This window comes from Panthera tigris, chromosome B4 (genome assembly GCF_018350195.1).
Source record: "Panthera tigris isolate Pti1 chromosome B4, P.tigris_Pti1_mat1.1, whole genome shotgun sequence".
NCBI lineage: Eukaryota > Metazoa > Chordata > Mammalia > Carnivora > Felidae > Panthera > Panthera tigris.
The window spans coordinates 74,761,860-74,885,784 of record NC_056666.1 but is presented as its reverse complement, the minus strand read 5'-3'; the positions used below and the strand labels follow the sequence as shown (position 1 = coordinate 74,885,784).

The following is a 123,925-nucleotide window of genomic DNA, read 5'->3' as shown; positions in this document are numbered from 1 at the left end:
CTTACCTTTTTAAATCCATACTGCAGCCAGAATGATTTTCTGAAAAATCATTCTGAAATGATTTTATTTGGTCTTTCCACTGCTTATGCCAACCTCTAACCTTCACTGGTACCTCATTGTCAGGAAGACAAACAACCTCTTTAGCATGGCACTTAAGACTATTCATGATCTGACCTTAATTATCTAATGACAATTGTTTCAAAGAAATGTTCTTTCAAGTGCTACTTTCCAGCCATACTCAACTTCATGGGTTTACTTGAAAAAGTTTACTTAAAATATGACCAAATGAATGGGGTTTGGATTCAGAAGGAACTGGATTTAAAAAGTTTGGGGTGCCTGGGTGGCTCAGTTGGTAGAGTGTGCTACTCTTGATCTTGGGGTTGTAAGTTCAAACCCCATGTTGGGTGTAGAGATTACTTCCAATTTAAGGGAACCTGGCTGGCTCAGTCAGTGGAGCATGTGACTCTTGATCCCGGGGTTGTGAGGTCACTGGGTGTAGAGACTGCTTAGAAATAAAATCTTTAAAGAAAGAATAAAAAATAAAATCTTAATAAAAGTAAAAAATGTGCTGAAGTTTTATTTTGTAGCTAGTACTAGATTAAAAAATTTCCTTTCTATTTCTGGTTAGCTAAATTTAAAAAAAATCACTGATGCTGAATTTTATTAGAATAATTCTGCATCTATTGAGATGGTTATTATTTTTCTTCTTTAATCTCTAATATTTGAAAGGCATAGATTTATTTCTAATTTTAAACATTCCTTATATTCCTTGTATAAACCCAACTGGCAATAATTTATTAGTGTTTTTACATATTCCTAGATTCCTAGATTTAGTTTTCATATGTACTGGATTTTTTGCACCTGGGTTTGGCCAGTAATTTTCCTTTCTTGTTTTGCTGTCATGTCTATATTACCCTCATAAAATGAGTTGGGCTTCTATCATCTCTTTCCATTCTTTGGAATAATTTGTGTAAGTTTGGAATTATTTCTTCCTTGAATATTTAGTAGATATGGCCTGTGGCACTGTGAGACTGCAGGTGTTTTCATTGTTGTTGCTGTTGCTTTTTGTGGGAAAATACTTATTTTCTGATCGAATTTATTTAATGGTAAATGATTGTTAAATGTATTGTTTCTTGTGTCAATTGTGGTAAGTTATATTTTTTCTAAGAATTTTCCCATTTCATAAACTTTAAATTTATTACAAAGTTGTTTGTAATATAATCCTATCGAGGACTGAATCATATTAAGTGATTTTCTTTTTTTCATTCCTGTTATTGGTTATCAGTGCATTCTCCATTTTTGGCTTAGTCTCTCCAAATGTTTATCAATTTCCTTTGTCTTTCCTGAGAACCAACTTGGGGTTGAGTTGTTGTTTTCTATCGGATTTTTTCTATTTTATTGATTGTGCCTTTATCTTTATTATTTCTTCCTACTTTCTGCCTCTAATAAATCTATTATTTTTATATCTAATAATGCTTTTGCCTTAAAGTATATTTTGCCTGACATTAATATATATATACCAGCTTCTTTCAATTAGTGTTTGCATGTATTTCTTTTTACCATCATTTTATTTTATTTTTAAAGTTTATTCATTTATTTTGAAAGAGACAGAGAGGTAGAATCCCAAGCAGGCTCTGTGCTAACAGCAGGCTTGATCTTATGAACCATGAGATCATGGCCTGAACCAAAATCGAGAAATGGATGCTTGACCAGCTGAGCCACCCAGGCATCCCACCATCATTTTATTTATTTATTTATTTATTTATTTATTTATTTATTTATTTATTTACTTTTTTTTTTTTTTAATGTTTATTTTTGAGAGAGACACAGACAGAATGTGAGTGGGTTGGGACAGAGAGAGAGGGAGACACAGAATCCGAAACAGGCTCCAGGCTCTGAGCTGTCAGCACAGAGCCCGACGTGGGGCTGGAACTCACTAGCTGCGAGATCATGACCTGAGCTGAAGTCGGACGCTCAACCGACTGAGCCACCCAGGCGCCCCTTTGTTTTCTTTTTTCTTTTTTTTTTTTCATTTTATTTTTTAATTGAAGTCTAATTGACATAGACTGACATAGGATATCCTATTAATTTTAAGTATACATCATAGTGATTTGATATTTTTATATATTATGACATGTTCCCCATGATAAGCCTAGGGTCCATACCATCATTTTAGATTAAACTTTTCTCTTTTTTTTTTAAGTTTATTTATTTACTTAGGGAGAGAGAGAATCCCAAGCAGGCTCTGTGAAGTCAGCACAGAGCCAGACATAGGGCTCAATCTCACGAACTGGGAGACCATGACCTGAGCTGAAATTAAGAGGTGCACACTCAACCGACCAAGCCACCCAGGCTCCCCACATAGTATATATATTTTAAATAATAGTATTTTTTTAATGTTTATTTATTTTGAGAGGAGGGAGGGGCAGAGAGAGGGAGAGGGAAAGAGAGAATCCCAAGTAGGCTCTGAGCCCCCAGTGTAGAGCCTGACACAAGGCTTAATGCCATGAACTGTGAGATCATGACCTGAGCCGAAATCAAGAGCTGGACACTCAACTGACTGAGCCACCCAAGCGCACTTTAAATTATAGTATTTTTAAGTCAGTTTGGAATGGTTCCTTCTTGAATAATTATTTTGCCAAATGGGTTATTTTATAATTATTTAAAATGTTATATAATTCCATAGTAAAAATTATAAAACAAAGCATTTTTTTGAAAAGCATATACCTTTATATAAATTTTCTGGTTATTTATTTTTTTATTAAAAAACTTTTTTAATGTTTATTTTTGAGAGAGAGAGACAGAGATAGAGACAGATAAAAAGGGAGACACAGAATCCAAAGCAGGCTCCAGGCTCTGAGCTGTCCACACAGAGCCCAATGCAGGGCTTGAACTAACAAGCTGTGAGATCATGACCTGAGCCAAAGTCAGACACTTAACTGACTGAGCCACCCAGGCACCCCTATTATTCTATTTTAAAAATATAAGTATAGACATTTGGATTATCTCTTAAAGGTTGGACCTAGTGGCAACTTGTATTTCTTTGTTTTAGTGCACTCACTCCAATACCTTTCCCTCATTCATGGCTCAGCTTTATGGTATTCTTTTGATTTTTTGATGATGGACACAGAGGTAATTTTTACATGCCAATATGCAGAATGGAATGTCTTCCGATGCCCAGAGATTACAAGAAATAGGGAAGCAACTTTGGCAAGAGACTGAAATGTGAAGGTTGAAATGGCAGGCTTAATGTCAGGGTTGAAGTGATGAAATGGGAATGGGATTTTATGCAACTAATGTGTGTTCAAAAATGGGTACTTTGGATTATGTACTATTTCCCATGATGTCCAGCAGCAATATAATATCCTAATATTTTGCAAGTGAGAATGCTGTCTTATGTGTATTAGCACCCAGGTACCCCTGGGCCATTCTATATTTTTAAGGTAACTTTACATGTGTCTTCTCTGACCCATTATGGATCTATTTTTTGGTTGAATTCTTTAAGGTCAATTATACCTCCATGTATAGGTCTTGGTGGGAGTACCTCATTTTGCTTCTCTATATAGCCTATTCATGACTTTATTTTCTTCCCTTCACACTTTTACTCTACTACCTGCTTTCTCACTTCCTTTGTATTTGAACATTAATTGATAAATAAGTGAACCTAGAACCTACAACCTTTATTGAGTACCTTCTAATGTTCTCAGTATTATGCTAGGCTCTTGGGCAGGTAGCTGGCTTGCTCCCGCCCTTTTGGTGCTCATACTGTAGTATGAGAGGGAATTCATTCCCATCTCTTCTCACACCCCCATTATGGAGCACTGAGTCTTTAACTCCAAGCAATACTTCTTTTTTTTCCATCAGTTCCACTTGATGGCATCTTCTCCTAAGCTTGTATCTGTACTTGGTGTCAGGGACCCCCTTGGAGGCAAGCGCAAAAATAACTAGCACAAATTCTGCAGTTTAGTGCTCTCAACTACTTTCTCCTTCCTGCCATGGCACCATGTTCACATCAGGGTCATGATTCCCACTGCCGGATGAGTGTGGCAGAAGTACTGAGGCAGGCCTATTTCTGGAAACTCAGTCTCCCAGAATTACTTTGGCTCATGGACTCACCACTGACCTTACGAAATGTGTAGAATTGCATTGGACTTTAGGATGCTTTCTACTCAACCCTCTTTCCTTCCCTCTCTCCTTTATAAGGGCCGGGCATGCTTTGTAGTCTGATGGCACTCAGTTTATAGCACTTTGTTACAGCAGCCCCAGGAACCTAATACACTTGGTTAAGTCAGTAATATTTATGGGTCTTGGTTTCCTCACTTTTTATAAAAGAGGATTGTGGGGCACCTGGTTAGGCATCCAGCTCTTGATTTCGGCTCAGGTCACAATCTCATGGTTTGTGAGATCCAGCCCCAGGTTAGGCTCTGTGCTGTCAGTATAGAGATTGTTTGGGATGCACTCTCATTCTCTCTCTGTTCCTCCCGCCTCTGTCAAAATACATAAACTAAACTTTAAAAAAAAAAAAAAGAGGGGACGTCTGAGTGGCTCAGTCAGTTAAGCATCTGACTGGATTTCGGCTCAGGTCATGATCTCACACTTCATGGGATCCAGCTCCATGTCAGGGTTTGCACTGACAGTGCTGAGCCTGCTTGGGATTCTCTGTCTCCTCTCTCTCTTCCCCTCCCCTGCTCGCATGCTCTCTCTCTTTCTCAGATAAATTAACTTAAAAAAGGATTGTAATAAATTATATATGAAATTCTTTGGGCAAATTAGTTAATCTCTTATGCCTTAACTTCCCTTTGTGTGAAATGAAGATGAATCTATAACTGCCTGGCACATAGAAGCACTAAGTAAGTGTAACCCAGTGGAATTAGTACTAATAACAGCAGTAGTAATTCTTCCAGTTCTGGCAATCTATAGTATGTCACCAATCCCAAAGGATAAGGAATTTAGGTATCCAATGAATGCTGAGAAAGAATGCTTAACAGGAGGAGAAATGTCCTGTAATTTAGAGATGAGGACCAAGTAAGGAGTGGAACAAGCAGAAAGAAGTCCTAAGTAGCTGTGACAAAGGGTCAGATGCAGGCAGAAGGGCATTCTTAGAGCAATAGGTCCTCTCACCTCCCCCACTAATGCAGGGGGAGAAATTTATTCTCTCATAGTTCCAGAAGCCAGAAGTTTGAAATCAAGGTGTTGGCAGGCCCATGCTCCCTCAGAAACCTGTGGGGAAAGATCCTTCCTTTCCTGATCCTGGCTTCTGGTGGTTTGCCAGCCTTTTTGGCATTCTTTGGGTTGCAGATTCATAACTCCAATCTCTGTCTTCATCACATGTCATTTTCCCTGTATTTGTGTCTTTACATGGCTGTCGTCTTAGAAGGAAGCCAGTCATATTGGATTAGGGGCCCACCCTACTTCTCATGATCAGGTCTTCACTAATTACATCTGCAAAGACCCTACTTTGCAAATAAGTTCACATTCCAAGGTTCTGGCAATTGGGACTTTAACGTATTTTTCTTGGGGGCCACAATTCAACCCATAAGAGCAAGTAGTTAGTGTCAGAGCTGATGTAAGACTCCAGATAGACTCATGAGTAAGATCACTTTACATGGAGCACGTACCAGTCTGTATTCTTGTAATGAATTTATCCCAGTTGTGTAGAATATTAACTTTGAAGTTTTAGTTGAACATCTTTCCTTTGAGGTAGAGTGCAGTTTTGAGATTTGTATCTTATTCTTGCTTATGGTAGACGCTTAACAGTTTTTCTTTTCTTTTTTTAAAGTTTATTTATTTATTTTGAGAGGGAGAGAGAGCGCAAGAGCAGTGGAAGTGCAGAGAGAGAGGGGAAGAGAGAGAGAATCCCAACCAGGCTGTGCACTGTCACTGTCCAACGCAGGGCTCGAACTCATGAACGATAAGATCGTGACCTGAGCCTAAATCAAGAGGCAGTGGCTTAACCGACTGAGCCACCCAGGCACGCCTCTTTTTTAAAACAGCTTTGGGGCGCCTGGGTGGCTCAGTCGGTTAAGTGGCCGACTTCGGCTCAGGTCATGATTTTGTGGTCCGTGAGTTCGAGCCCCGTGTCGGGCTCTGTGCTGACAGCTCAGAGCCTGGAGCCTGTTTCAGATTCTGTGTCTCCCTCTCTCTGACCCTCCCCCGTTCATGCTCTGTCTCTCTCCGTCTCAAAAATAAATAAACGTTAAAAAAAAAATTTAAAATAGCTTTATTGAGGCATAATTGATATAGAATAAGCTGTACATAAAGTATACAATTTGCCAAAATATACATTTTGACATATGTATAAACTCATGAATAATAATAGACTCATCACAATAAAGATAGTAAACATATCCATTCCTCTGAAAACATTTTTGGGTCTTTGTGTAGTGTCTCCCCTACATTTCTTCCTTTTTTTTTTTTTTTAATGTTTATTTTTGAGAGAGAGAGTGCTAGCAGAGGAGAGGGAGAGAGAGAGGGAGACAGAATCCAAAGCAGACTCCGATGCAAGTCTCAAACCTACAAACCATGAGATATTGACCTGAGCTGAAGTCAGATGCTTAACCTGCTGAGCCACCCAGGTGCCCCTCCCCCACATTCCTTCTATCCCCTTTCCAAAGCAACCACCGATCTGCTTTCTGTCACTATAGGTTAGTTTGCACTTTCTAGAGTTTTATATAAATGGAATTATATAAATTTGTATAAATGGGATTATATACTCTTTTTTGGCCTGACTTCTTTCATTTAGCGTAATTATTTTGAACCTTAATCATATTGTGTGTATCAATAGTTCCTTTTTATTGCTGAGTAGTGTCCCCTTACATGGATATATTGCAATTTCTTTATTCCTTATACGTTGATGGACATTTGGCTTATTTCCAGAATTTGGCTTTTACAAATAAGGCATTTATGGACACTTTTGTACATGCATTTGTATGCACATACACTTCCTTTATTCTTGGGTAAACACATGAGTGTGATGGCTGGATCAAACTAAAACGTCGTTTGCCAAAACGGTTTTATCATTTTATATTCTCGTTAGTGGTGCATGAGAGTTTATTCCTCCGCATCCTCGTCAACAACCCTTGGTATGGTCAGTCTTTTTCATTTTAGCCATTCTAATGATGTATAGTGGTATCTCGTTGTTTTTGTTAGCTTTACACTTGTGATTAATGACGTTGGTCATCTTTTCATCAGATGCTTATTTGCCATCCATGTATCTTCTTTGGTGAAATGTCTGTTCAAAGTTCCCCTACTCTTGGCCATACCTGTCAGAGAGGATTTGTAACCCTGATGTCCAAACTTTTCCTTTCCTCCCTTCAAACCGCAAGGTTGTATTGCTCAAATAAGGATTTCTAAAAATGTGAACAACAAACTCATTCTGCTTTTTCTGGAGAAAAGGAAGCTTATTGGTTTTGAGTAAAATGATACAGTATGAGATCAGAGCATTAATTGTGTGTGGCATGAGTTTTTCCCACCAGAGAAGAACTCTGCTAACTCCACGGCTGGGTGTTCTCTATCCTGGGATCTTCTCTGCTGTGGGGTGAAATGTTTGCTTGCCTTTCTTTCCAGTGCAGCTTCCTTTGGTGTAGCAAAAAGGAAAAACAAAACAAAACAAAACAAAAGGATGAGGTTTTAGGGCCAATGTTTTGTTTGATTCTGCAGCTCTGAGGCAAAATATTTCAAAGTCCAGTTTATATCTGGATCTTGGGAAGGTGAAAAAAGTCTACTATTACCTCTTCTGTTGCTTTCTGTTAAATGTTTATTTTTTTTAATTAAAAAAAACTTTTTTTAAGTTTATTTGAGAGAGAGAGACAGACAGACAGACAGAGCATGAGCAGGGAGGGGCAGAGAGAGAGGGAGACAGAATCTGAAGCAGGCTCCAGGCTCCCGAGCTGTCAGCACAGAGCCCCATGTGGGACTTGAACTCATGAATGGTGAGATCATGACCTGAGCCGAAGTCAGACGCTCAACCGACTGAGCCACCCAGGCGTCCCTAAATATTTATTTATTCAATGAGTGGAAAAGTTCGTAGCTGGTTAGAATCATAGATGTGTGTCTGTTCCTTCTTCTAATACCACAGAGAGCTCTGAGATGAATAAAAGATAATAAGAGCAGCCATATGGATAGCCAGTTGATTCAGCACCATTTATTAAAAATATCATCCTTTCCCCACTGCAATACCTTTGTCCTATCAGTTGGCCAGGTTTGTGAGAGTCATCATTCTGTCCCACGAGTCTATTTGCCTATCTGTACCCCCATACCGTGCTATCATAATTACTATAGTTTTGTAATAGGTCTTGAAATTTGGTAGTGTGAGTCTTCTGGTTTTGTTTTTCTTTACATTGCCTCAGCTATTCTTCAGATGATTTTTATAGAATTAAAAAGAACATTGTTGCATTTTCAGGGGTGAATAAAAATAAGCATCCCAGAGGAGACAAAATTTTTTTGTTTCACAAATGCCTAACCAACATTTACAAAAACTATGTATACACTCCCATCATTGGTTTATGCAGGGAGAGGAAAGGAACTATATTAGAATTTGATTGAGGGCCCATTTATATTAGTTACTGGTTGGATTATTCTGGGTAGGGAATTTAGATTTCCACCCTGGGTTTGCAATATGGAAAAGGGCAAGGCCCTCATCTAAACCTCTTTTCAGAGCAACTAACCACAAAGTAAAGGCTCAGCAAATATATTTTAACTAAATTAATACAAATCCATCAAGGGAAGTACAGCATCTGTATTCTCACAGTAAAGAGTCCTGCTGGTAATCTAAGTGAGGGGTAGGATTTGTGGTGGTTATGTAAAGGGGATGACTCTGAGAAGACACAAGGGTGGGAAAGAGTATTAGTTTGTTGTTGTTGTTGTTGTTGTTGTTGTTGTTATGTCTCAAACCACCTCAAAACTCAGTGGCTTATAACAACATTTTTTTTTTTTCCTGCTCCTGGGTCTGGTGGATTTTTGATTGAGTGGAGGGGGAGGGGACTCTAGGAACCAGGATTTGGGCTGGTTTCAAGTCTGTTCCACATGTTTCATTCTGGAGCCCAGGTGGGGGTGAGGGGAGAGTGAGTACCTGGGGCATGCTCTTGTCGGGCAATCACAGGAGCACAAGGGGTCAGACGAAACCATGCAATCACATTTTTAGTTTCTACTTGTGTCACATCTGCTAACATTCTATTGGCAAAGCAAATCACATGACCAAGTTCAACATCCATGTGGTGGGTGGGTACTCTGTCCATTGTAGTGCTCTGGAATATCCCATGACAGAGGGGGTAAGGAATTGGGAATAACCATTCATTCTAGTACAGGAAGGGACAGGGTGCTTGGATGGTTGCGAGACTACAAATATTTAAAAAAGAGATTGTGGGAATCTGTTTTGCATCTTTAATTGAATCTTCCATTGACAGTCTATAAAAGATGTTGGAGATGCCAAGAAAAGAGCTGGAGAGAGGAGGGGAAAATTCCTTGGACAGAGTTGGTGTGCTCTCATTATCTGAGGGTGACCATGAAAGTCATGGTACCTGCCTGAGTTTTTATCCAGAGGCGGAAGAACCTTGCCCACAAGATATGTGTAAACGGATGGTGGGGCACAAAAATACTGTTATATGAAAACATTTATACCATAGGAATGTGATTGTGATTTACTTTCTTAATGATTTATTAATTGCTGTGGCAGAAACTACTAGTTGTCCATCCAAATCCATTTCCCCTTTTTCCTGTAATAGTATTATTAACAGGCCCTGGGCTGTCTAGCTGGTACTATGTTTCCTAAGCCCCCTTGCATCTGGGAATGGCTGGTGATTATATTCTGTCTTTGGAGTATTAATGGAAGTGACATGTGCCTCCTTCAGGCCTGGACCTTAAAACATTGCATGTATGTTTCTCCAAACTTACTCCCCATCCTCAATTTAGAGCATGGAGTGTCTTCAATCTAGCTTTGTCCTTGTAGGACAATACCCTAGGGCAGTGCTTCTCAATTTCTTTTTTAATGCATAAGTAACATCTGGAGAGCTCATTAAAACAGAGATTAAGGGGTGCCTGAGCAGCTCAGTTGGTTGAGTTTCTGACTCTTGATTTTGGCTCAGGTCGTTATCTCACAGTTGTGAGATCGAGCCCCATGTAGGGCTCTGTGCTGAGTATGGAGCCTGTTTAAGATTCTCTCCCTCCTTCTCCCTCCCCCACTTGCATGCACTCTCTGTCTCTCTCTCTCAAAAAATAAAAATAAAAAAATTTAAAAACCACAGAGATTAAAACAGTGATTCAGTAGGTCTACTGTGGGCCCAATAATTTGCTTTTTTAAAAAAAGTTTTATTTATTTATTTTGAGAGAGGGAGAGAGCCCTTTCACAGGCAGGGGAGAGCCCGAAAGAAAGGTAGTGTAAGAATCACAAGAATCTCCACACTGTCAGCTCAGAGCCTAATGTGGGGCTAAATTTCACAAACCGGGACATCATGACCTGAGCTGAAATCAAGAGTTGGATGCTTCAATGACTGAGCCACCCAGGCACCCTAAGAATTTACATTTTTAACAAGTATCCAGATATTGTTGATGCTGTTGGTCTGTGGACCGCACTTTGAGCAGCACTGCTTTAAAGGGTGGTGGAAGTGCAAGATGGAAGGAATCTGAATTTCTGAATCTCTGTGTGGGACAAAGGAGCTTGTCTATGCACCTTGGACTGTTTTGTGAGAATGCCATGTTTTTGGGGTTCTGTTATAGCAGCTTAGTCATTTACCCTAGCCAACATAATCATCCTGACATTCTTCCAGTCCTTCTCTATGTCTAAACTGAATGTTTCCCACAATTTTCTTCTCTTGAACTCTCCTTCATGGTGATGGAGAATAATATCAGCCACCTCTACCTAATGAATTTCATAAGAGCTTACATCAAGAATGCTATATTCAACGGTCAGTTTCAGTCTCAAGCAGTTCTCAGGAAAGGATTTTCCTTAACTGGCTTTCCAGAGGAGATACAGGGAACTTCAGTGATGGGCTTGGAGAAATGAGGATCTTCAGCTGTCTATAGCAGGTAGCAAGTCTCATCATAACCCAGTCCTTAAACATGATACTTAAGACAGGTGAACTTGAGTAACTTTTATTTTGGAGGCAGAGATGGGGGAGGGGGGTTAGAAATTCAGAGTTTCCAAGAACTTGGCCACTTTCTCCAGGAGCCATATTCAATGACAGTCTCACAGATTACAACTGGCTAGATATCTGCAGTGTCTTACCCAGGCCACCCTAAGAATAGAGAAATACAGCATAGATCAGAGGCAGGGGCAGGAGTGTATAGTGGCTCAGCTGAGAGGGGATGTAGGGTCTGCAGGCTGGACTCAGTTTATACTGTGGGAGAGGCTCAATAGGGAGGGTTTGCCCATCTAAGAACATGTGCCACAGAGATGCATGGGGTGAGCACATCACGGTATTACTCTGCCTCATTTCACATTGGGAGAAGAGTCTCAGCTCCCTACAAAGCCCAGGGAGAATCCTACGGCAGAGATGCTGCTTATTTTATCAGCATCCCGAATACTGTCTGGGTCCATCCCTGGCAGCGTGGCTCATCATTGCCCTGTATGTTCTGCTTACCAGGCAGACATCCCATTAGGATCTTTCACAACCCTCTTGGCACAGGTGATGTCATCACTGATGTTGTCATCCAGAAACCCTGAAAGGAAAAGTGGCTGAGCAGGGAGGGAAAAACCCCTTTTCCTGTTTCATTAATCAATGATTTTTTGAGAGGAATTCCCAGAGGAAATGGAGCCGGAGTCAGAAACCCTCTATCTCTGGAGCTCTTCTGTGGGTTTGCCTTCTGTTTGCCTGGATTTTCTTGCCTTGCTTTGAATCTGCCTCTGAGCATTGTTCCTTCCAGAGGGCACCCAGGACATACCTGAGGGTCCCGGGAGAACCTCTGTTTTCAGGAAAAACTTAGTGTGTCCAGAGTGCTATGTGGGGTATGTGGACGGGTGATACAGTCATGTGTGTGCGAGGAACAGGATGCCATGTATTGAGGGATGGGAGCCCAGAAGGTGAGGCTTAGTCAGAGGTCATTGTATCTTTCTTCCTCCTTTCTGGCAGGAAGAGCTCTGTGGAAGACTGTTTGGGCCCCTTTCTTCCCTATCCTCAACTTCTACAGCACTGGCCAAGGGTCAGGTGTTAGGGAGCAGTGCACCTGCCCCATGTCACCCAGCCCTCAGAGGGGAAGGTGTCCTTACTACTGCACATTGTGTTGCAGGCATTTGCTGAAGGGGAGGAGTTATTTTTGCACCACCACTTGCTGTTGATCTGGAAGATCCCATAGTCACTGCTGCCATTGTCATTTTTCCCATTGAAGGCCTGGGTGTTGAAGTTACTCTCATGCTCAGCCATGCAGACCCCTGTGTCAGAGAGAACAAAAGGTGTGGCTAGAAAAGGAGGATTGTTTCGTGATGAGACACAACTTCTGCTGTACTAGAACTGCCATAAAGTCCCCTAAGACTGAAATGAAGAGACTATGAGGTCCTCAATGTTATATTTATATGTATGTGTGTACACACACACACACACACACACACACACACACACACACTTTAAGTAGGCTCACACCCACCATGGAATCCAACGTGGGGCCTGAAATCACGACCCTGAGATCAAGACCTGAGCTGAGATCAAGAGTCAGACACTTAACTGACTGAGCTACCCAGACACCCCTAGATTTATATTTATAATCCATTGTGTATTCCTGGTCCTAAGCAATAATTAGCCCATGATAAGTATGTAATAACAATTTGTTAAATAAATGCATTTGGGATGCCCAATAATCAATCACAGTCTGTTTCCCAGTCTACATTTCCAGCCTCATCTTCCAGCCAAATAGCTAACTCTTGCCTTGTATATTTACCCCCCCTTTTTTGGCTTCTATCCCCAGGTATATGGAAGGGAAGAGGTGGAGAAGTAATAGAGGGGCATCCTAGAAAGGGAGCCCAAAAAAGCTATCCTTGGCGGGGACAGGAAAGGATGTTTGGCATGAAGAAAAATGAAGATATCCAAGGGAAATTGAAATAACTTTATGTGTTGTGCCTAATGGGATGGGTGACCAAGATTCTCAATCCTTCTTGCACTTTGTCATCGTCTCCCCTTCTGTTCTCACAATTCCCTTCCAACTCTCTTGTGACACGGATAGAACAGACTTTAGACAAACTCAGCAGATGGAGGTTAGTTTTTGGTGGACAAAAGGGCAGGGGAGAGGGTGGGAGGCAGCACCAGCTCTGCTGCAGGGACCTGGACTAAAAAGGATGCAGATGAAAGCCAAGGTGATGGGAGCAAACTTGCAAGTGGTTAGGTGAGTTTCTGGATGGATCCAAGGAAGTATTCAAGGGCACTGGGTGGGAAGGTGATTTCGGGGAACAGCAGAAGAAAATCTATTACAGATCAAATAATCCCTGGTGGAAAGAGAAAAATGGAGATCCTGATAGGAATGACAAGGCAGCAGAGGTGGAGACAAGAGGAGCATTCGGGGAGTGCAAGAGAGCAAATGAGTAAATGAGTAAATCACAAGGTGAAAAGGGAAAGATTGCTTGGTTGGGGAAGAAGGCCTCTTTGAGCAGAGATAGAATGATGGATGGTTCATACTCACAGTTTGCCAGGCTGTAGCCATGGAAGCCATCCATTCCCTCTGCCTTCAGCTTGCGGGCCAGCCCACACTTGAGAAGATTTTGGCCTCATATGCTGCAAAGAAGCAGCCGAGGAGGCAGATGATCAGAATGGACCTCATTTCTGTAGCTGGTGGAACCCCAGTCTGCTATGTCCAGGATGCTGTTGTCTCTTATACCCTACGGGCACAAAGATGTCTCTGATTGGGCAATAATGCTGGCAGCTCTGCCAGGAAGGATATGGTTGCCCAAGGCTAATTCCCCAAACTGGCCCCGCCAGGGTGAACTTCAGGGAAGGGGATGTAACCAAGAATAATACCAGGAATAAAGTCTCATTTTGGTGGGGGTGGGTCCTGTATTTGGGCAAATGCATGAGGAGGTAAAATGGGGAGAGATGGGAGTTGGTAGGAAAAAGTACGGTTTTCTTTTTTTCTTTTTTTTTTCCTTGCCTTGCCTTGCCTTTGCTTTCCTTTTTTGAGAGACTGTGCAAGTCAGAGAGGGGCAGAGGGACACAGAGAATCTCAAGCAGGTTGCATGCTCAGTGTGGAACTGACTCAGGGCTCGATCCCTTGACTCTGGGATCATGACCTGAGCTGAAATCAAGACCCAGATGCTCAACTGACTGAACCACCCAAGTGCCCCACCAGTATGATTTTCAAGCCTTGTGCTTTTGTTGGAATGTCCCCAGAGGGGGTTGTCCCTGTGTACTTTGCTGAACTTGGCTCATTATCTGTGGTTGGCTGAAGGTATTTTCCTACTCAGTCTAGTGGGGGGAATCCATGATTGGCATCACTGAGTTTGGGGAAATTGAGGATCTTCTGGCATCAGCAATCAGTGAACTATAAGTTGAACAGGAGACTACTAGAACCTAAGTTCATAATATCTCTGTGTCTGAAAGAAGTCATCAGATCTAAACCTCCAACTCTACTTGAATTCTTTCTAGTATCTGTGTAATCAGTGATTGTCAAACATCTTGTATTAGTCAGTGTTCTCTAGAGAAACAGAACTAAGAGGAGATATACATGGTTAGAAAAAAGCTGGGGTGCCTGGGTGGCTCAGTCGGTTAAGCGCCTGACTTTGGCTCAGGTCATGATCTCGCGGTCCATGAGTTCTAGCCCTGCATCGGGCCCTGTGCTGACAGCTCAGAGCTTGGAGCCTGCTTCAGATTCTGTGTCTCCTTCTCTCTTTCTCTCTCACCTCTCCTCTCTCTCTCTCTTTCTCAAAAATAAACATTAAAACATTTTTAAAAAGAAAAAAGCTGATTATTTTTATTAAAGCACAAGGCCTTGATTCAGTTAGATGGATAGACATTGTGAAGGAAGAATTATCACTATATCAGTACTTTCTTTAAAAAAATTTTTTTCTTAATGTTTATTTATTTTTGAGAGAGAGAGAGGGAGAGTGTGTGTGTACAAGCTGGGGAGGGGCAGAGAGAGAGGGAGATGGAGGGTTTGAAATGGGCTCTGCACTGACAGCAGTGAGCCTGATGTGGGGCTCCAACCCACAAACTGTGAGATCATTCCCCTACTCCTCTCCCTTCTGGCAACCATCAGTTTGTTTTCTGTATTTATGGGTCTCTTTCTGCGTTTTTTGTTCATTTTTTTTTTTTTTTTAGATTATACATATGAGTGAAATCATATGGTACTTGTCTTTCAGACTTGAGATTTTTTAATATTCTCTAGTGTAAATTTATCTTCCAACTGTTGATTTTTTGGCCATTTTGTGGACTGAGGTTTTTTCCAAGTCTTTTATAATGTTGGATCTCAGACTCATTTTGAGTGCGAGAACACACGTACACACTCTCAATTCCTGGTCATTAAGCTATGTACTCTCTCGCCTCCTCAGATGTGCTCTGGATAAGCTTTTGCCTCAGACAGGAGCAGGCAGCAGTTTTTCCCATCTCTCTTTAATAAAAAGAGGCCCTGTTCCCAGCCCCTCCTTTCTAGAGTGACTTTGGCTCTAGTTCCTACTGCAAGTGGAGAAATTTTGATCTCTGTTAACCTGCAGGAGCTGAACTTATAGCTGCCTCTTGCTATAAGGTCTTCAGCTTCAGCCCTACTCACAGCTTTTATTAGTTTCCTTAGATTTGTGGCTCATGGAGATTTTATTTATTTATTTATTAAAATTAAAAAAAAAGTTCATGTTATTTATTTATTTATCTGTTTATTAAAAAAAAAAAGCTTATTTTAGGTTTGAGAGAGAAATAGGGCACACAAGGGGGAGGGGCAGAGAGTGAGGGGAACAGAGGGGCTGAAGCAGGTTTTGCACTGACAGGGACGCTGGGCTCGAACTCACAAACCTGTGAGACCGTGACCTGAGCCGAAGTTGGATGCTCAACTGACGGAACCACCCAGGCGCCCCTGGAGATATTTATTTATTTATTTATTTAATTTATTTTTAAAACCTATTTAGTTTTTAATGTTTACTGATTATTTTGAGAGAGAGAGAGAGAGAGACAGATCGCAAGTGCGGGAGGGGCAGAGAAAGAGGGAGACATAGAATCCGAAGCGGGCTCCTGGTTCCTAGCTGTCAGCACAGAGCTTGACATGGGGCTTGGACCCACAAACCGTGAGATCATGACTTGAGCCGAAGTAGGCTTAACCGACTGAGCCACCCAGGTGCCCCTATTTTGTTTTTGAGCTATTATATGCCTTTTACACTTTTTCCTTTTCATTTTTTCATTTATTTTTGTGTGCTTGCTTTATGTAGGGTATCTCAAAGCATGGACTTACAGTGCAATACTGAACAGAAGTCCTATTAATAACTGAAACATTTTAAAGCAATCCATTAAAAACCCAATCTGCTTCCTTTTTTTTTTTTTTTTTTTTTAAAGCAGTCTTCATGCCCAGGACAGGGTCCAACACCGGGACTGGACTCACCACCCTGAGATCAAGACCTGAACTGAAATCCGGTCTGATGATTAACTGACTGAGCCATCCAGGTGCCCCTACCTTTTCATTAGGAACAGAAACGTGTGGTCCAAGTGGAGGAATGTGGGAATGGCTTCCGGAACCCTTCCTTTCTCCTTTCCTTCTCCTACTTCTTTCCTTTCTTACCCCTTCCACTTGTTGTTGTTTACTTTCCCTTCCATTGTCTCTCCTCTTCCCCTTCCCATCTTGTCATTTCCCTGTTCCCTGTCTTCCTTCCTCTCCCATCTCTTCTCTTCTTTTCTACTTTCCTTCTCTCTCTCCTCTGGGGTTTCTCTTCTATTTAGGTCCAGTTTTCTTATAACCTGGTGTCCTCCCAGAATTCTCAACCCTTTAATGCCAGGTAACGAGAAGGAGCAGCTGTGCCTCATGTGTCTATGCAGTCAGGTTCCACTCCAGGAAAGGGCTGGTCCTCGGTGATGTGACCGAAAGGGACAGGGTGTCTCCTGACTTCCCTTGAGGAAAGGGAGAGTGAGGGGAGGATGTTAATATTTGTTAAAATGTGTCATAGGCCAAGTAAAACACAGAGATAGAGGACTTTATTATATGTATTTTGTTTCATTGCCACAACAACCCTGTGAAGTATGTATGTGTCTGTCTTATTTATTATTGGTTTCATATCACGGATCGGAAATCTGAGGCTCAAAGAGGTGCAGTAATTTGCTGAAGCTGGTATGAGGGAGAGCACAGATCAACACAGATAGGCGTGCCTCTTTCCTCTACCGAGGTACTATGTGCATTTGACCAGTTATTCAAATGGTGACATGTTAGGAATTTCTGGCTTCAGGAGTAGACACAGGACTGCTTGTGGCAGGGGATGTCAGGTGATAGTTGTGGGGCAGGTGAGGAGAAGGGCTTGGAACTTTGTCAAAACACTGGAAATGATATTGTAAAGGCAATACATTGCATTTGTGCAGGCCTTGGGACCCACACCTCCCCGTGCCTCCACGACAATTCCCAACTTGGTCTACACCCAGGTTGACTCTGTTCTCAATGCCTCTCACACAGAAGGTGAAGGAACCCCTCTGGGCGCGTGAGGCATGCATCCTGAGGAAGCTGCTGGGTTCTTTGTTTGGGGAACCTGATGTGCAATCCTGTATATTCTGTGCTGGCCTCCAAGACACCGTTATAACACAGGATTTCACTTTTGACTTTAATGCAAAGAATAAACATCACAGAGACATTTTTTAATACTCATATACAGCTTAGGTTCTGACCACTTCCCAAGCAACCTTCTAGGCAGGGACATTTTCTCTTTGTTTTTTCTTGCTCTGTATTTCCACTCCACCCAGACAGGGCTGGCTATCCCAGGTTTTATACTTTCCTCCAGATCCTCTTGCTGGCTCTGTACATTCTGTACATCTCCCTATCTCGTACCCATCACTCAGGGTTGCATCTCCCGACATCCATGAGGAACTGGGAACTATATTCCTTTTTTTTTTTTTTTTTTGGGTCAGTTTTCCTGCTATTATTCCTGTCACCCCTGAGAGCCGTGCCCTTTCCCTACACCGAGAATCATCTGTGGCATTTGTTACATGCAGATCCCTGGGCCTCGCATCTAGAGATTCTGATTCTGTAGGTCTGATGAAGAGCCTAGAAGTCTTCATTTGTAAACAGCTACTCTAGATCATTCTGGTACCAGGTGGTCCACATCCCATACCTTGAGAAATATGTTGATACAATTCAAATAAAAAAATTAGAATTTTTTGGTGTCATTTTTAAGAGGTTTCAAAGATTTTCTGATAGAGGGAAAACTACAGAATTCTCTTGTTGAGTTTAATTTATGTCTTTCTTTTCTCATTTAATTGTCTCCTTCCTTTTCCCTACTTCCTACCTGTCTGACATCAACAACAGGAGGACTAATGGGAACTCTCAGAGCAGTGGCCCAGTTGGCCTCTTGGGCCGTAGGTATGAATGGCTGACTCCTCTCTCCCAAGGGGATGCCTTGTCTGGATGCAGGGGAACTGGCTCTCGCACCATCACTACCTACATCACTGCTCCATAGACTTTACGCTCAAGTCTGTCTCTGTTTCTGAGATTTCATTTGAAGCATGTCAGGAGATGTTAATTGTGGTCCTCATTACCATCTCCCTACCCCTTCCTTTTTCTATCTGCCAACCTTAGTCTTGCCATCTTAGATTAATAATTTGCAGATGTTCCCCACTTGGTGTTGTTCTCTGCTCTTTCTTGCATTCTTTTCCATATTCATTCATTCGTTCGTTTCTGTCAACTAATATTTATGGAGTGTCTATAATAGTTTGGCCCTGTATAAGGCATGAGATTTTGATCCCTACCCCATCCCAACTGGAAAAATGAAGTTACGTATTTTGTCAGACACCTATTTTCAATCCCTCAGTATTCATCTTTTCACTGTGGTCTCTAGTCCTCTAGACTTTGAGGAGGGGGCTAAGCTGGAATCCAGGTAGAAGTCACTAGCTGTCCTATTCCCCCTCAGTGGGGTATCACTTGGGATGAGCTGTCCCCAGAGCCTATGAAGGGCCCCCTTTACCTCTTGGTTCTTGAGGCTGTAAATAATGGGGTTGACCATAGGGGTGAATACAGTGTAGAGGACAGAGAAGGCCTTTCGGAGCAAGGGGGCCATGTGGTCTGTTGGGGCTACATAGACCACAATGAGAGTGCCATAATACACCCCGACCACACTGAGGTGGGAGGAACAGGTGGAGAAAGCTTTCTGTCTACCATGGCCTGAAGGTATTTGCAGCACAGTCCTTAAGATGAAGGCATAGGATGCCACAATCAACAGGAAGGGGACCAGTGTCAGAAAGCCTGAGATGCTCACTCCAGCTGCCCACATAACCCCCACATCTCCACAGAACAGCCCTACAACTGGAGCAAAGTCACAGAAGTAGTGGTCGATCTCCCTTTTGCCAGAGCAGAGGGTCAGAGGGGCTGCCAGGGCCAGAGTGAAGGCAGAGAAAGAAAATCCACTGACCCAGACTCCAGCAGCCAGGCAGCCACACAACCATGTGCTCATCAGGACAGGGTAGCGAAGCGGGTGGCAGATGGCCAGGTAACGGTCATAGGACATAGCAGATAGCAGGAGGCACTCAACTGCAGCCAGCGAGGCAAACATGTAGAACTGGACCAGACAGCTGACCAGTGAGATGGCCTCCCTCCCTTTCAGGAAGCTCTGCAGCAGCTGAGGCATGATGTTGGAGGTGTAGCCAATCTCCAGCAAGGAGAAGTGGCAGAGGAAGAAGTACATGGGTGTGTGGAGTGTCCGACTGGAGGCCACAGCCAGCACGATGAGGGCGTTGCCCCCAACTGTTATCACATAGATGGCTAAAAAGAAGGTGAAGGGGAGGAAGCCCAGGTGTTGCAGCTCCCCAAAGCCAACCAGGATCAGCCAGGTGGTCTGGTTTTCACTATCACCACTGGACTGCTTCCTCATCTAGATCTGGGCCCAAGAGAAGAGAAAAAGGTTAACTTTAAATTTTTTTAATGTTTATTTATTTTTGAGAGAGAGACAGAGGCAGAGTATGAGCAGGGGACGGGCAGAGAGAGGGAGACACAGAATCCAAAGCAGGCTCCAGGCTCTGAGCTGTCAGCACAGAGCCTAATGCGGGGTTCGAACTCACGGACTGCAAGATCATGACCTGAGGTGAAGTCGGCCATTTAACCAACTGAGCCACTCAGGCACCCCTAGAAGAAGGTTAACTTTAACGAAGATCCTATTAGGACCACATGCTATACTTGGCTTATTTATTTATTCATCACAGCAAGCACTAAAGATAGCCCTTATTGTCTCTTGTATATAGAGGAGAAACAGACCCAGTGGGATTAAGTCAATTATTTAAGGCAATTATGATGGAGTCATGATGTGAACCCAAGTTTGCTTGACTCCAAATCTCCTTCCATAGTCTACTATCCTATAGTGCTTTCTCAAATCCTTCCTGAGTGATAGAAATATCGGTATCAGAGAGCAGCGTAGGGCTCTTCCAGTCATCAGTGAGCTGTTTACTGACCGTCTTGGCTGAGCGTCAACAGCAGAACCACACCTGGTGACCTCTTCTGGAGGGGTGGGAGGAGTACCCATTACTTAGTGGGGAGGTGGTCCTACTCTGAGGTCATGCACATTCCTGAAGTAACCCCTCATCTCATACTGTTATTCCCTTTCCAAGAAAATGAGACTTGGAAATTTTGATGAGAAATCTATAACATTTATTCTATGTGAGATACAATCTAGAAAGATCCGAATTAACCCAGATTCCACTCCCCTCGGAAGCCATTCCTTTTCCTTGGAAAAGTGGCCTGGTGACCATTGGTAAAGCCATTTTCAGAGTCCAGAGTGCTCACAGGTAAAGCCATTTTCAAACTGTGCTCAGACTCTAATCAGTTTATTGGAAGCTGAGAATACTTCCTTTTTTTTTTGGCTTGCTGCCCTATTTCTCTCTACAGGTCACTTGGTCAATTTATCTCCCCTAATGTCAGTTATTTAGACATTTCTACCCTGTAATAAGATTCCTTCTCTTAGTCGTTAACAATACTACACTAACACCAAACACAGACGAAGACCTTGATCAATATTTGTAGAATGAATGAATAAATGAATAAATAAATTAATTAATCACAGTAATTTTCCTATGATAAATTGCCACAAAAAACTTGCAGCATCTGATTATTAATGATTGGGCTAGGGAAAGAGGCATTTAAATGATTGCTAAAATAAGAGAGGGAATCTCTGAGTTCTTCCCTAACTGAGGGAATATTGGTATATTGTCACTCAGAGTTTGAGATGGAACCATGATTAAAGTTGGAGATGGAAGCCAAGTAGGTGTGTGTGTGTGTGTGTGTGTGTGTGTGTATGTGTATGGTAGGGGGAAGAAACCAGAAAGCCCAACATGATAGAGAGTTTTCTCATTTTTGAAGTTAAGAAAGATGACATTCCAGGGGCACCTGGGTGGTTCAGTTGGTTAAGGGTCTGATTCTTGATTTTTGCTCAGGTCATGATCTCACAGTTTGTGAGATTGAGCCCCACATTGGGCTCTGGACTGATAGTGCAGAGCCTGCTTTGGATTCTCTCTCTCCCTCTGTCTCTGCCCCTCCTCCTCAAAATAAATAAACATTAAAAAAAAAAAAAGATGACGTGCCGCATTAGCAGATGGCAGCAAGAATACATGGTTTTTGTATTCCTTCCCTGGTCTTACCTTTCCCTCTGGTTTTGGGCTTATATTATGCAGACACACATTTGGTCACATGGGGGATACAGACATAGAAGGAATAGAATATTTTCAAATGTATTGGATACATATTTTTATCTTTTGCATACTAGTGACTTCTTAAAGAGCTAGAAAGAGATTTAAATTGAGAATGGAATAGATCCTAGGTTTAGCAGAAAGATGGAGCAAGGGAAGAAACTAAAAAACTAGTCAAACCAGAACAACCAACCAGTCAACAGACCCAAAACTTCTTAAGTCTTGTCAAGTCTCTGAGTCAATGCTTATGATAAAAAAGTTACTGTTGCTCTTGTTAACCAGTTAATTTGACCTTGGTCCCTGGTAAAATTATTAAATAGATGCTTTATAGAGCACGTGGAAGTCTCATAAGGAGACATCACCAGAAGCTAAATAATGCTACTAAATATAATGTCAAACCTCACATGATGTCCCTTAATGGTAGTATTAATAATTTAGTAGATCAGGAGAAAGGAGTAGAAAAAGGGCATATTAATTTCAGTAAAGCTTCATAGAAAAGATAATGACTGTGAGCTTAAAAATAACACTTTTAGTTTGGCTACTATACACCAAAATTTCTCATTAATGATTCTGAAAATCTGGAGAAACATGTCTAGTAAAAAGGAGAAGGCTTTGTCTTCTTGTCTTTACCTCTTTTGGCAGTGACTTCCATAAACAGCAAATATGCATGGCTCATCAAACTTCAGATGATATGAAAACAGAGTGAAAAAGCCAGTATTATAGGTGATAGAATTATAATTCAAAATAATCTTGTCTTTTGAAATGCTAGACTAAAAAGATGAAATTTAACCGGGGCACATATAAAATCGGCTTGTAGGCTTTAACAATCAATTGAAAAGTAGCCATTTATGTGAAAATGATTTGAGATTTTGTTGAGTGTTATGAATTGGGACTTCAGAACTGTGAAGTATGAGGAACATGTGAAGAATGTGGAGATGTTTACTCTGGAAATGACAAAATGATGGGAGAATATGATAGCTGTTTTCAGGTATTGGAAGGATCCCCCCCACCCCAGGACTTATTTATTTTATAGCTGGAGTTTGTACCTTTTGACCACCTTCATCCAATTCCTTCCTCCCCCAGCCCCCTGGAAGGATTCTTATAAAGAAGAGGGACTAAAGTTAGCTCATAGGTGCTCAGAGGGCAGAACAAGGACCAAGGGGTGATGATGGTGGAAAATCCATACCCACCTACCTGTGCTGGTTTCAAAGAGGTGATTCTTATGGGGTGGACTATTATTATTTACAGCATGATATTGGGGTATCAAAATAAAGTGAGGCTCATTGGACAGGATCAGAGGGGAGGAAATGAAGTTCCTTCCTAGAGGCTCCAGGAGTTGGCAAATAATGGGTCCCATTCATTGGAACATACTGGAATAAGCACAAGACATTTAAAAAATATGGCAAGCTCCATTCTGAATTTGTTTAGGTTGGTCAGAGGTGGTTCTCTCTGTTGGCAGAGAGTAGTGTTGAGCCAGATGCACCCTAGACACTCAGATTCAGTGGAAAGGGAGTCTGATCTGCTTTGGGCTTTGAGTCAACTCCTCTCCTGGTTGTTCTTACCTCCAGACTAAATTCTTCTGTCAGCTGTCAGCTCTGTGGACTTTATGCTTCTCTCTTATGGAGGCTCCATGTTACTGGCTTCCCCTACTCCAGAGTGCTCACAGACCACTATTGTTCTTATTCTACATGTGCTGCAGTGGACACTACTGCCTTTTCTAGAGCAGGGCAACCTCCTTCCCTTGTGGGGGGATGAAGAAGAGCCTCCTGGGGAGGAGATGTAGCTTGGAGCTAACTGGAGCAGCTGCACCTGTGTTTTGGTTCCAGGGGAATATTCTGGTCCACCAGGGACCACATCCAGGTATTTCACTCACTAATGACTTCTTTCTAGATATAGGGAAAGACTGGAAAGACATAAAAATAGCCACAATTAAGACCAACATTTATCTAATACTTTGTAATTCACAAAGCAAATATTAACTTATTTAATTAATATCCAATGCTCAGAATGAGCCCCAGGGTGTAATGTGAGTATGCTGTGATTTGATCTTGCAGCATTGGGATGGATTATCTAGAGGATGACCTATAATGGCTAGATCAGCAGTCTTTCTGTTGTGGTATGAATTAGGACCTGGGGTCCTACTTTAATCTCTTAACAGGGAGGAGGCAGGAAGAAACTGCCATGTAATTCTGTAGATAATTTTTTCTGTTTAGTTTGATAGTTTAACATCACAGATTAATATAAAACCAGGTCAGGCCCCATCAAGATAGTAGAGGCAGATAGTAAATGCAGCTGACTGACAAATGCAAAGGAAACCTGCTACAGAAATGTAGTATTGAGTTATTTCCATACGAAAACAGAGAGCAGGTCTAGGCCAGGAGGAGGATAGCATAGGGTCATGACAGGGGCTGGGTTTTTCCAGTAACAGTCTATGATGGCCCTTCCTAGAAGAAATTGGACAAGTGTCTTACATTGACAGGTGAAAGGCAGAGTGGAAAACTTGGATAAGGAAGAGGTGACCTGCAAGGAATTAATTAGCATATTCTTTTTTTTTTTTACCATTTTTTATTTTTTTTATATTTTATTTTATTTTATTTTTTATTATATGAAATTTATTGTCAAATTAGTTTCCTAGCATATTCTCTTTGAGGGAGTAGTTGAAAATAAAATATGTCTGCCTAGGTCCTGGGTTGTGTCAAGAGCCTGAGGGATATGTCAGGTGAGAAAAAGAATATCTTTCTTCCTAGGTAGAAAGGCTCTTTGTGTTTATTGACTTAGAATTTATTTTTTTTATTTTACTATTTAAAAATTATTTATTTATTTATTTTGAGAGAGACAGAGACAGTGTGAGTGGGGGAGGAGCAGAGAGAGGGGGAGAGACAGAGAATCCCAAGTAGGCTCCGTGCTGTCAGCGCAGCACCTGTTGTAGGGCTCAAACCCATGAACTGTGAGATCATGTGAGCTGAAATCCACAGTCAGATGCCTAACTGACTGTACCACACAGGCACCCCATGACTTAGAATTTATGATAATTGTGATAAAAATATCCAGCGTGTACTTAAGATTTATTTTAATTTCAACTCTTTTCTGAAGTGTTATCTGTAAGTTTAAAGTGGAAATAAAGGATCTATATCCTATTTTCTAGGTATTAAATTATATTTTTGTATAAATGTGTGTCATAACACAAAAGAAAGCTGAAGTAGCCATACTTATATCAGATAATCTAGACTTTAAAATAAAGACTGTAACAAGAGATGAAGAAGGGCATTATATCATAATTAAGGGGTCTATCTACCAAGAAGACCCAAAAATTGTAAACATTTATGCTCCAAATGTGGAAGCACCCAAATATATAAATCAATTAATCACAAACATAAAGAAACTCATTGATAATAATGTCATAATAGTAGGGGACTTCAACACCCCACTTATAGCAATGGACAGATCATCTAAATAGAAAATCAATAAGGAAAAAATGGCTTTGAAAGACACACTGGACCAGATGGACTTAATAGATTCAGAACATCCTAGAGCAGCAGAATACACATTCTTCTCCAGTGCACATGGAACATTCTCTAGAATAGATCACATACTGGGACACAAATCAGTCCTCACCAAGTACAAAAAGATCGAGATCATACCATGCATATTTTCAGACCACAACGCTATGAAACTTGAAATCAACCACGAGAAAAAATTTGGAAAGATAACAAATACTTGGAGACTAAAGACTATTCTAAAGAATGAATGGGTTAACCAAGAAGTTAAAGAGAAAAATTAAAAAGTACATAGAAGCCAATGAAAATGATAACACCACAGCCCAAAACCTCTGGGACGCAGCAAAGGCGGTCCTAAGAGGGAAGTATATAGCAATCCAGGCCTTCCTAAAGAAGGAAGAAAGGTCACAGATACACAACCTAACCTTACACCTTAAAGAGCTGGCAAAAGAAGAGCAAATAAAACTCAAATCCAGAAGAAGGCAAGAAATAATAACGATCAGGACAGAAATCAATGCTATCAAAACCAAAAACAAACAAAAAACAAAACAAACAAACAAACAAAAACACACAGTAGAACAGATCAATGAAACCAGAAGCTGGCTCTTTGAAAGAATTAACAAAATTGATAAACTCCTAGCTAGTTTGATCAAAAAGAAAAAAGAAAGAACCCAAATAAGTAAAATCAAGAACGAAAGAGGAGAGATCACAACCAACACAGCAGAAATACAAACAATCATAAGAGAATATTACAAGCAATTATATGCCAATAAAATGGGCAATCTGGAAGAAATGGACAAATTCCTAGAAACATATGAACTACCAAAATTGAAACAGGAAGAAATAGAAAATTTGAACAGACCCATGAACAGTAAAGAAATCGAATTAGTAATCAAAAATCTCCCAAAAACCAAGAGTCCAGGGCCAGATGACTTTCCAGGGGAATTCTACCAAATATTTAAGGAAGAGTTAACACCTATTCTCTTGAAGCTCTATTCAAAAAATAGAAATGGAAGGAAAATGTCCAAATTCTTTCTATGAAGCCAGCATTACCTTGATTCCAAAACCAGAAAAGATCCCACTAAAAAGGAGAACTATAGACCAATTTCCCTGATGAACATGGAGGCAAAAATCATCAACAAGATACTAGCTGACTGAATCCAACAATGCATTAAAAATATTATTCACCACAACCAAGTGGGATTTATAACTGGGATGCAGGGCTGGTTCAATATCCTGAAAACAATCAATGTGATTCATCATATCAATAAAAGAAAGGACAAGAACCACATGATCCTCTCAATAGATGCAGAGAAAGCATTTGACAAAATGCAGCATCCTTTCTTGATAAAAACCCTCAAGAAAGTAGGGATAGAAGGATCATACCTTGAGATCATAAAAGCCACATATGAAAGACCTACCACTAATATCCTCCTCACTGGGGAAAAACAGAACTTTCCCCCTAAGGTCAGGAACAAGACAAGGATGTCCACTCTCACCACTGTTATTCAACATAGTATTGGAAGTCTTAGCCTCAGTAATCAGACAGCACAAAGAAATAGAAGGCATCCAAATCGGCCAGGAGGAGGTCAAATTTTCACTCTTTGCAGATGACATGATACTCTATATAGAAAACCCAAAAGATTCCATCAAAAAACTGCTAGAACTGATCCATGAATTCAGCAAAGTCGCAGGATATAAAATCAATGCACAGAAATCGGTTGCATTCTTATGTACCAATAATGAAGCAACAGAAAGAGAAATTAAGGAATTGATCCTACTTACAATTGCACCATAAGCCATAAAATACCTAGGAATAACTCTAACCAAAGAGGTGAAAAATCTATACACTGAAAACTATAGAAAGCTTATGAAAGAAATTGAAGAAGACACACACACACAAAAGGAAAAATATTCCATGCTCCTGGATAAGAACAACAAATATTGTTAAAATGTCAATACTACCCAAAGCAATCTACATATTCAATGCAATACCTATCAAAATAACACCAGCATTCTTCACAGAGAACAAACAATCATAAAATTTGTGTGGAACCAGAAAAGACCTGAATAGCCAAAGCAATTTTGAAAAAGAAAACCAAAACAGGAGGCATCACAATCCTGGACTTGAAGAGGTATTCCAGGGCACCTGGGTGGCTCAGTCGGTTAAGCAGCTGACTTTGGCTCAGGTCATGATCTCATGGTTCTGTGAGTTTGAGCCCTGCATCGGGCTTTGTACTGATAGGTCAGAGTCCAGAGTCTGCTTTGGATTCTGTGTCTCCTTCTCTCTCTGCCCCTCCCCTGCTTGGGCTCTGTTTCTCTCTCTCTCTCTCAAAAATAAATAAACATTGAAAAAAAAAAAGATATGTATTCCAAAGCTGTAATCATCAAGACAGTACTGGCACAAAAACGGACACTCAGTTCAATGGAACAGAGTAGGCCAAATGTGTGGCCAACTAATCTTTGACAAAGCAGGAAAGAATATCCAATGGAATAAAGATTGTCTCTTCAGCAAGTGGTGCTGGGAAAACTGGACAGTGACATGCAGAAGAATGAATCTGGACCACTTTCTCACACCATACACAAAAATAAACTCAAAATGGATGAAAGACCTAAATGTAAGACAGGAAGCCATCAAAATCTTCAAGGACAAAGCAGGCAAAAACCTCTTTGACCTTGGCCACAGCAACTTCTTACTCAACACGTCTCCGGAGGCAAGGGAAACAAAAGCAAAAACGAACTATTGGGACCTCATCAAAATAAAAAGCTTCTGCACAGCAAAGAAAACAATCAACAAAACTAAAAGGTAACCAACAGAATGGGGGAAGATATTTGCAAACGACATATCAGATAAAGGGTTAGTATCCAAAATCTATAGAGAACTTATCAAACTCAACACCCAAAAAACAAATAATCCAGTGAAGAAATGGGCAAAAGACATGAATAGACACTTCTCCAAAGAAGACATCCAGATGGCCAACTGACACATGAAAACATTCTCAACATCACTCATCACCAGGGAAATACAAATCAAAACCACAATGAGATACCACCTCACACCTGTCAGAATGGCTAACATTAACAACTCAGGCAACAACAGATGTTGACGAGGATGTGGAGAAAGAGGATCTCTTTTGCACTGCTGGTGGGAATGCAAACTGGTGCGGCCCCTCTGGAAAACAGTATAGAGGTTCCTCAAAAAATTAAAAATAGAACTACCCTATAACCCAGCAATTGCACTACTAGGATACAGGTATGCTGTTTTGAAGGCGCAGTGCACCCCAATGTTTATAGCAGCACTATCAACAATAACCAACATATGGAAAGAGCCCAAATATCCATCGATGGATGAATGGATAAAGAAGATGTATATGTATGCAATGGAGTATTATTCAGCAATATAAAAGAATGAAATTTTGCCATTTGCCACTACACGGATGGAACTAGAGGGTATTATGCTAAGTGAAATTACTCAGTCAGAGAAAGAAAAATATCATATGACTTCACTCATATGAGGACTTTAAGATACAAAACAGGTGAACATAAGGAAAAGGAAGCAAAAATAATATAAAAACAGGGAGGGGACAAAACATAAGAGACTCTTAAATGTAGAGAACAAACAGAGGGTTGCTGGAGGAGTTGTGGGATGGGGGATGAGCTAAATGGGTAAGGGGCTTAAGGAATCTACTCCTGAAATCATTGTTGCACCATGTGCTAATTAACTTGGATATAAATTAAAAAAAATTTTTTTAATATGTCATAACATTAATTCAAGAAATAATTACCAATTATTTACAACCTGTCAGGCACTGCTCTAGATGCTAGGTATAAAGCAATGAACAAAACAAAAATTGGTGAGTAGAGTTATCTATTTACTACTTTTGATTTCCCATGCCTTGATAATGAATTCATATTACCCTGGTCAGACAGCTCCTTCATCCAGAACCAGCCCTCCAGAATGCAGAAATCTTGCCTGGGGAAAAATTCATCTTCACAGGACAGGATTCTCTCTCTCTCTCTCTCTCTCTCTCTCTCTCTCTCTTAAGTTTGTTTATTTATTTATTTATTTATTTATTTATTTATTTATTTATTTATTTAATCAATACACCTAACATGGGGCTTGAACTCATGACCCCGAGATCAAGAGTCTCATGCTCTTCTGACTGAGCCAGCCAGGCACCCCAGGACAAGATTCTTGTATCTTTCCTCCCATCTCACTGATATAAGCATCAATAATGAATGGAGAGAATATAGGGAGGAGGATGTGGTAGGACCAGAGAGCAAAGTAATGATACTTGGAGACAAGTTACTGAATAGTCTGTATGTGCTAGATGCTCTGATCAGACTTTTACAAAATTATCTCACTGAAGCCTCATAAGAATCATGGGAGTCAATTATTATCATTATCTACAGTTTACATATATCAGGCAACTACAGCACAGAGACGTCATGTATGTTGCCCAGCATCACGCAGTTAGTAAATGGAGGAGCCAGAATTCAATGCTGGCATTTCACAGCTGTGCCTTTGGATAACTGAGGAGAGGAATAAATGGAAGATATTAAGCAAAAGAAGAAAACTGTGATGGGTTGGCCTGGAAATATGATTAAGCTGGTTCATAAAAACTATCTTCAGTTGCTTGCTAACTTCTGATTTGAAGTATTGTGGAACAGACACATAGATGTACAGACATACATAAAATGTACCCTAATTTGGCTCCTGTTGATTGTCCACATTTCATCCTGGAAAAAATAAAAAGTGAATGTTGTCAAAAAGTGGCCTCAGTCATTAACAAACAAAATCTCAATAAAGCACTCTTAAAATACCTCACTGTGAGCAGTGAAACTTCCTGCTGAACCCTGCAGGATAAACTTGTTGCAAAATGTGCTTGCAGATAACTATATGAACTGGTATTCTCAATAAGGCTTTAGTTAGTCCAACAAAATGTTGGAGGATATTTAATAAAGATACAGTTTGGCTTTTGGAATAGCTGATCATCCTGCATCATACTTCCTGAAGGTAAGCCAGTCCAGCTGTCTTTCAAGACTGATTTTGGATCATGGCAATAAAAGCATGTGAAGAGCACATACACATGAAAAGAACTCCATTATTTAAAAATATATTTCCTTCTAGTGATTCTATGCATGTTTTACAAAATTATAGTTATTATCATACATAAAACTTTAATCCTGATATTTCACCTAACGCATCGTAAGCATTGAATATATCTCTCCATGTAAAATTGTCATGTAAGGGGCACCTGGGTGGCCCAGTCGGTTGAGTGTCTGACTTCAGCTCAGGTCATGATCTCGTGGTTTGTGAGTTCGAGCTCCACATCAGACTCTCTGCTGTCAGTGCAGAGCCTGCTTCAGATCTTCTGCCTCCCTCTCTCTCTCTCAAAAATAAATAAACATAAAAAAATTTAAAAAATAGTCATGTAATATTCATCATATAGATGTGGCACAATTTTGCCTAACCATTTTTTCATTGAAGTTTTGAGTTGGGAGAGATCCTAGACCATATTTCAATATTTCACTAGGCAGGAGGGTCATTTCTCCTTTTCTTATATATTTCCACTGATAAGAAGACAATATATTTTGGGATATATCATTTATTCAACAAATATATATTTTGAACTACCACAACGTGGTAGGCATTGTTGGATAGTCAAGAATAGGGTCTTTCTTCCTGCATGTAACTGTGGTGAAATATGGAATGTGACATCTGCCACAAAAGAGCTACATAGTGTATTGAGAACAGAGAAAGGAGTAAGGGGAGTTCACGGAGTGAGGGGGATGTGAACTAGAATTTAGAGTATGGCAAAGGGTTTAGAATTCATTCCATAACTGGAAGCCTCTATCTCCCCCTCCGCTTCACCCATTTTGTCCATTCCCCCCATGCCACTCTGGCAGCCACCAGTTTGCTCTCTGTATTTATGAATCTGTTTCTGATTTTTGTTTGTTTGTTTTTGAACCTAAATATCTTAATTGTCTACCAATAGCAAGCCAAAACTCTTTAAAGAAAGACAAAAAAAAAATTGAGACAATCAACAACAGAAAATCCATAATGTCTGGCATCCAGTAAAACAATTAGTATAAGTTCAAAGAAGCAGGAAACTAGGCAGAGAAAAATGAGGCAATAAAGGATACCAGCAATATTGCAGAATAGGAAACCTAGACCCTCCTTCCTCCATGGAGACAGGGATTTAACAATGATACATGAACGAGTTGCCTTTGTGAGAAAGCCAGAAACCAGGTAAGAGATTCCTGGATGAGTATCTTCCTGTTAGATGTTGGGAGTTCTGGTTCTCTCTTCTGTTTCAGCTACTAAATGGCTGCCTTCTTTGCCACTCAACAAAATGACAAATCTGAAACAACGTAAACAGGAAAAGTCCAGTGCTTTACTTCATTAAAACATGGCAGACCCAATGAAACGGGAGACCCTGCTACTTCCATGTTCAGTGAGTGGGTAAAATATCCTGCCCAACTCTCCTATGACTCCATGAGACTAGCTTGCAGCTTCCATTCTAGCCGGAGACAGAGCTGCCTTGAGTCTGGGTACAATGGCACCACCCTGCTTTCCAAATGGTTATGAAGAAATGTATCTTCTACTGCTCATTTCTTATATTCAAGGAAGAAAGGTGGGTGTTTGTAGCGATCAGCCATTTGTGGTTTTGTGAAATTCCAAGGCTTGTGTCATTCAAGTGAATTCCTGAATGTGGGTACAAACTGTTAATGTCTAACCTTTTGAGACCAACAGACCCCAAACATGGGTAAACAGGAAATAAATGTATTTTTGGCTTGAGTTGTGAAGGCTATTTTCTGTATATATATATATATATATATATATATATATATATACACATATATATATACACATACGTATATATATATGTGTGTGTGTGTATGTATACGTGTATATATATATGTATGTGTGTATATATGTATACACACACACACACACATATAAAAGAGGTGGAGAGGAGGGAGAGGGAGAATAGATAATAGAGAGTGATTCCTGCATCCCAGCCAAACACATTGAAGCCCCAGCAGGAAAATTCTTGGCATTCATTCACTCACCAGAGCCCTTCTCAGCATGGCATAGCATGGCATGCCATGGCATGGTCTGATTGGGAGGAAACCCTCAATTCCTGACTTATCCCTTGGGAGGGAAAGCAGTTGAATGTATATCCAATGTGCTGATTTTTTTTTTTTTTTTTTTTTTTTTTGCGGGGCGGGGGGTGGTGGTGGTGCTGCTGCTAAGGGACTGGTTTCTGTCTTGCCTGAATCTAAGCACTGATAGCAGTAGGCTGTCAGGCTGGGGGCTGTTGAAAACATGGCTTGGTCCGACACCAGAGTCTGCAGTACCACAAATAGACACTAGATGGAACTCCAGTACCACAACTTTCTATCCCATCAGAAACGCTGTCTACTGCGGACAAAAGCAGATCTTGAGTAATAACTCAAATATCCACCAGGAAGTGAACAAATAAATATATTATGGTATATTCATCCAATGGAAAGCTACTAAGTAATAAAAAGAAATGAACCATGTTTACATACAGTAGCGTTGATAAATACAAAAAAATACTGAGTGAAGGAAGTCAGGCATGAAACAGGATTCCATTAACATGAATTTCTAGAACCGGCAAAACTCATTTATAGTTATGGATCAAAGCTTACCTGGTATCAGGGATATGATTGACTGCTCAGGGATATGAAGGAACTTTTTGGAGTGATGGAAATGTTCTAAATCTTGAGTGTGGTGTTACATGAGTATATATATTTATCAAAACTTGTCAAATTGTACACTTAAAATAGGTACTTTTAGTTGTATGTAAATTTTCCATCAACAAAGAAAATCTATGGTAAAGTCATCCTGAGCAGAGGAAAGGTTGAATTGTCAGAGCTCCCACTGTTGTCAGCTCGGAAGTGATAAAAGCTCCTTAAAAATAGAAACCCATAGGGGTGTCTGGGTGGCTCAGTTGGTTATGCGTCCAGCTTCAGCTCAGGTCATGATCTCACTGTTCATGGGTTTGAGCCCCGCGTCAGGCTGTGTGCTGACAGCTCAGAGCCTGGAGCCTGCTTCGGATTCTGTGTGTGTGTGTCTCTCTCTCTCTCTGCCCATACCCTGCTCACATTCTTTCTCTCTGTCTCTCAAAAATAAATAAGCATTAAAAAAAAAAGAAAGAAAGAAAAGAAACCCATGTTACTGTTTCCACAGGTGCTCTCTGCTCCAGCCGTGTTGAAGGGTGAATGCCACAGGATTCCTGACCTTTATATGTCCTGTCCTGTTTCCCACTGCCTGAATACTAACCTGTTATTACATATTGCTCATCTTTTGAAATCTCTTGGGTTTTGATCTCACCTTCTTACCCATCTACTTCTCACCCAATTTGAAAGCCCTGGTACAGATTTCCCAGTGATTTCTGGGAAACCCTGGAGGTTGCTCTTGTTTCCAGACTGGCCTATCATTCTGATTCTGACATACATTCATCACAGTTTGGTTCTTTGTAATGAAAGCATTCACCTGTACATTCCATCCACCCTCAAGGATTAGTGTCTTCTTGAATACAGTTGCAAAGTGGGAGTTTCATCTTACATTCCTTTAGAGCCATGTTTTTGGAAGTTATTCCTCAAGTGAAGGTGCTGTTTTCCACTATTTCCATCTTGAAAGTTCCAGATTGACTTCTCTGATGGCCCTGGCCAGGAATTGCCAGGCTATTTCTCTTATTTGGACTCTGCCCCCTTTCCATGGGCAACAGAGTAAAGGTTGACATGGATGAGGAAATTACATGTTAGTACTTGGTTTTCATTCTTCATAACACTGCCATGTAAGACTGACTGGATGGGCATTTCCAAAATTCTTTTTAAAGGGCTAATGTAATTGAAGGAAACTTAGATTACTGACTTGATACTTTTCTTCCTTTCCAGTATAAATATTTAATACTATAAATTTCCTTCTAAGCACTGCTTTAGCTGCATCCCACAAATTTTAATATGTTACATTTTAATATTTATTCAGTTCAAAATATTTCTTAATTTCCCTTAAGATTTTTGCTTTGGCCAATTGGTTATTTAGAAGTGTGTTCTTTACTTTCAAAATATTTGGGGCATTTTCCATATATCTTTCAGTTACTGTTTTTTAGTTTAATTCTATTATGATATTTTAATTCTATTTTATTTATGTTTTATTTATTTAATTTTTTTAATGTTTATTTATTTTTGAGACAGAGAGAGACAGAGCATGAATGGGGGAGGGTCAGAGGGAGAGGGAGACACAGAATCCGAAGCAGGCTCCAGGCTCTGGGCTGTCAGTACAGAGCCCGACGCGGGGCTCGAACTCTCGGACCGCGAGATCATGACCTGAGCCGAAGTCGGTCGCCTAACCGACTGAGCCACCCAGGCGCCCCAGTTTTATTTATTTATTTAATGTTATCTTCTTAGTCTATGTTATTCTTGTATGGATTTGGAATTTATATATTCTATTTCTATTCTTTTACAAGTTGATCTGAAAATTTTACCAATAATCTTTTAATATAGTTAATTAATATAATAACCATTATCTTATATAAGACCTTAGGAAACTTTTATTCTGAGTATTGCCTGACTTACATTATTTTCAATAATTTTAGTTGTGAATATCTAACCCCACAAACTGTTATTATTATTTTTGTTACACATCATGTTCCCTAGGAAACAGACTGTGAGAGGGAGATTGGTGTGTAAGAAGTTTATTGGAGACTGCTTTTGGAACTAACACCTGTGTGTGTGTGGGGGGGGTTAGGGGTGGGTAGGTAGGAAGGTGAAGGAAGTAGGCTTGGTCAGAGGGACAAGTTGAACTGTGTTGCAGTCACAACAAGGTGCTTAGCCAGTTTCATGGGAAGTTGTGGAGTTGAGGTGTCCAGGCAGTGTTATCCCCTGCTGAGGCAAAGGGGCCCTCTTGCTCTAAGAGGGTTTCAGCTAAATGCTGTCTGCAGATAACCCCCCTAGCAGCTGGGGGAATGAGTGCTTTCATCCTGTAAAGGGTGGAAGGAATCATGTCTATGTACCATATTATCCATTATGGTCCATCCTTGCCTGGTTGTGGATATGTAAACCTGAACCTCAGACCTGAGTGGGAACACGCCAATGGCTTTATATTCTCAGGGGAGAACATTAGTATTATTGTAATTGTTAATTATTTTCTGCCATGAGCCATGACAGAGGCAGACAGCTTCCTCATAGTTTCCTTTTGCTAAAAGCCAAAGAACAAAAAGAGAGCCTATCACTTTTGGAGGTATGATTATATACTTAGAACCCCCCCAAAATTAGTCAAAAAATACTAGAATTTATAATGTATTTTGGTGAGATGGCTTTGTAGGAGATATATTTACAAAAAAGTACTTGTTCTTTGTACTATTTATAAATACCCAGAAATGGAAAGGGGGAAATATCTCATTCACATTAACAACAAAAAGTGTCACATATTTAGGAATAAGTTTAATTAAAAAGGCACTGAATATGTATAAAGAACACTATAAAATCTTACTGAAGTAAGTAAAATAAAATCTGAATGAAAGAAAAATACATATGTTTTGAGATTAAAGATTTAACATCATAAAAAGTTACTTTCTAAAAATTATTAGGTATATAATACACTAACAATGGATTATCTAAAAAGGACTAGAGAATATTACACACACACACACACACACACACACACACACACATGGACACAATGGAATATTATGCAGCCTTAAAACAGAAAGAAATCCTGCCATTTGCAACAACATGGATGGATCTTGAGGGGCATTATACTAAATGAAATAAGTCAAAGAAAGACAAATACTGTAAAATCTCACTCTTATGTGGAACCTCAAAACATCAAACTCATAGAAACAAAGAGTAGAATGGTGGTTGCCAGGGGCTGGGGGGTTGGGGAAATGGGGAGATGTTGATCAAAGGGTACAGACTTCCAATTATAAGATGAATAAGTTCTGGGAAATCTAAGGTACAGCATGGTGACTATAGTTAACAATACTGTATTATATACTTGAAGGTTGCTATGAAAGTCAATATTTTTTTAATGTTTATTTATCTTTTATTTATTTATGTATTTATGTATGTATGTATGTATTTTTATAATTTACATCCAAGCTAATTAGCACATGGTGCAACAATGATTTCAGGAGTAGATTCCTTAAGCCCCTTACCCATTTAGCTCATCCCCCATCCCACGAGTCCTCCAGCAACCCTCTGTTTGTTTTCTACATTTAAGAGTCTCTTATGTTTTGTCCCCTCCCTGTTTTTACATTATTTTTGCTTCCCTTTCCTTATGTTCACCTGTTTTGTATCTTAAAGTCCTCATATGAGTGAAGTCATATGATATTTGTCTTTCTCTAATTTCGCTTAGCACAATACCCTCTAGTTCCACCCACATAGTTGCAAATGGCAAGATTTCATTCTTTTATATTGCTGAATAATACTCCATTGCATATATATACCACATCTTCTTTATCCATTCATCCATTGATGGACATTTGGGCTCTTTCCATACTTTGGCTATTGTTGATAGTGCTGCTATAAACATTGGGGTGCATGTGTGGCTTCAAAACAGCATGCCTGTATCCCTTGGATAAATACCTAGTAGTGCAATTGCTGGGTCATAGGGTAGTTCTATTTTTAATTTTTTGAGGAACCTCTATACTGTTTTCCAGACAGGCCGCACCAGTTTGCATTCCCACCAGCAGTGCAAAAGAGATCCTCTTTCTCCACATCCTTGTCAACATCTGTTGTTGCCTGAGTAGTTAATGTTAGCCATTCTGACAGGTGTGAGGTGATATCTCATTGTGGTTTTGATTTGTATTTCCCCGATGATGAGTGATGTTGAGCATTTTTTCATGTGTCTGTTAACCATCTGGATGTTTTGTTTGGAAAAGTGTCTATTCTTGTCTTCTGCCTATTTCTTCACTGGATTATTTGTTTTTTGGGTGTTGAGTTTGATAAGTTTTCTATAGATCTTGGATACGAACCCTTTATCTGATATATCGTTTGCAGATACCTTCTCCCATTCAATTGGTTGCCTTTTAGTTTTGTTGATTGTTTTCTTTGCTGTGCAGAAGCTTTTTATTTTGATGAGGTCCCAATAGTTCATTTTTACTTTTGTTTTGCTTGCCTCCAGAGACGTGTTGAGTAAGAAGTTGCTGTGGCCAATGTCAAAGAGATTTTTGCCTGCTTGCTATGAAAGTAAATCTTAAATGTTCTCACTACACGCACGCATACACACAAATGGTCATCATGTGAGGGGATGGAGATGGTAACTCACCTTATTGCAACAATCACTTCACAGAATATATGCGGATCAAATCACCACGTTGTGCACCTTAAGCTTAAATGTTAATTATATCTTAGTAAAGCCAGAGAAAAAAAAGAAAGTGAGAGAGAACATGCAAATGTGGCAAAGTGTTGACAGTGGGTGAATCTCCACGAAGGCTATATGTGAGTTATTACAATATTTTTACAACTTTTATGTAAGTTTAAAACATTTTTTGAAAATAAAAAGTTTGATTAATTTTCTTAATAAAAAATAACAAAGAAGACTTGTCATATCAGATATCAAAACATATAAAATCAATTAAGTCTACTAGGTATTTGTGTTAAAATAGACAAAGATGACAAGTTGAACAGAAGAGGGAACCCAGATAGAATTTCAGATGGATTAAAAATTTTCAAATGAATAGCAAAACAATATGTGTGTATATAAATATGGTAACTTATAAAAATTTGGGTGGATATATGGTAAACTGTTCATATGAGTTAATGGGACAGTGTATGGCAGGAAAGAAATGAGGAGGAGAGAGAAACCAATCAAAAAAGAAAGGAAAAAAGTACCACCTAAACAAAAAACAGGATGTAAGATTTTATCAGAGGTGTGATGTAAAATTATATAAATGTGTGCTCATTTATTTTTTATTTTTATTTTTTAAAGTTTTTATTTATTTAAGTAATCTCTACACCCAGTGTGGGGCTTGAACTCATGACCCCGAGATCAAGAGTCACATGTTCTTCTGACTGAATCAGCTAGGTGCTCTTATGTTTTTTTAAAAATAGACATTTAAAATGAAAAATTGGGTAAGATTTGCATAAAAATTCGATTACGTATTATTAATTGCATATGAATTTGTTTTAGCTAATATTTGATCAAAAAGGTAAAATCCATTTTAGTTAGTATATTTTAAAATAAGTTGTGAGTTATGATTTACATTTGTATATTTACATTTTTTGTTGATACTATTCTCAGTTCACAAAAGTGAACCATTGGCTTTTTTATGCACAAGAACAGTTATAGAGATAGTAATACAAATACAACAATTCAAAATAATCCAATGTAAATTGCAAGCACGCTTTTGGTGCAGATACAGGATGTGAGTCCCTAGTGCTAAGTGACTTTGTAAGGACTTTTGCACAAGCAATCCCCCAAAGAAAAGCACCAATCAAAATCACTCACTCTCCAAATTTTATCTGCTTTTTAAAAATGTTTGTTTATTTTTAAGAGACAGACAGAGCACGAGTGGGGGAGGGCAGAGAGAGAGGGAGACAGAGAATCTGAAGGACTCTCCAGGCTCTGAGCTGTCAGCACAGAGCTCCATGCAGGGCTCAGACTTGTGAACCACAAGATCATGACCTGAGCTGAAGTCAGATGCTTAACCGACTGAGCCACCCAGGTGCCCCCAAATTTTATTTGCTTTAAATAACTCTATAATTCAATGAAGAATTTGTCTGAAATTTATGTGTCAAGTCCAAAATTTTGCTTCATTGTCCACTTAGTAGTAATTTATGTGGATTATGGGAGGAAGTAGAACAAGGTGAATATACTAACCAGAAGTAATGATCAATGTTATTGTAGATCTAGGATGTTCCTCCAAATGGTAGTCCTTGGCTCTCTCTATAAATTACCACTTACCTACAAACTATAGTTTTGGATGGCAACTGCCAAATGTGTTTTGAAGCAGGTCCTTCTGATTCCTTAATCTCTAAAAGTCCTTCAAATAGGACTGGTTTGAGAAACCTGATTTTTATGACAGCATCCGAATGAATATAGCTTCCTAGCATATTTCTAAAAAATCCATGTGTTTTAAATGTCTCTTCACTGCCTTGATTCAGATCTCAGCCTGCACAGAGAGCACGCTACCTGTCTGGAAAGGTAGCTGTGCTGATGTCTTTCTTCCTCTTTCAGTGCTGTGGTCATTGTTGTTTGGTCTATCTCCAAGAATCTGCGTCTTTCTCTGAATGTTTGTAATTGTTCCCATTACACATCTTCCATATTCTTTTCCAGATGATCCTCAGATATGCCATTTTACAAACATTTCTAGGGAAATAATGGTTCCTGTTGCCCGAGGCACATTTATTTTTTGCGCTTAGCTGTGCAGATCTGTATGCTGCTTTTTATTGCTTCAGGGAAGGGCAGAGATACAACCAACCAAATTATAGGCAAGCAGGCCTAGATTTCCTTATCTGTCAGATGGTTCAAGGTCATCCTCTACTCCCAGCCATATTCTCAACCATACTTGCTTAGTGTGACAGAATTCCTATTCCTATTCCTGTCCTTCATGTACCCCTCCAATGCCTCTGGGTAGAATGGAGGAGAAATGTTGTAGCAGCCCTTTCATTGTGTTTCTGAACATGTATTTCTTTGCCATCAGGACTTTCTGCTCATCTCTCTTGGCACCAAGATCCTCTACACTCATTTCACTCATGCAGCTTCATATACTGGTTATCCATGATATAGAGAAAACTGTTGGTTGGGACAGATACCCACTTCAATATAAGAAATCAGGTTTAGAGATTGGAATAAAGAGGATGAGCCCTGGCACGAAGGAGGCTAATAGCTATTGGCACATGATTTGAAGCTTGATGCCAGCAAGTTGGAGGAATTATTCAGAACTGGTACCCTCAACTTTACTTGTTCAGGGGCACTGGTCTTAAAAAGCTCAGATCCAGAATCTTGTTTTGTAGACTGTAGATATATCTTAGTCTAATCTTAAAGTTCTCAAAGTCCTCTTTACACTGACTTGGGTTACTCTCTCTTTAACCATCTGTGGCCAACTCTGAGGCTGTCTACCAGTTTCTATACCCATGAACAAATCTGCTACAAGTTATTAGTTTTGGATTTACCTAATGTCTTAATTAACACCAATGTAGTATCTGGCTGTTTAGTGGTAGTGGTGGTTGGTGGTGGAGAGCCTGGATAATAGCTCATAGGAGAGCTAGATTCTGTCATACTCTGTTTTCCTGAAGTAAGAAATCTCTGGATCCAAGTTATATCAGATTCTTTTAGTCTATGTTGCTATCGTCCATCCCTACTCCTGAGCCCCCAGCCATGAACCACCATGTTAAGGGACTCTTCCTTTTTTCCATGCCTGAGTTGACTGGACAAGTGCCAACTCTGATCCTGGGCTTATGGCATGTAATGACACACACTCCTTTTCCATATTCTGTATGTCTCTAGTGGGGAGGGGGTTTTGCCAAGACCCTTTGTTTATTTTCTGATTGCCTCACTCATATTACCCCTGAGGCCTCCTTTGTTCCCGAAGTAGGCTAGGGACATCCTGCTTCCTAGAACCAAATCTACAAGAAACAAAGGTACGTAACAAAGCCAAATGGGAACAGAATCATGCTTGGAACTCTTTCTGGGCAGAAAACAATAACTGGTATGGACTAGAGATTAGGGGAGGAGAAGGAAAAATGGGGTAAAAGTACGGAAGGCAGCTGGCAGGTTCAGTGTTTCTGTGTTGGCATGACCAGTCTCTCTTCATCCTCTTCCTGGATGTAGGGCTTGGTGCCAGGGCCCCCGAGGCTTTCTCCACAAATAAAAGGAGGTGAAGCTGTTTGGTGTCCCTATTTCAAGTTCTTGGGGGCAGCCAAAATGATGTCCTTTGTCTCTCTGCTCCTGATTGGCATCATGTTCCCTGCCATCCGGGGGAAGCAATTTACAAAATGTGAGCTGTCCCAGGTGCTGAAAGACATGGATGGCTATGGAGGCATTCCTTTGTCTGAATGTAAGTTCCCTGCTGCCTTGCTTCATCCATTCTTCAATTCATATGTGTCTCTCTTTCATCCACCTTTCCCTCTCCACTTTTATTCAATTATATAATAATCCTTTTATCTTATCTGCTTATCTGTTTACTCTTTTTATTACATTTATTCATGTATTTTATCTTTCTCTCTTTAAAAAAATTTTTTTTTAACATTTATTCATTTTTGAGAGACAGAGAGACACAGACTATGGAAGGGGCAGAGAGAGAGAGAGGGAGACACAGAATCTGAAGCAGGCTCCAGGCTCTGAGCTGTCAGCACAGAGCTTGATGTGGGGCTCGAGCCCACGAACTGTGAGATCATGACCTGAGCTGAAGTCGGACACTTAACCGACTGAGCCACCCAGATGCCCCTATTTTCCCTTTCTCTTATTGTCTGTCCTTTTTGGAACCCTTTTCATTTCATCAATATATTTTGTGCTTTGCAATATTTGGAGATTGGCTAGAGAGCCTTTCTATGTCTGGTAATACAGGTCCTCATTTATGCTATAAATGCATAATTTATAGTCACCTCTGTGATACCTCTTTCTCATCTTTCCCTCAGGGATCTGTACCATATTTCATACTAGTGGTTATGATACACAAACCATAGTCAATAACAGTGGCAGCACAGAATATGGACTCTTCCAGATCAACAATAAATTTTGGTGCAGGGACAACCAGATCCTTCAGTCAAGGAACATCTGTGACATCTCCTGTGACAGTGAGTAGCCTCTTTTATCCTGTTCCTCTGTTTTCCTGGAGGCTACCTCTGGGATAATCTTATTTTTGGTGTCAAGCATACTTCTGGTTTCACTGCCTTGTACTCCACTTCAACTGTGGGGCTTGAATTGACAGAATTTTCATGTTCACTAAATCCCCAGGCAGTTCCCAGAAGTTCACGGGTAGATGATCTGAGCTGTCTGGGATTCTTGAAGTCTAATACCCTGCATTTTCAGAGTAAGTCAGTTGATGAAGTTGACAGTTCCTCTGGAGACATTCAAGAAAAGTGAAGGGAATCCTTATCTTGGATGGGGAACATTATTGTATTGACTTTCTCATATAGAAAGGCAACAGGCATAAACCTCCAGTTCAGAGAAGGACCAGACCTAATAGATCCAGGGAAGAGGGAAACACATTATCTTTCTGGGTAATACTTAGCTCTCTCATTCCTCTCCTTGCAACTCCTGCCAGAGTTCCTGGATGATGACCTTACTGATGACATTATTTGTGCCAAGAAGATCCTGGATAAGGAAGGAATTGACTACTGGTGAATCTCCATTCTATTTTTTACTTTTCCCTTCTCCTCCTTTTTCTCACTCCTTTAGTCCAGCACTACTGTCCTCTCTTTCTATCTCCTGACCATTTAATTTAGAATGTAGTTTTCAAAACAAAAGTCATTGAGAAGATTCAGGTTTCCGATTTTCCAAGCTTCCCTCACACCACTCCTGTTTAACAATATTCCTAACAAGCATGAGAAAGAGAAGGCTGAGACCTATGGCTCCATTCACCTGGATGTGGACATCTAATTCAGCTTGTTTTAGTCCTAGACCCTGAAGCGAGCCCTTGATACCACTGCATGTCTTTTCCAGTCCTACAATTTTTTGGAGTTTTAAAAGTGAACCCTACCGCATTAGGTGGCTCAGTGTCCCTTGCCATGTGGCTAGGAATGTCTTTCTGTAATTTTCATCCACACTCTTCCACCTTGACCCTTTTGGGAATAAAGCTAGATGGAAGTTTGGGCTAAGATCCAGTCATCCAACTTGTCCTGTCTCTTTTTCCATTATCAGGTTGGCCCATAAACCACTCTGCTCTGAGAAACTGGAACAGTGGCACTGTGAGATGTGAGTGCCTGCGGTCTTTGCTGTTTCTGCCCTCTGTACATTCCTGAAATGCCTCTCCCCTAAGGCTACCTCAGTTTGCTTCTTTCTACCCCCTTGAAGCTGATTTGTCTTTGAGCCCTGAACTCTGTAGTGACACCTTTGGACACTTGAGAATGATTCTCCAGGGATGTGTGACTGGTACACTGGACTTTTGACCCTTGCTTAGTGCCCCCTGATGGCACTTTAACTACAACAATGGATTCCACCTCTGTCTTGAATAAAGGGCCTGATTTTGAATGGCTGGCTGTATTTTCTTCCTGGAGGAGGAGGAGGAAGTAGTGTGAGAGGGTGGACACTGAAGCTATAAGTCATAGCCACCTTCCATCTCTATTAAAGAGGAAATAGACTGAACTTAGAAAGATGGAGGTTACTTTCTGTTGCAACTCGATTCAAGAAACTCATTGATCACTAGCATATTCAAGGAACTATAGAAGGAGTAAAAAATTGGCAAAAGGGTCCCTTCCCTCAAGGACTAGTAGGAAAGATAAGATAAACAATAAATAATTATAATGCAGAGCGCCTGGGTGGCTCAATCGGTTAAGCGTCTGACTTCAAGTCAGGTCATGATCTCACGGCTAGTGAGTTCGAGCCCCGTGTCAGGCTCTGTGCTGACAGCTCGGAGCCTGGAGCCTGCTTTGGATTCTGTGTCTCCTTCTCTCTCTGCCCCTCCCCAACTTGTGCTCTGTCTCTATCAAAAAATAAATATAAGTAAAAAAAATTAAAAAAATTATTATAATACAAGGGATAATGTCATAGCATGAGAGAGTTTAGAAATGTGCTCTGAACGTTCATAAAAAAAGATACTTTACATTGGGGGGGGTGCTGTGGAAAAAGAGATCAAGGAAGGATTTATTAAAGGAGTGGCATTTAAGCTGGTTTTGAAGTATGGGTTGGATTTTTGACTGGTGGAGATGCGGGGTGGGAGAAGGACAGCAAAGATAGGGGTGCCAAGAATCTGAAAAGGGTGACCAATGGGTTGAGGGAGATTTGAGTCCTAAAGTCTGTTTCTGCTACTCATTGATGGTGCAAACCTGGGCATGTCATCTCTGTCCTCTGTGCTTCAACTTCCTCATCTTAAAAGGAGGGTTTTGGTTCAGGTGGTTTGTTTTTGTTTTTTTTGTTTTTTGTTTTTTTTTTTTTATATCTGTTCCTGCTTTGACAATCCAGCATGCCAAAACTCCAATTTAAAGTACCACATTTATGTACAGATGGCTACCAGAATCATTAAAAGATGCTCAACATTACTCATCATCAGGGAAATATGAATCAAAACTACAATGAAATATCACATCACACCTGTAAGAATGGCCAAAATTAATAACACAGGAAACAACAGGTGCTGGTGAGGATGCAGAGAAAGGGCAACCCTTTTGCACCGTTGGTGATAATGCAAACTGGTGCAGCCACTCTGGAAAACAGCATTGAGGTTTCTAAAAAATTTAAAGTAGAACTCTACAACCCAGAAATTGCACTACTAGGTATTTACTAAGGATACAAAAATACTAATTCAAAGGGTACATGCACCCTGATGTTTATAGTAGCCAAATTATGGAAAGAGCCCAAATGTATATACATGTACAATGGAATATTACTCAGCCATCAAAAAGAATAAAATATTGCCATTTACAATGACTTGGATGGAGCTAGAGTGTATTATGCTTAGTGAAATAGGTCAGTCAGAGAAAGACAAACACCATATGATTTCATTAATGTGGAATTTAAGAAACAAAAAAGATGAACACAGAGGGGGGGGAAAAGGGAGAGTCAAACCAGGAAACAGACTCTTAAATACAGTGAACAAACTGAGGGTTGCTGGAGGGGATGTGGGTGGGGGAATGGGTTAAATGGGTGATGGGTATTTAGGAGAGTACTTGTTCTGATGAGCACTGGTGTTATATGTAAGTGATGAATCACTAAATTCTATACCTGGAATTAATATTACATTGTATGTTAGCTAACTGGAATTTTTTTTAATATATGAAATTTATTGTCAAATTGGTTTCCATACAACACCCAGTGCTCATCCCAAAAGGTGCCCTCTTCAATACCCATCACCCACCTCCTCTCCCTCCCACCCCCCATAAACCCTCAGTTTGTTCTCAGTTTTTAAGAGTCTCTTATGCTTTGGCTCTCTCCCACTCTAACCTCTTTTTTTTTCTTCCCCTCCCCCGTGGGTTTCTGTTAAGTTTCTCAGGATCCACATAAGAGTGAAACCATATGGTATCTGTCTTTCTCTGTATGGCTTATTTCAGTTAGCATAACACTGTCCAGTTCCATCCACGTTGCTACAAAGGGCCATATTTCATTTTTTCTCATTGCCATGTAGTACTCCACTGTGTATATAAACCACAATTTCTTTATCCATTCATCAGTTGATGGGCATTTAGGCTCTTTCCATAATTTGGCTATTGAGAGTGCTGCTATAAACATTGGGGTACAAGTGCCCCTATGCATCAGTACTCCTGTATCCCTTGGGTAAATTCCTAGCAGTGCTACTGCTGGGTCATAGGGTAGGTCTATTTTTAGTTTTTTGAGGAACCTCCACACTGTTTTCCAGAGTGGCTGCACCAGTCTGCATTCCCACCAACAGTGCAAGAGGGTTCCCGTTGCTCCACATCCTCTCCAGCATCTATAGTCTCCTGATTTGTTCATTTTGGCCACTCTGACTGGCGTGAGGTGATATCTGAGTGTGGTTTTGATTTCTATTTCCCTGATGAGGAGCGATGTTGAGCATCTTTTCATGTGCCTGTTGGCCATCTGGATGTCTTCTTTAGAGAATTGTCTATTCATGTTTTCTGCCCATTTCTTCACTGGATTATTTGTTTTTCAGGTGTGGAGTTTGGTGAGCTCTTTATAGATTTTGGATACTAGCCCTTTGTCCGATATGTCATTTGCAAATATCTTTTCCCATTCCGTTGGTTGCCTTTTAGTTTTGTTGGTTGTTTCCTTTGCTGTGCAGAAACTTTTTTTTTTTTTTTTTAATTTTTTTTTTCAACGTTTTTTTATTTATTTTTGGGACAGAGAGAGACAGAGCATGAACAGGGGAGGGGCAGAGAGAGAGGGAGACACAGAATCGGAAACAGGCTCCAGGCTCCGAGCCATCAGCCCAGAGCCTGACGCGGGGCTCGAACTCACAGACCGCGAGATCGTGACCTGGCTGAAGTCGGACGCTTAACCGACTGCGCCACCCAGGCGCCCCATTTTTTTTTTTAATGTTTATTTATTTTTGAGACAGAGAGAGACACAGCATGAGCAGGGAAGGGGCAGAGGGAGAGGGAGACACAGAATGGGAAGCAGGCTCCAGGCTCTGAGCTGTCAGCACAGAGCCCGACGCGGGGCTTGAACTCACGAACTGTGAGATCATGACCTGAGCCGAAGTCAGACGCTTAACCGACTGAGCCACCCAGGCGCCCCTGTGCAGAAACTTTTTATCTTCATGAGGTCCCAGTAGTTCATTTTTGCTTTTAATTCCCTTGCCTTTGGGGATGTGTCAAGTAAGAAATTGCTGCAGCTGAGGTCAGAGAGGTCTTTTCCTGCTTTCTCCTCTAGGGTTTTGATGGTTTCCTGTCTCACATTCACGTCCTTTATCCATTTTGAGTCTATTTTTGTGAATGGTGTGAGAAAGTGGTCTAGTTTCAACCTTCTGCATGTTGCTGTCCAGTTCTCCCAGCACCATTTGTTAAAGAGACTGTCTTTTTTCCATTGGATATTCTTTCCTGCCTTGTCAAAGATTAGTTGGCCATACTTTTGTGGGTCTAGTTCTGGGGTTTCTATTCTATTCCATTGGTCTATGTGTCTGTTTTTGTGCCAATACCATGCTGTCTTGATGATGACAGCTTTGTAGTAGAGGCTAAAGTCTGGGATTATGATGCCTCCTGCTTTGGTCTTCTTCAAAATTACTTTGGCTATTCGGGGCCTTTTGTGGTTCCATATGAATTTTAGGATTGCTTGTTCTAGCTTTGAGAAGAATGCTGGTGCAATTTTGATTGGGATTGCATTGAATGTGTAGATAGCTTTGGGTAGTATTGACATCTTAACAGTATTTATTCTTCCAACCCATGAGCACCAAATGTTTTTCCATTTCTTCATATCTTCTTTGATTTCCTTCATAAGCTTTCTATATTTTTCAGCATACAGATCTTGTACATCTTTGGTTAGATTTATTCCTGGGTATTTTATGCTTCTTGGTGCAATTGTGAATGGGATCAGTTTCTTTATTTGTCTTTCTGTTGCTTCATTATTAGTGTATAAGAATGCAACTGATTTCTGTACATTGATTTTGTATCCTGCAACTTTGCTGAATTCATGTATCAGTTCTAGCAGACTTTTGGTGGAGTCTATCAGGTTTTCCATGTATAATATCATGTCATCTGCAAAAAGTGAAAGCTTGACTTCATCTTTGCCAATTTTGATGCCTTTGATTTCCTTTTGTTGTCTGATTGCTGATGCTAGAACTTCCAACCCTATGTTAAACAACAGCGGTGAGAGTGGACATCCCTGTTGTGTTCCTGATCTCAGGGAAAAAGCTCTCAGTTTTTCCCCATTGAGGATGATGTTAGCTGTGGGCTTTTCATAAATGGCTTTTATGATGTTTAAGTATGTTCCTTTTATCCCGACTTTCTCAAGGGTTTTTATTAAGAAAGGATGCTGAATTTTGTCAAATGCTTTTTCTGCATCGATTGACAAGATCATATGGTTCTTATCTTTTCTTTTATTAATGTGATGTATCACGTTGATTGATTAGCGAATGTTGAACCAGCCCTGCATCCCAGGAATGAATCCCACTTGATCATGGTGAATAATTCTTTTTATATGCCGTTGAATTCGATTTGCTAGTATCTTATTGAGAAGTTTTGCATCCATATTCATCAGGGATATTGGCCTGTAGTTCTCTTTTTTTACTGGATCTCTGTCTGGTTTAGGAATCAAAGTAATACTGGCTTCATAGAATGAGTCTGGAAGTTTTCCTTCCCTTTCTATTTCTTGGAATAGCTTGAGAAGGATAGGTATTACCTCTGCTTTAAATGTCTGGTAGAACTCTGTTGGGAAGTCATCTGGTCCTGGACTCTTATTTGTTGGGAGATTTTTTGATAACTGATTCAATTTCTTCTCTGGTTATGTGTCTGTTCAAGCTTTCTATTTCTTCCTGTTTGAGTTTTGGAAGTGTGTGGGTGTTTAGGAATTTGTCCATTTCTTCCAGGTTGTCCAGTTTGTTGGCATATAATTTTTCATAGTATTCCCTGATAATTGCTTATATTTCTGAGGGATTGGTTGTAATAATTCAATTTTCATTCATGATTTTATCAATTTGGGTCATCTCCCTATTCTTTTTGAGAAGCTTGGCTAGAGGTTTGTCAATTTTGTTTATTTTTTCAAAAAACCAACTCTTGGTTTCGTTGATCTGGTTTACAGTTTTTCAGATTCTATATTGTTTATTTCTGCTCTGGTCTTCATTATTTCTCTTCTTCTGCTGGGGTAGGGTGTCTTTGCTGTTCTGCTTCTATTTCCTTTAGGTGTGCTGTTAGATTTTGTATTTGGGATTTTTCTTGTTTCTTGAGATAGGCCTGGATTGCAATGTATTTTCCTCTCAGGACTGCCTTCGCTGCATCCCAAAGCATTTGGATTGTTGTATTTTCATTTTCGTTTGTTTCCATATATTTTTAAATTTCTTCTCTAATTGCCTGGTTGACCCATTCATTCTTTAGTAGAGTGTTCTTTAACCTCCATGCTTTTGGAGGTTTTCCAGACTTTTTCCTGTGGTTGATTTCAAGCTTCCTAGCATTGTGGTCCGAAAGTATGCATGGTATGATCTCAATTCTTGTATACTTATGAAGGGCTGTTTTGTGACCCAGTATGTGATCTATCTTGGAGAATGTTCCATGTGCACTTGAGAAGAAAGTATATTCTGTTGCTTTGGGATGCAGAGTTCTAAATATATCTGTCAAGTCCATCTGATCCAATGTATCATTCAGGGCCCTTGTTTCTTTATTGACTATGTGTCTAGATGATCTATCCATTGTTGTAAGTGGAGTATTAAAGTCCCCTGCAATGACCACATTCTTATCAATAAGGTTGCTTATGTTTGTGAGTAATTGTTTTATATAATTGGGGGCTCCGGTATTCGGCGCATAGACATTTATAATTGTTAGCTCTTCCTGATGGATAGACCCTGTAATTATTATATAATGCCCTTCTTCATTTCTTGTTACAGCCTTTAATTTAAAGTCTAGTTTGTCTGATATAAGTATGGCTACTCCAGCTTTCTTTTGGCTTCCAGTAGCATGATAAACAGTTCTCCATCCCCTCACTTTCAATCTGAAGGTGTCCTCAGATCTAAAATGAGTCTCTTGTAGACAGCAAATAGATGGGTCTTGTTTTTTTTATCCATTCTGATACCCTATGTCTTTTGGTTGGCGCATTTAGTCCATTTACATTCAGTGTTATTATAGAAAGATATGGGTTTAGAGTCATTGTGATGTCTGTAGGTTTCATGCTTGTAGTGATGTCTCTGGTACTTTGTCTCACAGGATCCCCCTTAGGATCTCTTGTAGGACTTGTTTAGTGGTGATGAATTCCTTCAGTTTTTGTTTGTTTGGGAAGACCTTTATCTCTCCTTCTATTCTAAATGACAGACTTGCTGGATAAAGGATTCTCGGCTGCATATTTTTTCTGTTCATCACATTGAAGATTTCCTGCCATTCCTTTCTGGCCTGCCAAGTTTCAGTAGAGAGATCCGTCACGAGTCATATCGGTCTCCCTTTATATGTTAGAGCACGTTTATCCCTAGCTGCTTTCAGAATTTTTTCTTTATCCTTGTATTTTGCCAGTTTCACTATGATATGTCATGCAGAAGATCGATTCAAGTTACGTCTGAAGGGAGTTCTCTGTGCCTCTTGGATTTCAATGCCTTTTTCCTTCCCCAGATCAGGGAAGTTCTCAGCTATGATTTCTTCAAGTACACCTTCAGCACCTTTCCCTCTCTCTTCCTCCTCTGGAATACCAATTATGCATAGATTATTTCTCTTTAGTGCATCACTTAGTTCTCTAATTTTCCCCTCATACTCCTGGATTTTTTTATCTCTCTTTTTCTCAGCTTCCTCTTTTTCCATGATTTTATCTTCTAGTTCACCTATTCTCTCCTCTGCCTCTTCAGTCCAAGCTGTGGTTGTCTCCATTTTATTTTGCAACTCATTTATAGCATTTTTTAGCTCCTCCTGGATGTTTCTTAGTCCCTTTATCTCTGTAGCAATAGGTTCTCTGCTGTCCTTTATACTGTTTTCAAGCCCAGAGATTAATTTTATGACTATTATTTTAAATTCACTTTCTGTTATATTGTTTAAATTGTTTTTGATCAGTTCATTAGCTGTCGCTACTTCCTGGAGTTTCTTTTGAGGGGAATTCTTCTGTTTCATCATTTTGGATAGTCCCTGGAGTGGTGGGGAACTGCAGGGCACTTCCCCAGTGCTGTCTTGAATAACTTGTGTTGGTGGGCGGGGCCACAGTCAGACCTGATGTCTGTCCCCAGCCCACCTCTGGGGCCACAGTCAGACTGGCTGTACCTTCTCTTCCCCTTTTCTAGGGGCACGATTCACTGTGGGGTGGTGTGGCACCTGTCTGGGCTACTTGCATACTGCCAGGGTTGTGGTGCTGGGGATCTGGCATATTAGCTGGGGTGGATCGACAAGGTGCATAGTGGCAGGAGGGGTAGGCTCAGCTTACTTTTCCTTTGATGATCCACTTCAGGAGGGGCCCTGCGGCACCGGAAGGGAGTCAGACCCGCTGGAGGGATGGATCCGCAGAAGCAGAGCATTGGGTGTTTGCGCCCGTGCAAGCAAGTTGCCTGGCTGGAACTGGTTCCCTTTGGGATTTTGGCTGGGGGATGGGCGAGGGAGATGGCACTGGCGAGCACCTTTGTTCCCCCCCAAGCTGAGCTCTGTCATCCGGGGCTCAACAACTCTCCCTCCCGTTGTCCTCTAGCCCTCCCGTTCTCCGAGCAGAGCTGTTAACTTATTTTTTTTAATTTTTTAAAATTATTTTTTAATATATGAAATTTATTGTCAAATTGGTTTCCATACAACACCCAGTGCTCATCCCAAAAGATGTCCTCTTCAATACCCATCACCCACCCTTCTCTCCCTCCCCCCATCAACCCTCAGTTTGTTCTCAGTTTTTAAGAGTCTCTTATGCTTTCGTTCTCTCCCACTCTAACCTCTGTTTTTTTCCTTCCCCTCCCCCATGGGTTCCTGTTAAGTTTCTCAGGATCCACATAAGAGTGAACACATATGGTATCTGTCTTTCTCTGTATGGCTTATTTCACTTAGCATCACACTCTCCAGTTCCATCCATGTTGCTACAAAGGGCCATATTTCATTCTTTCTCATTGCCACGTAGTACTCCATTGTGTATATAAACCACAATTTCTTTATCCATTCATCAGTTGATGGACATTTAGGCTCTTTCCATAATTTGGCTATTGTTGAGAGTCAGAGCTGTTAGCTTATAACCTCCAGATGTTAAGTCCGCTTGCTGTCAGAACACACTCCATCCGGCCCCTCTGCTTTTGCAAGCCAGACTCGGGAGCTCTGCTTTGCTTTGCTGGTGGGCTGCCCCTCCATCCCAGCTCCCTCCTGCCAGTCTGTGTAGCGCGCACCGCCTCTCTGCCCTTACTACCCTCTTCCGTGGGCCTCTTCTCTATGCTTGGCTCCAGAGAATCCATTTTGCTAGTCTTCTGGCGGTTTTCTGGGTGATTTAGGCAGGTGTGGGTGGAATTTAAGTGATCAGCAGGACTCAGTGAGCCCAGCGTCCTTCTACACCGCCATCCAGCTAACTGGAATTTAAGTAAAAACTTGAAGAAAAAAAATGACATTTCTGAGTTAACTGAGTTATCTTCTACTTCCTGTTTTTCTTCTTCTGCCTTTCTTAGATGTCTAATATAGCTGATTACACTCCTCCTACCCCTATACCTGCAGGGCCTTTTGGTAGTCAGATCATACTTCTCTTGTCTCAGAGATGAGCAGTTCCCACATGAAGTCTCCCTATGGCTTGTTTAGAGACTGATAGGACCATGAAAGGGGTGGAGAGGCCATCATGAATGAAATGAGACTCTCAGGAAATAACTTGGTACTCATGATGTGACTTTAGTGTGAACTTAAACACAATGTGATGCATCTCCCAGAAGTATTGCATGCTATTCCCCCTTGGGACAAAATGATTTACCCAAGTCTACAGGTTTTAGGAGTGACTCCTTGTATGGGTGTGTGTGGGAGGACAGGGTCAGATGGCCATTCTTCCTACAGAGCTCACATATCAACTTCTTATTACCCTGTCTTAGTTACCCCTCAGGAAGTCAAATGCTCTGGTAACATAAGGGACCCGCTTCACCAAGTGGTCCAAGAAGAAATGCAGCTAAGGCTGGGACTTGTGCCCAGTCCCATTGCTCTGGCCTTCATGCCACAGAGAAGACCAGGAAACATCACCTGTGAGTGTACCATATATGAGGCCATAATCTGAAGAGGACTTTGCTAGAGGAAACTGACAACAAATTTATTTTCAGAGAGTATCTTAGCTTGAAGTTCAGAAGAACAGAGGGAAGCCAGGGAGCTGGCATGGAAGTAGTCCTGACTGATGTAGTCCTGACCTCTTGGCATTTGATAGAAGCATGACAGGAAAGTGCTGTTGTTCTCTTCCTGAGAACATTCTTGGGAGCTGAAGGAGAGATGGGATGGCAGCTGAGAATCTGTTCTGTTTCTCCAACTCCTTCTCCTTCCTTAGCCCTGGAACAAGTCCTGAACCAAGAAGGGATTTGAAGTGGTCCAGGCTCAGGTTGCTGTGGGGAGGCTCAGGGCAGGGCTGTCAGAGTGCACCCTCTCCCAGAGCTCTGTGTGAGGAGGTCTCAGAATGGTGCCCAATAATATGGACTCCCTTTCTATCCCAATTTCTCCTCCATGCTATTTTCCTCTGACATCTAGATATAATAATTTACTTTTGGATAAGTACCCAGAAGTGGAATTGTTGGATCATATGGTAGTTCTAAATTTTTTGAGGATCCTTCACACTTTTTTTGTCAGAATTTTCTTGAGTGGTGACTGGCCCCCCTGTCATGTGCTCTGTGGGGGTTTTCCTATCTCACTTGATTGGGGGAGGACAGTGGAGTTAGAGGAACTAATCTTCTGTTTTTAGAAGAAAGAACATAGCTGGTGATAGTTCTTCCTGCCTCCTCTTCCTTTGCACCACTGTTTCTCCTGTTACGAGCAGGCAGTGGAACTCGGTTAGAAGGTAAGCCTGGGCTTCCTGGCCAGCACTCTCTTGAAGGCTGCTTTCACTTCCTGGTTCTTCAGACTGTAGATGAGAGGGTTTAGCAATGGGGTCACCACACTGTACTTCACAGAGACCACTTGTTCCAGGGCTGAGCCAGATGCTGGAGTCATGTACCTTGAAGGGAATGGCACAGAGGAGTAAACTGAGCTCAGAACAATGGCCACAATACTGTTGGCAGGCATGGTCCATCCCATCCCAGAGTCTCTGCAAAGTGGGTCCTCAGAGCTGAATTGACTATCAATGGCAGCAACGTCTAGATGTGACTATATGATCACTGAGAAGTCAATCATTTCCACCTTCATATGCCTCCAAACATGAGTTCTCTTATGCAGAACATTATAAGGGCTGCCCTGAGAAAAAGAAAGTTCTGTAGCACATCAAGGGCTGCAGATTAGAAAAAACTAATAATTTCATGCATTTCTGTAGTACTTCATATGCTTCAAAACATCTTTTCTTAATAGTTATGATAAAGATATGAGGATTTTTTTCTCTTCTTTTCCCTGTATATACAATGTATGTTCTCATCCTGTGAGGATTGTTTCTGGCAAAAGTGTATGCTTCTCTAATAATACTGTCATTGTTCCCAACATTTATGGCTCTGGGAATTATCTCCAGTCATGGCACATTATTTTATTTTATTTTATTTATTAAAAAATTTTTTTTAATGTTTATTTATTTTTGAGAGAGACAGAGACAGAATGCAAGTGGGTTAGGGGCAGAGAGAAGGAGACACAGAATCCGAAGCAGGTTCCAGGCTCTGAGCTGTCAGCACAGAGCCCGACCTGGGGCTCGAACTCACAAGCTGTGAGATCATGACCTGAGCTGAAGTCTGCTCAACTGACTGAGCCATCCAGGTGCCCCATGGCACATAATTTTATATAATCCTTATTGGAACAAACATTTGTCCTTTTAGGTGCATTTTTCTTTGGCTTAGTAAAGAAGCCAAGCGTGGAAAATAAAAATGTGCTAAGCACAAGATATTAATTTAAAATAATAAGAATAAATCTTGGGGGTGCATTTTATTAAGTGTCACTGGGAGTATTTCCCAAAGAAACATTAATTTTTTTGTGTGTGTGCTAGAGTGCCATCACCATTGGAATGTTCTTTGTGGGTTCTGGTGTGCTTGATTTAAAAAGATATTCATTTTACTGTCATTATTCTTCATCTATCCCTCCTAACATTTCTGTGAAGTAGGTAGGAGAAATCTTATTGTCTCCTTATGGCATATGAGGAAAATCAGGCAGAGAGAGATAAAGAGATTTTCCCACAGCCTCAGGTGAGCTCTTCTTGACTATTCCTTATCATCCTTTTCCACCCTTGCCTTCTCTCCAAGTAACAAGCAGGTGAGAAAATATGGAGCAATTTGTACAAATCCATCTCCAGTTCAGTGGATACCATGGACCATTAATTATTCTGCTCCTAGTAGGTGAGGACTTGTCAGCTAGAGCTGTTTATGTTTGAGAGAAGCATGGTAGGAAAGAGCATGAGGTTTGAAATCAGTGGGACTTGGTTTATATTATGGTTCCATTACTAACTTGTTCTGGAACATTTGAGAAGTCACCTGGTTACTCTTGAAACTCAGGTTCCTTACCTGAAAGTGAGGTTAATAATATTTCTTTTCTCTACATACTAAAATTGAGCTTGAGCCATGTAAAAGCAGCTCAGAGACATCATCTTCCAGTAGGAAAGAAAGATGCCATCTGTTTCAAGAATTGTATGTTTTATTTATTTATTTATTTTTGCCTAGTGCTGAATAATAATCTACCAAGGGCTGTCTGATTTTTGAGAACTATTAATCATAGGTTAGTGAAAGTAGGAAAGTCTCTAGTCCTTGTATAAGCTCATCTTTCAGACTTAGACAATTGAGACCTGAGAAAGAAAATGGATTTTTTTATAATTCACACAGCTAGTCCACAGCAGAACCAGAACTAGAACCTAGGCCTTCTGAATTCCAGTATAGTAATTTTCCTGCTCCTTTGCAATGCCCAGTTCTACAGACCAAAGCCACTTTAGGGCAAGGGATACCCTACATTTACATTTAGGAGATATAGTATGACATACCTGAAAACTCCTGAACCATAAAAGATGGTGACCACAAGAAAATGAGAAAAGCAGGTGGAAAAGATCTTCCTCCGACCCGTGACAGAGTTGATCCCCAGGGCTGTCATGATGATACAGGTGTAGGAGCCCAGAAATAGGACAAGGGTGCCAAGGCCCAGGACCACCATGGTGGTCAGGATGGAGGCAATGCTAATGTAAGGGTCAGAACAGGCCAACAGGAGGACTGGGGGAAGCTCGCAGGCAAAACTATGGACAAGATTGGGGCCACAGAAATGCTGCTGATCCAGAAGGATGCTGTTAACCAGGCCTGTCCCCACTCCTATGGCTCAGGATGCTCCCACCAGGCCAGTACATACCTTCCTGTTCATGGCCACCACATACAACAGTGGGTGGCATACAGCCTGGAACCAGTCATAGGCCATGACTGAAAGGAGGCAAGCTTCAGTGGCCCCAGAAAATATGACCAAGGAGATCTGAGTAAAACACTCAAGGGGGGATATAGTCTTCCATTTGGAAAGAAGGTTCTCTAAAAGTTTAGGTACAATGATTGAGGAATAGAAAGTATCCAGAAAGGAGAGGTGACTCAGGAAGAAGTACATGGACGTGTGGAGGTGGGAATCAGCCCTGATCACCAGTAGCATCGTCAGGTTTCCCATCAGGGTCAGAAGGTAAATCCCCAGGAAGAGCACAAAGAGCAGGGCCTGGATCTGAGGGTTGTTGGACAGTCCTAAGAGAACAGATGTAGTGACTGTGGTTATGTTGTTACCAACTTCCATGGAGCATTTAAGTTCCCCTTCAGAGGGGCAAGAATGGAGAAGAATGATCAAATGAGTTATCAGTCTTAGAGCATGCCTGGGGATGAGGCATTGGGAGTAAAGGTTCACGGCTCATCAGCCCTTCCTGGCTCAGGGTAGGAAGCTATTGGCCAAGGTGGAGAAGGTAGAAAAGAAGAGCATAGACAATCAGACCTAGAAAGGAAAGAGAAGAGAACAGAGATCATCCAGACTGGAGAAAGAAAGGAAGGCAGTTGGGAACGGACTCCAGAGCATTGAGAAGTACTATTCTCCAGTTCCAGAAGGAAATGAACTCAATCCACAGGAAGGCTCTGATCATCACAGTGAATAAGTGATGAACATTTGGACTGACTATGTGGCTGAAAGATCATGATGAATGAGTGATTGATAGGGATATTGTGATACCTGATGATGGTGCAAGACCTTTCTCTGCCCCAGTAAGTTCATGAGTAAGTCACTTGAGTTTCTTATTAAAAAAAAAAATCTGGGCGGGGGGTACCTGGTTGGCTTAGTTGGCTAAATGTCTGACTCTTGATTTCGGCTCAGGTCATGATCTCATGGTTCATGAGTTTGAGCCCCATACTCTGTCCTGACAGTGTGGACCCTGCTTGAGATTCTGTCTCTCTTTCTCTCTCTGCCCCTCCCCTGCTCTCTCTCTCTCTCAAAAATAAATAAACATTTAAAAAATCTTGGAAAACTAGATGGTTTCTAATGTCCATTCCCGCTTAGAAATTCTAAAGATTTCGGGGCACCTGGGTGCTTCGGTTGGTTGAGCGTCCGACTTCGGCTTGGGTCATGATCTCGCGGTTCGTGAGTTTGAGCCCCGTATCAGGCTCTGTTCCGACAGCTCAGAGCCTGGAGCCTGCTTCAGATTCTGTGTCCTCCTCTCTCTCTGCCCCACTCCTGCTTGTGCTCTGTCTCTGTCTTTCAAAAATGAATAAACATAAAAACAATTTTTTTTTAAAAATAAAGAAATTCTAAAGATTAAAAAAAAAACAATTCTAGGGGTGCCTGGGTGGCTCAGTTGGTTAAGTGCCCAACTGGCTCAGGTCATGATCTTGCAGTTTGTGAGTTTGAGCCCCATGTTGGGCTCTGTGCTGACAGCTCAGAGCCTGGAGCCTGCTTTTGATTCTGTGTCTCCCTCTCTTCCTGCCCCTCACCCACTCATGCTCTCTCTCTCTCTCTCTCTCTCTCTCAGAAATAAATAAAAAAAAGTTTTTAAAAAAGCAATTCTAAAGATTAAAGGACAACTTCCTTGGGTATTACTGGTACTAAATAAAAATCCTTTCTTCCCTTCTGTGTCAACCCAAGCAGAAGTGGCACACAAATGTGCTGATTTTATGGAAGCCAGGCAAGGAAGCCCTCAATATGGAGGTGAGGGTTGTGCACATCAGCTACTCCAAGGTCTTCCCATTCCAGGGTTTCTGTGAATCTATATTGTCTACTGTTTGTTCTGTAATCTCAGTACTTAGCATGTAAGTCCATGAAGACTGTGCTACTCTCTGAGTTGGTACCAGGAGATTTGGATAAAGCCAAGTCAATCTTGGACTATCTTCTGTGCATCACAGGGATGGTAAATGCCAATGAGAGTGAGTGAGAGAGAGAGAGAGAGAGAGAGAGAGAGAGAATGCAAGAACACTGAGAACAAGAACACCTGGTAAAATGTACAGTGATAGGGTTTGGTCTAGACCAGAACACAGTATACTTGTCACCTTCACCTTTCTCTTTGATGGATAACTCAGGAAGGTGATAAGTGAGGATCTGATCTCTCTGTTCATGGTTTGACACTCACAGGTTCCCAGAGTGGGTAGTTTTAGGAGAAGATGTATATGAATGAGAAGGAGATTTGTCTTTACCTGGGCACCCTAGGCCAACAAGTGATGCTCTCAATGGGTGATACTGAATGGCATCCTTCCAACACTAGAGCAAAAGCCCCAGATATGGCTAGGGCTTCTGTGGACTTCCCTCAACTTTAGAAGATTCAGGAGTGGAACTCCTAGCAAGGAAACATTCCTATAGTCTTCTGTCTAAGGGGAAGCCTTCTTAACTCTGCTTCCCATATAACAATGGCCAGAGGGACTTGATCTTGACTCTAGACTTTGGAGAGTGACAGAGCTCCCTGGAGAGGCCCTTAAGTAGGAGGCCTGCTCTGAATGTGAATGAGTTCTCCTGGGCCAACTATTCCTTCTCTGAATTACTCTTGTTTCAGTGGGTTGCATCATAAACGATGGGACCTAGGGTGGCCAATAATGTCTACAGATAAAAATAAGGAATTCTAAGGATTCCTAGTGCAAAAACTTGGAATTTCATGTCTCCCTCCCTTTGTCTTTCCTTCCTTCTCATTTCATTATGTTTTAAATCATATTTATGATTATACAAATAAGATTATGATAAAAGATAGAAAATGAAAAAGATACTGAAGATATATTGAAAATGAAAGATATTAAAGATATTTTAATGATAAAAGAAGAAAATAAGGATTCATCATGTCATCCAAAATTATTTTATTTACTGTAATTCAAATAAAATCCAAATAGATTAAAAACTTTAAGACAAATTTTAATTGTGGCAAAACCTTTTTATTGTAAACAAGTTTAAACATATAGAGAAGTAGAAAGAACAGTTTATTGACCTTTCTGTATCCATCATCCAGTTTCAATAATTATCAGCTCCTTGACTGCTCTCCAGCTTTGATCACATTGAGCTGGAAAATGTGGTCTCTGCATTATATGAACAGTCATGTGTCTAAAACATGGGAAAGTTCTATTACTGAAAGGTAGAAGAAAAGGGCAGTACTGAGGACGGATGATTAGTCTTTGCCATGGATGAGGATTGAATGGTGATTGACCAAGTTCCCAGGAAATAACAAAGCAACAACATATAAGGAACTGGTGCCTTTCATTTGGGACCACCCATACGTCTCTGGACTTAAGAGAAAAATAATCTTTTATTTTGTCTGAGGCACTGCATTTGAAGATCTCTTCGATAACAGCTTAGCCTTTATCTTCCTAAAATAGATTTCATAACTAACCCAAATTGTCTCCAATGTCCCACCACCAGCACATACATTTCAAGGAAACAGAGAAAGAACTTACAATTGTCTCCAATGTCCCACTATCAAAAATAAAGCTGCAATAACCCCCTTTTCTTTTTTTGCCTTCAGGAGCATATTTATTGTGTTTGAGATAATACATCAAGTTGCTCTCTGAGCTGCATAGGGTAAAAGGAAGTTTTCTCATTATAAACTGACAAAGGTAAGAGGTAAAACATTTTTCACAACAGCATGAGCCACATACTCAGAAAAAGATCTCTGTTAATACAAATAACAGAATATCTAGTCATCTAAGGCTACTTTTATAACTTAATACAGATAGGGGAGCCTGGGTGGCGCAGTCAGTTGGGCGTCCAACTTTGGTTCAGGTCATGATCTCGCGGCTTGTGGGTTCGGGTCCTGCATCAGGCTCTGTGCTGACAGAGCCTGGAGTCTGCTTTGGATTCTGCGTCCCTCTCTTGCTCTGCCCCTCCCCTGCTTGTGCTCTCTCTCTCTCTCTCTCAAGAATAGATAAACATTAAAAAAAATACAGATAATAAATTAGGCTAAAATGCACCTTAATATTTGGTAGACATCAGGAACTTTAGTACATCACAAAATATATTTTGATACACCAAAGAAGCAAGACTTGCAAGCAGGTGTCTTAGACATAACTAACCTACAGCTATAAAGTTCTATTCTTGATAGCATTTACTTCTTTGGGGAGTCTACCAGTCTCTAAAGGGTAAACTCAGGGAGTAGGGTCAGTGTTGCATGCACACAGAACTCTGTACTGTGTATAGAGATGTGTGGTCCAGTGAGAAGATGCCCTCTATTCCTTTATACCACATACACATTGTGTGAATTATGTCACATTGCACTTGGCCCATCATCTGAGTATCCTGTAGTGTTCTGTCTGCCCTGTTGGTCAAGTACTGAATGAACCTGCAGGGTTTTAGTCTGAGGAAAAAGAACAAATTGACAGCAAAACTTTCAACACAGAAAAGCAGTATTCCAGTTGTCTTTAATTAGATGGCTCCCTGACTATTGATGTCACAGAGATAGATTCTGGTTGGAAGTTAACCTTTGAAGCCTTAAATAGATAATCAGATGAAAATGTGATATCCAGAAAGAATAGACCACCATCATATACAGAACCTGGTGGACCATTCATAAATGTCTCCTTTGGGCCCAGCACTGCAGTTAGGAGGCAGATGAAGGGTTGCCTATTACTATGTCAGCAATAGTCAAGCAAACACAACTCATTACATACATAGTCACATGATAAACAATAACTAGTCCTTAAGTAAGAGAACTTCACAGCACCATTTGTCACACATGTGCTCATTCTAGACTTACTTGGTAGTTGAGGTGGCTGTGTGGGTTTGCTAATGGGCTTTATCCAAAGGAAAACAAACTTCTCACACCATTATGACATGAGGTGGTTTTGCAACTTGGAGTGAGGCCCCTCTGAGGTTAGGCTCCTACCATTCCCCAGAAAGCAGGAGACAGGGGAACTGTCTTCTCTTGTAATTACATTTTGAAGAGTTGGTTTTTAGGTTCTTGAGAAAGACATTACCAGGCAGTAAAGCCAGCAAGGGGCTTTTTAACGTTCAAGAAGATTTACATACATTTCCAGGAGACAGAGGAAGAACTTACAAGTTTTTTTTAAAGTAAATGCTCTAAGAAAAGCGATGAGGGAGAGAAGTTACTTCCTTTCTTCTCGACAGGAGAATTAGCCTTTTATTTTTAATTTGCACTTGCCCTTCTGTCATCCAATTGCTCTGCCACCTCTTGTTGAAAAGACCATTGTTTCTCTACCGAGTTTCCTTTCCACCTTTCAAAAATCAGTTCATTATATTTGCATGGATTTATTTGGGTTCATTGATCTACATGTCTATTCCTTTGCTATCCTTTTGCAGATACAACACTGTGTTGAATACTGTAACTTTATAATAAGTCCTGAAATCAGATAATGTAAGTCGTCCAGCTCTGTTCTTTCTCAGAATTGTTTTGGCTATTTTTGTACCTTTGCCTTTCCATTTTCACGAGTTTCTGCAGGCTAAGGTATTGAATCCCTTCCCTGGCTGCAAGGGGACCACAACAGCACCCGCGGGCTTTGATGCATTTCCTGCTTCAGCCTGAGCCTTTTGTTCCACAAGAGAGATAGGTAGGGGAGCTGGGCCTGGAAGATTTGATTGTGGCTGCTGTTCCCCGACCCCAGCCAGCCCACGGGGAGAGCTTCCTTTGGCGTGCCCCCACATCCTCCCCGTGAGAGCCAGGTGGGGTTCCTGGAGGAGCAAACTGCAAGAAGGTGGGAGCTTCCCTATGACTGCAACCCTTGGGGAGCCTCACACTGGCACACTGTCAGCCTCCAGTAATCCATCAACATTTCTAGTTTAATTTTCCTCCTAGTTTATATGGCACCAGCAGCTTCTGTCCTGAGTAAGCAAATGCTCAGGTCTTGTGTCTCCCTACAGGTACCTGCTCCTTTCCAGATTTCCATAGGGCATCTGCCCAAGACAGTTCTCTGATGGTTAAGATAAGTTGTTGATTTTTAAATTTCCCTAGCTTTTTTCTTTTTCTTTTATTAAATGTTTATTTATTTATTTTTGAGAGAGAGAGAGAGAGAGAGAGAGAGCAAGTGGGGGAGGGGCAGAGAGAGAGGGAGACAGAATCTGAAGCAGTCTCCAGGTTCTCAGCTGTCAGTACAAAGCCTGACATGGGACTCAAACACATGAACTGAGAGATCATGACCCGAGCCAAAGTGGGACGCTTAACCCACTGAGCCACCCAGGTGCCCCTGACCAGGTTTTTTCTTTTTTAAATTTAAATTCAAGTTAGTTAACATACAGTATAGTCTTGGCTTCAGGAGTAGGACCCAGTGATTCATCCCTTACATATGACACCAAGTGCTCATCCTAAAAAGTGCCCTCCTTAATGCCCATCACCCATTTAACCCATGCCCCCACCCACCTCCCCTCCAGCAACCCTCAGTTTGTTCTCTGTATTTAGGAGTCTCTTATGGCTTGCCTCCCTTCTGTTTTTATATTATTTTTCCTTCCCTTCTCCTATGTTCATCTGCCATGCTTCTCAAATTCCACATACGAGTGAAGTCATATGATATCCGTCTTTCTCTGACTGACTTATTCCACTTAGCATAATACCCTCCAGTTCCATCCTCGTTGTTGCAAATGGCTAGATTTCATTCTTTTTCATTGCTGAGTAGTATTCCATTGCATATATATACTACATCTTCTTAAACCATTCATCAGTTGGACATTTGGGCTCTTTCCATAATTTGGCTATTGTTCATAGTGTTGCTGTAAACATTGGGGTACATGTGCTCCTTCGAATCAGTGTTTTTTTATTCTTTGGGTAAATACCTAGTTAGTGCAATTGGTGGATCATAGGATAGCTCTATTTTTAATTTTTTTGAGGAAACTCCATACTGTTTGCCAAAGTGGCTGCACCAGTTTGCATTCCCATTAACAGCGCAAAAGTGTTCCGCTTTTTCCACATCCTCGCCAATATCTGTTGCCTGAGTTGTTAATTTTAGCCATTCTGACAGGTGTGAGGTGGTATCTCATTGAGGTTTTGATTCATATTCCCCTGATGATGAGTGATGTTGAGCATGTTGTCATGTGTCTGTTAACCATCTGGATGTTTTCTTTGGAAAACATCTATTTCTTTGGAAAACATCTGTTTATTCACTGGATTGTTTCCTGGGTGCTGAGCTTGGTAAGTTCTTTATAGATTTTGGACGCTAACCCTTTATTAGATATGTCATTTGCAAATATCTTCTCTCATTCCATTAGTTGCCTTTTAGTTTTGCTGATTGTTTTCTTCATTGTGCAGAAGTTTATATCTTGATGAGGTCCCAATAGTTCATTTTTGCTTTTATTTCCCTTGCCTCTGGAGACATGTCTATTAAGAAGTTGCTGTGGCTGAGATCAAAGAGGTTGCTGCCTGTGTTCTTCTAGGATTTCGGTGGTTTCCTGTCTCACTTAAGTGAGACTTAAATGTCTTTCATCCATTTTGAATTTATTTTTGTGTATGGTGTAAGAAAGTGGTCCAATTTTATTCTTCTGCATGTTGCTGTCCACTTTTCCCAACACCATTTGCTGGAGAGACTATTTCTCCATTGGATACTCTGTCCTGCTTTGTCAAAGATTAGTTGGCCATATATTTGTGGGCCCATTTCTGGGTTCTCTATTGTGTTCCATTGATCTATGTGTGTTTTTCTGCCAGTACCACACTGTCTTGATGATTACAGCTTTGTAATACAGCTTGAAGTCTGGAATTGTGATGCCTCCAGCTTTGGTTTCTTTTTCACCATTACTTTGGTTATTGGGGGTCTTTTTTGGTTCCATACTTAAGATTGTTTGTTCTAGCCCTGTAAAGAATGGCCCAGCTTTTTTCTTATTGTAAGAGCAGGAGTGATAGCTTGCCAGCCCTTTGCAACTCTGAGCCAAAACCAGAAGTCTGAGTTTTTAAATAGGAAAATTATAATTCTTGTTTCCAGAATGTCTCTTATTTTACTGTACTTGAATCTCTTTAATGCCTTCACTGTTTGTTTGTCTTTTTTCTGTGTTGGTTGTTTATTTAGGTACATCTATTTCTATCTCCTTCCACATTTTTTGTGGGTTATTCTGATTATTTTCTGCTTGACGTTTATCTCTGTGTCTCTCTATACTGTTTTGTTTGCTCACTGTGGCCTAAGTCTGGCTGTTTGAGTTCAGTAAGTGGCGACATTCTCCTGGCAGAGGAGAGTCCACACCTATGTGCCTATAGCAGCCTGCAAGTTGCCATCCCATCTCCAGACACATACTTCTGTACTCCAGGCTCTGTGTGACTTCCCATCCTCACAAAAGGAAGACTTACCTCCGTTTGAGTTCTTCCTTAGATGTTTGGTAGTTGGACAGAAATCCCTTTGCATGAGGTAATGCCAACCCGTGACCTATAGACTCATCACTGGAGTGCTAGTCTTCCCAGGAACATCCATGTTCAGCTCCTGGAGAGAAAGGCCTGCACACACTGTTCCTAACAGCACTCTCAGGGAACCTGAGCCTCACTGACCCAGCTTCCTGATGGTAGCAGCCACAGCTCAGCCAAGGAGAACCACGAAATTTGAACTTGGGATTAGAGTTTGGTGGGACATATTCAAGCTGCCAACCCTTTGTACATTTTTGGATACAATAACACATTGAGTATATTAATGGCCAACTCTGCCATATCTTCATTTTGCATTTCATTGGCCTAATCAATTGCAAATTGCTGCTAAATGCTCAGAGAGAGGCATCTATTGTTTTTGCTTCCGAGTTTCTATGGGAACTTCATTCAAGTTCTTGAGTCCTTATAATGCATTCTTCCTGAAGATGAAATTTCCCCAAACCCAAATATCTTGATTTACCTTTCTCAAGGTCTCCAGTGTGGTCTCTTTGGTTATGGTTTTAGGGTAAAATAATCCTAGCTCATTCAGACTTCATTACAGAGGCCTATATGACCAACCAATCATTTCTACTTATGGCTCATGCAAAATCTTCCCTGCCAGCCATGCAACCTGCCTCTTGACCCCATAATTGATATTCAGCTCCCACTAAACTGAACTCCCTGAGGGCAAGAGGATATATATATTTTTTATTAATGGCAAGAGTTAGACATGTTTCCATCGATAAAGAAAACTCCAAGGATCCAAAATGACAAATATTACAAACCTAAGATTTATAGGAAAAGGATACAATATGACAGCGGCATTAAAATATGGATATGCATCACAGCCAAAGGCTGCCTCATAGCAAGGAGAGAGGACTGGGTGGAGCTCAGTTATCTTCCTTCCACAGGGCCATACAGCACATGCTTTCTCTCTTGATTAGAAATTACCAACATGGGGGCGTTTGGGTGGCTCATTGGTTAAGCCTCTGACTTCGACTCAGGTCATGACCTCACGGTTTGTGAGTTGCAGCCAATGTCGGGCTCTGGGCTGACAGTTCAGAGCCTGGAGCCTGCTTTGGATTCTGTGTCTCCCTCTCTCTCTGCCCTTCCCCTGCTCTCTCCCTCTCCTGTCTCTCTCTCTCAAAAATAAACATTAAAAAAAAGAAAGAAAGAAACCATCAACGTGTATGGCACACACCACAACCAGGAGCTCCCACCTATCGGGATATGCGTGACGCATCGCTTCCTCCATCCAGCCTGGTCAAGAAGTGGCTGCTGCACAAACCATCTCCGCAAAGGTAGCAGCGATTCAAAGATCCAAGGTAAGCCCAAACGTTTGCTCAGGGGCTAGCAAACATTCTCCTCCACTTAGCTGTGTTCTAGGAGGGGGGCTTTGCCCCTGGGTCTAAAATTCTCAGTAGCCGTTTCCACAAGGTCTCATCAGGGAACTTTCTTTTAGTACGCTGCAGTCACAATTCCTTTCACTCAAGAATCCCTTATTTTTGTGTTTTCTTGTCCTCCATGGTCAATTTGTCCCACCTGAATCACCTTTTTAGTTAATTGGTCTCACAGATATAGTTTATTTAGCAGGTATATCTGCCCCAGGTTCCTTTGGTTGAAGCGCCATCTCCTGGCCAGAGAGGGTTAAGCCCAACGAAAGGAGATTCTGAGCTTTTATTTTTGCTAACATTGAATGCAGCCACCATGGAACTGATTTTTTGAGGACCTGCCTGAAGTTTTCTGCTAATCCACTTTGCTAGATCCGAGGCTTAGGTTTTATCATTTTCAGATTCCACTGGAAGGTTTATTACCAATAACTGCTTTGAAAACGTGCTGATTCAAATCAAGGGTGACTTGGCAACCATCTGGCATCAATGATTCATCTCCACCCCCTTTAGCAGAACCAGAGTTTTTCTATCTCAGTAATGCCTTAGCCATATTTTTAGTTAAAAATGAATCAGGGACTGGACTTATAATCCCCCTTCTGATACCAACCGAACTAATGGCAGCAGTTAGTGCTTGATAAAGGGCACTCACAGGACCCCAAATAACAATGCTTACAAATCTATGGTTGTTGCCTAAAGGGACACAGCATAGCAAAAGCATCAAGTAAGGATAACCTCGTAGCCAAAAGCGACCCCACAGCAAGTTATCCAGAGACACCTGGCATTGGCTCCAGTTGTCCTCTTTCCACAGTGCCATGGCAGGACATATTTCTTAGATCAGAAATCACTCATGTGTGCATGGAACATTTTGGAACCAGGAAGTACAAAAGGATTCTAGGACTACCTTGTACCTTGTTAATCATATAGATCTTGCTATGTAACCAGCCTCAATAGCAGAGGTCTCTATGAGGTCTCACTGAGACCAGATACAGTCAGTCTCATTGTTATCAATAAACAAGGCTGACACACTGGGATAAGCCACTTCAAAAGTCACCGTGGACCCATGGATACAAAGCAAACCATTTATCAGTGCATTTCATACCTTGACCATTTCATGGCATACCTTGATCAGTGCCATGCAGATGTGTCTCTTATTTCAGTAAAAAACTTCAGGCCAATTTGGCATCTGCTGGAATTAACCCTTATAGCACAGCACACTCTCCTTCTTTAGTATTAAATCCCTGTCAATGTAGAAAGCTCCACACATTCTAGATGCTCACAGGAAGCTCGATGGGTGAATCAGTGAATGAATAAGCAGAATTTGCAATCCCAGGCTTTGGCTGACTGATTTCCTTTCCCTTTCTTTTCTTTTCCTTTAGCATGTGTGTTTTTCATATTAAAGGCATTTGGGCAATTAATCATTCACTGTTGCTGAGTTCACTGTTTCAGTTCTTCTAACATAGTTAGATCATAAACTCTGGAAAGCCGAGATATTTTTAATTTTTCATCCCTACCTCTGCTTTCTCATGTTCCCAGTCTTCCAGCTGGGTTCTCTGCTATGATGTCTGTCTCTTACCCATGCTACATAGTAGGTATCAGCAAAGCACTGATACTAAAGTATGGTCATACTAAAGTACGGTCATCAGGGCGACATATGCTTAATATATTCTTGCTGAATATTTACTAGAAATGAATTAATCTCAGCGCGCCTGGGTGGCTCAGTCAGTTAAGCATCTGACTTTGGCTCAGGTCATGATTTCATGGTTCATGGGTTTGAGCCCCATGTCAGGCTCTGCGTTGACAATGTGCGAGCTGCTTGGGAGTCTCCCTCTCTCTTCTCTCTGCCCCTCCCCAGCTCTCTTTCTCAAAAACAAATTTAAAAACTTAAAAAAAAGTGAAATAATTTCAGTGTACCTGTATGCTTGGATTATATATAGTTCTGAGAATAATAGGTATGTGCCTAGGTCTCTACATAATATCACTGAGTCCTTATAAAATTCACAGGAGATGGGGCACCTGGGTGGCCTCAGTTGGTTAAGCCTCCGACTTCAGCTCAGGTCATGATCTCGCTGTCTGTGAGTTTGAGCCCTGTGTCAGTCTCTGTGCTGATAGCTCAGAACCTGGAGCCTGCGTCGGATTCCGTGTCTCCCTCTCTCTCTGCCCCTTCCTGGCTCATGCTCTGTCTCTCTCTCAAAAATAAATGAACATCGAAAAAAAATTTAAAAATTCACAGGAGAAGTATATGATTACACTCATTTAAAATTTTTTAATGTTTATTTTTGAGAGAGAGACAGACAGAGCACAAGTGGGGGAGGGGCAGAGAGAGAGGGAGACACAGAATCCGAAGCAGGCTCCAGGCTCTGAACTGTCAGTCCGATGAGGGGCAACTCACGAAATGCAAGGTCATAACCTGAGCCAAAGTCTGACATTTAACCTACTGAGCCACCCTGGTGCCCCTGATTACATTCATTTTAGAGAGAAACTCACAGAAATTAAATAACCTATGTATTTTTTTTTTAACGTTTATTTATTTTTGAGACAGAGAGAGACAGAGCATGAACAGGGGAGGGGCAGAGAGAGAGGGAGACACAGAATCTGAAACAGGCTCCAGGCTCTGAGCTGTCAGCACAGAGCCCGACGCGGGGCTCGAACTCACAGACCGTGAGATCATGACCTGAGCCGAAGTCGGACGCTTAACCGACCGAGCCACCCAGGTGCCCCAATAACCTATGTATTATTAAAAAAGTTTTTAAGCAATCTCTACACCCAACATGGGGCTTGACCTCACAACGCCAAGATCGTTAGAGATCAAGCATGTTGCACCAGTTGAGTCAGCCAATGCCCCTTAAATAACTTATTTGAGGTCACACAGGTACTACCTGTTTGGGCAAGGATTTGAAATAGGGTCTGTTTGAGATAAAATTTTGGCTCATTCACATTGCTACCATAAGTCTCCCAAGATATTTCAGAAAGCAAGGTGGGTCGCATGCTCCAGCCCTGAAAGAGGGGGCGGGTTCTTCTTTTCTTTAATTTTCTTGTAGCTAGCTTAGAAAGTTCCCTCATGTTGCTCCCTGGTCAATCCATTCCTTATTTTATTCAACCTTGACTTTCTGAAATTTTATAATGCAGGGTGTGTGTGTATATATATATTTAGATATATTCTTATTAGAAGATTAATTTTAATTATATTATCCTTTTTTCCCTTGTCATTACTTTTGTTTTGACTATTTAATTTGTTAAGAACTCTAAAAATCTGTATAAAATCTTCCACAATTATTATATTTTTGTTAATTTCCCTTGTTCTTTTCTACAGTATTTTATGCTATGTGACTTGAGAGAGAGAGAGAGAGAGAGAGAAACATTGAGAGAGAGAGAGAGAGAGAGAGAGAGAGAGAGAGAGAGAGAGAATCTTAAGTAGGATCCACACTCAGTGAGAGCCCGTGTGGGATTCCATCCCATGACCCTGTGATCAGGACCTGAGCCAAAATTAAGAGTTGGATACTCAGCTGAATGAGTCACCAGGCACCCCTAATTTTTTTTCTTCAAATTCAGTTTTGACTGACAATGAGACCTTGACGACTGCTTTCTGCATTTTCTAGTTTAGATCTTTGAACAACTATGTATTTACTTATTCATTCATTCCTTTAAATTTATTTCTGAGCGAGAGAGAGAAAGCATAAGTGGGGAGGGGAAGAGAGAGGGAGACAAAGGATCCTGAGCAGGCTCTGCCATGGCAGCAGAGAGCCTGATGCGGGGTTGGAACTCATGAAGTGTGAGATTATGACCTGAGCAGAAACCAAGAGTCAGATGCTTACTGGACTGAGCCACCCAGGCACCCCTATTTTATTTATTTTTAAATTGTTTATTTATTTATTTTGAGAGAGAGAAAGAGAGAGAGCAGAGGAAGGGTAGAGACAGAAGGAGAGAGAGAATCCTAAGCAGGCTCTGTGGTATCCACATGGAGCCCCATGCAAGGCTTGATCCTACAAACCTTGAGATCCTCACCGGAGCCAAAATCAAGAGTCCTGTGCTCAACCAACTGAGCCACCCAGGCGCCTCTAGATCTTTGAATGATTTTTTAAAACTTTCAAACTTCATGAGTCACCTTGAAGTCTTTTTTTTTGAGATTATGATTTTTTATTGTTTAAAATAATTGGATTTTTTTAGTGTAGCTGACATACCATGTTACATTAGTTTCAGGTGAACAGCATAGTGATTCTACAAGTTTATCCATTATGAAGTCTTTATTTGGAAGTCTTTATTTTGTATATAACATACAGCTTTTATAACCCAATCTTAAAGTCTTTTCCCTGTAAGCGATGAGTGTATATTCCCATCACTGATATTTTCTGCCATGTTCTTGAAAAAAAAAATTTTTTTTTACTGTTTTTTTTTTTCTTTCTCTCTTAGTGCTATTTTGTTTTCTATCTATTGTTTGTGCAAGAATGTTATGCTGGTCTTACAATTCTGAAGACCATTAGATACCAGATGACAGTGTATATAATATGTCCAGAAGAAGAAAGAGGACACCCCAAAATTCTGCAGCAAGGTAAGTTCTCTTTCATATGTAGAGTAAAAATAGACTCTCAGATACGCAAGGTCTTGGAATATTTCACAATCCCCACTTCTTACCAAAAATCTAGAGGAGTACATATGACAACAAAATAAAAACGGAATGAAATAAAGAGCTCATGAAGAATGATTGGTGACACTCAAACGGTGGCTGTTAGTGTTCTGGTGCTCTACGTGCCATTTCCTTTAATCCTCAAAATGACTATACGATATAGATACTATTATTATCCCAATTCTGTATTTAGGAATCCGAGACACAGAATAGGTAAGCAATTTGTCAGGTTCCCAAAGCCCCTAACCATTATGCTCTGATGTGCCAAAGGGGAAGTAAAATGGGGGAATGTGCTGTGAAAGGGATGCCAGTGAATATTAAATAAATTTAAACAGAGAATGAAGCCTCAATATAGATTATGATTAAAATCCAGAATTTAATTGATTTCAACAGCACCCAATAAAGATAATAACTTGTTGATAATATCCACGGACAGAAAATCCCAAAGGGTGAAAACAAAAACAAAAACGAAACAAAAACAAAAACTGGGGAAGGATATTGAAGGGGCCGAGGGAGGAGGAAGATTGTTAAAGTAAAATAAATTTGTAATCTTTTGTGGGAGGTGTCAACATTTTTTTTTTTAATTTTTTTTTTTAAACGTTTTTATTTATTCTTGAGACAGAGAGAGACAGAGCATGAACGGGGGAGGGTCACAGAGAGAGGGAGACACAGAATCTGAAACAGGCTCCAGGCTCTGAGCTGTCAGCACAGAGCCCGACGCGGGGCTCGAACTCACGGACCGTGAGATCATGACCTGAGCCGAAGTCAGACACTCAACCGACCGAGCCACCCAGGCGCCCTGACATTTTTTTTTTAAAGTTGAACTTCAATGGGTATTGAGGAGGGCACCTTTTGGGGTGAGCACTGGGTGTTGTATGGAAACCAATCTGACAATAAATTTCGTATTAAAAAAATAAAGTTGAGCTTCATAAACACAGATTTAAGATGAGCTTAAAATTATAAAGCAGATGGGGCGCCTGGGTGGCACAGTCGGTTAAGCGTCCGACTTCAGCCAGGTCACGATCTCGCACTCTGTGAGTTCGAGCCCCGCGTCAGGCTCTGGGCTGATGGCTCCGAGCCTGGAGCCTGTTTCAGATTCTGTGTCTCCCTCTCTCTCTGCCCCTCCCCCGTTCATGCTCTGTCTCCCTCTGTCCCAAAAATAAATAAAAAACGTTGAAAAAAAATTTTTTTAAAAAATTATAAAGTGGAAGTAAGATTGTCTAAATGTTATGGAGGGCAATAAAATGGATAAATCTTTAACAAGGTAGATCAGTAGGACAAAAAATAATAAGGGTGACAAGATAAAGTACGTTACGGATTAATTCAGGAGACACAACATCGAATCACGAGCTCTACGAAGGAAGTGGTGCTGTGGTATAAAGGAGCAGAAGAAAAAACAGACCTTTATAAGCCACAGAGATAAACTAGATATAATTTCATGTATTTTACTTTTTGTTGTTGGGAGAGCCAGGGAGAGGACGGTACAGGGCTCCCTTCAAGTTAGTGGTCAAGAATTGTCCTTTCAAAAAAAAATTTTTTTTTAATGTTTATTTATTTTTGAGAGAAACAGAATGTGAGTCAGGGAAGGGCTGGGGCACACAGAATGCAAAGTGAGCCCCGGGCTCTGTGCCGACAGCACAGAGCCTGACGTGGGTCTTGAACTCGTGAACTGCGAGATTGTGACCTGAGCCAAAGTCAGAGGCTTTAACCAACCAACCAGCCACCCAGGCACCGCAGAGTTCTTCTACCTGAGGTTCAAGCAGACGGCAAAACAAATTTCTCTCCTGCACTCTGCGTCCTTGTTCACTACCTAAAATAGTGTAGGTATTTCTCCACTGTCCTTCTCACAGCCGCCTTCACCTCTACGTTCTTTAGGCTGTAGATGAGGGGATTCAGCAAGGGCGTGACTGCACTGTACTGCAAGGAGGAGAGCAAATCCAGGGAGGAACCCGAGGTGGGCATAAGATAGCGAATCAAACCTGAGCCAAAGAACAGGATCACTGCGATGAGGTGGGAGGAGCAGGTGGAGAAGGCCTTGCTTCTGCCTGAGGTGGAGCTGATGCTCAGGATGGTGGAGACAATACGGGTGTAGGAAAAGAAGATTGGGAGGAAGGTTCCCAGCCCATGCAGTAAGGTGGAGCAGATCAAGATGTCAATATTGATGGAAATATCAGAGCAAGACAGAGGGAAGAGGGAGGGCAGCTCACAGGTGTAGTGGTGGATGGTTTGGGCCTCACAGAAGTCCAGGTTAATAGCCAAAAGCACAATGATGACTGAATTGAGGGAAGCCAGGCCCCATGAGGCCAGCACCAGCCTCACACAGAGCTGGCTGCTCATCACCTGGCCGTAGAGCAGAGGGTGGCAGATGGCGGCATAGCGGTCATAGGCCATCACCGAGAGCAGAAAGGCTTCAGTCCCTGCGGTGAGAAACACGAAGAACACCTGAGCCAGGCAGCCCTCTACTGAGATGGTTTTCTTCTCAGACAGAAGGTCCTTCAGTAGCTTGGGCACAGTGACAGAAGAGAAGCAGAGGTCCAGGAAGGACAGGTTACTCAGGAAGAAGTACATGGGCGTGTGGAGGCGGGAATCGGTCCTGATCACCAGCAGCAGCATCAGATTCCCCATCATGGTCAGGAGGTAAATCCCCAGGAAGAGCCCGAAGAGCAGAGCCTGGATGTGGGGGTCGTCGGACAGCCCCGTGAGAATAAACTCGGTGATGATGCTGTGGTTCCTCCAGGCCATTTGTGGAGGGGATTTCCCTGGAATAGAATAGAAATAGCGATGAGATCTGTCTCCTTCAGGTCATCACCCCTCTTACCATACATCCCTTGAAGCTGCCCTTACTGCATCTCAGGAAAAGTTTTTATCCTGTTTTGTTATCAGCGATCCTACGTCACAGTCTTTGCGTACTTCAGAGAATCTTCTGCCCCTTCCATTAGGGATTTCACTGGACCAATGAATAGCTTTGGTTCACCTACACATTCATAGTATTTAGATTCTACCAATTCTTCTTAGACTTTAGAAATCGTCAAAAATCTAGCACATATCTGAGTGGTTTTCTAAACCTTCTTTCTTCAATGTCTCAACCACAAGTTTTTGGTTCAAAATCATCCAGTGATTCCCTACCAGAGTTGATATCCATTAGGCACAGTAGGTCCAGTGCCTAGGGCCCCAGTTGTTACATGGCTGATGAAAACATTTTAAATTTCTTTTAAGATCAGAAGAATCTGCATTCTATTCATCTTTATAACGCAACATTTCAATATCTCTTTGTATGGAAAGAAAAGGAGCCTAGGGAGGCAAAAGTGCCTGGAACCATGAAAGTCATAATGTGTCCTTGCTCTCTACTTATGAACAGAGCATTTAACTTTAGTAAGACTTTATTAAATACAGAGCATTTTTTTAATCACTATCTCAATTGTTTCAAGGCAATTCTGTAAAATTTGATAAGGAATTATTAGCCATGGGGCAAGGAATTTTATCCCCATTTTTACGTGAGAGAAGTCTGATATTAAGGGGTATTTTGTAATGTCAAGTTGACAACAAATAGAAGTAAAAATAGGAGAAGTAGAAGTAAATTACATTATTTTTTTTTCCTAATTATCAGCCCAATGTCTAGGCTTAGTGCACAGTGATAAGGAACACTTTTCTTATTCAGATGCTTCAAATTCTTCTTCATCTGCCCTTAAACTCGTGGCCATTTTGGCTGCTTTAGACACCAGAAAGGTCTATTTGTTTCTGTGTCTTTGCTCACATTCTTTTTCGTATGTTCTCCTGTTAAGCCCACTGACCCAGACTCTCCTGGGTCTTCCAGTGTCATCTGTAAACCTGCTTTTTGCTTCTAGCCTGTCCTGACTGCCCAGCTCTCTGTTCAAATCACTGGGACACTTGCTCTCAGGTGCCTTATGGCATAGTCTGAACTGTGTGTCTTGTCTCATGTTAGACAGCGATCTCAGTTTTCCCCTCCCGATTGTGAGCTCCTTGAGAATATAGATCACAACCTGACAACAACAATCACAAATCAGCATTTCTCTGGCTCTTGCCTGCCCGTTGGCTTCTGATTACCTCTCAGATTTCTGTCCGATTATTTTGGAAGCCTCTCCACGTCATCTCCCGCGTGCCTTAGAAAAAAACCTCTGGACTATCCTCAGCACAGTCTCCTCCCGGACTCCAGCGGCCCCCACAGCGCTAGCGCCCGGCAGAAGTCCTGCTGACATTGCTGCCCCCCAGCGTCGCCAGGCTGCCCACTCACGCTGCGTGGAGGCCACCGCGGCTGAATTTCCAGGATGCTGTTATCTACCCAGAGCACACCGCCTCACGCCGCAGCCGCTCCTGCGGTCTCATTTTTGTAGAATCCACAGCATTGTTGCCACCATTGCAAGAAGCTGCTTGTAATTTATTGTGGATGTATCATTCTTTTATTGCCCCCTGCGGGTCAGAGTGAAGAGTCTTATGATTTTCTTTTAAGTGTTTCTTGCATCCGCTTGCTCTAGGGATCAGCTGTGTAACCAAGAGGACCAGATGGTGAGCAATTTATGTTAATCGTGATACTAAGAATCATTTTGAACCCTAGCTTCTCAGACTACATCCTATGCGAAGATTCCTTCCTCAGTTGGACGTCTGAGGCTAATTTAGCAGTATTCTGTTTTTGTCTGTCAGTCCACAGTCCGATCCCATAGTGGGCTTTTGTCTTCACAGAAATATTTAATCTTACCGATTCAGGGAGCCCTGCTTCTGACCCTTTCAGCTCTGCAGCCATCTTATGACTAGGTGCTAACTCGCATCATGAAAAGCTTAAATTCTGATCCCATTAACAAATCCATCAGCCCCACTTGAGTCCATCTTAGACCCAAGTCTGGGTTACCTGTGTGCCAGGACAGAGAGGGCAATGTTCACCTCTGTGTGCCTGCAGGACACTAGCTTCGGTCCAGGGGTGGTGAAGCATAACTGGAGAAGTTACTTCTGAGGATCCTGCATGGATAAAATTGTAGATACTGCAGTAAGTGAACACTGTATCTTGAATCCATACAAGCAAAGTAAAATGATACGTGGAAGCCATCTTCCCAAAGATTCCTGTATTTCAAAATATTTAGGGATATGGCTACCCTGGAAATCGCTTGCCTTCTTCCGCTTTCACTCATAAGGGGGACCTGGCTACAGTGTCCGCTGGGGCTTCAAGCTCTCTCATCTGAAGAAGCGTAGCATTTATGGAGAATCCTTTTCTGTCCTGCCCGACACCCACGTTTTTTATGGAAGAAGGCAACAGCGACTTCTCTTGTGTGATTTCAAGTTGTCACAAAGGCATCTCCCTCCCCTTCACAATCCCTCAGCAGCACCCCAGATTGATGCCTCAGACTTCTTTAATGACCAGGAACAATTAATCCCAGATCAATGAAGCATAAAAGTAAAGCAGACCAGCAGTTACTCTTGGGAAGGGAAGCTTCCATCCTGAGATGTGGCAGACGGACACCAGAGTTAGAACATGGATTGTGGGCAGGAGTGGACAGGGGGGCTGGTCATGGAGGGATGGGAGATGTAGAAGGAGGATTTCAGCAGTGTCTTGGATAAACGCCTGTGTTGCCATTTTGCCAACACAGATGCCTCATACCCACCAGATACCTGGTCATTCGATCGATTTCTCTTACAAAGAGATGAGAGAGGATATTGGGTATGTTTATGAGTTTATGGCTCTCAGGAGGTTAACTGTTGCAGGGGGACCTCCACAACGAGGAAAAAAGCCTACTGTGCTTCTAACTGTTGTGCTGAGCAAGCAGGAAAATAAGTGCCTCTGACAGTCCACCTTTCTCTCTGATACCCTCATTTCATTCCAGGTGTTTGCTTTTTGTAATCCTTTGGGGTCCTGAAGCATGAGAGGGATTTATTCCTAGACTTTACTTTTTATTTTTTTTAAACATTTTTAAAAGAGTTTATTTATTTATTTTTGAGAGAGCACAAGCAGGGAAAGGGCGAGAGAAAAGAGAGAGAGAGAGGCGAATCTGAAGCAGGCTCCAGGCTCTGAGCTGTCAGCACAGAGCCCAACATGGGGCTTGAACTCACAAGCCATGACATCATGACCTGAGCTGAAGTTGGACGCTTAACCAACTGAGCCACCCAGGCGCCCCTATGCCCAGACTTTAAAGTGTCACTTCCTTAGTGTGAAGCAGGGAGGGAGGGAAGGTGTCTAGGGCAGCTGGTACAGATGCGTCATTCAGAGAAGCAGAGATATCAGAGTCCCATCTGGGGAGATGGTCCGCCAAGGAGTAAGATGTTCCCCCCTCTAGCTTAGGGACAAGGAACGGGTGGAGCAGACACCTCAGACTTTAGGACAGATGGAAGGGATCGTGGGGTGGAGAGGGGGGAGAGGAAAAGCAGCAGAATTGAAACATACACAGCACTTTACAGGCAGAAAAACAGGGGGGCCACCAGAAAACCAGATGAGATATTACCATTCCCCTGGCTTTTCTTGGAAGAGGCAACTCCACATGTTCTGTCTTCCCGATCACAAGCAGACTCTTGGTAGGTAAGTCCCGATAACAGAACCCCCGCCGCAAGCGTCTCTTTGCAGAGTATAGAGCCTTTTCTCTTTGCTGTCAGTGAGTGAGGGAAATTAGAATGGCTCGAGCTCTGGAAGCACTGGATACATCACAGAATCAGGACTATTCTCCAGAACACCTTAACCTAGAGTGGGGTCATGCTTCAATGCAGGCTGCTGTATGGAAAGACAGGGACGGTTCTTTTTAAAGAAGCTCCTGTTCTGAACAACAGGCACACATTCCATGGATACCTTCTCACATGATCTCAGGTGCAGTAACGTGCCTGGTGTTCATTTATTTCCTCTGAGCTCCTGAATACTCTCTGAGAGCATCACCTAAAGAAAGAACAATCTAATAGAACCAGTCGGAAGGCCATCTGTACTTAGGGAGCTGCGGGGCTGGGTCGGGCCCCCAGAGGAAGCTGGGCCGCTGCCCTGTATTCCCTGAAGTCCCAGTCTGAAGCCGAGCTCGGGCCTCACTAACCGCAGTTCGCACTTAACTAGAAAGGTGAATTGAGTAGGAGGCACAGAGGTTCTCTCCAGGGCAGTATTTCAAGTTTCTGAGCTGAGGGAATTATTGAAAGCCTAGAAAAGACTATTATTAGGCTTGGGGTGGGAGTGGGGGTGTTGAAAAACAAGAGACTAAGAAAGAGATTTGAAGAAAAACTGCTGGAAAATGGACATTTCCCCCATGGCATCATTGGCCTGAGAAAGCCCGTAGAAAGTGTTGAGGGAGGTGAGCTGTGACACATTACCGCCTGAACTGCAACTCATTTCCAGCGGACATCGCAGTTTTCCTCATTCCTCCGACAGGATCGTCCGTTATAATAGTTAAACGGAAGGCTATAACTCCACCTTGGGAATATTATTCAGCCCTAAGTTTCTAGTGTTTCTATTTTAAGCACATACTGAATTTTGAAAGGAGTTTATTAAAGAATGGTAATTGAAGTATGTAATGAATTGTTTTTAGTAAGTCCTACAGAGGGTCTTTGAAATGTCTGAAGTCAAAATTTTGTATTTCTGATTTAAGGCAGAGAAGCGTCATCAGCATTTATTGGGGCTCACATATAAGTAACAAACACGGAGGGCACGTTACCCTTCACCATTGGTGGAGGATGCCACGGAGTCCGTGGTCCCTGTGGAGCTGTACTCCTCCTGCCAGACCATCCGTGTGGACCCTTGGCTCGCCTCAGTGTACAGATGGGCCCGGGCAGGGCCAGGAGGGGGTAGATGGGTGATGAGAGGGCCCTACTCACCCCACTTGCTCTGTGCCCACACGGCTCCCCTGGCTCCTGGGTGGCATGACTGAAATTGCCACAGAAACAACGGGTGGAAATTAAGATGGACACACTAGTGTTTCAGCAAGGCTCGGCTTTAAACTTTAAACTCCTCCTCATTCTTGAAACCTCCCCGTCCCCTTCACTTGTTTTTCTGTGGAATCCTTTGTTCAGGACCTCAGTATCGATGTTGACATCCCGCTGACCTCAGTATATACTTAGGGGACTGGTCGGCTGGTGCCAGCCCCAGTCATGAGACCATGGCTGGAAGAAGACATGATGAACGTGGCTGGCTCCGTGTCCCAGATTTGTATCGAAGCTGCCATATTCTGTATTTTCCTAGAAACCCCTCAGCCCTTTACCCCTGGATGGGCTTGCAGTCTTGGAGGCATGAGCCTGCAGCAGCTTCCTTCGCCTGGCAAAGTAATACCTATCTTCCTTCTTCACACCCAAACTCTCTTCGCCTTACATATCTCTGCTCCAGAGCACAGAGGTCGGTTTTCACTAACATGAGACATGTTACATGTACAGCTCCCAGATGCCCATATGCGGCTTCCAAACACTTCTCCAGGGTGGGTAGTGCTCCTGGAGGGTGCTCCCCAAGGGACAGGGAGGACGGGCCCTGTGGGGGCAACTAGACAGGACAGAACAGATGGACACACGCATGTCCCTGATTCCGGGCAGCCGCGGTCCTGCCCAGAGTGGTGCCTGTGACCCAGCAACCCTAACACCCTAACACATCGTGAGGGCCAGGAACTGGAAGGGCAGGGCTCCCTGACCACTGGGTGTGTGTGTGCCCCTGTGTGAGTGGTTATGCTGGGTGTCTGGGGGACAGGGAGGTCTGGACGGCCCACCCTGAGTTCTCTGCTCCCATCTCCAGGCTGGTCATGTGAAGCAGTCATGGCTGGGCTGGATTCACAAGTGGTGGGGCACATAGGCATCATTCTGCAGACATGGTAAATGGGCCCAGGCTGGTGAGTGGGCAGGAATGGTCTCCTTTGGGGCCCCCATCTTTGTGGTTACTGGTTTGTTTGTTTGTTTGTTTTTTTTTTAACGTTTATTCATTTTTGAGAGAGAGAGAGTGAGAGCAAGCATGAAAGGGGGAGGGGCAGAGAGAGAGGGAGACACAGAATCCCAAGTAGGCTCCAGGCTCTGAGCTGTCAGCAGAGCGTCTGACGCAGGGCTCGAATTCACGAACTGTGGGATCATGACCTGAGCTGAAGTCAGGTGCTCAACTGACTGAGCCACCCAGGCACCCCTGTGTTTATTTTTATTTATTGATTTTCTAACTGTCTAGAACCTGTCTAGAACTGTCTAGTACCTATGTTCCAGGTACTGGAACACATCTTCCAGTACCTGTCTATAGTCAACTTTGGAGGGACTCAGGGCAGGCTTCCTGGAGGAGGCATCTGTGCCAGGGCCTCTGAGTAGTGGGTGCCTTGGCCGTCATGTTGCAGGAGTGTGGAATGCTCTAGGGCCGGAGTGGGGCAAGGTATGGATGACTATTCCAGTGGTGTTCCTGGGTGGCCAGGAGGACAGCCAGAGACCAGCACACCTGCAGCCGTCTGCCTGTAGCCCTTTGTCTCTCTTGGGCCCCAGTAAATGTCATCCTCTGAGCAAGGTTAAATCTGGACTTCACTGAATGCTTAATATGTGACAGCATGTCAGCAAAAAACCCAAACCAAAACAAAAAAACTCAGTTCTGGGAAGCAAATAGTACTCCTTGTAATTAAGGCCAATTTAGTATGATTTTTGTGGTGTTTGGAAAGCGTCGATCCTTGACTGGCATGGCATCTGTAAACTATGAAGGTAAATAAGGTAAGAGGCAGTTTAGGACTTGACGTGATTGGGTGAGAGGTGGACCAGCTGATGGAGTGGTAGCAGTTTGGCTCAGCCCTGTTGGGAGACAAGGAAAAGGGGGGCGTAAGTGAGTGGCATTGCATCTTCTCGAGCCCCCCATTAATCCAAAGAAGCTCTACTTTGATCACTTTTATTTGTTTATGTTTTTATGTAGGATTTAAAAAAGAATATAGTCAGGGCTAAAAGAGGTTTGAAAACATTCTATCTGGTTTAGCCCTTTATTTTATTTTTGAGTTTTTATTTAAATTCCAGTTAGTTAACATACTGTGTAATATTAGGTTCAGGTGTCTAATACGGCGATTCAGCGCTTCAGTACAACACCTGGTGCTCATCACAAGTGCACTCCTTAATCCCCATCACCTATTTCACCCATCCCCCCACCCCACCCCTCTGATAACCACAAGTTTGTTCTCTATAGTTGAGAGTCTGTTTCTTGCTTTGTCTCTCTCTTCCCCCACCCTATGTTTTTTTTTTAATGGTTGTTTCTTAAATTCCACATATGAGTGAAAGCATATGGTATTTGTCTTTCTCTGTCTGACTTATTTCACCTAGCATAATACTCTCTAGCTCCGTCCATGTCATTGCAAGTGGCAAGTTTTCATTCTTTTTTATGGCTGAGTAATAGTCCATGATAATATACACCAACCTCTTCTTTATCTGTTCATCAGTCGATAGACACTTGGGCTCTTTCCGTAATTTGGCTATTGTAGATAATGCTGCTATAAACATCAGGGCACATGTATTCCTTAGAGTTAGTATTTAAAGTTTTTTCAAATGTTTATTTTTGAGAGGGAGAAAGAGAGAGAGGCTGAAAGAGAGTGAGACACAGAATCTGAAGCAGGCTCCGGGCTCTGAGCTGTCAGCACAGAGCCCCCCACGGGGTTCGAACTGACAACCCGTGAGATCATGACCTGAGCTGAAGTTGGATGCTTAACCGACTGAGCCACTCACACACCCCTAGGATTAGTATTTTTGTATTCTTTGTAGCCTTTCATTTTAAATGAGAAAATGAAAGTGACTTGTATCAGATGAGACAGTTGGTGGCAAAGCATCATGAGGTTCACGTAATAAGTTTTTGTGATACTCACAATTTAATTTATGCCACCAGTCAGATGCAACAAACAGAAGGACTATGAGAGTTTCACACTTATTAATGAAAAAAGTGCATGGGGATAACATAATGGAGGATAGATTTCATGGAGTGCTTGGTTCATAGTAAGTATTTTAATAAGCATTTATTATGCAAAAGTATGAATAAATGTACTCTATTTTGTATATGTTGCATTTTAAATGTGTGTATAGTGGTAGGATGTGTTGCTCAATGGTCAGGAGATTAGTTTGGACTTCAGATTAGGGGGTCAAAACCATATGAGTTTTATTCACCATAGAGGTGAATAAAATAATGCCAGGAAAGAATGTATATAGAAAGAGAAGTTTCCCAAGGTCAGAATTGTGGGAATAACATCATTTATAGAAGTAGTCAGGAAGTGGACACGACAAATAGACTGAGGTGAAGTTTTCTTTAGATCCAGGAGTGACATCCAGAGGATCCAAATCAAATTACCAGCGAAAGAAAAGGCTCATCAGTACTGTCAAACTTCATTGGTTACTGATGGGAGAGACTGAAGGACTTGAAAGCACCAGTCCAAGGATCATCCCTCAAGAATAAATCCTTTGATTTACATGAATTTCTTCCGATGTTCCCAATCAAGATTGTGTAAGTACCCATCCTCTCAGCTCTAGAAGTACCCTCTACTCAGTCTGCAATCAAAATTACATCATTGAAATATAGTTACCTGTTTATATATCTGTTATTCTTCTTTATTCATCTTTGTACCTTGACAGTGTTAGTTGGTGAACTATATATATATATATATATATATATATATATATACACACACACATACATATATATTTTTTTAAATGTTTTTTAATGTGTATCACTTTTTTGAGAGGGGGGCAGAGAGAGAGGGAGAGAGAGAATCCCAAGTAGTTTCTGTGCTGTCAGTGCAAAGCCCAATGTAGGGCTCAATCCCACAAACCGTGAGATCATGATCTGAGCCAAAATCAAGAGTCGAATGCTCAACCGACTAAGCCACCCCAGTGTTCCTGTGAAACTATATTTTGTGAATAGATGCACACGAGTTTAAAGATAAGAAGATATAAGGCTGAGGACAACAGTGTTGGAGAATAACTATTTTTTTTTAAGGTGGGATGAAATAGCATGTTAAAATATTTGTACCTATGGAAAGTGTTTATACCTATAGGTATAGTTTATGCCTATAGAGCAGACGAAGTTAAGAATGCAGAATAAAATGGTAAACAATGATGAAGCAAGGTCCAGGGAAAGGTGGCAAAAGATTCACAGAACCCAATACACACACACACACACACACACACACACACACACACACACACACACACTGCAGGTATAGAAGGCGTCCTTATAGACTATTTCACTGGCACTAAAAGAAAGCGTTAAAGTCATGTGCAGATATAGGTAGAATTTTGAGTATGGAAGAAATGATTAAGTGATTCTCTGTCAAGTGTAAAGGAAGGTCATCTACTACAATTTTCTTGTTATATTTAAGGAGGAAGGAGACTATTCATTCTGAAGGTCAAACTATGTTTGAAGCAGAAGCAGAATTCCATGGAGGTTAATGTCCTGGATACAGAAATGGGGAAAGTAGTGGGGCCTGTAGATGCAATGAAAGAACAAGCTGGCAAGACATTGAAGGCACAGACACAAGAGCTGCTAAATCGATGTACAGAAATAACTAAAATGAAGCTTTTGTGGGGTGATCGTCATGGACAGAAAGAAGGGATGGACTGAAGAACTTGAGTGTTTAGAAAGCGGTGCTGCAGGTGAAAAAGTGAGGGAGCTGTGAGGACAGACGATTTCCATCAGAGGTTAGAGACAACAGCGGTGGAACCATTCAGATAAGATGAATGGTCGGATCTTGAGGGTCACTTTATTTGTACAAGTTGAGCAATGGTGACTTAGGGTAGACATTATAAGGAATTTGAGATCAGGTTACCAACATTAATGCTGAAGTTGGCTATTATGACATTGGGAGTGAACGGGAACCTAACACTAGAGGGCAGTACCAACGGGAGGAGGAAAAGGACAGTGGGTAGATCAAAACGGTGGAGGCAAAAAAAAAAGTGTGTGTTTTAGGGATGACCTCCCAACCTGTGGACTTCAGTGCACCTGAAGTGTAGTAGCCCAAGCTCTGTTCTCTGATAGGCCCATTACCTGGGTGTAGACTGTCTTAATGCACAAGTCCCTCGGTCCTAGTGATTAGTGTAGGAAGGGGGATTGGACTTAACTGGCCTAATATGAAGTTTTTCTATTTGAACCTCCCATATCTCTATATTCAATTTTTTTCTCCATTTTTTTCTCTCACTACCTGTGAGTGCAGCCACGTCTTTTTCTCATTGTTAAAAATGTCTTCAACCTCGACACACCTTCTTGTTATTTTCCTCTTTCATTCTCTAAAACACCTTGAGAATGTGGTGTGAACTTATTACTTGTTTAAATGTGTTCTCTTTATTCAACACACTGAAGTCTGGCTTCTACCCACCACCACAGCCACTGATACTGATTTTACACATTTATGGAAGAGAATATTTCAGAGCATGAGAAACCAGTCAGTATGTGTAGACTGCCCAGGTTTAAATTGGTCCAAACCAGTTCTCCTTAAGACTAATCACTGAAAAGCCCATTTATATAAATGTGCATTTGCCTAAAATCTCTACTAGCAAATTAAATTTCACAAAGGAGGGATAGCTCAATTGCTCTGGGGACTTGACCAATTCTTATTGCTGTTTGTCTATTTTTTTTGCCTTTTAGTGTATTCAGGATTTTAAAATCCAACACCTCTTAATGCAATAGACAAGCAAATACTGTAGATACTTGTAAGCAGCAAGGACATACAAACAGACAATTGTCATGCAAACAGGCTCCCCAAGGTCATGCAAATAGATAATTGTAAGTAGCAAAGCTGAAGGTGACGTCATCTAGAGAACATTCCTTTGTAAATTGAGAGACAAAAATTACAGCACTTCTTGTTCTTTTGCCTGATAAGGAAAGCAAAACAGAAGTGCAAGGAGATTGAAGTTAACCACCTCCTCACCAGGATTGAAGACTAAGTATTTTAAGTTTTCAGCATTTAGAATGGTTTCATTTATGTAAAGTTCAAGGACGGACTAAAGTAATAGTTTTCCTTCTTTTAGCTTTGGTCTGTGTTTTATAAGACCATGATGACTAGAACTGAAGCTGCCTGGGCAAGTGTTTAGGGCCAGCCTCAGCCTATGGATAGTTAAACTGTCAGCTAAAAATGCCTGGGTCTGGGTGAGCTTCCTACAATTCCCCTTTTCCAAATGAATTTTATGACTGGGCAGCCCTTGTGGTTCTTGTGATGATTGCGAGACGCCCTTTGGAGACAACCATCAGGAAACTTTGAAAAAATAAGGATTTATTAAGAAGGAAAAAACAAAAACAAAAACAAGAGGCTCAAATGGTCAGTTATGGGCATGAACCAAGATCTCTTTATCTAATCATGTTTATTCAAGTTGCCTGGGCAACCAAAGCCTAAGTCAGACCCTTGCATTACAAAAGAGAAAAAATAACAGCTCTCAAGGCTTACCCTATAACAAGACCGAGGATGAAATCCAAAGCATGAATATGGAACAGTGGATGGATGGAAAGAACCCAAGTCATTGATGATTATTGAGCAACTCAACTAACTCTGGAACCATCCATCTCCAGACCTATTGCTAATTCAGTGATAAATCTTTTTACAGTTTATGTTATTGTTAATCAGATTTTGGTTACTTGAAGATGAAAGCATGCCTGATGAATACTTTCTCCGCTGATTTAAGCACCTCTTATGACATTTAGTTCAGTTTTGTTGCTTCGTTCATATGGGTTCTGAATGCTTATTGAGTTTAATCCTGAAGTTTTTATATTTCTCTCGCCATAGTGAATGGATATTTTTCTGGAAGATACATTTTTTTTGTTTAACTAATGTTGTGGATGTATAGAAAAACTACTGATTGCATGAATATTCCAAAGTTGTTTGCCTTTCTGAACTCTCTTAGAATACTAATAATTTCTCATTTCTTTTGTTTTTAGAGAGAGAGTGTGAGGCAGGGAGAGGGGCAGAGGGAGACAGAATTGTAAGCAGGTTCCATGCTCAGCGAGGAAAAGGACTCAGGGCTTGATCCCATGACTCTGGATCATGACCTGAGCCAAAATCAAGAGTCAGAAGCTCAACAAACTGAGCCACCCAAGAGCCCCAGTAATTTCTCATTTCTAATGAGATATCTTAGATTTCTAGGTAGATAATCATTAGCGACTCTGAATATTTGTGGATCCCTCCCATCCAAATTTGAATGTCATATTCTAATCTCGTTTCACTGTATTGGAGGGAAACTGCATAATTTTCTTAAGTAATATGAGTGGTGTTTCTTCTTCTTATTTTTTAAATGTTTACTTATTTTGAAAGAGGGAGAGAGAATCCCAAGCAAGCTCTGTGTTGTCAGCACAGAGCCTGACATGAGGCTCAAACTCATGAACCGATCATGACCTGAGCTGAAATCAAGAGTCAGGTGTTTAATCGACTTAGCCACCAGGCTCCCTGGTAGTATTGTTTCTTTTCTTCTCTTTGTATTTATTTATTTTTTTAAATGTTTATTTATTTTTGAGAGAGAGAGAGAGAGAGAATGGGGGAGGGGCAGAGAGAGAGGGGGACAGAGGATCTGAAGTGGGCTCTGCACTGACAGCAGAGAGCCTGATGCGGGGCTCAAACTCATGCACTAGGAGATCATGACCTGAGCCAAAGTCCAATGCTTCACTGACTAAGTCACTCAGGTGCCCCATGTTGTTTCTTTTATTAAACTGTAATTTCTTCAATCTGATATTATCTGTTATTATTTTGAAACATGTGGTTCAATACTGAATAATTTTAAATATGTTTTATTGAAAGAGAGAATCATAAGAGTTTTTATTATTAAATATTTGGGGTCACAATGATCGTAGAATTTTATTTTTATACCTGTTAAGAAGCTATTCAGGTGGAATAAGATTATTCTCATTCTAACCTATTGATTTGAGAAGTCAAACCAATAGCAAAATTTATTTGGTCATGATTATTATTTAGATTGCTATTCTTTCAGTATACTTTTGGATTCAATGGATTAATATTTAATTCAGAATTTTTGTCTATGTATTCATTAGGGGATGATAATTAAAAATTTTTTAAAGTTTTTATTTATTTATTCTGAGAGAGAGAGAGAGAGAGCGAGAGAGAGAGAGTAAGCAGGGGAGGGGCAGAGAGAGAGGGAGAGGGAGAATCCCAAGCAGATGCCATGCTGTTTGAGAAGAGCCAGATGCAGACTTGATCTCACGAACCATGAGAACATGACCTAAGCTAAAATCAAGAGTTGAGTGTTTAACTGACTGAGCCACCCAGGCGCCCCAGAGGATGATGATTTTTTTAGGTTTTGAATCAGAGTTGCTTTAGCTCTGAAAATGCATTGACAATTTTCCGTATTATTCTGTACTCTAAAAAATGCATATAACATTGAAGTTTGGACTCACCTGAAAAACTATCCCTGCTTGTTGCCCATTTGAGCTAATCCTTTGACTTTTTTTGTTTTTATACATCTAATGGCTCAATTTTCTTTTTCTTGAGTTACATATTCCTTAAAATTAGACAAAAGCCTGCTTTTCAAATTTATTGGGATGAATCTTAGTATTTCATTAAAATTTTTATTCTTTATGTCAATGTATTATTGATTTCTTTTTCTTTTTCTTTTTTCTTGAATATATTCTACAGAGTTATGTCAAATTTTATAGATTTAAAAAAATTTTTTAGTTTAATTTTTGAGAGAGAGAGAGAGAGAGGGAGAGAGAGAACAAGGGAGGGGCAGAGAGAGAGAGAATCACAAGCAGGCTCTGTCCTGCTAGTGCAGAGCCTGATGTGGGGCTCGAACTCACCAACTGTGAGTTTATGACCTGGGCCGAAATCAAGAGTTGGACACTTAACCGACTGAACCACCCAAGTGCTCCAGATTTTATGGATCTTTTTTGAATGACTAGAGCCTGGATTTATTTCTCAATTCTGTTTTTCTGTTTTTTGACTTATTAATTTGTGTTCTCAGTTCTTTTATTCTCCTTTGCTTATGTTAGGTTTTTTTATTTTTTAATGCTTGGATATGAGCTTTCAGAAACTTAATTTTTTTTCTTGTTTACTAATGAGTCAATATAAGGATAGATAAAGATAATGGTTGCACTGGCAATATTTTGTAACTTTAGTATATAATGTTCTCATGTTCATAATATTCTACATAGGGTTTTGATTGCAGTGTTAACAAAGGAGTTTTTTTCTTTTTACCCAAGTTTTGTTTAAAAAAACTTAAAAGTAGTTGGTATTTGCAAAAGTTATCTTCTGTGTAATAAGTTTCTCCCCCCCCCCCATTTTTAGAGAGAGAGAATGAGCATGAATGGGGGAGGAGCAGAGAGAGAGATGGAGAGAGAGAGTCCCAAGCAGGCTCTGTACTGTCAGTGTAGAGGCTGACGCAGGGCTCAAATTCACGAACTCCTGAGATCATGACATGAGCCTAAATCAAGAGTCAGATGCTTATTTGATTGAGCCACCCAGGTGCCCCATTCCTCCCTTGTTTTTAATTCTTTCTGCGACTCCTCAGTCAGATGCCGAATCTCCTGAAATGATCATCGTATCTTTTCAACCTAATTATTTTGTCTTATTGATCTGTTTTGTGGAAAATTGTCTTCGCGTTCTCTTCCAACCAACAGAGCAGCCTTTCCAAATGAGGAGCCCAAATCAAGAACTACTGCCTTTGAAGAACAGGCAAGCTCTGTTCAGACAAGCTCTAGAGTCTTTCTTCCAAATTATCTGACACTATGTGGGAAGAGGTGGGATCAAAAGAAGAATGCAACGGAACACGGTCTTTGTGATTTTTGCTTAGTAAGTGTGTCTTTGTTCACTACATTAGAAATATTTCCCCAGTGTCCTTCTCACAGCTGCCTTCACCTCTTTGTTCTTTAGGCTGTAGATGAGGGGATTCAGCAAGGGCGTGACTGCACTGTACTGCAAGGAGGAGAGCAAATCCAGGGAGGAACCCGAGGTGGGCATAAGATAGAGAATCAAACCTGAGCCAAAGAACAGGATCACTGCGATGAGGTGGGAGGAGCAGGTGGAGAAGGCCTTGCTTCTGCCTGAGGTGGAGCTGATGCTCAGGATGGTGGAGACAATACGGGTGTAGGAAAAGAAGATTGGGAGGAAGGTTCCCAGCCCATGCAGTAAGGTGGAGCAGATCAAGATGTCAATATTGATGGAAATATCAGAGCAAGACAGAGGGAAGAGGGAGGGCAGCTCACAGGTGTAGTGGTGGATGGTTTGGGCCTCACAGAAGTCCAGGTTAATAGCCAAAAGCACAATGACAAATGCATTGAGAGAGGCCAGGCCCCATGAGGCCAGCACCAACCCCATACAGAGCTGGTTGCTCATCACTTGGCCGTAGAGCAGAGGGTGGCAGATGGCGGCATAGCGGTCATAGGCCATCGCCGAGAGCAGAAAGGCTTCAGTCCCTGCGGTGAGAAACACGAAGAACACCTGAGCCAGGCAGCCCTCTACTGAGATGGTTTTCTTCTCAGACAGAAGGTCCTTCAGTAGCTTGGGCACAGTGACAGAAGAGAAGCAGAGGTCCAGGAAGGACAGGTTACTCAGGAAGAAGTACATGGGCGTGTGGAGGCGGGAATCGGTCCTGATCACCAGCAGCAGCATCAGATTCCCCATCATGGTCAGGAGGTAAATCCCCAGGAAGAGCCCGAAGAGCAGAGCCTGGATGTGGGGGTCGTCGGACAGCCCCGTGAGAATAAACTCGGTGATGATGCTGTGGTTCCTCCAGGCCATTTGTGGAGGGGATTTCCCTGGAATAAAATAGAAAGGGGGTGATATCACCTATGATTGTTCCCATTTTTTAGGGCATCATCATGTCTTCTTATACATCCCTCCCTCTCTGCTTTGCTTGACCTTGTGCTCAGTATCTCAAGGCTGCCCTCATTGTATCTCAGGAAGAGTTTTTATCCTTTCTTGTCTAGTATTCACGTACTTTAGAGAATTCCATTCTTGTTTCACAGGGATTTGCTGGATAAATAGTATTGCTGCCTTGCTTACACATTAATTGTTATTCAATTTTCACTGCATGCTCCAAAGTTCAGAAATCCTTACCATCTTGTTTCAAAAGCCATTTTATGACATATCTACAGCGAATGCTTTAAGCCTTTTCTCCTTTCTTCATTCTTCTTGTTCAAAATAATCCAAGACTTCTTACTTCCTAAACAGCACAATAAACTTTAATAGTATTTTTTTTTTTTTTTGTAGACAGAGTATATACAAAAAATCCTATTCGTTCTCACAGCCATTTTATGGGGTATTTTAGGCATAGAAATTTATCCCATGTTACCCCTGAGGAATATGATATTGAGCCCTGTTGAGAACAAGTAGGAGAGCCAGGAAATAGATTCTGTAGTTTTTTCCTAATTCTCATCCCAGCATCTAGAAACAAAGACCACTTTTCCTGCCTTGACATTCAGACTTCTTCCTCATTTGTCTGAATCTATCTTTTGGCCTTTTTCACCCCTTTTGATACTAGAAAGGTCTATTTATTTTTGTGTCTTCGATTACATTGTTCTGCTTTCACATGTTCTCCTTTATTCCACTGACCCAAATTTTCATGTGACTTCCAGCCTCCCCTCAAATCCTACTATTCCCAAGCTCAAGCTCATCTTAGACCCACGTCTAGGTTCCCTGTGTGCCTGGGCCAACACACTGCCAACAGTGCAGTGTTTACCTTGGTGTGACTTCAGCCAGATCCAGTGGTGGTGAAGCATAAACAGCTGGGGAATTTACTTTTGAGGATCCTGCATGGATAAAATTGTAAACACTGTTGAAAGCAAACATTTCACTCGGAATCTTCTCAAGTGAAGTGGAATGATAAGTGTGTTCTATGCTTATCAGAGATTTGGAGAGCAACAAGTTTTTGTGGGTAGGCTATCCTGAAAACTGTTTCCATTTTTCTGCTTTCACTCACAAGAGGGTACCTGACCACAGTGTCTTTGGGGAGTTCAGGGTCCCATCTAAGAAGACTGTAGCGTTTTTGAAAAAAGTATTTTTTATTAATGTGCTAACATCCACGTTTTGTGTGGATGAAGGTAGCAGCTATTTGTGTCATATGATTTTGGGATATCACAAAAAAGGAGCTCACCTTCCTCACCATCCTAAACAGCAACTCAAACTGATTACAGGGATTTCTTTAATGACCAAGGACAAAGTCTTCTATTCAATTCTAGATTGCATTCCAGGCATGAAAATAAATCAATTTTTAAAAAAATTTTTTTTTGACGTTTATTTATTTTTGAGACAGAGAGAGACAGAGCATGAAGGGGGGAGGGGCAGAGAGAGAAGGAGACACAGAATTGGAAGCAGGCTCCAGGCTCTGAGCCATCAGACCAGAGCCTGACGCGGGGCTCGAACTCACGGACCGCGAGATCGTGACCTGAGCTGAAGTCGGACGCTTAACCGACTGCGCTACCCAGGCGCCCCAATAAATCAATTTTTAAACAGGCAATGAGTATTTCATTCATTATTTAAAATGAAAGACATTGGCTTTATTTCATACTAACCTAAGAGAGACTCATGTCAGATTTACACGTGGGTGAGAACAAAGGACTGAAATCAAACAAGGGGTGGCTGAAAGGGTAAAATATGTAAATAAGAGGATTTCACAAGTGTTCTAGACAACCCTTGCCCACACTGGTTTTTGGATTTATTTGGAAAGAATAAGTGAATGAAGGATGTGTTTGGAAGGTCAGTTTCCAAGTGGCTTGAGGCTTCCTGGGGCTGGGTGCCATGTTCTGACCTTCTGTGCATGAGAAGTAATTTGAAAGGAGAGGAAGATATCAGTGCCGGAAGCAGGAGGGAGCCAAAGGTCAGTGTAACCCACTTGACACTGTTCTCATAGCTGTCCTCTCCAGTACTGTGTCACACTATTCACGTTGTCACAGTGGTGGCTAGATCTGAAGGTTGTTCTAATAATAGAAAAAAGTACGAATAGAGAAGTTCTGTGCAAGCAGGGGAATAAGTAGCTTCAGCAAGTCAGCATCTATTTCTGTTACCCTCATTTCATTTCAGGTGTCAGCTTTCTGCAATCTTTTGGGATCCTGATGCATAAAAGGATTTATGTCTAGGCTGTGAGATGTCCCTGTCACCAGTGTCATGAGGGAGCGAAGAGAGATCTTTCTGAGGTCGTGTCCAAGGCAGCTGGGACAAATGCAACATTTTCAGTAACAGAGACCTCAGGGGCCAATCTTGAGAAGGAGGTGGCCTACCAAGGAGTGGGAAGTTTCCACCACAAACTCAGGAAAGAGGAATGGGTTGAACAGGAGTCTCGGGATCTAGCACTAGTGGGATGTATCAGGAGGTTCTGGGAGATGGGGTCAAGGTGGAGAATGGTGAGCAAAATTAAAACACATATAGAACTTTCTAGGAAGAAAAAGTAGAGGGATATCAGATATGTTGGAGGATATTACCATGTTCCTGGCTTTTCCTGGAGGAGGCAGCTCCTGTGTGTTCCGGCGTTCCCGTTCAGGTAGACACATCATTGGTGAATTCTCCCCATAAGAGAACCTATGTCACCGGACTCTGACTATTGACAGAACAGATAGCTTTTTCTTCTTGTTGTCGGTGGATATTAGGCATCTGAATGGTTCAAACTTTAGGAACACTGAGGAGGCCAGAATATCAAGATTATTTCCTGAATACCTTAACATAGAGTGGTGTCATTCTACAGTGCAGGCCACTCTGTAGAAGGACAAGAACAATATCTATAAAGAAGCTCATATTTCCAACCAGCATATACTTCATTAAAACTTCCTCACATGATCTCAGATCTAGTAACCTGCCATCTCTTCGTTTACTTCCTCTGTGATTCTGAATACTATCTTAAAAATACTTCTTAAGTAAAGAAAAATCTAATAAAACCAATCAGAGGCTGTCTATGCTTATGCAGCCATGGGCTGGGTTTGGCACCCAGGGGAAGCTGGACCAATGCTTTGTATTCTCTGAAGTCTAGTCTGAAACCAAGTTCTGGACTTCCCAATTAACACACTTTCCAGTTGACTAGGAAGGTAAATAGTAAGAGGCACAGGGGAGTATTTGAAATTTCTGAATTAAAGCAATTATTTAAAGCCTAAAAGAACTTTTATTAAGCTGGTAGGGACTGGAGAAGGAAGGATAGGAAAAGGATTTTTAAATCTCTCTCTCTCTCTCTCTCTCTCTCTATATATATATATATATATATCCTCAACAAATGTTAGCCAAAAGGAATATATATATATATATATATATATATATATATATATATATATGATTGAGCCTTGTGTTGGGCTCAATGCTTGGCATGGAGCCTGCTTGGGATCCTCTCTCTCTCTCTGTCTCTCTCTTTTTCTCTTCCTCTGTCTCTCCCCAACTGGCACTTTCTTTTTCTCTCTCTAAAAAAGAAAGAAAGAAAGAGAGAAAGAAAGAAAATTTTTCCTTGAGAACTTTAAAGATTTACTCTCTGTGATTTTCAAATATGCAATACAGTATTATTAATTATAGTCACCAGGCTGTACATTGCATCCCTAGGACTTATTTACTTTATAACTGGAAGTTTGTACCTTTCGAGCACTTTCACCCATTTTTGCCTACCCTCCACCCCCTGGCCTCTGGCAACCACAGATCTGCTCTCTGTGAGTTTTTTTTTTAATTGGAATATATTTGACATATAACATTATGTAAATTTAAGATGAATAACATGTTAATTTTATTTTATTTTTTTTAATGTTTATTTATTTTTGAGAGAGACAGAGACAGAATGCGAGTGGGTTGGGACAGAGAGAGAGGGAGACACAGAATCTGAAACAGGCTCCAGGCTCTGAGCTGTCAGCACAGAGCCCGACGCGGGGCTCGAACTCAGGAGCTGCGAGATTATGACCTGCGCTGAAGTCGGACGCTCAACCGACTGAGCCACCCAAGCGCCCCCATGTTAATTTGATACATTTATATAATATGATTGCTATTGTAGTGATAATTAGCACCTCTGTCATGTTATATAATTATAATTTGTTTTTAGTGGTTGGAATAATCAGGTTCTAGTGTCTAAGCAAGTTTGATGATTATAATACAATATTGTTGCTTATATTTACTGTACTGTGCATTCGACCTCTAGGATTTATTTACTACTTGTTGCAAGGTTGTATCTTTAAATGAAATCTCTCCTATCTCCCCACCTCCCATCTTCTGGTAACCACCATTTATTCTGTTTTTATGAGTTTGGCTTTTTTAGATTCCATGTATAAGTGATACCATGTAGTACTTGTCTTTTTCTGTCTGACTTAGCATTAAGTGCTCAAGGTTCATCTATGTTGTTACAAATGGCAGGATGTCCTTCTTTTTTATGGCTGAATAATATTCCATTGTATACCTACACCACACCTTCCTTATCCCTTTATTTCTTGATGGGCTGTTAGATTGTTACCATATCTTAGCTATTATGAATGATGCTGCAATAAACACAGGATTGCATATATCTCTTTGATATCTTATTTTAATTTCCTTTGGGTGTACATGCAGAAGTGAAATGGCTGGATTATATGGTATACCTATTTTTAAAAAGTTTTTAATGTTTATTTTATTTTATTTTTATTTATTTATTTTTTTATAACGTTTATTTATTTTTTTTGAGACAGAGAGAGACAGAGCATGAACAGGGGAGGGGCAGAGAGAGAGGGAGACACAGAATCGGAAGCAGGCTCCAGGCTCTGAGCCATCAGCCCAGAGCCCGATGCGGGGCTCGAACCCACGGACCGTGAGATCGTGACCTGAGCCGAAGTCAGACGCTTAACTGACTGAGCCACCCAGGCGCCCCTTAATGTTTATTTTAATTTTTGAGAGAGAGGGAGAGAGAGAGAGACAGACAGAGCGTGAGCGGGGGAGGGGCAGAGAGAGAGGGAGACACAGAATCTGAAGCAGGCTCCAGGCTCCAAGCTATTAGCACAGAGCCCAATGTGGGGCCTGAACCAATGAACCATGAGATCATGACCTGATCCGAAGTCAGACGCTTAACCAACCAAGCCACCCGGGTGCCCCATGGTAGAACTATTTTTAATTTTTTTGAGGAATCTTCATATAGTTTTCCATAGTGGCCGAACCAGTTTATATTCCCACAACATAAATACCCCACATTTCATAATATCTACCAATAATGGCATCAGACCCTTTTCAAGGCTTAGTAAGAGCAGAACCTATGATGCGACCACTAGTTATTCCCAACCCCCTCCTTCCCTGGCTAAATAAAATGTTTGGGTTGGGAACAAATTGGGGAGGGTGTTCATTTCACTGGCCTTATTGGGAATTTAGTATTTGTGATGAGAAGTCGTTTCCTTCCTTTCTCATGGGGCAAGTAGGATTGCTTTTCTTTTGTGGAATCCAAATGAACGGGCTCTTAAGAGAAGAACTCACAAAAACAGAGAATGCCTGCAAGCGGAATATACTGTGATCTCATTCCTGTTAGACATCTGCTTCAGCAGTAGACTTGCTGATCTTTCCTCTATGCCTGTCTGAGCCAGAGAGAGAAGAATTGGAAAAGCTGACAGATGAGGTGGGGAAGGAAATGGAGATTGTACAGCACAGTTGAACTAAAGAAATGGAAAAAAAAAGTTTCATGTATATTTGCCATGGAATTGGCCCTGCCCAATAAATGGATTATGTTAAAATCTTGGGGTGCCTGGGTGGCTCAGTCGGTTAAGCATCCAACTCATGATTTCATCTCAGGTCATGATCTCATGGCTTTGTGAGATAGAGCCCCGTGTCAGGTTCTGTGCTGATGGTGTGGAGCCTGCTTGGGATTCTCTCTCACCACCCCCCTCTCTTACTCTCCCCTGCTTGCACTCTCTCTCTCTCTCAAAATAAATAAATAAACATTAAAAAAATAAAATTTTTATGTATAAGAGACATTAGAAGAAAATATACCTAAATATGGGTGATGGAATTATTTTTTGATAATCATCATCTTTTCTTTAATGTATCTGCTTTCTTATTATAACTTAAAAAATTGGAAATACAGATGTGTTATTAATTAGTGCATGATTCGGTACCTGATAATGTTTTATGATAACATGCTAATGAAAAAACAAAGTAAAATGGAACTGAAGTGTTTTAACCCATTCATCAAAATGATGCGGGGTTGTGGAGCACAGGTCAAGAAAGAATTCTTGAGACATTGTATGGTGCAACTTAGTAAGTTTATTTCGGCAGCATGGGGACGGGACCCATGGGCAGAAAAAGCTACACTTTTGCTGTGTGAGGCTGGTGGTTATCTGTTTAGAATCAAAGGGTAGAGGGCTTGCCGGGAGTATCAGATTACAAATTTCTTCGAATTTCTACTCACAAAACTACTTTTGCAAGATTCCTCTGGTGCTTATCATTCAGTTTGATATTAACTACCAGTAATATACAGGCAGTTGTGAGACCCTTAAAGAATGTAGCAATCAGCACATATTTGATCCTTATTGGAACTGCGCAGACTATAAATCAGCCTAAATCTGGGCTAAGCCTAAACATTTTCCTGCTTCTGTCCCTCATCAATAACATGCATTATTAGGTGTCTCAGTATTGCTGTACAGAAAATAACGTTGAATGAGTATAAATTACTACAGTTTAATCTATTTTGAGAAAAATCATAAATAGCATGGAAAAATTTCTCAGAAGATACACATGTGGTGAATTATGTAACACACACTGCGTATTTCATAAACCCATGCTAAAATACATGAAAAGGAAATTATTCCAGAACAATTGACTAAAATCCCTTGCATTCCCCAAGTAGGCTAGATGGAAAAAATAAAGCTTAAAGGAGGTGAATCGTAGCAGAGGTCTAAATTTTCCTGACTTACCCTAGAATGAGCCACATTTTCCCTCATGTTTCAACTCCGAAGTAACAATAGAGTTCTTGGTATCGCCCAAGTCACTGACCTGTCGCTTGTGCTGTCCAGAATTTTAGCAAGGGCTTGCCAACCAAAGCCCAAATGTCTCCACAGACCCCAAGTCTGTAACTGTTCTTTCCCCGCGGTTCAATGTTTTGGTGAAATCTCATGGTTTTCAGTGACTTTCTGTACATTTAATTCTAAAAAGTAACCCAATACACACACATTTTTAAACTCAGTGTCAATGAAACAATAGAGAAATAAATTATGATTAAAGAACTCTTTTAATCAAGGTGACTATATATTCCATTGATCTGCCTTTGAGCCGGATTTAATCTGAACCACCTTCTCCTACCCTGACCTCACCCTCAAGGTATCTTTGTGTCTCTTTCTTAAGCTTTTATGTGATACCTTTTAGCATCTAAAACAGTGGGCCATCAGAAGGTTTTAGTGTCAACCCACCAGATATCCTGAAGCCTGTAGTTCCTTCCTAATTCATCATCTCTTTGTAGCCTGATACTTATGCCATTGCAAACATTTCTCCAACATTCGTCTCAGAGCCGCCTTTACTTCTTTGTTTTTCAGGCTATAGATGAGGGGATTCACTAGGGGAGTGACTGTGCCATACTGTATGGAGAAGATGAGCTCCAGCGGCGAGCCTGAAGTTGGCACGAGATAACGAAGGAAAGCTGATCCATAGAAGAAGCTCACTGTGGTGAGGTGGGAGGAGCAGGTGGAGAAAGCCTTGCTTCTGCCTGTGGGGGAGCTGATGCTCAGGATGGTGGTTGCAACACGGGCATAAGAGAAGAAGATCAGGAAGAATGTACCAAAGCCATGCAAGAGTGTGGAAACAATCAGGACAGTGACATTGCTGAAGACATCCGAGCAGGACAAAGGAAAGAGAGAGGGTAGCTCACAGCTGTAGTGGGAGATCGTATGGGCTTCACAGAAGTTCAAGTTCATAGCCAGGGGGATGTTGATAACTGCATCCAGGAAACCCAGGCTCCATGAAGCCCATACCAACCTTACACACAGCTGGCTGCTCATCATCTGGCCATAGAGCAGAGGGTGGCAGATGGCAGCATAGCGGTCATAGGCCATGGCAGACAGCAGGAAAATTTCTGTTCCTCCAATGGCAAACACAAAGAAAGCTTGAATCAGGCAGCCCTCTTTTGAGATGATTTTCCTTTCAGACAGGAGGTTCTCCAGAAGCTTGGGCACAGTGACTGAAGAAAAGCAAAGATCCAGGAAGGAGAGATGACTCAGGAAATAATACATGGGTGTGTGGAGCTGGGAATCAGCTCTGATCACCAGCAGCATCGTCAGGTTCCCCATCACGGTCAGGAGGTAAATCCCCAGGAAGAGCACAAAGAGCGGCACCTGGACTTCGGGGTCAGCCGACAGCCCAAGGAGGATGAACTCAGTGATGGTGCTGTGGTTTCTCAAGGCCATCTAAAGAGCGTGTTTCCTAGAAGTAAATACAGGCATGGACTTGAAACTTCCCAATTACAGAGGTAAGGACCCACTTTTATGTGTATACTACTTCCTAATTATTTAGATTTCACGTATGCCCTTATTGACGATCTGGAATCCCTCCTTTCCCTTCTAGGGTTGGGTTCAAACTCACTGTGATATTTCCATATAGCTGTTATTCTACTTTATTTATTTATTTAAATGTTTCCTTAATGTTTATTTATTTTGAGAGACAGAGAATGAGTGGGGGGAGGGGCAGAGAGAGAGAGGGAGACACAGAATCCGAAGCAGGCTCGAAGCAGGCTCTGAGCTGTCAGCACAGAGACCTAGTCGAGGTTCGAACTCATGAACCGTGAGATCATGACCTGAGCCGAAGTCGGACGCTCAACCGACTGAGCCACCCAGGCGTCCAAGCGCCCCCACTGTTATTCTACTTTAAAGACAGCTGAGGATAGGGCACCTGGGTGGCTCAGCGGGTTGAGCGTCCGACTTCGGCTCAGGTCACGATCTCACGGTTCCTGAGTTGAACCCCGACTAGGGCTCTGTGCTGACAGCTCAGAGCCTGGAGCCTGTTTCAAATTCTGTGTCTTCCTCTCTTTCTGCCCCTCCCCTGCTCACACTTTGTTTATCTCTCCCTCAAAAATAAATAAACATTAAAAAAAATTTTTAAAGATGGCTGGGGGAATTTGCAAATTTGTTCAGACCTAGTTGATGACTAATTTATTCCGCCTCCTTCAACTGAGCACTGCTTTGTCAGCAGTATTCTGTGTGTGTTTTATGCATTGTAGCAGAGTTGCTAGGGGGATATTTCAACATTTGCCTCCTCTCCTCTATTCTCCAATCTGTTCTTGCCTCATTTCAAAACCCTCCTAGGATTCATAATTGCTTAGTAGCATCATTTTGTTTTTCTTCAACTTTTTACTGTTGATGATACACATTAACATATATTGTTAATTTGACCCTCTGGAACAAGATTAAAAAATGATTGTGTGTGTGTGTGAATTTTGGATGTGGGACAAAAGAATAAGGGAAATTATTGCTGACTCCTTTTTTGCAAACTGAAAAATGAGTATCATAAATTATGTAACTTGTCCAAGGCCATGACTTGTATACCTAGCCTTTCTTTCCTACAGTGACTTTCCTTTAAAGCCTGCCTTCAAATTCTCCATCATACATGGCATTTAGACATTAAAATTGGTCTTAACTGTTTTGGTCTCAATGCTGTGGACAGACAGGTGTACTTGTTCCTGAGCACCCACAGGAATAACTTTCTCTCAGCTTTTACTCGAACATCTCTACTGGAAATGCCTTTTAGGTAATTAATTAAAATCTTATTTATTGTTTTACTCCCATCTTAATTTTGACCTGTTCTTGAGATCCTTTGTGATCATTTGCTTCTTTGAACTCCCACAGTACATAATGATAATAAAAAATAGCTATATATATATATATATATATATATATATTTTTTTTTTTTTTTAATCGAGGGCCTAATATGTCCTTGGCACTCTTAAAATTGTGACATTTTTCTCATTTAATTTCACAATTAAATGAGAATTCATTTCACAATTCTGGATAGGTCATTCTATACTAATTTTTCAAATCTAGAATCAGGAGTATGTGAGTGTTTTGCCTTCCCCGAGTGAATGAGTGTCTACATCAGGACTTCACCCGGGTCTTCATTATTCTCATCTGGCACCTCTGCCTCCCTGTTTCTTGCCAATTTCTTAAGGACGCTAGCTCTCATCTGGTGGCAGCCTTGGAAGTGCTCCTTAAAGCACTTCTTAAAGAAAGGTCTACCTTAAAGAAAGAACCTAACATTCAGCTGTGAAGGATGCAGTTAACTGACAGCACCCAGTTGCAGGACCTTTGAGATTAACCACAGCTTTAGCAGAGGCCAAACTGTTTGCAGGGAGGCAGTGAATGAGCATGCCTTCTCTACGAGGAGGTCGAGGAGGTCGTTGCTCTGATCTCCCACTGGCTTGGATGAATATTTGTCAGATCCGCACTGCAGTCTGAAGCTCTCCTAGACAATTCTGTTGGTCTTCCCTCTTTCCCATCGCCGGTGTCACATCTGAATCACAGTCTGAAGGCTTTTCTGACCCAATCCTGATTCCTCCTCTTTATCTTTCACAGGCCCTGCCCCATAAAACTTCATGTAATCCTCACCATCTGCTTCAGGTGAGGAGGATCTCACCTGATATGCTTCCACTCTGTGCTAAGTCATTAACTCACCATAAACAACTCTATTCATTTTATGACATTGCTGAATCACCATCTTATTTTGGCAGTTAGTGGTTCGAATATTTATGTCATTTTATTTCTTTTTCTCCTCCCCCCACCAGACAATGACACTATATAGTTCTTTGATGAGGGTAATTATGCTCTAAATTACTTGGTATCTCTATATCATAGTACTTGGCCCAATGAGAAGCACATACGGTGGATCTTTTAGCAGTTGTTGTTGGATGAAAAAAGAAAGCCATGAAGTGAATTGGATAGACTCGTTAGCTAATCTTCTTTAGAAAAATTTTCAGACCTGTAAGCTTGATGAGGATCCAGCAATAAGAAGACAACAGAGGGGGAAGCAAAGAAATGGTACATGTGTATATGTGTGTTTGCAGTGCGTGTATAGATTGTCTCAGTTTTGAGCAACTGTTGGTGTACCTAACATATTCCATGCCTGCTATCCCATTTCAGACTCTATAAGAAAGGCTAACGTGACATTACCTGTTCATTCATTCATTTTCCTGAACAGTAATTTATTTAGCTTATCCATTCGTTCTTTAATACATCTTTTCCATTAACTTAGCCTTCTAAGTTCTATACATTTATTCATTGATCTTTCTTCCATCTGTCCATCCAAAGCTCCATTCATTCACTCATGAATTTCCTGCTGTATGTCAGGTTATGCTGGACTTAGAGAAAGCCACATTGCAGATACTTACGTTGAACTGCTATATACATGCACATTTCTCTGCTAGATTTTAAGTCAGTCTCATCAAGTATCCAGGGATGACTTATCTTTCTAGACTAGCTCCTTATGCTTCATTTGAAACTTGATATAGCACTCTACATTCAAGTCCTGCTTCTTTATTAAACACCCCTTGGTTGGTATCTTCACACGTTCTTCTGACCAGTCCCTTGACCTCTTAGTCTGCCTTTTATTCTCTAGCTTTGTTCTGACACCAGAGTCTGATGTCGGTATTGCCCAGAGGACTCACAACAAAAAGTTAAATCCTGAAAAACTAGCCGAGTTTTCAGTCTTTGTCATTTTCTTTACTTGGACAAAAAAGTAGAGATGTCTTTTCTCCACTATTAATATTAAACATTCATAAAGATCCCAAGACTCTGAGTCTCACTTAGAAGCTAGATCTAGATGACAGCTCAGTCTGTCCTGTAGGTGGATCTGTAGTTTTAGGATGGCCCAATTTAACTCTGATTCAGCAAACAATGAGAGCAACTTTCAGGACAAAGAGTCCATTTTAAAGAGCCTCTCTCATCTCTGAGTTTGTCAAGTCCTTTCCAATGAATATTTTCTCTATCTTCATTTTTTTAAGTGTTATTTATTTATTTATTTTGAGAGAGGGAGAGAGAAGAGAGAGAGAGAGAGAGAGAATGAACAGGGAAGGGCAGAGAGAGAGGGAGAGAGAGAATCCCAAGAAGGCTCCACACTGTCAGCACAGAGCCTGACACAGGGCTCCAACTCTCGAACTGTGAGATCATGACCTGAGCTGAAACCAAGAGTCAGATGCTTAACTGACTGAGCCACCCAGGCACCTCTGTGTATGGTGATTCTATTTGTTTATGAAACAGTCCTGACACATACCTTTCTTATGGATGAGGAGCTAAGACACAGAAGAGTTGAGTAACTTTCTCAAGATCATAGAGATAGTAAGAGTCAGTTGGAATTTGGGCTCAGGAGCTTTGCATATGACATTGTCATATCCTGTCTAAGGGGATGGGTATCTTGGGTCACTCCTTGGCGAAGGAGCCATATAACATAATACAAAGTACCTAAAGTCTTGTTAGACTCATATATATTTAATTTTTAAAATGTTAGTTAGTTGAACAAATGCTGGGATTGGTGGATTATTGAGAATGAGAAGAGAGAGAGGTCCAGTGTTTCTTTTATTCACCGAATGTGGGGATGTTCTCCATGGCCAAATGCAGATGGGATGGGGTAGGAATTTGGTTACTGAGTGGCAAATGGTATAAAGATCTTTGGATGTCTAGACTCACACCAGGGCTGCGGAGGAGGGATGAATGTAGGAGAGAACTGAAAAGGAACTTTTTGAATCCAGATATTTTTCCTCAAACCTGGTCAGACTCCTGACCCTTTCTCTGTGTGCTTCACATCATAAATATTTACTGGGGTCAAGGGGAGTTAGTAAACGAAAAAAAAAATGAACTTTTTATAGTAGATGTGGTTTGGCATCCTAGAAGAAGAGGGTTTTCTCAGGGTGACCATTATCTGTTGTCTACTCTGATCTACTCTGGTGTGTACTCGCTACTAGCCCCATCCACCTTGACCCCGATGCTTCCACCTGCTGGTCCCAGGTTTCACTGAACTGCTAGAGCCCAGGCCAGGGCAGACTTTGAAGCCAGGTTGCAAGACATGCCAGACCCCCATGTTCAGCGTAACTCACTGAGGGTAGAGAGTTCTTCTCATGTAGCTGGATGGGACAAAGGCCCCAGTGGATGGAAAGAGTGATTTCTGGGTCAGGAAGCTCAGTCTCCAGCAAACAGAAAGCTAATGAGAAGAGAAGAAGGCTGGATTAGGAGAGGGAAGATAGGGACCAGGAAGGAGAGAAGAGCAATCAGAGCGGACATTACCGAGTTCCAGGCTTTTTGTGATTCAGACTTTCTGTCGCTTTGGTCTTTTCATGATGAGATCTCATCTGGACTGGGATGATCTCTATGCCTATGGGAACAAATGTTTCTGTAGCCTAGTTACAGGAAAGGCAATCAGTCCTTTTTTTTTTTTTTTTTTTTTTTTTTCCTGTTTGGAAGTCACAGTGAGAGCAGAAAACTGATTATACCAGAGCTACTCTTAAAGGTAGAAGTTTCAAGATAAGCATTTTCTGAGTTCTGTCTTGCTCCTGCTTTTCTCTCCTACTCGATAGGTGGTAAGACTATCAAATCCTCAACAAAAACTGAAGAGCTTCCCTCCAGTGGTCATAGGCCGCACCACACGGGCATCTTTTTATTTAATTTCCTCTCTGATTTTAAATACTGTCATAGGAGAATCCGGGAAGTGAGTGATTCTCACATAAAACCCTTGAGAAGGGTATATATAGATGAAGCAGTCAGTAATTGGTGAACTGGGCCTGGCAGCCTAGGAGATGAAGGAGCCAATGTCCTTTATTCCCTGAAGTCATAGCTTGAAGCCCAATTTGAAACTCATTAACTAGACAAGTTGAAATTTGTAAAAACGTCAGATGATTCGATTTGGTATGGTCTTTTGGAACTTCTGTGTTGAAGTTATGGTCTAGAATGAAATCACTCTCCCCAAATGTAGCACCTTGGATTATTGAATATTTCATGCTGAAAGAATTTGAGAAATGGCAGGTGCAGGAAGGACTTTCTGATCTTCCCCTGACACAGATCATAAAACTCTCACGTAAGAGGTGCCCTCCCTATACCTGGAAGAAAGGGGCGTCCTTATTTCTAAAGTGAAGGGACACAGAGAGGAATCTGAACAGGCCTTGCTAACTACCCATCCCCATTCTCCTTACTTGCACTTACCATACTTAGCTCACCTTTGTCTTATCACATCTTTCCATGACTTTCCAGTCTTTTTCATAAAAACAGGTTTGTACATTTTGATCAACATGTTCCCATTGTGAGGTGTTAGCTAATCTATGGGGGTAATCAAATTGCAGTATGTATCTGGTGTGTATATATCAGGGGTGTCTGGGTGGCTCAGTTGGTTAAGTGAGTGTCCGATTCTTGATATTAGTTCACTAGGTTGTGATCTTGTGGTTGTGAGATCAAGCCCCGCGTTGGGCTCAGCGCTGAGCGTGGAGCCTGCTTAAGATTCTCTCTCTCCTTCTCTCTGCCCCTCCCCTGGTCACTCTCTCGCTCAAAATAAAGAGACATTTAGGGGCGCCTGGGTGGCTCAGTCGGTTAAGCGGTCGACTTCAGCTCAGGTCACGATCTCGCGGTCCGTGAGTTCGAGCCCCGCGTCGGGCTCTGGGCTGATGGCTCAGAGCCTGGAGCCTGCTTCCGATTCTGTGTCTCCCTCTCTCTCTGCCCCTCCCCCGTTCATGCTCTGTCTCTCTCTGTCTCAAAAATAAATAAAACGTTAAAAAAATTTTTTAAACAAAATAAAGAGACATTTAAAAACAAATTGCAGTATGTAAGTACATTATTATATCAATATGTTATATACTTTAAACTTATACAATGTTACATTTCAATTATATCTCAGTAAACCTGGGAAAATATCCCACTTGAGTTTAACTGTTTCTTCTGGCCTTCATTTTCTTATGAAGATTCCCATGTCATGCAAAACTTAAATAAATTTGTATGGGTTGTGATGAGCACCAGGCATTGTAAGTGCTGAATCACTAAATTCTACACTGAAACTAATATTGCACTGTATGTTAACTCACTGGAGTTTAAATAAAAACTTGAAAAAGAAGAGACAATTTGTGTGCTTCCCTTTTGTTTATTTGTCTTTTGTTCCAGGAGTCCCAGTCATGAACTTAAAAGGGTAGAAGAAAAAGATTTTTTTCCTCCCTACAGGTATAAATATTTGAACTGACTTTAGAAACCTTGGATTCATACGGTGTTTAAGGAATTAATAAGCTTTTTTTCTTTTAATCTTAAGAAATGCTAATCTTGAGAATTCAGGAAGAGGGAAACAGAAAATAATGAACACAGTTACGATACAATCCCTTTGTTTTAATCACTACATTCTCCCCTACTTTTAAGAAAAATTTTCAAACACCCAAATTAAGATATAAAATGAAGCAGTATATTATTAATATTGTCTTGTTTTTTTAGCATGCTAGATAAGATTCTTTTAAAAGGCTAGCGTTTTAGAACAATGTTGTCATTTAAATCTATCATTCGTTACAATTGTTACAGCACTCCAGCCAATGTTAAGGGTTAATTTAAGGGTCAGGGCACTGGGGTGGCTCAACTGGTTGAACGTCTGACTGTTAACTTCAGTTCAGGTTATGACCTCAGGGTTGTGGGATTGAGCCCTGTGTCGAGTTCTGCGAGGAGCATGGAGCCTGCTCTCTCTCTCTCTCTCTCTCTCTCAAGAAAAAAAAATAAACTAAAAAAAATAAGAGTTAATTTAAGGGTTAGCAAATTAACACACCCCTCGCTTGCTCACTTGATCAGTGACAAAACTAATTTACTTTCTTTGAGATTTGCAGACCACTGGCCTTGGGGAATGAAGGACCAGAATTTTCCCAGGTCACAGAGGCCAGAAAGTCTGTTTGAAATCTCACAGGCTTTCTGATTAGCCCAGTAGCAATCTTTTAGCAAAATGTTTTTTTTTTAAGGTGACACAAATGACTTTACCAACCTCCCTTTGCGCATCTGTAGACCTTGCCCTCCTTTGCAGAAAGAACAGAGTACTCTTGCACAACCACCCCTGGGTACCAAGGAACCAGACCTTTTTGCACAATCCTCCCCCGGGCACAAGGAACTAGATAGAACTTCTTGCACAACCTCCAAGCACCGAGATAGCTCTGTAGCTGGCATCATCCAGTCTGCAGGTAATAAAGAAATGTCACAGACCAGAGCACTCCCTGAACTGAGTAAACCCCTTTAAAGATCTCTGGGCCAGGCAGAAACCCTGGCCTTCGGACAAGAGTTTGCCTTCCCCAAAGGTGGCCTGCCTTCCGAATAAAGCTCATATTCCCTTTCAGTCAAAACTTGTCTCTTGAGTATTAATTGGCCTTTCAAGGGACGGGCAGCCAAACATGGGTTTTGGTCACACAATTACTATTTGGTACAGTTATAATATTAAATGTATATTTAGTGCTCATTAAATATGTGTGTGTGTGTGTGTGTGTGTGTGTGTGTGTGTGTGTGTTACAAAGAAAATCACAGGCCCCAAATGGCATCACTTAGCTTAAGGCCCCAAGTCAGTAAACCAAGACTTAATAATCTTGCTGCAGTTTCAACCCCTCAGAAATGTAACCTTTAACCAGTCAACGTGGGAATTTCCTGGTCAGCACTAGGAAATTTACTGAAAGACATCCTAGGTTTCCCCTTGGGAGGGCAACCTTGCCTAAAACAATGGATTCTTTGCTAATAATTTCCTTTTTTCCACTCCCTCTCTACCTTTAAAAACCTTTCCTTTGGGGCGCCTGGGTGGCGCAGTCGGTTAAGCGTCCGACTTCAGCCAGGTCACGATCTCGCGGTCCGTGAGTTCGAGCCCCGCGTCGGGCTCTGGGCTGATGGCTCAGAGCCTGGAGCCTGCTTCCGATTCTGTGTCTCCCTCTCTCTCTGCCCCTCCCCCGTTCATGCTCTGTCTCTCTCTGTCCCAAAAATAAATAAAAAACGTTGAAAAAAAATTTTTTAAAAACCTTCCCTTTGGAGCTCCCCTCTCCTTGGCTGATGGGATGCTGCCTGATTCATAAATCAATTAATAAAGCCAATTAGATCCTTAAAAAAATTCTTTAAAAAAAAATTTATTTATTTTTGAGAGATAGAGACAGAGCATGAGCAGGGGAGGGGCGGAGAGAAAGGGAGACACGGAATCCGAAGCAGGCTCCAGGCTCCAAGCTGTCAGCACAGAGCCTGATGTGGGGCTTGAACTCACAAACGGTGAGATTATGACCTGAGCTGAAGTCGGACGCTTAACCAACTGAGCCACCCAGGTGCCCCAAAAGCCAATTAGATCTTTAAAATTTACTTGGTTTTTGCAGACATCAAATATACATTACACATATACATATCAAAGCACATTAAAGTACTGAATAAAACCAAATCTGATGTCCTTGGGGAGTGTGGCATGGTAACTTAGAAAAAATGCTTTTGCATGTGCAGATTGTTTTCAGAAGGAGGTTATAAAACGCTTTCATGGGGTGCCTGGGTGGCTCAGTCCGTTAGGTTAAGCGTCTGACTTTGGCTCAGGTCATGTTCTCACGGTATGTGGGTGAGCCCCGCCTTGGGCTCTGTGCTGACAGCTTAGAGCCTGCAGCCTGCTTCGGATTCTGTGTCTTCCTCTCTCTCTGCCCCTCCGCTGCTCATGCTCTGTCTCTCAAAAATAAATAAACATTAAAATAAAACCCATTTTCTTTGCACTGTTTGCACGAGGTAGTGAGCTCTTCCATGCAAGTGTGTACTCTTTTCAAAATTTTGTTAACATATTAACTCTTACTATGCTTTTGTGCACTGCAAGCCAAGAGGTAGTCATGAATACCTACAGTTCCTTAGTGGTTCTATGTTACCTCTCTGCCGAGGTTGTTATAAAATATTGTTATTTTGGACACTAATGCAGTTAAGACTATTTCTAGTACTCAAGCAAGAAGCAAAACAGAACAGATTGAAAATGAAACAAAATGTTTGAAATGGGCTGAAACATGTTTGCCTTATATGAAAACCTAAAGTTTGATAATTATAGATTGGGATAAAACGTTTTACAAGAAGAATTGATAATTGGCTAAAATGGCTTAGGCAAATATCCTTTAGGTGGAAAGCCTGCGGAGTCCTGCAAGGGCAGTCTCAGGGCACCGGGACATAAAGAAGTGGGAGATGTGCAGAGAGAGAAGGACCACAGACAGGGCTTTTGGTCCTCCCAAATGGAAAGAGGTCATCATAAGCTTTGGGTAGGAACATATGTCTGTATTTTAGTTTGTTTCATTCATTCATTCATTCATTCAGAGAGAGAGAGAGAGAGAGAGAGAGAAAGAGAGTGCATGAGCGAGTGGAGTAGTGGCAGAGAGAGAGAGAGAGAGAGAGAGAGAGAGAGAGAGAGAGAGAGAGAGAATCCCAGGCTGACAATGCGGAGCCTGACCTGGGGCTTGATCCCAGGAACTGTGAGATCATGACCTGAGCCGAAACCAAGAATTGGATGCTTAACCGACAGAGCCACCCAGGTGCCCCTAGTTTCATTTTAAAGTCCTGGGCCAAAGCCTTTCTTCATTATCAGTCCCAGGCATCGACGCAGTGAATCCCCTATATCCATACATATTCTGGGACAAGGAGATGTTCTACATTTGACAGCTTCTCAATGATCTCCTCTCCAGGCTGACTCTTTCCCCATCTCTATGAAGCACTGTTTGCTCTGCCCACTTCTCTCCCTTCTCTCACTCCTCCCTCTCCGTCCACTTCATTCTAGCTTTGATCCCTTTTATGCCCTATTCTTGTGGTAGGAGTGTTATGTTTATATGTTTACTTGGTGTGAAAGGCAGAATTCTTTTTTTTTTTTTTTAATTTTTTTTTTTTCAACGTTTTTTATTTATTTTTGGCACAGAGAGAGACAGAGCATGAACGGGGGAGGGGCAGAGAGAGAGGGAGACACAGAATCGGAAACAGGCTCCAGGCTCTGAGCCATCAGCCCCAGAGCCTGACGCGGGGCTCGAACTCACGAACCGCGAGATCGTGACCTAGCTGAAGTCGGACGCTTAGCCGACTGCGCCACCCAGGCGCCCCGTGAAAGGCAGAATTCTAAAGATGGCCCTTCAAGATTCCCAGTCTCTTGTTATTCAAACCCAGATCTAGAGACTGCTGTGAAGGGATTTCGTAGATGTAATTAAAGTCCCAGATCAGTTGACCTTAAAATACGAGATTATACAGGTGAGCCTAATCTAATCACAGGAGTCTTTTAGAAGCAGAGTTTTCTCCAGATGGAAGCGGGAGGGGAAATGAGAGATTTGGAGCGTGAGAGGTAGGCGATATACTGTTTTGAAAATGGAGAGGGCCCTGTGAGAAGTGAAGGGGCCTTGATAAGGAGGGAATGACCCCCTGTCAGCAGCCAGCAAGGAAATGGGGACCTCAGACCTACAGTTTCAAGGAGCTGAATTCTGCCAACAACCAGAATGAGCTTAGAAGCAGATTCTTCTCCAGAGCCTGTGGATAAGAGCCCAACCCAGCCAGCAGCTTGATTTCTGTGAGACCTGTGAGACCCTAAACAGAGAACCCAGTCGAGTCTGCCCAAATTTCTGACCTAGAGAACCAGAAGGTAATAAACGGACGTTATTTTAATTTGCTAAAGTTTTGCTAATTTATTATGACAATAATAGAAAGCAATAGAGAACTAGTATACCTGGTAAATTGTGACTTGCCTCTGTTGGCTACATTTTTCTTTCCGCCTATTTTGAGACATTTTACCACCACCCATTCATTATCCTTTCCTCCACCCCCCAAAGCTCAAATCTTTGTTTTCCCTTTCTCAGAGATCCAGGATCTTTTATGCCTATAAAACCTTTCCCCAGGCACATTAATTCAAATTAAACATTCAGGATGCAAAATATTTCAGGGTCCATCTCAATTTGAATGATTTTCAAAAATGTGAATCATGACTTGACATGTCATTAACTAAAACTGTGAAGCTGAGGTTTTCTGATTTACGTGCTCTGTGTCTGAATAGGATTGATTCTGAGCCATGGCAAGCAAAATAGCTTCCAGCACTTTCCTTGGTGATTTTTCAAAAGGGAGCATCAGCAATGCATATTGCAACATGTGACAAAATAGGAAATCAGGAACTTAATGTCAGCCATGAGATTTCTTGCTGCAGTTCTGTTCTGTTTTCTTCATGTTATATCTCTTCTGTGCTGAGACATTGTAAATATTTTATCGTCATTCTCCTCAGAGCTGTTTTCACCTCCTTGTTCTTCCAGCTGTAGATGAGCGGATTCACCAGGGGCGTGATTACACTGTACTGTATGGAGAGGATCAGCTCCAGAGGTGAACCCGAGGTTGGCATGAGATAGCGAAAAATGGCTGAGCCATAGAACAGGCTCACTGCAGTGAGGTGGGAGGAGCAGGTGGAGAAGGCCTTGCTTCTGCCTGAGGTGGAGCCGATGCTCAGGATGGTGGAGACGATGCGAACGTAAGAGAAAAAGATCAGGAGGCAGGTCCCAATGGCATGCAGGAGCGCAGAGCAGAGTAGCATCGCAGAGTTGGTGGAGACATCAGAGCAGGAGAGAGGGAAGAGGGAAGGCAGCTCACAGGAGTAGTGGTGGATGGTTTGAACATCACAGAAGTCCATATTCAAAGCCAGGAGGATGTTCATGAGTGCATCCAGAAAGGCCACAACCCAAGAACCCCACACCAGCCTCTCACATAGCTGTTTACTCATCACCTGGCCATAGAGCAGAGGGTGGCAGATGGCGGCATAGCGGTCATAGGCCATCACTGAGAGCAGGCAAGCCTCAATCCCTGTAGTGGCAAACACAAAGAATACCTGAGCCAGGCAGCCCTCTACTGAGATGGCTTTTCTCTGAGACAGGAGGTTCTCCAGCAGCTTGGGCACAGTGACGGAAGAATAGAAGAGGTCTTGGAAGGAGAGGTGGCTGAGGAAGAAGTACATGGGTGTGTGGAGGTTAGAGTCTGTATGGATCACGAGTATGATCAGCAGGTTCCCCAGCAGAGTCAGAAGGTAAATCATCAGGAACAGAACAAAGAGCAGAGCCTGGACATGGGGGTCAGCAGACAGCCCGAGGAGAATGAACTCTGTGATGCGGCTGTGATTCCCTGAGGCCATTTATGGTCACTGTTCTTTAGAGAAAATTTAGGAAGACCATTAAATTTTCTTCTTTCCATAACAGTTTGCAGAAGGTATTATTCTTTGTTATTCATTCCCTGTATCTTTCCCTATATATCCCTCCTGCCTGGTCTGATCTTCATGTTCATAGCCCTCATATCTGCCTTCGATGGTTCCATGGAATCCTTCTCCTCTCCGGCTCTCTGCGGTGCTGTCTCTGAGCTCTGGATCAGCCCCACTGGACTTTTTCCTAATAAGGCTAATGTGTGGGGGTATGGCGACTACGTAGGCCTACCAGAGAACTGTCCCACGACTAAGTTACACAATCCCGAAGCTAGGTGAGTTCCAGCAGGTGTCTTGGAGAGGCTGATGCAGATCTCTGCTCACATCTATTACCTGGTTTTTACTCCCTTCTTCAAAACCCACCGACGGTTCATTAACTGATTAATGATAGCAAAGTTGTGTTTGCGTAGCTGTTGATCTTGTACAAATGACCTCCGCACATGTTTTCCACTGTGTGTGTGTTTGTACAGGAGATGGTGAGGGAAGAGACTGAACTCATTTCACAGGTGAGAACATTTAAGCCCAGTGATCCTAGAACTTGTCTAGATCCCCACACTGATCAGTTCTTTGAACAGCAAGGAATTGAATCTGCCACATATTCCAGATTCTGAGCTGGAATATCTATTCCAGATATAGAGCTGATCTACTATATGACCTGCTTAGAGAAAAAGCCAAACTCCCTAGTTTGGATTTCAAAGTGTTAATCACCCAAGGTTCTCTAGATGCCCTGCTGCTGAGGCCAGTAGGCATTTCTTGTTCCCCATCACTCTTGTTCTCTCTGATTTGATTTAGGTTGACCTATTTTGTGTTTCTACTAATTGATTTACATCTTATTTATCTTGAAATTCCCACCTTATTTACCACCTGATCCATGAGTTCTTCTTTGACCACTTCCTTCTTTGTTCTCACATAAATCTCTGGGAAAATCATCATGAACCATATTTTTCAGGTGATGAAAATAAAGCTAAATAAGCTAATGTGAGATTCTAATTAATCTCTTTCTAGTCAGGAATCGTAAAACCTTGTCTGCTTCCCTTTTCTGGGTAACAATTCATCAACACATTGTAAGTTCTGCCATTATTTATATTACTAGCTTGCTTTATCACCTAGTTTTGAGTGTGTTGTTTCCTATGTCTACAATGAGAGTGCAGTTTCAAAGGAGGGCAGGAATTATTTTCTAACTCACCTCCCCATCAATATTTAATGGACCTTAAATGAACCATTGTTAATTAAATACAAAAATAAACAAAATTGGACAGATTATGTAGTAAAAACTCTTAGTGATTATCTCTAGGTCCAGAAGGTCAACTTCAGGTCAAGGGCAAAGCATTAAGGGGGCCTGGAATTAGAAGAGAAAGAGAAGACGTGGAATATTTCTCTCCTTTTTGCTGTAATAGACTGAAAGAGGGCTTATTCCTTCTGAAATCGCTAATACCTACAGATATCTGCTTCATAGTGATCACCCCACACTTTGCTTATTTAAGCATCCATCCATCCATCTATCCACCTATCCATAATGTTATTGAACAAAAGTTTTTTGAATCTCTGTTCACTGTAAGGCACTGTGCTGTGCATGCAGTTGAAGACAACTCTCCAGTGTACTTTTGTTAACTGTTGTGTGAATGTACCTACCCGAGTATTACTGAGGTGTGATAATCCCCCTAGCCTGTGTCCTCCTCATCAGATGCAACCTATGGTTGACGTTCATACGCAGACTTTCCTGGGATCTTCATGAGTGCTTTGCTACTATTAAAGTATTCTGATCTGCCCTTTGAACTCCAAATCTTTCTTGGGACCTCTACTTTTTGTGTCTACCACACAAGTCTAATCATAGGACTTCCAATAAAAGGCATAATCTTGCTCAGAAGTAAAATTTCCTAGGCCTTGAACTTCCTCTCCACCCTCCCGTCCCTGATACTATATCTATCAAGTATATACCTCCCAAACTTTGTGCCCTTATTTAGAATGTGTTTCTGAATTACCTCTGAATTCTGTCCAGTGGGTAACCTATAGTCCCAGGGGGTTGTGCCAAACCAATGAAGAAGATTCAGTAATGAAGAAGCACTACCTGCAAAAGTCAGTTTTATCTTTGAGTCCGTAAAACTCTTAATTTTTTTTTGACACATTGCTTTACTTGCTTTTAAAAAATCTGTTATTTTATTTAAATCTTATTTAAACGTACCCAGCAAAAATGCCAATAAATTTTATAAATCATAGTTTGGGTCTTTTAAAAACTAGCAACATAATATGCTTTATGATGACCAAACAACAATACTAAATCTGAGTTGTAGGAGCTGTTAACTTATAATCTGTTTGAATGTTTAGCTTCAAATAAAACTAAAACCCACCACATGCTAATATATTGTCACAAAGTGTTCTCAGAAATGCCCTTTGCCTCACTATGTGTCAGTATTTTTCTGTTTCTTCACTGAGGTATAGAATGCAGCCATATCAGGTGTCAAAGTACTCATTTTAAACTGCCCTATCCTGCTCATTTCAGGAATCCTATTGGATGGAAGACTGATGATATATACCATCCCCTAGCAAGTCCATAACATTCTTTTGAAAGTGAACAACTTCCCTGGATTTTACATTAACAAAATAACACTGTGAACAAAATCCATTCTAGTCAAGACTGTGAACATTTTTAAGAATTTGGTATTCAGTATTGAAATCAGAGAAATTGGTTCAATTCTTTTATGGTGACTCTCTAATATAGACCTGGCTATAAGGACCAATTCTTAGTATGAAAATACTCTAGCATCTACAGAGCATATTAGAGAAGCTGTCCATTGTGGATCCAAAACCTGAAAATTTATCCTGGAATGGGGGCACCACAGTCTATCAGTGAGACAGCTACATCATGTGACTTGATGACCCATCTCACTCTAGGCTCAAAGCATGGACCTTCTGACAAATGATACCTTCTTTCAAAGAAGGACAATGTCTTTATGTTAATCTTTAAGGAAATGATAAGATGCTAATACCAAACTCTTCTCACTTACCTCCCAGAAGAAACACAGTGAATTCAGTTCAGTCCAAAGTTGGAGTGAATGGTTCCAGATCTAAAAATGGTTGTGAATGTAGGGGGTTTGGGGTAGTTCCTGAAAAGGTAGAGGTGGGAAGAGCAACCCAAGGGTTTCTTCCGAGACTGTTTATCAATTTTCCTTGAACTGCACACAGAACAACAACAACAAAAATAAACTCATTTAGCATTCCACGTTTTTTTTCAAAGACCATCTTAACAGAAGTAGAATATAAAGTTGAAATCAAATAGCATCATAAATAATCACTATCTTCCTTTTTGCTGAAATTTCAACACTGGAGATTGCTTTTACCCAAGTGAGTTTATGTCCAAAGTAAAATAAGTTTGGGTAAGGGTTGTACATTGAGATAGTTATGAAGTATCAAGTCTTTAGGTCTAATGATGCCACCAATGTTTTACAAGGTGAGCAGTAGTAGTTAAGGACCAATAATCAAAATATGAGACTTACTTCGGTAGGTGCCTGATACTTGGCCTGGTATAGTTCAACTCAGAAAATGTTGAAGTCTTAATTGATAAGTGAAGTTAGGAGGAGAGAGCTGAAATGCTTCAGTACTTATAGAAGGGGCCTGATGATCGGAATAAATTGTTATAAATATGTATCCCACATTTTTGCATTAATTATTTTAGCACAGATCAGAATGGGAATGGGTAATAATAGAGAAATGAATTCTTTGCACAAATAGGATTGAGGAAAAAAGAGTATATCTTAGGGCACCAATATTTTCTGATATTTTCTGCTAAAATTCATGGAATCCCCTTTCCCAATAATTAACATTCTTCATTGAGTAAACACTGACCTCCTCATTACCTAATAAGAGAACTTGAGGACAAAGGCCCACTGGAACATAACAAGAAATATACACATGCTTTAGGGAGCATTGCTATACAATGGTGTCTGTTAGTGGAATGCGAGGTGAGAAAGTGAAAAGAGGTGTCCCAGAGATGCAGGGAGAGAAGACCTGAGGAGAGATATTAATAAAAGTATAAAGTGACTAGAAAGGATTTGGGAAAAACTTTCAGAAAAATTATAGAAAATATTACCATGCTCCTGTCTTTTCTGGTACTGAAGACATTTTGTAGTTCTTTTTCTACGTAGAACTTATCTGAGGTTCTAAGAATTAATATTTCAATAAAATAACTCCAGGGAAAACAGCAATTTTTATTTTTCCAGTTGGGAGTCACAGTGAGGGCAGGAAGACAGACTGTCCTAGATTTAGATTGTCCTGAAGTCTTGGTCATCCATGTCTCCACTGGCCACAGTGAAAAGATTCTCAGATCCTCAACAAGTACAATTTGGGTAAGAGATTTCTCTCAGATGATCTCGGGCCCGGCTACTTGGTGTCTTTTCATTTAGTTTTCTCTGCGACTAAATACTGTGTTCAAGAGAGTAGTTCTTAGCTCTAACTTCTAGAAAAGCAATTATAGGTCATGCAGTTAGTTTATTGGCTGACTGAGCTTGGGAGCTCAAGAGAAAGATGAAGCGACAGCCTTTATTCCCTGGAGTTAGAGCCTGAAGCCAAGATTACATGCGTTAATTGGGGAAGTTGCATTTTGCAAATTCTGCAGATTATCTCAGATATTGGCTTCAGAACTTGACTTCAAAATCTTACTGGAAACTTGAGTGAGAACTCTGGGTGTCTTGTGTTTTTTCTGTACTTTCCTCCCTCCCTTCCTTCCTTCTTGCTTTTTCAGCTTCGTTGAGCTATACTTGAAAAATAAAATTTTATATATTTAAAATGTGCAATGTGATGATTTACATATTTTTGCTTTTGTGACATGATTAACACAATAAGATTAATTAGCCCATCCATTGCCTGACATAGTTACATGTTTGTGTCTGTGTGTGGTGAAATGTTTAAGGTCTATTCTCAGCAAATTTCAAGTATACAACAGAATATTATTATTTTTTTTTTTAATATATGAAGTTTATTGTCAAATTGGTTTCCATACAGCACCCAGTGCTCATCCCAAAAGGTGCCCTCCTCACTACCCATCACCCACCCTCCCCTCCCTCCCACCCCCCATCAACCCTCAGTTTGTTCTCAGTTTTTAACAGTACGACAGAATATTATTAATTATAGTTATCATGATGTACATTAGATCCCCAGAGCTTATTCATCCTATAACTGAAGGTTTGCACCCTTTGACCATCATCTTCTTATCTTCTCCACCCCCAGCCCCTTGTGACCACCATTTACGATTCTACTCTTCGTTTCTATGCATTCATTTTTTAAAATTAATTAATTCATTTATTTTAAAGTTTCCACATATTAGTGAGATCATAAAGTATTTGTCTTTATCTCTGGCTAGTTTCACTTAGTATAATGTCCTCTAGATTCATCTGTGTTGTTGCAAATGGCAGGATCTCCTTTCTCATTGTATATATTCAATTGCATATATATATACCACATCTTTATCCATTCATCCATTGATGGATGCTTCAGTTGTTCCCATGTTTGCTATTGTGAACAACACTGTAATGAACACGGGAGTACAGATATCTCTTTGAGATACTAACCTTGTTTCCTTTGGATACATGCCCAAAGCAGAATTCCTGGATCATATGGTAGTTTTATTTTTAATTTTTGATGAATCTCCATACTGTTTCCTGTAATTGTGGTACCAATTACAATGTCCCAAGGGTTCCCTTTTCTCCACATCTTTGCCAACACATATCTATTTTCTTTTTGATAATTGCCATTCTAACAGGTTTGTAGTTTTGATTTGCATTTTCCTAATAATTAGTGATGTTGAACATTTTTTCATGTACCTGTTGCCATTTGAATGTCTTTGGAAAAATGTCTGTTCAGGTGATTTGCCCATTTTTTTAAATTGGATTATTTTTTGTTGTTGTTGAGTTGGATAAGTTCCTTATGTATTTGGGATATTAACTCCATGACAGTTGTATGGTTTGCAAATACTTCTCTAATTCTGTAGGTTGCCTTTTCTTTTTGTTGGTTGTCTCCTTTGATGTATAGGAGTTCCACTTGTTTATTTTTGCTTTTATTGTTTATACTTTTGGTGTCCTATCCAAAAAAATAATTGCCAAGAGCAAATCAAAGGGCTTTATCCCTATGTTTTCCTTTTTAAATTAATTTTTAAAAACATTTATTTATATTTAGAGAGAGAATGAGAGTGAGAGAGAGAGAGACAGATCGTAAGCATGGGAGGGGCAGAGAGAGAGGGAGACACAGAAACTGAAGCAGGCTCCAGGCCCTGAGCTGTCAGCACAGAGCCCAGTGTGGAGCTGGAACCCATGAACTACGAGCTCATGACCTGAGCTGAAGTGGGACGCTTAACCAACTGAGTCACCCAGGAGTCCCAACCCCTATGTTTTCTTCTAGGAGTTTTATGGTTACAGGTCGTATGGTCTTATGTTTAAGTACTTAATCTATTTCAAGTAGTTTTTGTAAGTGGTGTAAGATAGGGGCTTAGTTTCATTCTTTTGCATGTGGATATCCAGTTTTCCCAACACAATTTATCAGAAGCTATCCTTTCTATATTGTGTAATCTTGTGCCCTTGCAAAGGTTGGCTCACTATATATACATGTGTTTATTTCTGGACTCTTGATTCTATTCCAATGGTCTATTTTTATGTCAATATCATACTATTTTGATTACTATAGCTTTGCTACATAGTTTGAAATTAGGAAATATAATGCCTCCGGTTTTGTTTTTCTTTCTCAAGATTGCTGTGATTATGTGGACTCTTTTATGGTTCCATACAAATTTTAGGATTTAAGAAATCTATTTCTGTGAAAAATGCCATTGGAATTTTGATAGGGATTACACTGAATTTGTAGATGGCTTCGAATAGTATGGGCATTTTAACAATATTAATTTTTCTGATCCATGAACATGGATATCTGACCATTTATTTGTGTCTTCCTCAATTTCTTTCAGGAGTGTCTGATAGTTTTCAGTGCACAAGTCTTTCACCTTCTTGGTTAAATTTATTCCTAAGTCTTTTATTGTTTTGGATGCAATCATAAATGGGATTGTTCTCTTTTCTTTTCAGACAGCTTGATCTTAGTGTATAAAAAGGTAACTAATTCTTTTTAATTTAAAATTTTTATTTAAATTCTACTTAGTTAAATTCTAGTTAGTTAACACATAGTGCAATATTGGTTTCAGGAGTAGAATTCAGTGATTCATCAATTACATACAACACCCAGTGCTCATCATAACAAATACCCACTTTAGTACCCATCACCCATCTAGCCCATCCCCCATTCACCTCCCTCCGTCAATCCTTAATTTGTTCTCTATCTTTTAGAGTCTCTCATGGTCTGTTTTTCTCTATTCCACACCCCTCCCCCATCTGTTCATCTATTTTGTTTCTTAAATTCCACATATGAGTGAAAGCACGTGGTATTTGTCTTTCTCTGACTTCTTTCGCTTAGCATAATACGGTCTAGCTCCATCCACATTGTTGCAAATGGCAAGATTTCATTAATTTTGATGGTTGAGGAATATTCCATTGTTTGTGTATATATGTATATATATGTGTATATATGCATGTATATATATATATATATATACATCACATCTTCTTTATGTATTATATATATGTGTATATATGTATGTATATAGGATTTAAGAAATCTATTTCTGTGAAAATATACCTTTGTTCTGTGTATATATATATATATATATATATATATATATATACAGAAGATGTGGTATATAATATATACATATATATATGTATATATATATATATACATATATATATGTATATGTGTATATATATATACACACACACACATATAAAGAAGAAGAAGATGTGGTATATATATATACATATATATGTATATGTCAATGGACATTTGGGCTCTCTCCATAACTTGGCTGTTGTGGATAGTGTTATAAACACTGGGGTGTATGTACCCCTTCAAATTTGTACTTTTTGTATCCTTTGGGTAAATGCCTAGTAGTGCAATTGCTGGATTGTAGGGTAGTTCTATTTTTACCTTTTTGAGGAAACTCCATGCTGTTCTCCAAAGTGGCTGTGCCAGTTTGCATTCCCACCAACAGTGCAAGAAGTTTCCCCTTTGCATCCTTGCCAGCACCTATTGGTTCTTTTGTTGTTAATTTTAGGCATGCTGACAGATGTGAGGTGGTATCTCATCATGTTTTGTTTTTTTCTTAATTTTTATTATTTATTTATTTTATTTAAAAAAATTTTTTTTAACGTTTATTTATTTTTGAGACAGAGAGAGACAGAGCATGAAAAGGTGAGGAGCAGAGAGAGAGGGAGGCACAGAATCTGAAACAGGCTCCAGGCTCTGAGCTGTTAGCACAGAGCCCGACGTGGGGCTCGAACTCACGGACCGTGAGATCATGACCTGAGCCGAAGTCGGACGCTTAACCGACCAAGCCACCCAGGCGCCCCTTTTTCTTAATTTTTAAACAAAAAAGTTTTTAATGTTTATTTTTTTATTTTTATTTTTAATTTTTATTTATTTATTTTGAGAGAGAGAGACACACACACACAGAGTGTGAGTGGCAGAGAGTGAAGAATGGAGAGAATCTCAAGCTGGTTCTGTGCTGTCAGCACAGAGTCAGATGCAGGGCTCCATCCCACGACCCTGGGATGATAACTGAGCCGGAATCAAGACTCAGATACTCAATCAACTGAGCCACCCAGGCGCCCCTTTAATGTGTGTGTGTGTGTGTGTGTGTATACATATATATATGTATGTATGTTTTTTTTTTTTTAATGTATATTTTTGAGAGAGAGAGAGAGAGAGAATCTGAAACAAGCTCCAGAGCTGGTCGCAGGGCTGCAACTCAGGCTGCAACAGTGAGATCAAGACCTAGCTGAAGACATGCTTAACTGACTGAGCCATCCAGAGGCCCCTAATTTTTTTTTTAATGTTTATTTATTTTTGAGAGAGAGAGAGAAACAGACAAAGAGCCAGTGGGAGAGGGGTGAAGAGAGAGGGAGACAGAATCTGAAGCAGACTGCAGGCCTTGAACTGTCAGCACAAAGCCCAACATGGGGCTTGAACCCACAAACTGTGAGATCATGCCCTGAGCAGAAGTCCGATGTTTAACTGACTGAGCCACCCAAGCGCCCCTCATAGTGGTTTTTATTTGTATTTCCCTGATGATCAGTTGCATATCTTTTCATGTCTGTTGGCCATCCGGATGTCTTCTTTGGAAAAGTGTCTATTCATGTCTTCTGTCCATTTCTTTAAAAAAATTTTTTTTAATGTTTATTTATTTTTGAGAGAGAGAGGGAGTGTGAGTGAGGGAGAAGCAGAGAGAGGGAGACACAAAATCTGAAGCAGGCTCCAGGCTCTAAGCTGTCAGCACAGAGCCCGATACAGGGCTCGAACCCACAAACTGTGAGATCATGACCTGAGCCGAAGTCGGATACTTAACTGACTGAGCCAGCCAGGTTCCCCTTCAGTCTATTTCTTAAAAGGATTATTTGTTTTTTTAGTGTTGAGTTTGCTAAGTTCTTTATAGATTTGTAAATGCTAAGCCTTTATTAGGTCATTTGCAAATATCTTTTCCCATTCCATTAGTTGCCTTTTAGTTTTATTGATTGTTTCCGTCAATGTATAGAAGCTTTTTATTTTGATGAAGTTCCAATAGTTCATTTTTACTTTTGTTTCCCTTGCCTCTGGTGACCTGTCTAGTAAGAAGTTGCTATGGCCAAGGTCAAAGAGGTTGCTACCTGTGTTCTCCTTTAGGATTTTGCTGGTTTCCTGTCTTACATTAGCTCTTTCATCCATTTTTAATTTATTTTTATATGTGGTATAAGAAAGAGGTCTAGTTTCATTCTTCTTCTGCATGTCGCTGTCAAATTTTCCCAACACCGTTTGTTGAAGAGACCATCTTTTTTCCATTAGATATTCTTTTTTCTGCTTTGTTGAAGATTAGTTGACCATAAACTAACTTTTATATGTTGATTTTGTGTCCACCTTTACTGAATTAATTGATTAGTTTAATAGCTTTTTGGTGGAGTCTTTAGTATTTTCATATGTATGATCACCTCATCTGCAGACAGAAACGATTTTTCTTCTTCCTTTCCAATTTGGATGCCTTTTGTTTCTTTTTCTTACCATTTTTTTCTGGCTAAGACTTACAGAACTATGTTGAATAGTAATGGTGAGAGTAGGCACCCTGTCTTCATCTTATTCTTTGAGGAAAAACTTTCTGTTTTCACATTAAGTGTGATATTAGCTATGGACTTACCATATATGGTCTTTGTTATGTTGAGGTACATTCCTTCTGTACCTTATCGGTTGAGAGTTTTTTCATGAAACGATGTTCAATACTGTCAAATTCTTTTTCTGCATGTATTAAGATGATCATAGGTTTTCTGTCTTTTGTTAATGTGGTGTATATCATGTTTTTTGATCTTCAGTATTGAACCATTCTTGCATTTCTGGAATAAATCCTACTTGATTGTAGTGTATTATCCTTTTAAAAAAAATGTTTATTTGGGGCGCCTGGGTGGCTCAGTCGGTTAAGCGTCCGACTTCGGCTCAGGTCATGATCTCGCAGTTCGTGAGTTCAAGCCCCACGTCGGGCTCTGTGCTGACAGCTCAGAGCCTGGAGCCTGTTTCAGATTCTGTGTCTCCCTCTTTCTCTGACCCTCCCCCGTTCATGCTCTGTCTCTCTCTGTCTCAAAAATAAATAAACGTTAACAAAAAGTAAAAATAAAAAAAAATGTTTATTTATTTATTTGTTTTAGGGAGAGAGAGACAGAGCATGAGTGGGAGAGGGGCAGAGAGAGAGGGAGACACACAGAATCCGAAGCAGGCTCAGGCTCTGAGGTGTCAGCACAGAGCCCGATGCAGGGCTTGAACTCACAGACTATAAGATCGTGACCTGAGCTGAAGTTGGATGCTTAACTGACTGAGCCACCCTGGTGCCCCATGTACGATCCATTTAATGTGTTCTTGAATTCAGTTTGATAGTGTTTGATTGAGGGTCTTTGTACCTATTTTAATGAGGGATATTGGCCTGCAATTTTCTTGTAGTATCCTCGTCTGGCTTTGGTATTAGGGTAATGCTGTTATTATAAAATGTTCCCTCCTCTTCAGTTTTTTGGAAGAGTTTGAGAAGGATTGGTATGACCTCTTATTTTAATATTTGGTAGGATTCAACAATAAAAGCATCAGGTCATAAGCTTTTCTTTGTTGAGAGGTTTGATTACAGATTCAATCTCTTGTTATTGGTCTGTTTAGATTTTATATTTCTTCATGACTCAGTCTTGGCAGGTGATATATGTCTAGCAATTTCTCCATTTCTTCTAGGCTATGTAATTTGTTGGTATATAATTATTCATAGCAGTCTTTTTTAATCTTGTTTTTCTGTTGTATCAATTGTAACATCTCCTCTTTCATTTCTGATTTTATTTATAGTTGACCCTTTAACAACCCGAGTCAGTCAAAAATCTGCATATAGCTTTTGACTCCTCCTAAACTTAACTACTAATAGTCTACTGTTGACCAGTCTACTGTTGACCTTACTGATAACAAACAGTTGGCTGTTGATGGTCTCTATTTCATTTTTCATTTCATTCATTGTATTCTTCAGCTCCAGAAGAAGCTGAATTATTTTTAATAATTTCTATCTTTCTGCAAAAGCTCTTACTGTGTTCATGTATCATTTTCCTGATTTAGTTGAATTGTCTTTCTGTGTTTTCCTGTAGCTTATTGAGCTTCCTTAAAACATCTATTTTGAATTCTTTATAAGGCAAATCATAGATCTCCAGTCCTTTGGGTTGGTTACTGAAAAATTATTTTGTTCCTTTGGTGGTGTCAGGTTTCCTTGATTTTTCTTATTCCTTGATGTCTTGTGTTGTCTTTGCATTTGAAGACTCAGTCACCTCCTCCAGTCTCTACTGCCCTGCCTTCAGGAGAGAAATACCTTGTGTTGGCCTTCTAGGTATTTTGAGGCTTTCTCTGAGTTTTTCTATGGATACACCTACTCTATGCTTCTTGCTTCCTCTTAGGCAGAATTCTTAAAATCGTTTGCCTTTTTTTGATCCTGCAAAGCCAGGGCGGGTACCAACAGCCTCCTGTTTGCTTTCCCTAGGGCAGTGTTGAATGCATCGATGTGGAATGCATCAGTATCCATGCATTTTCTTAGTCCTATAGAGTTGTGCCATTTTTCTACATTTTCTCACTAGCTGTCTGCAAAGGCTTATATTTGTTGCCATTGGGGACCACACAGGTTGACAGCTACAGGGTGGTAGGGTATGTGTGTTAGGCATCTGGAATGTTGGGGGTGCCCATGGGCCAGGTGGGGGGGATCCACAGGTGAGGTATCACCAGCAGCTCATAGGCTGTCTTCTTGGTGGTATCTGTGAAGTGGTTAGTAGGACCCATGTCTCTTTGATGCCCTCTGAGAGCAACTGGCTGCTGTTCTCCAAGACCCTTCATTCATAGTCATGTAGCACACCTTAGTATTCTGGAGGAGGCAAGAAAGAAGTTGGCCTCCTTCTTATCCCATACAGCTGGGGAAGCCAGGTGCTTACTCACATGCTCCCATTTTCCTCCATGGGAGAAATTACGGGCTGAGAAGGTCTCTCTTGGCACTGAGCTGTGCCCTTTGGGGAGGGGTGACATGGGTACAGAATAACTGTTCATTGTACCCTCTCCAGTGCATCTAATCATGGATAATTTTTCCTCTAACAGTTTACTGGAACTTCTTCCTCTTGCACCTGTTTAGGAGGGTGTATTAGTCATGCTTCTCCAGAGAAATAGAAAGAGTAGGCTTTGTATTCATGTATAGAATAAGTTTTATTTTAAGGAATTTGCCTATGTGATTGTGGAGGCTTGGTGATTCCAAAATCTGATGGAGGAAGTTGGTAGACTGGAGACTTGGGAAAGAGCTGCAGCTCAAGTCCAGAAACAATCAGCTGGTAAACCAGGTAGAACTGATGTTGTAAATGAAGCTTAAAGGCAGTCTGCTGGAAGAATTCCCTCCTGCTCAGGGGAGGGCAGCCTTTTGTTCTATTTGATCCTGCAACTGATTGGACAAGGCCCACCCATATTATGGAGGGCAATCTACTTTACTCTAAATCTGTGAAAATTAAATGTTAATTTCATCCAAAAACATCCTCACAGAAACATCCAGAATAATGTTTGACCAACTATCTTGGCATCATGGCCCAGCCAAATTGAGACATAAAATTAGCCAACAGAGAAGGGATAGAGTAAAAAGTGAGAAATGCTTTCAAGTACAATGACATATCAAACTTATGTTTTTGGTGGTAGTCCATTTCAAAAAAGAATTATTTTTTTTAATAGATACTTTAAGTATTTTAGAAGATTTAAAACATCCTTCCAAGCTTTAGGGTAAGAATATCTCACCATCCACCAGAATAGTCTGGAGAAATATTCAGAATGCCTTGGACCATGTGGTACTTGTCATGAATTAACTGATCCGTGCTGGTCACAACATTGATTACCATGGATGATGAGATTGGAGATGGGAAGTTCAACGGTACTTTAAAAGAATTATTCACCAAGGGTGCCTGGGTGGCTCAGTCAGTTAAGCGTCCAGCTGTTGGTTTAGGCTCAGGTCTTGATCTCACAGTTCATGAGTTTGAGCCTGGAGTCAGGTTCTGCACTGAC

General features: G+C 41.1%; 8 protein-coding genes across 8 annotated transcripts; 1 reads left to right on the top strand and 7 right to left on the bottom strand.

The window, feature by feature from the left end:
• Positions 1-10,887: 10,887 nt before the first annotated feature.
• On the bottom strand, positions 10,888-13,740 carry LOC102972398 (lysozyme C, milk isozyme-like). Its single transcript, XM_007072955.3, is given in 5 exon segments — positions 10,888-11,231; positions 11,577-11,655; positions 12,203-12,364; positions 13,603-13,674; positions 13,677-13,740. Coding segments are annotated over 5 exon segments (426 nt in total). The 3' UTR covers positions 10,888-11,182.
• A 5,164-nt stretch (positions 13,741-18,904) lies between these two features.
• Positions 18,905-19,957, bottom strand: LOC102961708 (olfactory receptor 11A1-like). Its single transcript, XM_007073078.1, has one exon. The coding sequence runs from the start codon at positions 19,955-19,957 to the stop codon at positions 18,905-18,907; it is 1,053 nt and encodes a 350-aa protein (XP_007073140.1).
• A 20,930-nt stretch (positions 19,958-40,887) lies between these two features.
• LALBA (lactalbumin alpha) lies at positions 40,888-43,430 on the top strand. Its single transcript, XM_007072954.3, has 4 exons — positions 40,888-41,295; positions 41,876-42,034; positions 42,505-42,580; positions 43,101-43,430. The coding sequence occupies exons 1-4, from the start codon at positions 41,163-41,165 to the stop codon at positions 43,156-43,158; spliced, it is 426 nt and encodes a 141-aa protein (XP_007073016.1). The 5' UTR covers positions 40,888-41,162; the 3' UTR covers positions 43,159-43,430.
• A 10,031-nt stretch (positions 43,431-53,461) lies between these two features.
• On the bottom strand, positions 53,462-56,347 carry LOC102961435 (olfactory receptor 8S1-like). The gene is given in 2 exon segments (XM_015544696.2): positions 53,462-53,624; positions 55,572-56,347. Coding segments are annotated over 2 exon segments (939 nt in total).
• A 15,799-nt stretch (positions 56,348-72,146) lies between these two features.
• LOC102961141 (olfactory receptor 8S1-like) lies at positions 72,147-74,636 on the bottom strand. Its single transcript, XM_007073077.2, has 2 exons — positions 74,406-74,636; positions 72,147-73,099 (listed from the first exon to the last, which is right to left on the bottom strand). Exon 2 carries the CDS (start codon positions 73,080-73,082, stop codon positions 72,147-72,149), a length of 936 nt encoding a protein of 311 aa, XP_007073139.2. The 5' UTR covers positions 73,083-73,099; positions 74,406-74,636.
• A 13,382-nt stretch (positions 74,637-88,018) lies between these two features.
• Positions 88,019-88,966, bottom strand: LOC102971822 (olfactory receptor 8S1-like). Its single transcript, XM_007072953.2, has one exon. It carries the CDS (start codon positions 88,949-88,951, stop codon positions 88,028-88,030), a length of 924 nt encoding a protein of 307 aa, XP_007073015.2. The 5' UTR covers positions 88,952-88,966; the 3' UTR covers positions 88,019-88,027.
• Positions 88,967-96,561: 7,595 nt separating this feature from the next.
• On the bottom strand, positions 96,562-97,565 carry LOC102960856 (olfactory receptor 8S1-like). The gene has a single exon (XM_007073076.2). The coding sequence runs from the start codon at positions 97,513-97,515 to the stop codon at positions 96,562-96,564; it is 954 nt and encodes a 317-aa protein (XP_007073138.1). The 5' UTR covers positions 97,516-97,565.
• Positions 97,566-109,264: 11,699 nt separating this feature from the next.
• Positions 109,265-110,212, bottom strand: LOC102960570 (olfactory receptor 8S1-like). The gene has a single exon (XM_007073075.2). It carries the CDS (start codon positions 110,210-110,212, stop codon positions 109,265-109,267), a length of 948 nt encoding a protein of 315 aa, XP_007073137.2.
• Positions 110,213-123,925: the final 13,713 nt, after the last annotated feature.

Coding starts and splice junctions, on each gene's coding strand:
- LOC102961708 (XM_007073078.1), bottom strand. CDS start 19,957: ATGAGGAAGCAGTCCAGTGGTGATAGTGAAAACCAGACCACCTGGCTG.
- LALBA (XM_007072954.3), top strand. CDS start 41,163: ATGATGTCCTTTGTCTCTCTGCTCCTGATTGGCATCATGTTCCCTGCC. Junction 41,296..41,875: donor AGGCATTCCTTTGTCTGAAT/GTAAGTTCCCTG, acceptor TCTTTCCCTCAG/GGATCTGTACCATATTTCAT. Junction 42,581..43,100: donor AAGGAAGGAATTGACTACTG/GTGAATCTCCAT, acceptor TTCCATTATCAG/GTTGGCCCATAAACCACTCT.
- LOC102961141 (XM_007073077.2), bottom strand. CDS start 73,082: ATGGCCTGGAGGAACCACAGCATCATCACCGAGTTTATTCTCACGGGG.
- LOC102971822 (XM_007072953.2), bottom strand. CDS start 88,951: ATGGCCTGGAGGAACCACAGCATCATCACCGAGTTTATTCTCACGGGG.
- LOC102960856 (XM_007073076.2), bottom strand. CDS start 97,515: ATGGCCTTGAGAAACCACAGCACCATCACTGAGTTCATCCTCCTTGGG.
- LOC102960570 (XM_007073075.2), bottom strand. CDS start 110,212: ATGGCCTCAGGGAATCACAGCCGCATCACAGAGTTCATTCTCCTCGGG.